This window comes from Mytilus trossulus, chromosome 7 (assembly GCF_036588685.1).
Source record: "Mytilus trossulus isolate FHL-02 chromosome 7, PNRI_Mtr1.1.1.hap1, whole genome shotgun sequence".
Classification (NCBI taxonomy): domain Eukaryota; kingdom Metazoa; phylum Mollusca; class Bivalvia; order Mytilida; family Mytilidae; genus Mytilus; species Mytilus trossulus.
In genome coordinates this window covers 34,322,480-34,466,658 of record NC_086379.1, presented here as the reverse complement: position 1 = coordinate 34,466,658, position 144,179 = coordinate 34,322,480, and the positions used below count along the sequence as shown (strand labels likewise).

At 31.1% G+C, this 144,179-nt stretch overlaps 2 protein-coding genes across 2 annotated transcripts; both read left to right on the top strand.

Annotated features, from left to right (window-relative positions):
- Positions 1 to 58,253: 58,253 nt before the first annotated feature.
- LOC134726362 (neuropeptide SIFamide receptor-like) lies at positions 58,254 to 98,469 on the top strand. Its single transcript, XM_063590762.1, has 3 exons — positions 58,254 to 58,536; positions 94,079 to 94,178; positions 97,481 to 98,469. Exons 1-3 carry the CDS (start codon positions 58,254 to 58,256, stop codon positions 98,283 to 98,285), a joined length of 1,188 nt encoding a protein of 395 aa, XP_063446832.1. The 3' UTR covers positions 98,286 to 98,469.
- Positions 98,470 to 99,172: 703 nt separating this feature from the next.
- On the top strand, positions 99,173 to 100,695 carry LOC134726361 (P2X purinoceptor 7-like). Its single transcript, XM_063590760.1, has 3 exons — positions 99,173 to 99,508; positions 99,807 to 99,850; positions 100,509 to 100,695. Exons 1-3 carry the CDS (start codon positions 99,173 to 99,175, stop codon positions 100,693 to 100,695), a joined length of 567 nt encoding a protein of 188 aa, XP_063446830.1.
- The last annotated feature ends 43,484 nt before the right edge of the window (positions 100,696 to 144,179 follow it).

The following is a 144,179-nucleotide window of genomic DNA, read 5'->3' as shown; positions in this document are numbered from 1 at the left end:
ATGTAACATAAATCGCCGACTTGGTTTACATTATTAAAGAGATACATATACGTCATTTGCCACAAACAGACCATACGCATATGTTTGTTTTAATAAGCAATGCGTATAAGTTTCTTGCCATTTTATTAATGCCTATACATTTATGTCTAACCAATAAATAAGTTCATGTAATATGTCATTATTTTCGTTCATGTCTTTTGCCAAAAAAATAGTTATTTTAATGTCTTAATGCGTCTTTGATTTCAGCTCTTATGGTTACCAACATTAATAAATTTATACTGCATTTTATTGATTAGGAGAAAAAGTCACTATATGAAGTACTTTCAACTTTGGTAGATTTTCCTGGTAATGTAATAGTGTGTAAAAACAATCAGCATTCTACATGTATGATTGTTTTCTATGGTGTATGATAAATTATCAAAGAGACAATAATCCGATTTAGGAAATACAAAACAGCCTGAGGCCACATATGGGTCTTCAACACAGCGAGATAATCCCGCTACCGAAGGCGGGCATAAGATTGGCTCCAAAAAATGTATATTGTTTATTGAACTAAAATTTAAGTCATACAAGACTAACAAAGGCCAGAGGCTTCTGATCAACTGGGACAGGTGCAAAAATGGAAAGGGATTGAACATATTTTGTGAGGTCTCAATACTCCACTATACCTCTAGCCAAAGTAGATTAAAAAAACACACAGCGATGATAGGCAACTTTTCGGACAACGATACAAACGAAAAAGATTTTAAACTAACACATACTTGCAAACAAGATTAATTTGTATCTTTTTGTATCAAATTCAACCACTTAAATAAACCAACAACTTCGTAGAATCAAAATTCACTTTTAAACGCTACAAAACGTATTAGTGCATTTAAAACCGTTGACTGTTATCTACAATCAATCGATCAAAATGTCGAAATTTATATCCCTACATACATGTACATCTTTTTTTTTTTTTATATAATTGATTAAAAAGGGGATTGAAGACATTTAATTGCAGGAAATACATACATACTTGATTTACATGAAAACAGAATGTCGCCACAATAAAGTAGAAACAGTTGTAAATATTTTGATGAATTAATTTTTACTGAAATTGATAAAAGTTAAGTATATGATGAAACTTAACCATTAACATGATTGACAATTTTTCAATATATCATCAAATCTAAATTCTGTAATTAATAATGACGGAAGGGAGAATTGAACTTCCAAACTAAAAAGATTTATAACAAACTATCTTAAATTGCTCGTTTATTAATTTTGCACTGATACAGAAATAAGGCTCCGATCTTCATCAGGAAAATTGGTCTCAGACAGATTTGGTATTTTAAGGTTATATTTTATTTATAGCTCGTAAAAATGTCCTGGGGCCGGTTTAACGAAGCTATCCTAAGACATGTCATAAGATATATCTTAGGACATGTCTTATGATCCTTTTATGACATATCTCAGAGCTCGTCTCGAAGCTGTCTTAAGATATCCTAAACCTGTCGCAAGTTCTTTAAATTTTCAAATATTAACATTGTTTCCTGGAAAAATCATGTAACTCTAGTATGTCTTTACCATTATTTATTATACGTATTGATTAATATAAAAAGCCGGAAAATTTGCAAAATAAATGTATAAAAATCAAATGTGATTTACATTAAGATTATCTTGAAATAATACAACAATATACTTTAATATGAAGTTTTTAATAAAATATTATTTGAGAAAAAAAAAAAAGATGTGATTTTCTTGAACAAGTGAGTTGAATTCAATTAGCCACTGTATCGGTTATAAGAGGTTAATTGAAGAATAAAATCGCGCATTCTTGATACGAATTTAAATCATTTTTTGTTGACAAATCATGATAATCCGTCGTTTTATGAAGATTTAAATTTTAAGCAGGAACAGTAGAATAGATACTTAGATAATAATATGATAAATTGAAAAATTAATATAAAAAATGAGTGTATTTTATATAGATAAATGTTTGACTATCCTAAGACCATCATAAGACACCTCTCGGGCGTTTCGATCAACGCTTTTAAAACCCAACATAGAACAATGGTTACGTTTATTGATTAAGTTGCAAAAGTTCAGAGTTAAAGTACTATGATAACCTCAATAAATCAAAAGAAATGATTTTTCCAAGGCAATACTTATTCGTAAAGAGTAATGTTGTCTTAAACAAACTGTATATTGTATTTATATATATAAATATTACTAGTAGATGTATCTTTTTTTATATGTCCGCTGAATTTATGGAACGTCATTCTCTCATTGAATATAAACCAATTGTTTCGTTAAATATTTTCTAAATAAGGAGAATTAAGTTTCTCCCATACAACTCTTCTACAATAACTGTGTAGTAATTTCAGTGTATTTCAACGAATAAGAAAATTAAAAAATATGAGCTTAACTTCAAAATTACATTGATTAAGACGTCTTGTACAGAAATTAAAGAACAATATGTACTGAAAATGAGGTACCAACATGCCAAGGTTTATCTCTTTTTATATCTCAACCAATTTCCAAACGATAGCTACAGATTTGAATCGGGTTTTGAGTTTTTCAGCGGAAGCAAATCCGATCAGTTATGACGTAGACAGTAAACAACGTTTTTATCTTAATCATGTTCATTGACCATAACGACGATGACGTCATGTTATGGAGTAAACCGAACATATGAGGTTACAAGCACACAATTCAATGACGCAACCGCAAAATATGAATATGTGTGCAAAAAATATAAATGAGAATGCACATCATATAAGGATTTTTTCACACCATATAAGGATATTTTCACTTCATATAAAAAATATTTACAAATCATATCAGTTTACTAGCGCATCATATAAGGATCTTTGCACATTATATAAATACTTTTGCACATCATATAGGTTTATTTTTTCATCATATAAGGATATTTACACATGATTGTTTTTGTTTTAATTTGCACTTCATTGTCTCTGTGTATAATAAAAATCATTTTATATACATTGTAACAGATACATACATATGCATCACTTACAATTAAAAACACAAACGATTGTTTTACGTTCCCTTTTAAGATCTGCATATTTTAACAGTCCGTAACACTTTTTTTGCACATAATTATATGTTCTATAAACTCCACCAGACCCTTGTATGTCCTTATGCGATAAGATATCCAGAAAATGTAGCATATTTATTACTGTCGCTGTACAATGCGTAACCACTAGCTGCTCCAACAGACACTGTGTCGCCTTTCTGAAGATTAAATACAACATCCATTGTACCGGTCTTATAGCCATCACCTGTTACCCAACTTGCCGATGTAGCGGTATTATTGTGTAAGAGTTTGAGATAGAGTGTTTTGCAATTTACAGACAGAGCAATAGCGGAAAAGTGATAGACGCCTGGATAAGGAGCAGTGAATACTCCAGTACTCGGATCATACCCGTTTCCAATATTCGTCCACGCATTGTCAAATTTGAAAGTTTTATCAGTGCTTGTTATATACTGTTGGCTAATTCTGTAAGCGGAGAATGCAACTACATGGCGTTTCGTTGTCAGTAATCCATCAAATTCTGTATAAAAATATATTACACATTATAAAATCAAGAGTTAAAGCTATATAGATATATCGTAATTTTATAATAGCTACATTTCACATTTTCTAAATTATGGACACTAATACTCAATTAAGTGAGGCATGTTCTAAAGAGAAAAACGAAATAAAATTACCTATCTTAGCTAAGTTCCAAATCTTAATCTGGTAAAAAAACATTTTTAACTTTGACGTTTGTTTGCGTCTGTCCCAAGTCAGTAGCCTCTGGCCTATGTAAGTTTTGTATTATTTTCAGTTTTCGTTCATTGATAAGTTAAGTATGCCGTCCCTTTTCACTGAACAAGTATACATTTCTGTTTAAGGACCAGCTGAAGCCTGCCTCCGGGTGAGGGATTTTCTCGGTGTGTTGAAAACCAATTGGTGGCCTTCGTCTGTTTTTTACTTTTTGACACATTCCCCCTTTTCCAATTTCAATTTTTGCAATTTCGATTATAACTATTCATTTTTTTCCATAATATTTTTATACAGACAGAGACTTTGAAAGATAAAATTCTAAAGAAAGATTCATCTTATAAATGTCCTAGTTTTGTTCTGATAGCTATACATATGTCTGTGAAGCTGATTTTCTCAGCGAAAAATGTAAAAATCTTAATCTGAACCTTTTCTATTAAGTTTTATCAATACACGAAATTAGATTTTTTCCGATCAGCTCTTATCTTAATTATTTTAGTTTTGTGTTGAATTTATAGAGGATATCTCCGATGCAAAGGTAAACACTAATTGAACTAATGTATCAACAAGATTCTTTAAAATTTCACAATGAATATACATCGGCTTCAACCGAAAACTTTACTTTTCACGCTCGTTTTTGTTAGGTCTTCTCAACTCGAAACAAGTTAACCATTGCTCTTTTTAGTCTTTAATATGACCTTTTATCCAGGAACAAATAAACATAATCAAAAATGTATTTGTGTACCTGATATTTAATTTGTAAAGTGTCTGGCTACTTTAAGGATTAAAGGGGAAATTGCTGGTTAATTAAATTTGCAGAACTAGCAATTATAGGGGTATTTCACACCGAACGGGTTAATTTCATACAAATTGAAAATGTATGATTGAATCAAAGTATGCGCATAATGCAGGCAACATCAGCATGTTTATAAATTAAATACATACTGTAAATATTGACAAATAATATTAATACTATCATGTTGAAGAAATGTTTGATACATTATTGCAAATTTTACTATTTTGTAAAAATTTTAGACACCATAAACAATTTCTGAAAGAAAAAAAAGAAATATAAAGAATACAAAACATTATGTCAAGGCTATTATTAGAATAACTCCGTTTACCTTAAAACATAACAGCTAATTTCCTTTAATCAGACTTTGAGTTGTATGATGATACGAAATATCCAAATTAAAAAAAAAAAAAAAAAAATACAAAACAAACAAAAACAGGAACAAAAACAAAAACAAAACTGCAACTTCAATTATTTAAGGTTTATTCTACCTTTCTGCTGCTTGACAATCAGTTTGCGAACTGTTTCATTAGAGGTTATACTGAAGTTTTCCAAGATAAGTTCAAATGAATCATTAAACCGTTTTTGATCTTTCTTATGAGTATTCTGCAATAACTTGACAGAAATCCCTCTTTCCTTTTCAGCCACATTTAATTCTTGTATTTTCGAAGACCGTGACCCTAGAATAACTTTCATCTGGTCTCCATACATTTCAATTTCAGATTTTGATTGGATCAAAAAGCTTTCGACAATTTCACGGTATGAATTATTAAGCCTTTCCTGAAGATTTGTAGATTGCATTGATTCAACAAAAATCATAGTCTGTTTTATAACCTCGTTCATTTTATGCAACTTAGAAGAAAAATGTATCTTCCCACTTTTTAATTTTTTCTTCATTTATCTCCATTTTATGTTCCAAGCGTACAAGTTTTTTTACACTTTTCTTCAAAATTAAATTTTGAACATGACAATAAAGATTCGGGATCGGTGCCAACTGATCGAGATACAGATACCACAATTGATTGGCTTATACAAAAGGTAAAGAAGACCAACATATTTGTAATTTTTTTCAAAAGCATAATATTCAAACAACCACAGAAATATATATCAGAAACAGCAATTCCTTTTCATTCCATCATTTACAGTGTGCTATAAAGCAATGTGTGTCTGATAACAGCTAGTTATGTCACAGGGGTGTTAACATATAAGTTATCTATTACTTATATCAGTTCCTTCGTGATCCACTTATGCATACAGTCAAGGTCCTGTAGAAAGTTACACAAACAAGCGATACATATGACACACTTGGCGGTCTATAAAACTGTGGTTATAGGAAGACAAAACCCTGTAATAATTCTCTTATGATACTTGGTCAAGTATCCTTAAGGTTCCACTAAAGTCAAAATATAGGACACTTCATAAACATCTAAACTTTGCCTGTATTTTTCAACCTATAATGAATAAAGTCATAATCTATGAGAACATATGTTTATTTAAACATACTTTATATATACACATTGTGTAAATTGTAAATAAACTTGAAATTGTTATGTTGTGGCCAAACGGTTCTTGGGGTGAACACTAAATTTTCAAAAAAATCTACAGGCCTGCAAGACGACTTAATTTGCTTAAAATTGGTATGGACGAATACTGTTACATGTAATGCAAGGCAAGCGGATGCTGATTTGTCACATACATATGTTTTAATGGCATATTTGTCCAATTTCTGTATTGTACCTTCGATATTCGTTCACTTAGATACATAAAATTAACTGAAACTCGAAAATCAATACATTTTATAAAAAATCAACATGCGCTTGCCCTGCATTCCATGTAATAGTATTCGTTCATACCAATTTTAAGCAAATTAAGTCGTCTTGCAGGCCTCCAGATTTTTTTGAAAATTTATTGTTTTCCCCAAGAACCGGTTTGGCCACAACATAACAATTTCAAGTTTATTTACAATTTATACAGTGTGTATATGAAAAGTATGTTTAAATGAACATATGTTCTCATAGTTTATGACTTTATTCCTTATAGGTGGAAAATACAGGCACAGTTTAGATGTTTATGAAGTGTCCTATATTTTGACTTTAGTGGAACCTTAAGTATTGCGGTTATTGAAACTGTTGTTTTTTTAATCACAAGTATGACAGAGCAATGCAATCCTATAACTCTTTTAATTTACTTAATCAAAAATGTGCAGAATTGTCGGTTTCCAGTAATTATTTTTTTTTAAATTCAGTATATAATAGGTAGGTTTTCATTTCTGTGTTTTTTATGCCATTTGTCTGTATTGATTAAAAAAAATGCTGATTTTGTACAACTCGTGTTCGGGCCTTTACATTTCCTGTAATACGTTAATTCAAGAAGATGATGCTTTTTCGGCCTTTAGTTTATTGTTATATTGATGACTGTAAGTTGCTTGTGTGTACCCCACTAGCCTTCATTAGAACTATCCTTCAACCCGACGTTATACTTAAAACGATATAAAGGAGGGACCTCTTCCCAAAAGTAAAGAAACCGGCGAGAAAATCGATGCAAACATTTTCCCATTAAAAAAGTGGTAAGGCGTATGTGTATGATGTTTGGGTATGGCGATTCTCCCCCAATTTCATATATCCGTCACTACACTAAGGTCACCATTCATCCATTAAGGACTGATTAAAGCCAAAACACGGTTTTTGTTTAAAATGATTTCAAGTTCTGTGTAATAATTAGTGTATCGGTTTTGTGAAGCTGAACATGGAAAACCACACAGACAAACATTTTGTGGCAATTTATATACTTATTCTAAAAATAAAAATTCCATCAACTGAGCGGGTTTTTATCCTCGATAGTCGAACTGAAAAAAATCTATCAATTAATTATGTGGGAGAAGATAATAATGTATTCGGTAGCGCGCATATACTAAGCACAATTATTTATGAGTCGTAGATTTGGTCTAAGTTATTGATTTATTTTAGGAGAATCTGAAATTTTTGAAGACCTCTATAACTAAAATTCCGGGCATTAATGAATCACCGAGGACCTACCAAAATATTTTTCATAATTCGATTTCAGAATATCCTGAAAGACTTCAGGACTTCGACAAATCGACTTCAGGAAGAAAGGAATACTGGAATTATTTTAGTACCTCAACCTTCGATGTTTTTTTGTTTCTTGTCCGCTGTGTTACAAATGGCCAACCAATTGTGTTTATTGGTATTTTCAATGTTAAATACCAATTGATAACTAGATAATAATTACTCGTATAAGTGGAAATTACACAGTTATGTCCAAAATATAATGAAAGCTACGGTTGTGATCTAGTTGATAAGCTGTTTGATGTTTGGAAGGTCATATTCATATGCATATTTTGTATTCATTTTTATTACTCACTGATAACGGACGAGAACGGTATTACCTAAAAGGTACACTGACAAATTGAACAACATACTCAAGTGATTGCAATTATTTTTCATTTTTCATTGAGAACCAACTATCAAAAAAGAATTATAGTATGCTGAATTTCGAACTAAACTGCATACGTTAGAACATAATAATGATATATTGCTAAAGAATGATTATATAATTCTTTTGATATGTACACCTCAAGAGTATGACAACTTTAAACATTGTATAATGAGTCGTGATATTTGTATTAATTTGCAATCAAAACAATGTTTAAAAGATAATTGATTGTCATGATAGTAGGTAACACAATGGCTATATATATTTATTGTCATATTAATCTTATACAACTGTTTTTAACGACATTAAATGTTAATGTCACATTTCCCTCAAATCTGCCCAAGAGAGGGTAGTTTTGTACAAGACTGCTAATCGCACATCAAGGGTAGTAAACAGTTCTAAAAGGTACCAGGATTATAATTTAGTCTAAACAAGACTCATCCGTGACGCGCACATCAAAATATTTATCTTGTAATTATTTGACGTTATATGTCATTTGAATTGGAACACTCGATAGAACAAATGGTTTGATATAGGATTAACATTCTATTGAAGCACCTGCAATGATATCCGGTTTTGGTGGATTTCATCAGTGGCTTTCTATGTTGTGGTTTATATTCAGTTGCTTTTTGGTCGTTTTTTTACCAATAGTTTGCATGTCCTTATGGAATTGTGCGCCTCTTGTTATTCTACTGAATTATAAAATTTAAGGAAACGGCTTCTGTCTAACGAGAGAACGTTGATGTAGATGATTAAATTTACTTGTATCGATGGTTAGTGCATGTGTCCTTAGTTAATGCTTGATATATTAATTGGGTTGTGTCTGGGGTTTTATTGTTTCTTAATCTTACGTTTTCAGAGAAGGGTAATGTTGACATTTTTTTTAGTTTTTAATTATGGCAATGTGTTTATTTTTGTTCAACTTATGGTTGTTCGATCGACATATATATATATACCTTTTCCCCTGTCTTATAAAATGTATCCGTTGAGGGGTACAATTTTACGGTATCCTACCTTCATTTATCATGCTCATATCGTGATTATCATATTAAAACATTACCTAGTTAAAATGCAAATTGCTATTGACCACATGCTCATTTGATAGATACGGCCGGAAATCCCACTCATTGAAAATTAACGCTTGAAATGCCTTATCATCGTATTTCGTCCAAGGGGAAGGATGAGCTGATGCATACACCTTGCACACGTAGGCCTATATTGGAGACACGCGAGACTATCATTTAAAGTACAAAGCAAGATCAAAATATGTTATTAGAACTTCAAGAAAACAGGAAATGACAACAACTGTAATTAAGAAATCCAACAGAGATGACGAATCTTGTTCTTCCCATTTTTTGTAATCACGTGGATGTAAATGGACATTTGTGCAAACTAATTAGATGTTAAGGTAGATACAAACGTTTGCAGGCGGTTAGTTCTTATCACGGATTTTCTTTAGGGTAATTAACTTTTTGTAATGCGACTTCATACAACACAAGCAGACATAAGCTGATTAACAAGAACACCTACAATTTTTGTCCTACTATCAGAACAACGTAATAAAGAGCTGACGGCATTTGAATACTCCGATGCAATACAATAAATAGAGACGTATTATATGAACAAGCATATCAATGAGTACTCTTATGATGTTTTATTTGCGATGAAGCACGAATTATATTAAGTGATACATGGTGCGTTTATACTGTTTCATTTATGATGAAATAATAATAATTACAATACTCACTGGCATTGCGTACATTATTACTGAGATGCATATATGTCTTTTCCTACAATTTAGTTCTTACTCAAATGTCTCATTTCGTATTGTAGACAATGCGTATATATATCTTTTGATGCGTTTCTGTCTCTTGGCAATAAGTTTGTTAATACAAATATCTGTATTGGCATTGTTTAATTGTTATGTCTTATTGCGTTTTTCTAAAGGCTACCAAAATATACAGATATATGAATTGCTTTTGTTTCGATATCGATTAGGAGAAAAAGTCACTATATAATTTGTATAATAAGTAGTTTAAATTTTGATAGATTGATATCGTGGTGTTATAGTGCCTACAAAAAACGCTATTCTATTTGCAAGATTGTTTAACATGGCTTTTAATTCGGTTGTTGCTTATTTTGTTGATAAGTTAAGTTTATGTCAATATACATAATAATAAGCCTCTTATTGTTAACACATTGCAATTGTACATCAGAACCAACAATAAAAAAAAATGAAGCGTCGAAACAATCCTGTCAAAACTTTCATCAATATTCAGTAATAGTTCTTTTTAAGAGAACGATATCAACTGACATATACCGAATAAAAAGATCATTTTGTATCACTTGGTACTGATTTCAGACACTTAAATTAACCAATAAGTATGTAAAATGAAAATTCACCGTTTAACGCTAGAAGTGCATTTATAACCTTTGACTGTAATTTACAGTCAATCCATCAAAATGATTTTTATATTTGCACATACATATTTTTCTTAAATAAATGATTGAAAAGTTGGAATGGAAACATTTTAACTTCATGGAAGACATATATACTTAATCTTATGAAATTCAGAATGTCGACACATTACAAGTAGAAACATTTTGAAAATATTTTGATGAATTACATTTAACTGACCTTCGGATGAAGTAAAGTATATGATAAAACAAATCCATTATCATGTTAGATATGTTTCAATATATTATCAAAATTAAACTCTTTTTATAATAATGCTTGAAGGGAGAATTGAACTCCGGTAATGAAATGATTAATAACAAACTATCTTAAATTGCCCGTTTATAAATTTTGAAATTATACAGAAATAAAACTTCGACTTCCAAAGTGAAAGTTGGCTTCAGATGGATTGATGATTTTGTTTGGCTATATTTATTGTTTTAGCTCTGCAAGTTTTTTTTTTATTAAAAAGCGAACGCATGAATTTTATAGTAACTGTTGCTAATTTCTGTGTCGTTGAATCTCTTATGGAGTTATCTCATAGGCAACCACACCACATCTGCTTATTTTTTATATAATTATATAACGTGCTATTATCATTTTTACCTATATAATTGTACATGTTTAAAATGAAATGGTGGTTGCATATCATTTAGATATTAAACCCACCAAACAAAAAACAAAACAAAACTAAAAGGTTAATATTATAATATTTAACAATATAATAGAATCTTGATTTATCTTGTGATTTCATGGTTAATCATTCAGATAAGAACATCTTAAAACAAATTTCTTCGCTCAACGCATTTATGCCCCAACAAAGAAAACTCGTTTCTTCAGTTGGTTAAATTACAAATAAAAATACTATGATTACAATACTTAATATTCAAGAGTAATGAAAATAGACTTATCAACTCTCAAAGTTTCATTTAAAAACAAATAGCACTTTTCCATTATGCTTATATTCTATGTCGGAAAAATCATTGGCTAATACAGTTGCTAAACAAACTACAAATGAATATAAACACTACATTAAGTACGTTTAAGTAATCATGTGAATCATGTTAATGTTTGACAACTTTTTTGAATTTTAGGTCCTCAATGCTCTTCAACTTTGTACTTGGTTGGCTTTGAAACTATTTTGATATGCTCGTCACTGATTAGTCTTATGTAGACGAAACGCGCGTCTGGCGTGTTAGAATAGGGTCTGTTGATAATTATTTGACTATTAGCAATATTATATATTAATTTTAACTTATTGTGTAAAACGTTAGAGTGCATTGTTAGATATACATTACACCTATTCATTTATATAAGGTTACAATAATCTTAAGGTTATCAACATGTTTAGTTTGATTTAATGTGCATGCAATTTTACAACGAAGGAATAAATAAATTAATGAAAGAGGAGAATTAAAAACATCACTTGATTAGTTTAAACATACTTTATTATCTAAGATAAATGCATTAAGAACAAATTAAAATTCCAAATTTATCCTTTACAAAATGGAAAATGTTCCTGACGTTTCAGGCGATCCCTTGGAATGGATTATTTTTGCCCTAATAGTAATTTTTTTTAACCGTGTTTTCCCGGTTTGCATGGAACAACTGTTACAAATTATAATTGGGTCACACATATCGATTGGATACACTAAACTCATACACCATTTGTGTTGCCATTTTCAGATTATAAGACAAATCCTTTTCGCATTGAACAGGTGATGTTTTACATGGTACATTTGTAATTAGAAATGACAAAATGCTTCTTTTTATAAGCTGAATATTATATAGCTGCAGAAAAATTAGTCATTACATCTTATCAAATTATTTACTTTCACAAGAGTTTCGTTGATAAAATATTTGGCCTAAGGTACAATGGATTAAATCTAATTAAATCTTTGTAAATTTTAATGGCTAACATAGACAATTTCAAATACATTATATATGTATAGTTAAAGTTAAACTGAATTGAAATGTTGGATATTTAATAACCTTCAACTGCAAAAAACATTTCCAGATTGTACCAATCAAGGAAAATCGTTTGACCGATTAACTGGTTAACCGGTAGTTTGAGTTGGTGCTTGCAAAGATATAAGATGTTGTATGAGTGTCAATTTGACAACCTTTCATCCAAGTCATAAATTTACGTTTTTAGAATGGAAGTTTGTCCTCTGGCATTATCAGGCTTGTCGGTGAGGATTCCTGGCAAAGTTTTTTTTTGTAATATATATTTTATTATTTTCATATCATTTTCAAATCTCATCTACAAATAAAGATGTACACACAAATTATTCTGCTATAAATCTTAAACATATGGTTAACCATACTTGTTATAAATTATAAAATACATTGTACAAAGTCAAATAACAGAATACAGAATACATCTGCATCGAGCTCTATTTCCTAATAATATTATTAATGTTTGACCATTTTTCTTTTATTCTTTTAGCTTTATTGGTAGAGTACAAAATCATAGAGACCATGTCAACCCTATAATAATAGTTAAGCCATTCAATTGCTTCAGCAACAGATGGGACTGTAAATCTAACTCTACATAAGTAGACATATCTCTTCAATATCAGAATACATGTATTTAGAATATCTTTAAATATGTGGTAATTAACACCCAAGATTATACTTGATAAGGTTGGGAGAAAGCTTACATTACATACATCTTCTAACTTTTGAAAAAAATTAAGCCAGAATGTTCGAACGTATCTACATTCAAAAAAGAGGTGTATGTATGTTTCTTTAGTTTCTGTACAAAAAGTGCACAGTTCTGTTTCACTATATTTACACTTCATAAGTAAAATATTTGTTCCTAGAATTCTATGGAGTAATCTGTATTGAAATGCCCTTAATGTGGGATCTTCAGTTATAAGTAAAGGAAGACTAAAAAAATAATTCCATTCTTCGGCCACAATATCTATTCCCAATTTTATTTTCCATTTCTCTTGTATGCGTGATGGGGTTTCCTTTATTTTCTCTAGAAAAAATTTATACGAATGTTTTGATACTTTATCAACTGTTTTTATGGCGGTAACAATTTTGTGACTGACAATATTTAGTTTGATAAATACTTGTGAATGAATTATATTCTTCCATTCCTTTGGAAGAGCCAAGATTAGTCCATAGAACTCTAAGAAAGTTGTTTTTATATTATAATTTCTAATAAATTCATCATAATTGTAAAATTCTCCATTTTCCTTAATGAGATCATTTATGAAAAATACATTATTCTGTATCCACCTTTTATAAAAAGCTGTTTTTCCATCAATCATAAAATTTTCATTTAAAAACAATGGTTGAGACAAGATATCACTTGGGGCTGTGGTCAGAGGTTCACACAGTGAGGCATATGATGAAATTACATTTTGCCAAAAAGGGTTAAATTCTTTTTTAATTTCATTGAGTGCTGATTTTGATAGATGCCACATATTTTCTCCACCATTCATTTCAAGGTGATCTGCCAATAGAACTTTCCATGAGGAATAATTTGTGGGGTCTAAAACTTTTTTAACCCAGGATAACTTGAGTGATTTTATAAATGATTCAATATGTGGCATTTTTACACCACCATCCTCGTAATTTGAGATAAGTATATTTCTTTTAATTTTGTCCCCTTTACCATCCCACACAAATCTGTATAGCATAGCTTGTAACTGCTTTAATATATCTGGGGATGGATCTGGTAAAACAGTAAAACATTGAATTAGAATTGGTAGGGCGAGAGTTTTCACAACTACAATTTTCCCATATATAGTAATATTTCTGAATGACCAATCACTTAAAAGATTTTTTACTTTTTGAATTTTTTCTAAATAATTATCAACACATATATCAACTTTTGACAAACAATATTGAATGCCTAGGAGTTTGAAATTTCCTGAATGGTTCCATATTATTGTTTTATTTGTGTTTAGCTCCTCACCACAGCCCCTTTTTGCCCCAATCCATATAACTTGGGTTTTTTTCAAAATTAGCCTTCAAACCAGAGCATGAGTAAAACAAGTCTATCTTATTTAGAGCACTGTTGAGAGATTCTTCACTATCATCCAGGATCATCAGCATACTGACTGAGTAAAAATTCAGAATTTTTAATCTTTATACCATTAATGTTGTTGTCATATTTTATAGATGCACTAAGCAGTTCCAAACATAAAATAAAAAGATAGGGAGACAGCGGATCCCCTTGTCGTACCCCCCTCTCTATTACAAAAAAATCAGATAGATAGCCATTATTTTGAATGCAACTTTTTGAATTGTAGTAAAGAGTTGTGAACCATTTCACTATTGTGTCACCAAAACCTAGAAATTTCAAGGTTTCGCATATAAAGTTCCACTCAAGAGATTCGAAAGCTTTTTCAAAGTCCAACAAAACAAGCAAGCCAGGAATATCTTCATCATCTACTTTTTTCAAGAGGTCATATATAAGTCTTGTACACTCACCAATATATCTGCCTTTCATAAAGCCAGTTTGAGTTTCACTAATCAGGTGATCTAGGACTTTTTTAATTCTATTTGCAATACATGTTGATACTATTTTATAGTCTACATTAAGTAGTGAAATAGGTCGCCAATTTTTTAGAAAATGTTTTGGTTTACCATCTTTGGGTAGACAGGTAATAACACCTTGTGTTTGTGAAATTGGTAATTTACCTCCTTGAAATGCTTCTTTGAAAGAACGCAGTAGGAAAGGATTAATGTCGTGCCAAATTTTTTTATAAAACTCAGTTGTAAAACCATCCAGACCGGGAGATTTTCCATTTATCATATTTTTTAATGCATTATGAATTTCTGAGCTTTTTAGTTCCCCCTCTAAATTAATATTTTGTTCATCAGAGAGAATTTTGATAAATGGGTTTTCCAGAGAAAAGAAATTAGCTCTGTGTGTATTATTTATAATTGTTTTCTTGGATGAATATAGATTTTCATAAGTTAACTTTTGTTCCGCACGAATTTTTGCTTGATCAGTGATAGTTTCACCATTATCTAGAGTTAATTTTTGAATTACTTTTTCAATATAATTTCTTTCCTCTAGATTACAGAAATATTTTGTACTTCTCTCTCCTTCAATTTGCCATTTTGCTTTTGCTCTCATTATTGCCCCTTTTATTCTAGATTCTCTTAAAGACCTTAACTGAAGTTCAATACGTGTAATTTCTTCCCTTTTATCATTGATATTTTCATTATTGTTCAAATTGTTCAATTGACTTTCTAGTTCTTCTTCTTCCCTACTGCGTTCTTTCTTTTTAAAAGATGAATAAGATATTGTTTTTCCTCGTATCATCAGTTTTAATGTTTCCCAAAACAGTTGGTCTGAAATGGAAAATTCTATTTCTTCCCTATTTTCAGAATCAACTATTTTATATTGATCAATACAATCAGCAATACAAGTTTTAGTATTAGCAATAAATTCTTTGTCGTATAATAAAGCATTGTTAAATTTCCACGTCCCTTTGCCTTTTTCATTTGTATTAAATTGAATGGACAGAGATACAGGTGAGTGATCAGACCTATATGCAACACCAATATCGCATGAGGTTATCAGTGGTTGAAAATCAGATGAGACAAGGAAGTAGTCCAGTCTTGCCTGCTTCTTGTTAGGTCCTCTCCAGGAAAACCTCTTTTTCTCTGGGTATAATTCCCTATAAACATCAACCAAATCTATTTCTGACATCATTTCATTAACCTTTTTTTGGGCTTTAGGATTATTTTTGTGCAAATAGTTTAAAGTATCCATATCATAATTTTGTGGTAAATTCCAATCACCCCCCACTATTACTGAAGTATTACCAAAATTTTCAATATCTCTTTGGAGTATTTCATAAAAAACTGGTTTGTCTTCGTTGGGTCCATATACTACTGCTATTGTCATTCTATGATTGAAAATTTTTATATCTAGAATTGCATAGTTCCCGTCTTGATCCACTTTCTGTCCAAAAATTTCAAAAGAAAAAGTGCTTCTAAATAAGATAGCCACGCCCCTACTGCTCGTGGTATGCGACCCAAATATTATTTTATACCCCCATTCTGCTTGCCAATACTTTTCAAGTTCTTTTTTACAGTGAGTATCTCCCAAGAAAACCATATCATAGTTTTCTCTACATTTACTAAATATATCTCTTCTTTTAATTTTATCAGAAGACAGGCCTCTACAATTTATGCAACCAATTTTCAAACTACCCATATTTTATATCACTTACAATTGTAACGGATGAATGATCTAAAATTATACAGTCAATAAACATATTCAGAGCAATACAAAAAAATGAAGTACAAATAAATAGAGAGAAATGAAAGTGACATAAACATGCTTTTTTCCAACCATTTAAACAATAACTACCAAAATGCTCCCGTTTCATGGTATTGCAGCAAATACAATTTAAATCAAATAAATTAAGTAACTAAGATACAGTGGGTTTCCTTCTTCCCCAGCCATTTATGTAAACAAAATATAGTGTTGTCTAAATCTTTTTTATTATTTTTTTTTTTTTTGGCTGTTTTCTTCATGCCTCTAAAAGAACAGTTTTTTAACCTTAAATATGGTGTAAAATCTATTTCCCAGTTAATTTTAATAGTGTTTGATTAAGGTTCGGAAGTTTGAATGAAGTATTTGTTATTTTTGACAGGGGTGCCCCCTTTTTTGGTGGAAAGCAGATAACTATTTGCTTGTAACTTGTCTCTCAGGTAGACATGTTTTTTTTAAAGATACTAGGGTTTTATAAATACTCTTTAGTGACATGTTACTTATATGTAGGGCTCTTTGAAATAGAGAAAAAGTGCAACATGTGGTGATATGTATCTTGACATGTGGATTTTATGATCTACCGCCGGTGACCACGCTTAAAACTTATAAAACTATTTTCACCAGTAGGACAAGTTCAAACATGTTACGTAACTGGATTACCTTTTGCCTAATTACTCTCAAAAGGCACATATTGTGTATTTATTTAGTTTAGAGTAGGCAATATTACTGTAATGAATCTATCAGTGTTTATATCTGATTAGCTTGCACGAGTCAAAACATCCGGTTTTGTTTGCGCATGTCTACCTGGGATACCTAATATGCAAATTAGCCATGTGCAGATTGACCGGGATAGAAAAAAAACCCGAATTTAGAGAGAGTTTCAAAATACACAATGGCAAAAAAAATTCCTGGCAAAGTTTGACTTTTAATAATCAACTACACCGTATCAACTATAGCGTTTGTACCAACTTCAGATTGAAAAATAAAAAAAAACCACTTATTGATCTCGTAGAATTGAATATGTCTGAAACTGATTATTCTTTCCTTTTCACTTTTTGTCTCCAATAATGATGTTGATAGTTTTATTTTGAGAGATTATTCATAAAAAAGGAGACGTGGTTTGATTGCCAATGAGACAATTTTCCACAAGAGATCAAAATGACACAGAAATTAACAACTATAGGTCACGTACGGCCTGTTCCTTTACTTTGTTTGCATGTTACTCGTACTATCACGTATACATTGAATACGTTCACACTGGTTTGCATTTTACAATTTTTGAGTTTGCATTTCGTTTAAAGTAAGACTAAGCCTTGTACGACGGAGGTTGCACATGAGGATGAAGGTTTACACACTATTAGATCAGAAACAAAATAATGAAGTAAAATTAAGTCGCATTACTGATTTAGAGTTACTGTAAAAACAAACATGTATACTAATTATGTTTCTTTAACATCCGGCCCGAGCTGATAGACAAGTTCTAATTAATTTTATGTTTAAAGGACTAACAATATAAATAAATTTACTGGACAACTGATCTGTCAAATAAATTACCTCGACGATATTTATTAAATAAAAACTTACTTTTTAATGATTTCAAAACAAATATATATAAAATCTATCAACATTGAAAAAAGTCCGGTTAACCGGTTAGCGTTTTTTGTATTAGGATGTTGATGGTTCGACCGGTTAATCGTTGACAACACTAATTTTTATCAATAACTTTGGTGACCTACGTCACATATCAAACAGCATGACACACCGTTTAATGTGGTAATTTTAATGATAAACGTTAATTATATTTGGATTTACAGCAAAAATGTTTCCTTAACTCAAAGGAACAATGAATTAACTTCTTATATGTTTGTCAATTACAAAATCTTTGACATTATCCTGATCAGTCAGGGGCGTTACTTAAACTAGTTATTTTTTTTAAGTTACTTACATAAGTAAGTTTTGTTTTTAAAAATAAGAAAATAACTTCATAGAGTAATTTTAAATTTCAATAGAAGCAGACTAAATGTAATTTTCATGAATTTTTACATCATTTTTTATCATAATATAAAGCATTTAATAGATTTTAGAGGAGTATTGAGACAAAGGGTTACTTTAAAATTATGGTAAACATATTACTTGAAGAAGTTATTTTTACATTTTTGAAAAAAATAGTAATAACCCTTATTTAAGGAACTAATGTTATTAATTTGGGTAACAAACTATAAATAACTTCAAGTCTTAAATATTTCACAAATATCTATCTATTTATATCAGTCTACCTTCAAGAATTTGGAGGAAAATGATAATTTAATTGTCCCAAGAGACCAATCTTTGACCTAGAAGCGTCGGTATTAAAGATAAGTGCGTCAGAAAGTTGATTAGTGTTTCTGAAGGATGAGTTCTTATATTTCATGGGGAAAATAACCAGATGACTGTGAAAATGTGATACAGATAGTATAATCTGTATTATTGAACACCTATAAAAGTAATATTCAGAAATGTTACTTATATAACTAATATTTAAAATAGCCTCTTTTTCAACATTACTTGTATAGGTAATTTTAATTGTTACTTGTTTAAGTAATGCCCCTGACTGATAATTCATGTCTTCTTTTCTACTATGCATTTGGTGTCTGGGTAGGATTTACAGAAAAAGAGAACAATTAACGAAAAAATACCGGAAAGAGAAATATAGAATAGAAAACAAAAGAACATGTTAGTTGAAGAATACAATGTTTAAGGATACGATCCACACTGTAATGTATGTGAGATCGTATAAGACAGCGTGTATGGTCCTCCTCGTTGACCTAAAGATATTATTTTACGGTTCTCCAGAAATCATTAACAAATGCGTTTTTTTAAGGAAAGGCAAGGATATCACTTTCAATCGGATATTGCAACGATAAAAAATACAAACTGACTTCATGTCACACGAGAACTATGACAGCTCTAATATTAAAAATCATATGAGTGTTATATCCTAAGTATAAAACCCTTTTCAGTATTTAGATATCATTTACAGGAACAGACTGTCAGACAATATCCTCTATGAAGGAATATTAATTATGATAAAGTTTTATGGAAATAATTAAAGTCAATTACTAGACGGGAAATAATCGTTTTATCGTATGAATGAGGTACAGCAGTGGATTAAATTTCATACTTTACGTTTTCTGGTGTACACTTTTGTCATTCAAAAGTGCTTACAGAGTACATAGGCACCTATGTCATACAGAAAACTCAAAACGTCAGAAAATAAGACGAAGCAAGGTCGAGACAATGCAATAAAAATCAATGTGTCTATACAGACTTCAAAACACTAATGTTAATACAATTAAAAGTATATGCTATTCATCGGACATTAAGGCATTTATAGTGGAAAGATTGTTAAATTTTCTTGGTTCATCATATGCTATCCATAAAATAAAAATTATATGCTATCCATTGAATGTTCATGTATTTATAGTGGAAAGATTGTGAAATTGTCCTTCTTCATTATATGATATCCATGATAGTTACCAAAGGTACCATGATTAAAAATCAAAATTATATACTACTAGTATACATTTATGCAACTTTACTAATATGTCCTTCCTGAAAAAAATACACACCGTATATCGGGTTGTCTTTGCGTCGCTTTTTGGCGATGTTAGAAAATAGTAACAGTTATAGTTTCATAGTGTTCTATATAAGAGTTAAACGATCTTCAATAATGCATCTATACAGCAAGGTCTAATTTGTAAACTGGAACGATGAAAACTCGACAATTCAAATAACTTTACATATAACTAATATAGGACAACGTTGTATGTATGTACTCGAGATTCCGCCAATTTAGACGCACCCCTTGATTGATTGCAAGGGTACAGCGGATCCATGTACACTCCCTAAGAATTAATGGAGATGTTCTTTACAATATTATCCCATCACCAGAACAATCCCCACCCAACATCCCAAGGGAGCGTGTAGGACACCGAGAAGTCTGTTATTATGGTGGAGGAAGCCGAAGTACTCGGAGAGAACCAGCGGGCCACTCGATGGAAACAGACAGACCAGAGAGATATCAGAAGATTGATCTCCACGTCAAAGTAGGGGACAACTTTAACCATCCGAGGCCCCCAAAGTACCCATTTTAGTTTAAACTCTGGTCTGGGTACTAGAGATGTGTGTGAGAGGGTGAAAATTACCCTTCTGATGTACTGATATTTTTAGCACCCCGGGTGAGAATCGAACTCGGGACATTCAGCACTGTAGCCATCGGTCTTAACCACTAGTGCACGAACTCACACGTTGTTGATTAAACATTATATCATTCCAAGTTTGTTTGGTTTCGATATAATTGATAAAACCAATATTTATCTAGTTCCGTGTAGAATCAAATACCAATACCTATAGTATTTTTCACATGACGTTTTCAGTAATAGTATGAAAAGTCGGACATGCTCAAACAGATCGATTTTTGAGAGCAGAGTAACCTGTGTTCCTTAAAATCAGCATGATCTTATCAGTTGAAAAATACGAATATTAAAAATCCAAGTAAGGTGCTTAAATACAGTTAATGATTCGCAATGTCATGTGCGTGTTTTAGGTTAAATGCATACATAAACCAACCAACCCTTTCTTAAAAGTGTATTCAACAATTTGACCTAAGTAGATTTGGCTCATTTAGTTATCGTTAAAATGTGACTTCATTATCTGCTTTTCAAAAATAATTGTAAAATTGCGAAGACTGTTTTTATATATTTCAAGTATTAAGAAAGGTATTTTTTTGCATGTTTCGTTGTAATACTAACTATAATTGCTAGATTTGAAAAGAGAAAATGTTGTTAGTTATTCGTGAGATATCGATATAATTTTAGTACTGTTAGTTTAGTACTGATACTGGTAGATAAGATTTACAGATAAGTAACTTCTGAACCATTGGCAATTCGGTTTATGGACAATTTGGAATTTTGTAGTCGTTTCGTTGATGGAATGGGGCTGTGTATTGTTCTGTAAGGTGGTACCCAAGACCTTCAACGTAATTAAAATGTTTAGCTGATTTTACAGAGTTATCTCCCTATAGTGTTAAGTACCACCTTAATTTGTTGTCCGAATGACAAAATATTTTAACATATAGTTCATGAATGTGTTTATATGATTTTGTACTATTGTGAGAGCGTTGTTTAGTTATCGATCTTGCAAAAGAACTTATAGGGTATTTTAAATCTTCCCTTTTATTTTTGATTTATAGCGTTCCTGATAAAAGTAAATCTAGAACAGTCCTTCCGACGCAACAAATTATTAAACGTGTTGTTTTTATTTTTTTACATCAAATTCACAACATGAGTTTTGAGAAATTGAAGATTTGAGAGCATAGCAAACTGATGTGGACATTTTGAGGGATAGATAGGTAGGTTCTTTATTCTCTGAAACCTTTTTGTTTTATAAACACCGAAAGGAACAGAACGAATCACAATAATTTAACATACAAAGCTTAATGTAATACATGAAGTCAATTCATACTTATACTACAGAAAAAATAAAAACATGAGTAATTTGTCTACGTGTCCTTTTATTCATATTTTGAAATGCCTAACTGGTGAAGAACAATTTGTATTATAAGAAAAACATTTTTAAAACGCCATATGTTTTGGTAATTGTAAGCAAACAGATGCACTCTCTGCTATAGCTGAACTCGTTTGAAATTTCTATTCAAATCTATTAGGCACTTTCCGTTTGAATGTTCCCTGGAATTTTCAAACGCCTTATTTTTTTTTCTTCGACACAGTTTATTCTACCACAAGCAGAAAATAATAATGACCAAAGGAGTAAGGGCATTAAGGCCTAGTTTTGGCCCAAGAAAATTAAGTGCTTAATAACCATTTTAAATTTGCGTAAATAAAGGCAACAGTAGTATACCGCTGTTCAAAACTCATAAATCCATGGACAAAAAACAAAATCGGGGTAACAAACCAAAACCGAGCGAAAAGCATTAAATATAAGAAGAGAACAACGACACAACACCGAAACGCAACACACACAGAAACAGACCAATCATCAGACAAAACACCACGAGAATAACAAATGTAACATGAAAACCAAATACATGAATTTGGGATAGACAAGTACCGTGCCACGTCTTATCTCAATATCTCAAAAATAAGAGAAAATACAAACGACTCAACGTTAAAACGCAACACAAAGAGAAACGAACAATATTATAACAATGACCATCTTCCTGACTTGGTACAGGCCACTTTTAAAGGGGAATAAAAGTGGTGGGTTGAACCTTGTTTTAAGGCATGCCAAACCTCGCACTTTAATGGCAAAGTTAAATATAACATTGAAATGACAACATAATATTACAGGAATACAATACAAATAAATAGGAGAACATATTAGACACAGAAAAACATGATTAATAGATAACAAAAAGCATCAGGTTTAAAATTCAATACGCCAAAAACGCGCCTTGTCCACACAAGACTCACCAGTGACGCCCAGATATAAAAGATCGAAAGTGAAAAAGTACAAAGTTGTACAGCACTGAAGATCAAAAGTTGAAAAGGTTTCGCAAAACATGGCATTGTTTTTATGCCCTGGATAAGAACATTCTTATTATATAGAACAATTCATGCTATTGCAAACAGTAAATTTTATCAAATGAATATGAAAGAGATATACACAAAGAAACTAAAGTATTAACTAATTACAGAAAACTAAACCTGAATACATAACGCCTAAATATAAAAGATCGAACGTGAAAAAGGTACAAAGTTGTACAACACTGAAGATCAAAAGTTGAAAAGGTTTTGACAAATACGGCATTGTTTTTATGCACGGGATAAGAACATCCTTATTATATAGAATACTTAATGCTATTGCAAACAGTAAATGTTAACAAATGAATATGAAAGAGATATACATAATGAAACTGAAATATTAACTAATTACAGAAAACTAAACCCAAGTTTATCACAAAAAGGCACACATCCGAATCAGTCCAGGCGTCAACGTAATTAAAAAAATTGTGACGTCACATACGATGGCGAAAAGGCAGAAACGTTATGCCACATTTGAATTTATGAAATTTAGAAACAGCATGACGTCACATATGAAAAACTATCATTCAAAAATAAGATAGAATTAGGATTGATTTAGAACTAAATACTGATAATTCATTTAAACAAAATGCATATTGCAATACTTATTAGTAGCAATTAACTGTAATATATATATATATGTCCAGTTTGTTATGAATCCAACTTCAAACGTAAATAATCGTACAAAATTTAATATAATTAATAAAGAGGAGGTGATTAATTTTTCTATACGTCATACCTAAATATATAATAAGAAGACGTCAACACATTTGACAAAATCTGATGAGAATTACAAATATAACATTAAACATGTAAACTAAATACATGAATTTGGGATAAACAAGTACAGAAACACGTCTTATAGTAATGCGAATTCACATTCAGCAAAACGGTCACAATCGGGAAAATGTTTAAAAATGCATCGGGGCATGAAATATAAATGAAAAACATAAAGATTTTTATCTGATGAACGATGAAAAAATACAGAATTTATGCCGTTTTCTATCTTTATTTCCGTTATGGAAACATCCTACGCAGCCATGAAACAACAAAATTATTTAACAGAAGCTTTATTATAACTTTTACCAAAACCTCACCAAATATAAAGTTCTTTCTTGAGTGCGCACATACTTTTTCAATCGAAATTCTACTTAAAATTTGATAAAAAAAAACAAGGAAAATCACGAAATTTAACTTTAGATGCAAACTAAGTCATCATTTGTTGCCATGCTTACTTGTTCGATATCTAGTTTGATTTGTTTTTCTTAGTACCGTATACCTTAGTGAAGTTTGCAGTTATTTAAGAATATGTATGATAACTTTTAAATTTGCAGTAATTTTTGGGCTTCGATTCATTGTTCGATAGATGATTATGCTCCTGTTTCTCCATAACACTATAAAAAAAAATCGTAGTGATCGATTTTGTAAAAATATTCTTTTCTATATGATATTACACATATCATAATAGAAAATAAATTCGAGTCATCTGATAATTATGCTAAACTTTAATAGTGTATTCAAGAGAAAAATTATATAATTGTAGTATCCGACGTTCTAGAATCCTTTCCCTTATTTATGTGTTGTTTATAGGAAAAGTTTGTCAGGCTATATACTCTATGTACCGTTTCATCGTTTAAGTTAAGTACTGCATTTGATTAGATTTGATACTTTAAGTTATCCGAGAATGACAATCGCAATTGGTAAATTGTGTAGTCTCTGTTCTACCTGAGTGCTAGGAGAGAACAGGATTGACTATGCCACAAAGAAAACTCAAAATGTCAGAAACACCAGACACTTCAAGGTCGAGACAAGTAAAATAAAATTGACATGTTTTTATATTTTACATAAATATCTTTTGCATCCGTTTCGGGCCATTTATCATTGGTGACATCTTGTTCAAAATGAAGTGTCTTGTTAGATGGATATATATACAGCCTTTGGATTGTGTTAAATGGTGTATTGCATATTGTGCAATGGTAGAAGGTGTATGGTGCTCTAGTACATGGTGTATAGTGTAAGGGGGAATGGTGGCATGGTGTATGAGGTACATTGATTGTTAAACGTGCGAATGGGAATGATTTGAACGAATGGTGTACGACATTTCAAAGTTTAAAACTTTGTATAACTGAAAAAAAGACAGTACAGATATTGCAAGAACTGATTTTTTTATTTTATACATTAATTTAGAATATTGTGATCAAAGTTCGTTTTTTGAAATAAATAAATAATTTGTTTAGTAGCACGCTTTCTTTCAAATTTAATTGCATTATGGGTAATTTCAGATGGTACAATGTGTAAGGTGTATGATGCAAAGTTGTAACGTGCACGTGTGTGAACTAATGGTCCAGGGTGTATGGTGTAGTGGTGAATGGTGAATGGTGAATGGTGATTTGTGTATTGGCGTATGGTGTTAGTGATAAAGTAACACCATTCAAGGACTGTAATTTAGAGATGTTTTGATGTTTTATCAGTTTTTCAATTATGCAAAGTCATTTTCAATAACCAAATTTCACGAAACTGTCATTGAAAGATCTTTTTATCAGTTCTGAAAGGTATAATGATTTTTATACAAATCCTTTACGAAGTTGAAATTAAAATGTAAGTATTTAATTAAGAACACGTGATCGCGACAGCTGTAGCAATTTAAGATGCTCTATTGATTTTATAGGACATTGCATGTACCTCTATTTAGCGTTTTTTTTTATCTTAAAATTATTAGTTGCAGAGGAATGACTGTTCACATGTATGCATGAATGTCACAGTCTTTTTGGTAAATAAACTCATCATAGATATCAGGACTAAATTTAGTATATACGCCAGACACGCGTCTCGTCTACAAAAGACTCATCAGTGACGCTCGAATTCAAAAGAGTTAAAACGGCAAAATAAAGTACGCAGTTGAGGAGCATTGAGAACCAAAATTCTAAAATAAACAATTGTCACGTCGATCATAAATAATAATTGTTTTCGTAATCTATGAAGCAAGTCTATAATTACCGTGTATTTTGTGATCATAAATTAAAACTATGCTATATGTTTATATTTATAAAAAGATGTCAAGTTGTATCATTTATTTATCAGCGAAATATTGTAAATTTATCGAGCAATTCAGGCCTGCAATTCAGTGGTTGTCGTTTGTTTATGTGTTACATATTTGTTTTTCGTTCATTTGTTTACATAAATAAGGCCGTAAGTTTTCTCGTTTGGATTGTTTTGAATAGTCTTATCGGGGCCTTTTATATCTGACTATCCGGTATTGGCTTCGCTCATTGTTGAAGGCCGTACGGTTACCTATAGTTGTTAATGTTTGTGTCATTTTGGTCTTTTGTGGATAGTTGTCTCATTGGCAATAATACAACATCTTCTTTTTTATAATTGATGTATCTAAACCTATGCTGTAATAAAAAAATTATGGCCGCTTTTTTTTCCATAACAGCGTCCTTGATAAACAATCTACATAGATATATAATATCATGCCGTTATGACATGCTTAGTGTGTGCTTATCTCATATTTACAGGAAAAGAAAGGTAGACATTTTCCTTTCTGCAGGATATATTACTTATCATAAAGTTTTATTTATATGATAAAAACCATTTATAAAATACGAAATTACATTTTCATCGTTGAAATGAAATAGGCACTTAATAAATTTTGAACAAAATTATGTAATGCGTAGAATAATAGAATATATGTTTTTATTCTCACAAACGGATTATTATACCTATTTTCTTGTTTATATATATAATTGTCAGGGGCGTGTCCAGGATAATTGAAAGGGGGAGCGTAGAATAAAATATTTCGCAGAGCGAAGCGAGGCGAAAAATTTTTTGGACCTTTTTTGGCTTAAAAGCATAAAATAATAGAGAATTGCACTAATGTAACGGTTCCTGACTTGGAGCATGTATATTTTATAGTTAAAGTGTCAGGGTGTGACATTTTTTATGCCGAGTTCTCTCCATTAATTGTCTATGGTATATTAAAATGATTGGATGGATCTTAACAGCAGTAGACCAATAACGAGAAATTCCAAACTCAAGGGTATAAGGAGTTTCTTAACATTTCAATTCCTAGGCAAGGATTTTATGAACGAGAGGCGTGATTACGGTTGAGGGTCCATGGGGGAAGCTCAGAAGCTCCTGAATTTCAACAATTTAGCATCAAATTATGAAGTAATCCCTGTATTTTTGATTAAGTTCGGGTTTCTTTGAACGACACACATGATACAAGACAAATAAACACTGAAGAATAAAGTTCTTTCGTTCTGAGTATTGCTTTAATGTGGAAATATACATATCTCTAGTATACATGTGCCTTGACGCACACCGTTAAATGAACACAGAAAATACTGACGGACTCTCATTTTCAATTACTAGAGTGGATTCATTACAACCATTTTACGTGGATTTCTCATGGCGTAATCGTCAATAATTTTATCAAAATCAAGTTTAATGTCTCTGTGAACATATAAAAGAAGCAGAGCATTTAGGCGATCATCCTTCATGGTGCTTCTCAAATCATTCTTGATCAACTTAAGGGATGAGTTAGATCTTTCGGTGGAGCTTGACGTGACGCTCGTCAAAGCAAGTAAGAAGAGAACTTTCATGATGTTTGGAAATAAAGTCGAGCATGCCCTTACATCAGTTAAGGTTGATGTTATTCAATACAATACTAGCAGATTATAACGATAGGTTTTTTTTTTTTTTTTTTTTTTAAAGGGGGGGCGTACGCCCATTACGCCCTTACCTGGACCCGCCCCTGATTGTACATAACGTTTGATAAACAAAAGGTAACAGTATAGTTTTAATATCATGTACCAGAGACTGAATAACAGTACACATCGAAACGTCATTTTTATTGAACATATCGAGGGCTATTTTTATGATTTAAAGCTTAATGTGAAATAGTTGCAGACAAACAATAATTTACACTTTCGATAAAGCTTTTCAGGTTAATTGATCGTACCTATAGTTTCAATGTATTAAGTTCCTTTAATAATGATGATTAAACATGTATAAGTTAATTTCAACTTACCTAAAACGTAATAAAATTATTGAGATATCCCCAGTAAAAAACCCCATGATATGTGTTATTGTTGCGAGAAGTTGTTGTAAACTTATAAAATGTATAACAATTTGTAAACTTTGGCAACAACAACGATGTCGTTTTCTCATTTAACCAATAAGTGAAGACAACAAATGTAATTGAGATCAATTTTTATATTTGGTGCAATCTATTGAACTATGCAATGATTCACCTACATCTATTTCAATTATTTTTAAATACTAAACGGATGAGGTGTATGCAGTACGTTTGGTACCGTTATTGTTTTAATTATACACTGAATTTGAAAATCATTAAGTTTATAATTTTAAAACGCCATATGCATGATATTTTTAAGTACAATTATTTAAAGCAGATGTTATCCTTGTTATTTCGTGACTTGAATGACATTTTCATTTAAACTTATTGATGCATTTCTAATTAAAAGATTAGTTTCGTGACATAAATGTTGTTTCAATTACAATATCAGACAACATGACATATTATATTACATAGCATTATTCGTTTTAAGCATTTACAGCCAGCATTGTTTGTTTTTACAGAAAAGAACAATGAATAAGTTTCGGAGACAGACTATTTTTATGACAATGTTTTCAAGAATCACATGTTTTTTATTCTTTCGTTTCTTTGCACGAAAATAGCTTAATAGTCTCTATCGTTGTCCTTCAGAATATATCTGACGATAAAACTGACTACGTGTCATCTAATAAAGATGACAGCTTTAAATTGGAGCATAATTTGTACAAATTCAATGGATATAATCTTCAGAGTTATATATTTGGATGGGAAAATATTGTGATCCAATATCCTATATGCAGTGATAATGGTTATGATTAAGATCTATTTAAATAATAAAAGCCAGCAAAAGACGAGACGTAAACGTTGTATCGGTTAAATTAAATGCTATAATTAAATACTTTTCATACTTGAAGTTCTCTTAAAATAACCATGACCATTGGTTAACCCGATGTTGTCTTTTGTAAGAATGTTCATCAGTTAAGCGACAATGACACAAAGGAAAACTCAAAAGATTAAAAAAAAAACCACCAAAAACACTACAAAAGTCGAGACAACTGAATTAATTTATGCTCAAATATTTGTTTAATCTTTGGTTGAACCAAATACAGTATCGAGACAAACATTAAGATAACACGATTATTTCATGATTTTTAAAAATATATCATATTCAGGAAGGGTCTACGTTTTTGAAAACAGACCAGTTGAGGAATGGTTAAATTTGTACAGTCGCTTCAATGTCGTCTCTTGTCATTTTGTAAAATGCACAATTATTCAACTGTATGTGTAAAGGATACGCAAAGATTTACACGTGTTTGCCAACTGCCCTCATTGGCCGTTTAAGACTACATCATTGTGTGTTCACCTGACGATAGATGAATATGACAAATTTCTCTCTATTAATACAAACTACATGAAAAGTATGTTAATATGCAACCATACAAAACAGATGATACTGCAAAAGGTTTTATTATACAAAAAAATGTTTACAGGCATAAACATTATTTAAATGTCTTATTATCAATAATTCCTTTAAAATGGTTTTTGTAAAACCTAGTTTGCACTATCCGTTTGTAAGGTACATTTCTAAGAATACAAAAGTACTGGCCTACTGACATTTTGACAAAGTCTACAAGAATAGACCTCAATTTGATCTGTTGTAAACTAACGAAAACTAATATAAATTATATATATTGAATTATTAAATACTTAGTAGTAAGTACAGATAACTTGTATGTGTAATGCAATCCATTGCAATCGTGCTGTATCAATCACCCGTGATTATATCGATATCAGCACGGTTGCAAAAACTTTATCACACCTTTAAATTGTATGACGTCACGTCATTGATTGCAGTCAGTGACACTGTTGCAAAGCTTTATCAAATCCCTAATCTGTATGACGTCATTTCAAATCCGTATCTGTATGACGTCATGTCACCCACAAACATCTACTTGAGGTATTATCCCCGAATATTATGTATATAATAACGTGTATATGATATGGCTTTTTTAATATCACACACCGTATCAACCCTCAACCAATATGATCCCTCGAGCAGAGCTCATGGGATTATATTGGTGTCTCGGTTGATACGGATGCGAAATTGAAAAAGCCATATGATATTTTCTATTTATTAACTAAATATTAATTTCCAAATATGAATATTTTATACATTAATATCTTGCCGTCATTGACGTCAGATGTATTGTTGATGGTTGGTAATATCAGATTATTACATGGCAATTTTTTTATATCGCATGTATTATCAGCCCTAGGTTCAATATCAGCCCAAGAGCCGCATGGCTCGAGGGCTGATATTGACCGAGGGCTGATAATACATGCGATATGAAAAATGACATGTTATGTTCTTTTTATCATATGCTTCAACAATTGAGAGAAGATTACAGATTCATATATTGATCCCTTTATGTGGTTCCCAAATAGAAGTTCAAAGAGTGAAAGGTTCACGGACGTGGGACCACAAATTAAGTACATTCGATATGAAATATTTCTATCATATGCCTCATCAGAGAAAAAAAATATTATATGGACAAATCGACAAAAAAAAAGGATATAAATTATGAAGACTGTTAGGAAAAGTCAACTTTTTCAAAGTAATTTTCTAAATTATGTTTGAAACTTATAAAAAAAAATCAATTATTTAATAATTTTTTTTTTTTTTTTTTTTATTTTTTTTTTGTTAATATTTTTCACAACATACTTTTCAGTATCTGAACAATTATTTTGATCACTATTCTGTAATGTAAAAACGTAGCATGGAGGTGTATTTTCCGGAATTATTTGTTATATGTTATTTTGTCTAAGTATATGATAAATAAGTATATTGTATTATAACATGACATATAAATGATATTTTATCACAAACAAAGACGATTAGGTTTCACAAGATGTAAGACTAAATATGTTCAACACTGTTTTCGTCTGGGAATTGAGATTGAAATACAATTTTATTTCAAATAGAATCTCAACCTTTTGAACTCATATTAAAACAAAAGCTAAACCAAATTCCTGAAATGAGACAATTTTTTACTAGCGTTCAAATATCATACAAGACATCAGGCATAAAGCATGTATGACTTTGTATGATACACACACGTTTGCGTTTGCAGCAACACTCGTAAAGCCGAAAACCCAAATTTAGTTCGAAGATGAAAGAACTTTTGACTTTTATTTGAAATGATTTTGAAATACACCTAATGTAAAGTATATATACATCAGAATATATTTGTTTGACCTTATTTATACCGAATACTTGCAGATATATTGTGGTAAAACATGTTAAATATTACTCCTTAGAATATTTTATTGAAACAGGGTGAAACACATCTAAACATTTGTTTAAAAAAAAAAACACAAGAAAGTTTCCACATATAAATACACAAACAAACGTCAAGGTCAGAATATTCCGACACATTGTTTGCAATTACATTTGATGGGGATTTAAGGAGAATGTTTTCTTTAAATTGACTTATAAAAGTGCTTTTGTTAGATTTAAGCTCGAGTTTAATGCTTAATGACAGGCTTGATTTTTTTCTCGATAACCAGATTGATTTTTCATTGTTTTCACCTCTAGTAATACGAATTAAGGCAGTGTATTATATATCATATATTTATCAATGACACAGGATATATCAAAACAAAACAAAAACAAGTGACCGATATTCTTACGTACATACATGTATGTAATTAAAATTGAAATTCTAATATGATGTCCTTATTACGCTTTGTAAACAAAAACGTGTTCTGATGAGCACACACTATGTTTGACACATGCTCACAAATTAAAGTTATTTTCAGCGTTATCCTATAAAATATACACATTCAAGTAGCTTACAATTTTTTTTTCATAATAATAGTTATATCAAACAACATATATTTAACCTGCACGTATTTTGTAAACTTATCAAATATGAAATGTAATGTGCAGATTCCTCGGGGAGGAAACGGGAGTAGCTAAACATTTTTACGGTATTTTCGTACGCTTCGACCTATACAAATACTGCATTTGTCCTATTAGAATTGGATTAGTGCTAGATAATTTTCCTGCATTATGATTCTTTGAATTATATATGTTTTATTTGGGTTTTGATGCGTTTTGTTACTTGATTTTGGATTGTGATTATGGACTTTCTGAATTGATTTCCTCTAAGTTCAGTATTTTTGTGATTTTACTGTTTAGATGTTCAGAGTGTTAGTCCCTTCTTGGACAGCGCATAACCATTCAACAAAAATGAAATTGAAAAAAACCCATTAGCCATTGAAAACAACATAGGCTTGCAGTCATCTATATAGCTAGTCAAAGAACCTGAACAATATTCACATACTCAACGTAAGATCTTGACCAACTGTCATAGTTTATAAATACTAATGGCTACTGTTTAACTATAAATTCATAACAACAATCATTATTTCGAAATGGTGTAAATAACTTTTAGATTATTGAAATATTTGTCAGTTCAACATGTCCAATTGGTTCTCCAAAAGACGATTGCCTACATATACATTGTAGATATAGGTGTGGGAAGTGTAGGTCTGCAACTATAAAATACATGAAATACAACCAAACAACACTTTGTAATTGTTGAGGATCATAAATGTTTAAAACAAAAATAATCGCAAGCATAAGGAAAGTGATCAAATTTCACTTTATATGCATCATCTTGTATCTAAACTCATACTCAGTCGTCATGTCACATTACATAACAGGACATACTCATGTTCACCTCAGAGCACTGGTTACTTAAATCATAGTCTGTCGTTCATCCTCATTATATTACAATTACAGCTTTTGAGCCCGTAGAACAGTGAATAAACTCCCTTATACGTACATTTCAATCTTGCTTTAAAGGAATTAAACATGGAAAAAAACCAAATAAGGAATACAGCAAAGATTTAATTGCACTGCCCCTATTTTAAGCCAAAGGCTACGACCGGAACGTCACACTAAAAGTACACGATATACGATATATTAAAGAATATCTAGTAATGAAATCAAATTATTATTGGGACATACTTCCGAAGGACATGATGTCACTTAAATGTCACGAACATGTATATGGCTAACGTCAATATTGATGTCTTTATGTACGCATATCGATATGGTTGAGTTTTATATCGGACGTTTTCTGACGTTATTAGTGTTTTTTGTAACATAGTCGCTATCGTACTCTTTAAGTACATTTTAATGACTTTTTTTTAACCAGAACAAATTATGATTGTGGTCATCTTCTGAGAACTCTAATATAATCAATATTTAATTAAAACGATTAACCGGTTTTTTTCCGCCTGTTTACTAACTTTAATTATTGATATATATATATATATATATATCCTAACTGATCTTCCTTCATAAAGGATGATGTCTGACTATTTCCTGTAAACAACACCGACATACTGACAACGGATTTAAAAGCTTCGGAGATTACATCCAAAGATTATTTTTTTCGAACTGAAGGCACAATTTAAAGACTTCATTATTCTTTGATGACACGCTGTCAGTTTATTTTTGTATCTTGTAATATCTGATTGAAAATAATATTGTTAAAACTGCTTTCACCAAGTAAAATTAATATTGTAAATATTTGAATTAACCGTAAGATGTAATATATACATGTTGTAGGACAGCAAGGTAGAAAATGACGGTTTTTTTTTACGATCTCTCATGCGTGAAAGTCAAGACAGGGCTAATCTTTTTTGATTGTGCAGGTTTTTTTTTTTATAGTTTTTTTGACATTTAAGGCCCAGTATTAATGTTATTCTCTTTATTTATTGTGCTGCCATTTAAAAAAAAAACCAACGTGAATTATTTAGTTATATATATAAAAAGTGATTTGTTAAACACTATTTTAATATAATCACATTTCGTTGTTATCATTTCGTGTGATGTTATTGAGCTTTTGATTTTGCCATTTGATTAGGGACTTTTTACTTTGAATGTTCCGCGGATTTCGTTTGTTTTGTTATTTAATTTTTGTCTGTGGTGTGGCCTGTTGTCCTTCTTTTCAATTTAAAACATGAAAAAAATCTTCGTTTAGGTGTAATACCACCATTGATTTTTCCCTATTAGTCTTTGTAAAATTGGTACTTTTAAAAAAATGTACAGTATTTACCTTTATTTCAACCAAAGAAATACTTTGCATGTGTAAAGTTTAATCCTTTCCAGTGATACAGTGAAAATTTCACACAACATTTCATTGTATATAAGAAAATAATAATCACCGGAAGTAAAAAACCCAATTTTTACACTATTATTTACTGGTTACCTGCTTTGGTAGCTATGTAACCTCAACGTTCCAAAATATTTTATAAGACCATCAAATAAAAAAAGAAGGATGCTGTCAGACATCCAACATACATATTTACGACTCAGAAAAGTTTTAGTGCATTGAAATGCAGGGTTAATTTTCTACAACTGTCAAGTCAAGGGAATATTTTTTAGGCCTACTTTTGTATGCAACCGGATGTGACGTACCATGATTTGGTGGTATTACACCTTTATGGGATGCGTCAATTTATTTATATAAAAAGGCCAGGAAGTCTAGCTATAAAAACTACCACATTTAGTACCAAATCACATATATGTTATTTGCATATTGTAAAGCAGATGAAAATAATCATGTATCGATTAAATCCTTAAAATTGTCAAAACGCTGGAGCTTTTGAAGGTACGGAAGGCTTTCTTATCCTCTTGACATTACCGGGAATTTAAATACTTTATTTCATTCAATGCATTCCTAAAGATCCTTATGCAAGGTCGTACTTTCTTAAAAAGTTATGTAACATTCAAATTGCTTAATAAACGCATTTCTTTGCGTCTTTAATTGCAATTGTATGATTGATGAAAGTAAGGAAATACTGGTATGTATATCGTGTTGCGTCACTCGCACAATGTGTAACTAATTAATTGACCAAGGTTTGAAAATCTTTAATATTCAAACGATGAAACGGCTATTCCCCTTCTTGCTAATAACTTTATCAACTCATATAAATTTAAAACAAAACATTGCATATAGATATCCTCTGCTGTTAAAATCACCGTCACAATTTTGTCAATGATTAAATCATATTTTGGTTATTAACCCTATAAAAAAACCCACCATAATTATGAATGAAGTGAAAAGTAAATAGTAGAATACTACAACTGGCATCGTTAATATTTTAATGAAACACTTATGTTTTAAAAATTATTTAGTATACAAAATAAAAACGCAATATGTTTAAGTACAATTATGCGTAGCAAATATTATCCTTGTTATATCGTGACTTAATTGACCTTTTCATTTAAACTTATTGATGCATTCTAAATAAAAGATTAGTTTCGTGACATACATGTTGTTTCAATATCAGACAACATGACACGTATTTTTTTTATATTTTTTTTTACATATAATCATTTTATTTATCATGAGTGGTAAGCATTTACAGCCATCATTGGTTTTCTTTTACAGAACAGAACAATGAATAAATTTCGAAAACAGACTATTTTTTATGAGAGTAAGCTTTAAAAGCACATGTTTCTGATACTTTCGGTTTCTTTGCATGACCATAGCTGATTATTCTTCGTCGTTGTTTTTCATATGATATCTTACCAGACACTGACTGCGTGATAAAGCTAACGGCTTTAAATTGGAGTGTCAATTTTACAAATTCAACGAACTTAATCTCCAAAGTTTAGAAATTCTCTCCGTGCTTATTTTTGTTATTTGATTGCGAAAACTTTGTGAGACAATATCCTTTATGCAGTGATAATAGTTATGATTGAGATTTATTTAAATAATAAAAGTCAGCAAAACGACGAGACTTAAACGTTTTTTCCGTTAAATTAAATGCTATAATTGATTAGTTTTCATACTTAAAGTTCTCTTTAAATGACCATGACCATTGGTTAACCCGATATTGTCTTTTGTAATTTTATCAGTAAAGCAAGGCTGACACAAATGAAAACTAGAAAGGTAAAAAAAAACCACTAGACATTGCAAAGTCGAGACAACTAAATTAGTGTATACTCATATATTTGTTAAATCCAGTTTGGTTGAACCAAATGCAGTATCGAGACAAATACATTAAGATAAAATGATTATATCATGATTTTCAAAGATAAATCATGTTCAGGAAGGGTCTACACACCAGTAACACTAGTTGAGGAATGGTTAGATTTGTACAGTGGCTTCAATACATTGGCAAGAAACTTGTCATTTTACAAAATGCACAATTGATCAAACGTTTTTGTGAATGATAAACAAAGACTTATACGCGTTTGCCAATTCCCCTCTTGACCGTTAAAAAGCATCATTGTGCGTTTACCTGACGATGGTTTATATGAACAATTTCTCTCTTACAATAGAAACTGCATGAAAAGTACATTGTGCGTAATCATACAAAACAAATGATACTGATATAAGGTTTTATTATACAAAAAGGTTCATAAACTTTAACATTATATTAATGTCTTATTATCAATGCTTCATTTGAAAATGATTTTTGAAATATGATTTTTGCACTAACCGTTTGTAAGGTACATTTCTAAAAATACAAAAGTACTGGCCTACTGGCATTTTAATTTTGTTGGAGATGATACAAATTTACAAGAATAAACCTCAATTTTATCTGTTGTAAACTAACGAAAACTAATATAAATTATATATATTGAATTATTAACTTATAATATTAATTTGCCAATATGAATCTTTATACATTAATATTTTGCCGTCATTGACGTAAAATGTATTTTTGATGGTCAGCAAATAAGAATATTGTATTATAACATGACATATAAATGATATTTTATTACAAAAAACAATTATTAGGGATCACAAGATGTAAGACTAAATGTCAACAACGGTGTTCTTTGTCTAGGACTTGAGATAGAGATACAATTTCAATTGAATAAGAATCTCAACCTTTTAAACTCAGATTATAACAAAATGTTAACCAAATTCCTGAAATCAGACAATTTTTAACTACCGCTGTACAAAACTAATACAAGAAACATAACATGTTTATAACATAACATATAAAACATGTATGACTATGCACACTACAAGCGTGTTTCGCTTGCAGTAAAAGTTGGGCGAAAGATGCCAGTGGGACAGTCAAACTCCTAAATCGGAGAAAACCCTGACAACACCATGGCTGAAAATGAAAGAGACAAACAGACAATTAAACGTACACATGACATAACATAGAAAAGAATAACAACACGAACCCCACCAAAAACTGGGGGTGATCCCAGGTGATCCGGAGGGTATTCAGATCCTTCTTTAAATGTGAAACCCTTCGTGTTGCTCATAATATATCAAATCCAGTAAATAGTATAATTCGGTAGGTCACGTTCATGAAAGGGAAGAGGCTTGTAGTTACGACGTAAGGAACATATCCGATATCATCTGTGAAACGGTTATTCCATAATGGTCAACCAACTCGTGATGGCTTCCGTAAAATTTACGAAGGGATGATTTCAACTTCCATTTGGTACCCTTGGTCTACTAGCTTTTTTGTGAGCAGCAACCCTCTATCAAGACAATATTTATAGGAAATACAACCAGGGGAATATCGTATCAATTGGGAGATATATACCCCGAATGCAGGTGCTGCTTGAATGCTGTTACTTTATAGAAATGGAAAGTTCACACTTGGAAAGCTGAAATCATCTCTTTTGTCGTGAAGTTTTGTTTTCAACCTACCCCCATTGTCCGTTTCTAAATTTAAGTCAATAAACGAGTCCGACTTAACTCTATCTGTTGTATCCTTTATCTGTTACAGTAGTTCAATGGGGGTAGAATCATTCAACAAAATCACCAATTTCTGAAATTATTTAGTTAGAAAACATCATATATTTAGCGGAAAACTAAGTTGAGGGATATTGCTAACTTTTTATCTTCTTCTTCAGAAGTTCCTGTATGAAGTCAGCCTCATAATAACAAAGAAATAACCCGGAAAGAAGAGGGGCACAATTGGTTCCAACTAGAATGCCGACAGTCTGATGAAAAATACGTCCTTAAAACGTAACAAATATGTTGTCAATCAAGAAATCAAGCATCTTGATAATGTCAGTTTCAGAGAATATTTTGTTTGAATCAGAGTGATCCTTTACAAAGTAGGATGTATCCCTCCTTAAAACAAGATACATGTATCTACGTTGTCAATTCTTTTTTATGAAACAAAGCAATACCAACTCGTTCACTTCGTACTTTGGTTTGGAATGTGGAATATGTGTGTAAAGTGTAGAAAAATCAAATGTTGTAATACTATTGAAAGATGAAATAGAGTTGGATTGAATGTACTCTAAAAGATCCTTGGAATGTTTTAGTATCCACATTTGATTCACGCTAACTGGCAGTTCACAATAACTTTAAAACTTGGCTTTAATTGTTAATAAGATAGATGTTTATATTTAAAAAAAAAGTTTCGTGGAGCACTTGGAAGACCCAGCATTAGACCGTTGTTTGTAAGGACACTAATGCAGTTTAGGTATCAAACAGAGTGATGGAAGATCCAGGTTTTTTTTTTTATCTTTGTTTGCAATTCAAAAGGAACATATAACAGACCTATGATTATCAAGGATTTCCACTTTGGTAAGTGTTGTAAGGGTATATGTTGAGTTTTCAAGTGAATTTTCAATAACTAATTCGATTCTCAAGCAGCTAATGTAATGAGTTTTACACACAAAAAACAAAGTTGTTTTGGGCTTTATCTACAGGGACAACAACATATTTGTAATTGAGGTAGGATAAGTATTTTGCAACATTAGGGTCTTTAAAGATTGACGTAGCGTAGACATTGATAGACCTATATAGTTTCTTAATTATGATTTGTATCAACGACCTCACAGCCTTAATCCATTCAGAAAGAGTGTCTTCCTTTTCGCGCTTAGCCAATTGTCTGGCAGTAACACTCAAATCACAAAAGTCGAAAGACCAAATATAGTTCGAAGATGAAAATAACATAGGATTTAAATTTTAATTGTTTTGAAAATATACCTATTTTTATGAATATATTTATCTTTAGTAAGATTACAATTGTTTTACTTCTTTAAGCAGAACATTTGCAGTTATATTTTCATAAAATATGTTAAACTTTTCTCCTTAGAATTTATTATTGCCACAGTATGAAACACATCGAAACATATTCTTGTTTTTAAAACAATTTCGTTTCGAAATATTTATACACAAACGCCAGGGTCAGGATATTTTCTGCAATTACTTTTTATGGCACTGGTTAAAGTTTAAACGATACAAGAGCTTTCTTGATAGTTATCCCATAAAATGTTCTTATTAGAGGTTATACTTGATTTTTAAGATTAAATGATACGAATTATTGAGAATGATATAACGTTTTTTTCTAGATAACAAGATTGATATTTCATTGTTTTCGCCTTCAGTTATAATAATTCAAGAGAGTGGATTATACATCAATGAAACAGAGTGACCAATATTCAGACGTACGCATGGAATTAAAATGGAATGGATAAACAGGATAACAATCCTAAGGACAAGGAATCATTGAATGGTCACCACTTTATCATTTAGTATTGTGCAAAATACATGAAATACATTACGATTCAAGCGAAGAAAGCCATGTTATAATTTAATTTGATATCACTTCAAAAAAACTGAAACAACTCACTTATACCACACCTACGAACGAAAACAAAATAAAACAGAAACTTAATTACTGCTTGACAACTATTTATTGGCTTAAATTCTTTGAATTGTACATGTTGTAGATATGTTAAACATGTCAAAAGCGCTCGCCCCTCATCTAACCTTGGACAGCACATAACCATCAAAATATCATTTTTTTTAAAAACGATTGAATACAACATAGGCTAGCCGTCATTTATATAGCTACCAAAAAAAAACCTGAAATATATTGACATATTTGTGTCTACTCAACGTAAGATAATAAATATTAATAGCTACTGTTCAACTATATATTCCTTACATGCATATTACGAAATGGTGTAAGTTACTATGTAGATAAACACAATACTTGTCAGTTCAACAATTCCTATTGGATATCCAAGATACTTTTGCCTATATATAAAGGTATAGGAACAGTAGGTCTGCAACTATAGAATATTTGAAATACAACAAAACAACATTTGATCATTGTTTAAGACCATACAATGTTCTTAAGAACATTAAGAGCAAGCACGAAGAGAGTAATCACCTTTCGCTATAAATGCATCATCTTTTATCTGAAATCATATTCAGTCATCATGTCACATTACAGAACAAGTCATACTCATGCTCACGTCCGAACTCTTTTCTGATAAGTAAATCCTAGTCTGTCGTTAATCTTCATTATATTACTACTGCAGTTTTTGAGTCTTCACAACAGTGAATAAAGTCCCTCGTATGTACATTTAACTCTTGATTTAAAGGAATTATACATCGAAAAACGAATAAGGAATACAGCAAAAATATAACTGCACTGCCCCTATATTAAGATAAAAGCAGCGATAAAAAGGACACGCGAAAAGGACTCGATATACGATATGTAAAAGAAAAATCTCATAATGACATACAACGATTTTCCTTTCGGACGACAGAATATAACTTAAATATTACGGACATATATATGACTAACGTCAACGTTGATTTCTTTATGTACGCATATCGATGAGGTAGAGTTTTATCGATCTTACAAGATCAAATGTTTTCTGACGTTTCCAGCCTTCCTCGTGACATAGTACCTTCCGTACTCTTTAAGTACATTTTAATGATAAAGTTTTTTACCAGAATAACTTATGATTGTGGTCATCTTCTGATAACTCTAATCAACAGTTTTTTTATCTGTTTTATTTAAACGATTAAATGGTTTTATTTCCGCCTGTTAACCAAATTTTATTATTGATATTTCTTTATCATAATTGATAATCCTTCATAAAGGATGATATCTGACTATTTCCTGTAAACAACACCGACATACTGACAACGGATTTAACAGCTTCGGAGATTACATCCAAAGATTATTTTTTTCAAACGAAAGGCACTATTTAAAGCCTTCATTATTCTTTGATGACACGCTGTCAGTTTATTTTTGTATCTTGTAATATCTGATTGAAAAGGATATTGCTGGAACTGCTTTCCCAAGTAAAAGTAAAATTGTTAATATTTGCATAAACCGTAAGATATAATATACACATGATATAGTACAGCAAGGTAGATATTGGAGTTTTTTTTTTATATAAGATTGGGCATGCGTGGAAGTCAAGACAGGGCTAATCTGTTGATTGTGCAGGTCTTTTTTTTATGTTTTATTCGTGTTATTATCTTTTCTTTATTGTTCTGATTTTTTTCAAAATTTTTGTTTACATTGTGACACATTATTTCTATTTGGTTAACCCATTCTTAACCTTCATGAATTGTAGAAATGACAGGATTTACGAGCAAATTGTCGAAACAGTATTGTATGTTGAGATATTTATTCATTATTTAGTTTGTCTAAGACCGAACTTTAACGTTTTGGCTATAAATACTAACAGTGATTTCACAAATATATTTTAAATTTAATCACATTTCGTTGTTATCTTTTCATTTGATGCGTTTAAGCTTTTGATTTTGCCATTTCATCATGGATTTTTCACTTTGAAATGTCCTTGGTAAATTTGTTGTATTCTTTTGTCCGTGGTGTGTCATGTTGTCTTATTTCTGAATTTTAAACATGAAAAACATCTTTATTGATGGAGTGTGTCTATAGATTTATATGAAAGGGCAGGCTAGTCCAGCTATAAAGACCAATGAGCAATTTGTGACTGAAAGCAAACGAAAATAAGCATGTATTGGTAAATTCTTTAAAATTGTCAAAACTCTTGTGTGTTGATGGTACGGATGTCTTTCTCATCCTTTTGAATCAACTAGCAATTCAAACACTCAAAAATTCTTTAAATACCTTCCTACATATGCCTTTGTTATGAAATATGAATAATTGTCTAGTTGTTTGATGAACACGTTGCTGTACCTCTTTGATTGCAATTGTATGATTTTCTTTTAAGTTAAGGAAATACAAGTATGTTACCGCAGTCAATATTCAAAAAACATTACGGACAGGGCAAAACTTGGAATTTTTATCTTGTTCCCAATCCATCATTTGTCTCTTGTACTTTAAAATATGTTTTAACTAATCAAGTACTGTTCATATTTTCAATACACATATATAGTATTGTGCAATAATATAAGAAGCAATATAATAAATTAAGAACTCAAATATCACTGCATATTCCTTATTTATTTCAAAATAAAACTACCTTGTGATGTACGCTATAAACAAGTACACATTGCGGTAGACTTAAGAAGGATTGTAATCTACTTTTATTTTAATTTCTTTTTTGTTTTATCATGTTTATGGTGCAAGATCCACCAATATTGTATAGCATGTCAATTTTTATTAAGTAAGATGTACTTTATACATCTATATAACATACAAATAAGAAAAAGATCATAACAGGAATATAAAAAATTTTATGAATGCATATCGGTTTTGTTTTTTTCCTTCGTATTGTCTTTAGACACTACCAAACCTTTTTATATTTCTAGTTTCATAGTTTTATAGTCTCATTAATAGTATCTTACATGAAACTATAGAGCAGATGTTATCAATTTTGAGGAAACTTATTGGTTCAGGTCAATCGCTTTTTATAAAAACAATATGACGATGAAAACAATTTGAACTTTTCACTCGGACAACATATGCAGAAATTGATGATGAACGATTCAAAGAAATGCAGAATACACCTTAAAAGCTTAAACATTGGTATTGTTCGTATCTGTTTTTGTAAAGGTCATTGCTAATCTTTTCTTTATTTTTAATGACGTGGACAATTTGATAAGCTGCTAGTCTGACTGTCAAATGTTAAGATAGTCAGAAAGATAAATTCTTTTTTCTCCGTATGCTAGTGACCTAATAGGATAATATATAAGGTCAGTAAATTCCATATATAATCTCTTTACTGTCACTCCATATTAAAATACACAGACCCATATATATCGTGTTTGGTCACTCTCACAATGTGTTACTATAGTGTATAGCAGGTTATTTTCGCAAGCTGTAAATTATTGCTTATTTTCGCTGATTACCAAAATCGCCAAAATATTTTCCGCCAATTTATAAATGTACATGCAAAGGTATTGATTAAAGTTTAGAATTTGCCAAAATAATAACCACCAAAATAACTTGTATACCTTTTTTCAGTGAAAATTTCCCGCTCGCGAATATACTCCGCTATATGGTATATTGACCAATATCTGAACATCTTAATATTCAAATAATGAAACGGTTATCAACAATCTTGCCCATGATTTATTATCTGATATACAACAAAACATTGCATAAAGGAAATGTCTAGATATCCTCTTCTATAAAAATCATCGTAACATTTTTTGTCTATGATAAAATTTATATTTTTTAAATTATGCTATAAAAAAACTAATTTATTGATAACAAGATATGCTTGCATACATGTTTATCCAGCCCAAACTACTTAATAAATTTTCAATATTCTTGTTGTCTTCCTTAAGTAAGATTTTCTGCATCTTATATGGATATTTAAACGATAGCTTCATCATATCCGCCGTAGATATAATATACGAAAAGGTGTAAATCATTCTGCAGATTAACAAAAAGTTGACTATTTTAATTGGTTACCAAACAAACTCTTGTTTACATGAATACAGTATTATAATAGTTGTTCTGTAACCACAACACATTTGAAATATAACAAGAAAGCACGGCCTTTTAATCGACAGCCAAACACTGTCCTAAAGAATACTATGTAAACAAACTTATTTTTGGGAGTGAATTTTTTCTCGACTTCATTTTTTTTTACATAAAAAAAGGCCGTTAGTGTTCTCGTATGAATTGTTTTACATTGTCTTATCAGGGCCTTTTATAGCTGACTATGCGGTATGGGCTTTGCTAATGGTTGAAGGCCGTACGGTTACCCTTAGTTGATAATGTTTGTGTCATGTTGGACTTTTGTGGATAGTTGTCTCATTGACAATAATACCACATCTTCTTTTTTATATTTAGTAAGTAGAAAATTAACGCAAATATTAACGTCGCGTATATGTAAAACTTAAATTTGTCCTTATTATCCTACATCAAGTAAATAAAATATCATCGACGTGACTAGGCAGGGTAAAAAGTGAAATAAAATATCCGCGAAAAAAAAATTTGTTTACATTATATGAATGTGTCTATACATCTAACAAATATAGAGTTAAGTTGTACCAGATTTTAGATTTCTTACATAACGTTTCAGTAGACTAAATTCTGTATGGATTTGCCTTGAAAGACAACAAGGAGGGTTGAAGTGTTATATTTCATTACAACAAATCCGTATCCGCCCTTACTACATTGTAAACACAAATGAAAAGGTTCCGATCCCTAATAGTTGCTGGCACTAATGGAATTTATGACTACAGTGTGATATATACAGATGAACTGATGATTCTCAATTCATAGCAGATAAGTGACAGTGTGCTTAGAGGACATTTAGACTTAAAAAGCAGATGAAGCTTTTTTTTTTGTGTGTGTAAATAAACTTTGACAATTTGTTTTATTGGTGGAGGATTGTGATATAATTGTAAATAATTCAATAGTGTGACCGGTTTTTTTTTATATACTGGTGGATAGTTTTCTTACTTCTTTTTTTGGAGGTGTGCCTAAATTGGCAGAAGATATAGAATACAGATACAGATGCATGTTTTACATTTATGTTTTTGAGATTAGCGTTAGTTTAAATTTCCTTGTCATTGGATGGGTTGATGCTTAAAGTCATATGAATGATAAATATAAAACAATGCTTATCAAATTCTTGAACCAATGCATGTATATATCATAAACTTAGTTCTCTGTGCACGATTTTATCATTTTTCACGCAAATATATCAAATTATCGTATTTTTTCTCTCTCTGTCTGTTATGATTTAACAATATGGCTGCTCATTAAATGCCATGTTTTGAAGCCGAAGTTTACCGATTGTCACCTTATAGTCAACAATCAATTAAAAGCCTGGGTATTGAGAACATGTTTAATTACACAATTGTTTATTACAATCACAGATTCCTGCGTATTGCAATCATCATTTTTTTACGAGGAGGGTCACGCTAAGGTCACTATGCATACAGAAAATATATCGGCGAATTGCTTCCTGGAAGCAAGCAATTAAAAAAAGTAAACCTCTTCTAAATATGGACTTATTGAAGAATGTTCCCGAGAAAAAAGTACATGTACATAAGTTGTATAATGAAAACTATCCATTAAGTCACTAAAAAACGTATGCATGATTCTTTTAATTTGAGGTTTCATATGACTTTTAACACCCCATGTCAAATATTATATAGTGACGAAACCATTTAAACAGATGACGCATAAGATGTTACCAATGAGTGTTAATCCTAGATGATGCCATAACTGAATCGTTAAAGCAGCAAGTATCATTTTTAAGGCAATGCATGAAAATAGCCAGTTATATTTGACAAATTGATAAACGTTTTGACCTTTAATAACTAGAAGAAAAAAAAACATATCAATGAAAGATTCGTGAGCTATAATTTGAGACATTTTCTTTGAAAAGTTCAAGGCCATTATTGATATTATTGACATTTCGTAACAGATGAAGCTGTTGAATGGAACGAACATTTTAGTATGCATTGATTACAGAAGAATAATCAGTAGAAACTGAAAACTAATTAGACAAATTTCAAAATGAAGTGAAAACCTTTGCACTTTATATATTGTTTATTGATTTTTGCAGACCATAACAATGAAACAATCAATGGTGTTTTTTAATTAAACGTTTGACAAGAAACTAAAATAATATGCTATTTTCAATTTCAGAAAACGCAAATAGAAAACCAATTAGTAATTTGGTAAGTGCAAAAACAATTAAAACATTCGATAATAACAGCTATTTGCCAACTATTGAAAATGTTGATATGTGTTAAATGTTAATGCATACACCAATTGGTTTGCTTTGAACACTAATCAACAATTGTAACTGCTCGAACTATTGCATTGACAAATTCAAATTGAAAATTTTGAATTGAATGCAAAAGATGCATATTGTACGGAGCAGATTCATTTTACATTTTACAAAGTGTGACTTCGATAGGGAGTGTCTCATTGATACTTATACCACATATTCTTATATCTTTGATTGCGTTTTGATATTGCATGCACTTTAAAAACTAAGTTTACATAAAGATTTGAGATAGATTGTAATTTAGTTCCATTTATAGACCATCAAAATGTGTAGAAATGTTTAATAGTGCAAATTTAATATACGAATGCTTTAGTTCTAAAATAAACTACCGGCAGATCCTACACAAAAGGTTGAAAAACAAATTATCAATCTAATAGTCTGTTAATTAGATGCCGACATTCGATTGTGTTAGGTTAAATCCATCAAAATAATGTTAAATAATGCATTGTAATAGAAAAATACAAGCACAATGATTTTTTTTAGCATACAGGATTTTTAAGTTTTTGTTAATAAAAGTGTAACAGTTATACCGCCATTTATGGAATGTGTCACACAAAATTCTGCTAAAGGAACTAATAAGCAACGAAAATCAAATATGGCTTAATATATATACAAGGAAATTATTTAAATAAATATATTTAGAAAAAAGCAAAAATAACATATTCTATATACTGACAGGGCATTTGTCTCTATGGATAAATGTGTGTATCTCTCCATTCGCAAACATGTTGAATATCATTAACGGTACCGATTGTATTACAGCAGATGCACATTTCGACAAATTATGTCTCTTTGGTGATATTCGAGGTCGAAATATTTGAACATCCATTATGTATTACAAACCATTAAGAGCTGATCAAATCAAACGAACCTCAAATATAACCCAATCCGGCTTTCCACGAGAGAGATAAATACCTTAATCTAAAACAATTTACAAAATTTTGAAACAGAAATTATTAATCAAGCAATATCCATTTTTTCATATCAGCGCCGATGTACTGGCTACTATGCTGGTGATACGATCCGTGACGTACACCAGCTGATGTATGTAAGACTTACAATCCCTTACTGATAAAACCACTTGTTTGATAACTTAGTTATTGGTAATCTGAATACTAGTAGCCTTGGGTGTCTACTCCTACTTCAGGAATATTGCACATGCAGATGGTATTGCTGCACAACTGTGAAATTAAATAATTATTTGGATGACAGGTTAAAAAATACACCTTGCACTGAATAAACAACCTTTCATGAAGGTTAACTTTTTTAAAACCAAGCAACTTGAAAAAAATACTTGACCTTATCATAATTAGTATTACTCTATTATACAATTTTGTTTTCATTGTTTTCGTTTTTCTTTCATTTATTCCTTCACCCCATCTTTAACTATATAATACACGATGATTTGAAATATTAGTTTATAGATCTTTTAAGTTGTTTTACCGGATTAACTTTCATCCGGAGCACAAATCTAAACATTTAAAAGTCTAGAATAAGAACAGTTATCAAAAGTACCAGGATTATAATTTTATACGCCAGACGCGCGTTTCGTCTACATAAGACTCATCAGTGACGCTCAGATCAAAATAGTTAAAAAGCCAAAACAAATACAAAGATGAGGAGCATTGAGGACCCAAAATTCCAAAAAGTTGTGCCAAATACGGATAAGGTAATCTACTCCTGGGGTAAGAAAATCCTTAGTTTTTCGAAAAATTAAAAGTTTTGTAAACAGAAAATTTATAAAAATGACCATATAATTGATATTCATGTCAACACCGAAGTGCTGACTACTGGGTTAGTGATTACCCTCGGGGACGAAACGTCCACCAGCAGTGGCATCGACCCAGTGGTGTAAATAGTTATCAAAAGTACCAGGATTATAATTTTATACGCCAGACGTATAAAAATTGGAGTCATAAGACTAAATAGTACCAACAATATTATAAAAGCGTAACCAATTACTAGTATAGGTTTTATTTACTTTCATCATGATTTCATACCTTATCAACAGGTAATTTAACGAAAGTATGTAAAAATTATATGGGTGCTTAATTTTGCATAGTGTAAGTGGAATGATTTTCTTCATCTAGATATAATGGCGATAATAGGAATAAAATATAAATAAAAGACGACTTCGAACTAATAATTAATTACAAAGCAAAGAAGATTATAATAATAACTTTTAACTTTAGGTCAATACTTAGATAGTGTAAGTAATCATTTGTTTTCAATTAGCGTCATACTTCTTTGAACAAACTTATGGAATCATTCTAATTACATGTTTTACCTGTAAAACAGAACTAGTTATATATTTTTTTTTACCTAAATGGGCGTTAACTTTGAAGAATGTTAGGTAAAATAGTGTACAAGAAACCTTTTAAAGCACAATGGTTTAATTATACATTAATTAACAACTTCGTTGGTCTTTTTCATTTTGAATGCTTGTTTGTATTTACAAAAGATTGAAACAGTTTACGTTTCCAAAAAATAATTAAGCTAATCAATGCTTACAGTGTAACTATTGACATATCATAGATATGTATCCATAATAGTATCCTAAATCTCAGTTGATATCGGAATCGACAGAATTGGTGTTGATCAATGTTAAGTGTTGTTCGGTTTTCTGTATTTTGTGAATGTCATTTCTCTTTTTCTTTCTTTCAAAACCATTCTATAAACTATAAAACAAATTACACTCACTGACGATCTTTCTCAATTTGTGACATTAACGTTTCATGTGGCAAATAAAAGTCATTTTGTTTTTATAAAAAAAATCCTCAATTTTTATTTCGATTATCAGAATATCAAGATTCATAAAATAAAGAATAGAAAACAAGTCCATAAAAAGCACTTAACTCATTTATACTTGTGGTAGACGACAGAAACATTGATATTAGTAAAATAATACTAAATGATACCATATCAGAACTCCTTGAAGTCATATTTGTACTTCATGTGCTAATAATTTGATGATATAAGAAGTCGTATCGACTTATGCAAACATCGATTTCCTCTTATATCAAATGTTATATATTGTGTAATATAAGAATGCATAGTTCCCAAAGAAAAGAAAGTCTGTATTGTAGACGTTAGTATTGAATTCAAACAACAAATGATACTTTGTTAACAATGACAATATCATTGAATAACATAAAATAAAAGTATATTGTCTGATAATATAATACTCGTTCCAGTTAGTTTTAGAAACATGAAGAGCATGAAAGATGACGAATTTTACTGATTTATTTCTATCTTACGACATTGCATAACGGTTTTGTTTTAATTTATGGACATTGAGATGAAAATAGTTTGGTTTAAATTTTGGACATGACACGTGAGCAATTGTCTTGAAGTGAGGACACAACGTGAAAGTGTTTTCCGTCATCTGATCTCAGAATTGAAGAACCTTTTGTTTCTGTAATTGTAATCTTGATTTTTTGCCCCTTTTACAGCAACTCTAACTCCGTTAAAATCGAAATATTGACCCGCATATTTTATGCCTTTACAAAGTCAGGAATATGACAGTTCTTTTCCATTCGTTTTTGGTGTGTTTTGTCATTTGATTTTGCCATTGTGATTATGGTCTTTCTGATTAGATTTTCCTCTAAGATCAGTATTTTTGTGATTTTACTTTATGCTATTATGTTGTTCTATATATTCTATGGTATGATACATGACCCCTGACGGTAGGGATTGTGTTTGGTAATCATATGATGGAAATATTATACATATGTATTTCAAATATTTTAATTGAGGTCTGGAGCTGGCATGTAAGTAACTACTAGAAGTCCTTTGTTAATTGCTAATGTATGTATCACTGGCATTTTGTTTAGTTTATTTTGTAACCTTTTATAACATCGGACTCGGGTTCCCTTTAAACTGAGTTTTACTATGCCTATTGCTGTGTGTTTGTTTTTTCTACATTGGCTAAAGGTATAGGAGAAGGTAAATATCTCAAATAAACATGTTTCAGGATGTTCGCTTGTCATGTCTTGGAATTTTTTGTCAGATTTTCGGAATCCTCTGGTTTTAAGTCATTTAGACTTAAACAAATTTGCCCACTAAACCCTAATTTTCTTTTAATAAATCTTTTACATGTATGATTATAAGCCGTCTGTCAAAGTCTTAAAAACTCGTTGTTATTTTTTTGATAGTTTTTGAGAACTCAAACTTGTCAATGATAAAGCTACGAAAAATCAAGAGAGAACATTTTCCCTCCAAACTTTTAATAACTAATATCTCAAAAACAAGCACACTGACCTATATATTTTTTTCGCTGTTTTTGTTCCTTTATTTACCCCCTAATAATACATACTAATGTTATGAAAATCTTGCTATTTTGAAAATGAGTAGCGAACTTCCTTAACCCCGCCGAAATTAGACACCTGTCCAAAACCAGGAGCCTCTGGCCTTTTTTTAGGCTTGTATGGTTTTTGATTTTTTGATTTTTTTTTTTTTATATTTTGGAGTTTAGTAAAAGTCCATTACCACTGAACGGGTACATATTATTGTTTAGGGATCAACTGAAGCCTGGTGCAAAATTTTTCTCGCTGTATTGAAGACCCATTGGTAGCCTTCGTCTACGTTATGATCTTTGATTTAGTTGTTGTCTCTTTGACAAATTTCACATTTCCATTCACACCTTTACGTTATGGTATTTTGCTTTATAGCAAGATCATTGTTTTCCATTCAGTGTTTTCTTTTACCTTTAAATCGAGGTCAAGTAAAGTTGATATTTCCGGATCTAATACAAAAATTGTTTTTGTCCTATACAGCTACAATTAACATTTCCAAGTGTTGAATTTGAAACAGTGTCGTTTTCCTCATTTTCTCACAACTGGATCGCACAACGAACATCAATATCAACTGTGACAGAAATAGGTGTTTTTTTTTATTATAACCAATGTCTTATATACATCTGCGTAAGTAAGATACGATATCCGAAAACAATATGAATGTCACAAATGTACACGTATGTAATATACTGATTAAAGACTGTGCCAATTGTAGAATGATAACAAACTTAATCAATAATTAGTTAACTATAATCAAAACATATCACTTGGGAATACGTTGAAAAATGTCTTGAGAACATCTTTAATTTCTATTTATCCTAATTCGGTCTCTGTTAAAAAGACAAAGTTAACAAGTTTAAACTCATTATTTGAATAAATTGATTGTATCAGTTGACAGTTGTCTACATAAAATAAGCTGTTGTTTGGAATCAGACACACTCATGGAGAATTAATCAAATAATTGGTGTCATACTGACATATCTTCATGAAAGCCAATGTTTATTTAGGTTACATATTTGTATATAAACATTTATTCAGATTTATTACTGAACTGATATAAATTGATAGAAAATAAAAAAAAAGAAAAGGAAAAATTTGTCATAAAAATTCAAAATCGGTAGTTATACTTCAGCAATGACAGAACAAAAATTGAGCAGAAAAGAACCTATGACACAACAGGAATTTTATCCAAATGTCATACACGTGAAAGATTTAGCTAGCTTTAAAACCATGTTTAACCATTATTTTTTTTACATAAGAAAATGCCAAAATTAAGTAAAACAAAATATGACAGTTGTTATAATTCGTTGATATGTTTGAGGTTTTTTATTTTTTCCATTTGAGAAGGGAGTTTCAATCATCAAATTTCCACTAAGTTCTGTGATGACATCAATTATCATTGATATGGTCATAATTATAAATTAACTGTTTACAAAACTTAAAAATTTTGAAATACCAAGGCTTTTCTACCTCTGCCAGTATAATATTACCTTAGCTGTATTTAGCAACACTTTTAAGAATTTTTATTCTGAATGCTCTTCAAATTCGTAATTTGTTTGATTTTAGCGTCACTGATGAGTCTTTTGTAAAACAAAAACCGTTCATCTGGCGCAAATACAAAAATCAAATCCTGGTACATGTTTCTATCATGAGTTTATTGTTATTTTACTTATTACAGGGTCCTGTCAAAAGAAAGACATGCACATATTGCAGGGTGTTCTACCCCTAAAAAAGAGAACATTAGCTGTATTGGGAATTTTGCGTTTTCAGTTGTCTTTAACTTTGAACTTAATTTGACCTGTTTAATGTTTTAATTCAAGCGTATCCATTTAGACGCATGTAAGCGGACAGGTTTTTGATTTCTTCAAAAATAATCTTTACAAAAAGATAATAAAAAAAACAGCACAGTGAGACACATACTTTTTATTATACATGTAGTTCTGAAAAAAGCGTTATAAAGTCTAGTGTTAAGTGTAAGTTTTTAATAAGAAGTATAAGGAAATCTATCTGATGAAATATCTAACGATGATCGACTGTAAGTAACTTGTACCCAATTCCATTGTTTATTTAGACAATAAAGAATGTTTAAACTAAGCTAATAACATAATATTCTTTTTTAAGGAAAACATCAAACATCCTCTTTTTATTTGTATGGAAAGTCGTGTTATACTCGCTTGTAAAGCATGTACAGTAAATGTAATGTTTTATTATAAATTATTGAAAGATGAGATTGGGTTAAGATACATGTGTTGACTTGAAATCAATAGTAACAACACAGAGTGCAACTTCATGTTATTTGGTTGCAGACTGTATACATAATTATATACCAGATATATGACCAAAACAGCAAACTGTTTTATCAACTCTGAAATGGTAGAAGTACGGGTATATTGCATCATACAGGGACCTGTTAACACATTCTGTTGATATTTATAAATTCCAATGAATGAGATCTGTTCGCACCATATACAGAAGTTGTAAAATCAAATATAAAAAATATAAAAAAAATCTATCATTCAAACAACTTTTTTAACATAACATTTGAAAAAAGGCATACTTCCTTATTTTTTTATTTAATAAAATTAAAACCTACACAATGAAGTGGAAAACAAATTATGAGTTCAAAGCGAGTAAAATTCAAAACAAAAGATATTTATCCAAGACATTTCTGATAAAGTTTTAATACCCTACTATAAATTTGTAACGAACGTATAAAATGAGAAAAAACTACATCTTTATAAATGTCAAGTATCCGAGCGCTTATAGTAAATAACTATCACAAGGAACGTTTAAAGTCAAACATTTAAAATTCAAGGACGAAAAAAAGATGAGAAACAATTAAATAGTTATACGATCAAAAAAGATGTAAAATACCAACCTAAGATAAATTTTTCTTGAAGATTACACATTTTTTAAACGGACAAATTGAAAAAGTTTGTTATTAACCCTGTCAGTAAAGTGACAAATAAACTCATCATAGATACCAGGACTCAATTTTGTATTTACGACCTCTAGCTAAAATTATCATTTGTAATACAAAAAAAAACCAAAAAAAAAAAACCATACATTTTACTATATTTTATGCTCACGCTGTATTTACCAAAACCCCCATAAAAAGTTTTTAGCTATGAATTTCAGCATTTAAAGGATGCTATCTTTATAATACAAAATTATAACAAACGACGAAAAACTCTAAACAAACGACAGTCCGTAAGGCACCATATTCGATAAGTAAAAAGAATTCCATCATAACCCAGGGTGAGTTTATTTCCCCCATGAGCTAGGGTAAGCAGTTTCTGATCCCTTTACGACATTTGTTAAACGTTTTGATTTGATTTGTGCATCAATTAACAAGAGTATGCACAGTTGTACTTTATCTTTCTTGAAACACTTATACCGAGGGGTTTTATTTTGTGCAAATAATTGTCCTTCCAACATGCCAGTAGATCCAAATTCAAATACATAAAAGAAAACAGACAGTTTTAAAACCATCGATCACTTAAATGCCAGGTTTAAATCAAATGCAAACTTAATTATACTGAAAACTTAACTTCTAAATCATAAACAGCACATTTAAGCTAATAGAGAAACTGATTATATATATTATATATCCCATTTCATCATGATACACGGGGCTTAACCTTATTTAGTTGATTAAATGTTTATCATTAAAGCGGTTTTGAATATCCCACAAGAGAATACAGTCTTTGTTTGTATTTCTAATTACTCGATTTCTGACAAAACTGGTTGAATTTGAGAGAAATGATGTTTTTATTCATTGAAATTATACGATAGTTGCTAGAAATAGTATACAATTAAGAGCTGCGATATTAATTGAGGAAGTGATAATATTATATATAATAATCGTGCAAAAAAAAGAGATAAATGCATTCTCACTGATATAAAGGCCATGCTTCGTTTACATGAGCATCACGACGGGTGCCACATGTGGTGCAGGATCTGCTTACCTTTATGGAACACCTGAGATCACCCCTAGTTTTTTGGTTTGGTTCGTGTCCCTCTTTTACAAGGATAATGCTACGTGTTCTTCGAAGCATACAATTTCAAACATTAAATTGTGTTGAAGATACGCTACATTACGGCAAATAACGAGATCCAGAAAAGATATCAAGAATATTTATAAAAGAGCATTGTTAGAAATATGAGACAGAAGTTTAGACATTTGATCGGCTTAATATATTGTTTTTAGATACACACACAGGGGCAAGTTTTATATCAATAAGCAGGATAAGAAATAAATACAAATACCGTTTATTCATAAAAGTTATTCTAATCTGTAAAAGATGGGCGATAGATACCTTAGGGACAGTCAAACTCATAGATCGAAAATAAACTGACAACGCCTTATCTAAAAATAAAAGACAAACAGACAAATAGTAATACACAAGACACAACATAGAAAACTATAGACTAAGCAAAAAGAATCATACCAAACACCGGGGTTGATCTCAGGTGCTCCGGAAGTGTAAGCAGATCATGATCCTCATGTAGCATTCGTCGTGTTACTTATGTTATTACAAATCAGGTAAATAGTCTAATTCGGTATGTCAAATTCGTGAAAGCGAAGGGTACGACATAAGGAACATATCCGATTTCATCGGCGAAACGGTTATTCCATAACAGTCAACTAACTCGTGATGGCGTCTGTACAATTTACGAAGTGGTGTTCTCAACTTCACCATTTGTAAAAAGCCCATGCTTCGTTTACAAGGACCTTGCAATGCTACATGCTATTCGAAGTATAAAATTTCAAACATCAAATTGTTTTGAAGATACGTATCTTTACAGCCAATAACACGGATACAAAAAAAAGATATCAAGAATAGTTATTAAAGAGCGTAGTCGGAAACACTAGACAATACCAGACAGAAGCCTAGACATTTGATCGGCTTAATGTACTGGGTTTAGATACACACCCAGTGGCAAGTATTATATCAATATGCAGAATAAGAAAAAAAGTACAAATATCGTTTATTCATAAAAGTTATTCTGATCTGTAAGCTGCACAGTTTGTTAATCAGAATCAATGGTTTGATATTTAAACTTACTGTGGAAATAAGGTTATTCACGGATGTACGTTCAGAAAGCTACTCCTATGGCACATGAAGGCAAAAGCATACGAGGGCTGTCCGTAAAGTTCGTGGACAAGCTACAGTCTGCTTAAAAATAGCATTTCAGGGAAATTCTCTTACATATTTGTGAATTTTAACCTGTACTATATCCTAGTTCGGTATATCAATATTTGTCCAATTTTAAATGCGAAATAATAACACTTACTTCATATAAATATTAGCAATAGGATCCGGAGCACGGCGAAAAAATCACATAACATGCAGACTGGTGTTTTCATATTTTTGTTATTTTTAGTTTCAAAATCCGCCAAAAATACATGACACTTGCATTGTGACGTCGGCAATAGTCTTGTCGTCAAACCTGATACATTTGAATGGTCACAATTTCGAAATGGTGGTGAAATCTTGATTTGAAGCATTGAATCCAAAATCGGCATCACTGAAAAATGACATTTACGAAAAATGTGGAGCAGTGGGCAGTTATCAAGTTTTGTGTAGACATCGGAAAAACGCCAACAGAAACACACAAGTTCTCAAAACAGTCTGAGAAACATAGCAAGACAATGCACCGGCCCACACATTTTTTAAAACTAGTCTAGAAATTGATTTACTTGGATTTGAATGTCTAAAACATCCTCCGTATATCCCTGACTTAGCGCCAATGGATTTTGCGGTATTCTCGCATAACAAATCTTTTCTCCGTGGACAAAGGTTTGACGATTTATCTGAGCTAAGACAGGAAGTAATGAACATAATCTTAAAAATGAAATAAAACAGTATGAGAAAATATTTGATGACTGGATAAAAAGATGTAAAAAATGAGTTGCTTTGAAAGGAGACTACGTTGAGAAAAGTTAAAATGTTTTCGTCGTCGATCGTCAGAACGTCGGATATATTTGTGTTGGTGCTCCGGGTTAGAGTTGCTTATGATTTTTGATTTGATGAAAATACGATTATTCTTGCAGGTACTGAAATAAAATTTTGTACACTGAATCAGTAAATCATGAAATTTGTTACATACTTGTTTTATTTATTTCGGACGGGTAAATAATATTTTATTTAGAGTGTCCTCAAACGTTACGGACAACCCTCGTATATATTGTTAAACAAAAAGGACACTACTCTTTACCTTGAATCATATTATAATAAAACAAATCGATGGAATAAGCCAAAACGACTATCCAACTTTGTATTAAAAGATAAAGTTGCATACTAAAACTTAAGTAGATATCCTTATTTCTAAATATGGAATGATACAAATATATTAAAAATCAGGTTTTTATTTAAAGCTAATTGTTACCATGATGAATGAGCAAAAATATTAAGGAGCGGAAGAATAACATATTGAAAACGACACATTCGACGATCATAGCCCCGTCTCATAAATGGCGGATCCAGGTTGGGACTTAGAGGGCAAACGCCCAAATTTATTATCCCAAAAATGTACAAATAAAGACAACAGTAGTGTACCACTGTTCAAGTCATAAATCGATTGAGAAAAAGTAAATGCGGGTTACAAACTAAAACCGAGGGAAACTCATCAACTACAATAGGAAAACAACGAAACAACAGAACACTAAAGTTCAACAAAAATTAAACGAAAATGCAACATACATAAAAACGAACTATTAGATAACAACTTTTTTCTGACTTGGTACAGGACATTTTAAGAAAACAAATGGTGAGTTAAACCTGGTTTTGTGGCAAGCCAAACCTCATGCTTTATCTAGAAAAACGCCAACCCTGCACCTATCCTTTAAATTATCATTATGATAATACAGAGCCAAAATAGAAATTAAATAAACAATCTTTTTTGATAATACGCAAAGAAATATATTACTCTGACAAAGGATACCTTGATTCTAAAGTGTCCTGCTTTCATGACTCTAAACGTCGTCAAAGTGATAATTGTTTTCCCATCATTAATACATGTTTAATAAGATATCTATTAAAACAGAAGACAACATCATGGCTAATAACTTCTTTGATGTGTTTGTAAGAAGATCGATTTTGAAATCACTTTGTTAGTTTATCTCAAATGAGCACTAAGATAATATTCATTTGATATCCTAATAATTTTACGTGAAATTGCATAAATCATCAAGACGTATAATGACACTATTAAATGAGGTTGTCTTTTTCTGTCAAGGCGTACAGAAGACGACCAAGATTACAGAGAATCACATTGATTGGTTGCTTTGAATAGAGTTCTAGGAGTGGGTTATAATATTACAGTTTTATTGATAAAGATGTGACATCGTCAAAGCTGTAGTTTAAATGATAAGAAATAAACATTACAATGTTGACAACTTTTATATACTTCAATTAACGAATGTTTATAACAATATTTCTAGTTTGGCAGGACATTGCCTTATATTGATTTGAATTTAGATTCGATAGAAATAACAATGCAAAATCATACAGAATTATTCTCAAACTTTGTTACCAACACAACTTCAAGGAATTTCATAATGGCTTTAAACGAGTCTAATTTTACATTTGGCAATGATTATTACGAACCTAAGGAATGGCCATTGATAAAACATGAAGAATTTACAATTGTATTGTTATGTTTTGTGTATGGATTAATATTTGTTACAGCCTTAATTGGTAATTGCTTAGTAATTTGTGTAGTATGTAAGAATCCCGGAATGAGGAACGTTACTAACGTCTTTATAGTGAACTTGGCTGTGGCTGATATACTGGTTACCTTATTCTGTACTCCGTTAACTCTGCTTGACAACATTTACACTGGTAAGTAATCATGTTGGTATCTGTAATCTACCACTCAATTTTGCAAATAAATGTTAGATGTATTAGAAAAATAAATAAGAAGAAAAGCAATTTGAAAAAAATTACTTAAAAAAAATCCCACAGCTGGCATCAACAGTGTACTACTTTTAGATTTACACATCGCTTAAACTAGGGGAGGGTTGCGACCTGACAAAACGTTTTTGCGCCTGTCCCAAGTTGGGAGCATCTGGTCTTTGTTAGTCTTGTATGTATTTTTCTTTTAAGTTCATTTATATGTTTTAGAGTTTTGTGTGACGTCCAATTTCACTGAACGAGTATCCCATTTTGTTTAGGGTCAGATGAGGTCCGTCTTCGGTAGCAGGATTTTCTCAATGCGTTGAATACCCATTGGTGGCCTTCGGCTGTTGTCTGCTGCTTGGTCGGATGGTTGTCTCATTGACATATTCCCCATTTCCATTCTCCATATTATTCATAAAAGTGAGAAGAACGTAATAGATCGATATTTTTAAGTAAAAGGATAACTAAAGCCGAAAACCACCTGTTAAAATGCTGTAAAATGAGATGAACCAAAAACAAGCCATTTAAGTATCTTAAAACAATGGAGTGGATGTTTAGCATGTGAATAACAACAATATGAGGTGCTAGCTCTTAAATAAGAAATGCATTTTGTTGTTACTACAAAATGTTTGTCTCGCAGTGCTTGCTCTAGCATATTGTTACACTGAGTCATTAGCGGATCTATCAAAGCCTGAGCTGGTATATGCATCAACTAAAATTAAGTTATGGTGATGTATATTGACATGCTAACCTATCACTACTATTTGTTGATTTCATCATTGTCAATTCAGAGACAACAAAGTCTCGAAAATTAAGATTTGTCAGGAATCCAGATGACAAGACCTTGACTTTCAGTCTTCAAACTTTACTCAGTACTCGGAGTATATAACTCTGCTCTAGGCACCGAATCGAGTTTTTGATAAGTGAATTTCTGAGTCTGAGTACGAAAAGGGTGCTCAAATTTTGTTGGACGGCACGGCCGCTATTTGGGTTCACATATATGATAAGTTGGTTTATAGAAAGCATAGTTTCTATTCGGTTGTATTGTAGTTCGCAAAAAGCAAATACTTTTTGTTTTCATCTTAAAAAAATCAAACCGACGAATGTTCCTTGGATGTTGACCGACTGATCTTCGATTTCTTAAGACATCTGGGTATTCGGAATATTTCATCAATTGTCAGAATTTTGATATTTAGATTTTAGTGTTGGCTATCTATTTTAGTGTTACCTATCATAAAAAGTAAAAACACAAAAATACCGAACTCCGAGGAAAATTCAAAAAGGAAAATCAAAAATCAAAAGGCAAAAATTTAGTGTTTATTATCATACTAGTATTGTAGTGTTTATTATCATACTAGTATTGTAGTATTTACTATCATATTTTAGTGTTTACTATTTTATTTTAGTGTTTACTATCATATCTAAGTGATAACTATCATATATGAGTGTTAACTATCTGATTTTAGTGTTTACTATCATATTCGAGTATTAGCTATCAAATCTTAGTGTTTACTTTATTATTTTAGTATTAACTGTCATAATTTAATGTTAGCCTTAATATTTTTAGCAAACAAAATGAATTTAACATACCTATACTAATTCAAGGTTATCAAAAAAGTAAAGCAGAACATGAATTTTCCTTTGAATTGTTCCAATGCGACCGCTTTAGGATGTTATAATATTTTTTTTAAAATTTTGTTTCTTATAGAACTAATTGCAATTTTAAAATTCAAAAAGTCGATATAAAACTTAAATGTTAAATAGTAACAAGTCGTTTACTTTGTTATAATTTAAATAAAAAGGAGTAAATAAGGAGCTTAATATATGATGTGCTGCGTTTATGTTAGCAATTTCTGTATATATTCCTGACTGTAATTGATAGAAAAGAAGTCTTATAATCAAAATCACCGGAATAGGATAGTTAATGTCTGTGGGAAAAATAATGTCTTTTTAGAACTAGTTGATGAGTGATGGTATATATAGACTTTGTTTCAATGCTAAGTACAATAATGTTAACATCCATCTATTCAAACTTCCGAAGTAGATGGAAAAAACCCTAACCTCCAGATTTGAATATTACTTATTTGCTATAATGACATATTGACCTGCAGCCATTTTCAATCTTTTTTGTTGGTATCCAAACTTAACAGATTACAAATGTATATATTCCCAAGTCAGGAGACTCTGGCCTTTGTTTGTCTTGTATTATTTTTAATTTTAGTTTCTTGTGTATAATTTGGAGTTCAGTATGGCGTTCATTATCACTAAACTAGTATATATATTTGTGAAGGGGCCAGCTGAAGGACGCCTCCGGGTGCGGGAATTTCTCGCTGCATTGAAGACCTATTGGTAACCTTCTGCTGTTGTCTGTTATATGGTCAGATTGTTGTCTTTTTGACACATTCCCTATTTCCATTCTCAATTTTATTTATGTTACATATAGGTTTTGACTCAAAGAACGAGTTGATGTCTTCATTTATATACTTTTAAATGTATTGTTATTGCTACGATCATGTTGATCGTATAAAGAGTCAACAAAAAAGGTTCAGGTCATGTCCAAACTGTTCAGCAGTTATCAACCTGTTGTATACATCCACATATTATAAACTGACAGCGGGCGAATAATCTGAACAGTACTGAATATACCACAGTGGAACAGACCAACATACTTATTTAGCATTACTCGATTTATTTCACTTGACTGGGTGGGGTTTAAGAAGTTCGCTTATTTAAGACCAGTCCCTCTATAGACAGGAGTTTTGGGATAAACTCATCAAATTAAAGAAGTGTCCATTTATTCGTCCCATATCATACACTCAGTTTTTTTGTATATGTGTTTTGTGACAGTGATAGGTGAATTAGAATTCAATAACATTTAAAACGGCAATCATCCTTATCACACACATCTTCAAATAGACTGCCCTTATTCAAATTAAAACATAAACTCCGCCCGATCAGTTGAAATGACATTGGTAGTACTTATATATAGTTTTCATATTTTTCAGACAATGTGAAATTGTTACGGTCAATAGACCGTTCCAACTAAAATTCTAATACTCTAACTGGTGCTTGATATGTTTGATATAGTTTACCCGTAAGGACTTGTTTATTTCCCATAGTACTAAAGACGGAAGTAACATGAAGCTGAAGAAAATGCCCTTTCCTTCTTTGATTGGTCTGATCACATCAAAACATTTCTATCTTCCTATCACTATAGAGTTATATCATATAAGTTTGATTATCTCACGTCCCTTTTGCATATTTAAGCAAATGAAATGTATTTAAATTAAGTCAAAATATAACTTACATATTACTTAAATGCACAATTTCAATTACGCATGTTGATTCTCTTTCTTGTGAAGTGCATATCTAATTCAAAAAGAATAGAAATAAAACATTTCGAACAAAAAATAAACAGCGGGAGAAGCCAGAAAATCAATCCTTGTTTGTATCTATTTCGTTTGAACGTACTGATTAACACAATTGCACAGATGAACACGTGAACACTTACTAGCCAATTTCCTTATATTGAAGCTATACTCGCGTACGGTTACCTAAGTTCTATATACGAAACAAGTACAAACCGTTAAAATAGATCAATTATAAACGAATAAACATCAATAAATAGAAAACAATGACCGACAAGAACAAAATATTAGAACCAACTATGGTAATCATCAATTGATTTAATTCGTGCATGACAGTGTACTTTTTAATAGAAAGAATAATTATGTCTATCAAATACTATACAGAACACCATTGCAATTTTATTACCAGCATTTAAAAAAAAATTTAAAATACATCTTTGCAATATAATTTGTCACTGTGTTGCTTATTTTATCTTATCGTCTCGGGTAATACTTACAAGAGAGATACATGTATATTGGACCGTTTATTACCATTATAACCCTCAGCATCAACTATACCTTCTAGTACTTATTATTTATTATTGACCAACAACAATCTACTTACAAATGTGTTTATATTACGAAAGAAATGTATACATATTTATGTACAACAAACCTTTCATTGTAACGAAATTAAGAAACTAAAACGACATCGTCAGGCGACACATGTTATCTAAAGAACGGAAAATTAAATTATGATAAGCGATCAATGGAAATAGACAAAACTGGAATTTAAAATTTAAAATCATAATCATCGATATAATAGTTCTATTATGTTATTTGTTCAAAATGTACATTTGATAGTTGTTTTCAAGACTTTTAGGTTTTATATTGACAAAACGTTTTGTTCTGGGTTTTTTCCGTAATCTGTCATAGTGGTGTCGATAACCAGGACGACCGGTGACAAATGCTCTATGTTTTAACATTTTGCCCGGGGCCCTGAAAGGGAATATACTATAAAGAAATATATAAAATATATTATCTTGATTTTATAGTGTTCTAAACCAGATTTTAAGAAGCGTTAATGATTTTTTTATCTTATCTAGAACAGCTGGAATGTTAAATAGTTTCCAGCCATCGAGGTGATCTTACACTGACACACCGTGATAATTTGTTACGGCTTCTTGTTCGACGTCACGTCCGTTTCTAATTGGTAATGTAATAAAATTTAACTTTCCATTGTGTTTATTCGAGCATCTCTAATGAGTCTTTAATAGACTAAATGCATGTCCGGCGTACACAAATATAAGACTAGAATTTTTGATGAGTTTATCTAGTATTATAATTGGACGTTCAGATCGTGTTTTATATGGAAGGCAAAACAATAATTTTCCATCTAAATAAACTTAATGCAGATAATAGCATTGGAAAAGAATCACGATTGAATCTGATGATTTCTTTCCATTACGATATAATTTATAACTTATGATTTAAAAACATATGTTATGTTGCATAGTTCATTTTGATATGATGTGATGGGTGCCTAGTGGTTACAATCATATATATATATAGATATATATTCAGGTTTATAGCATATTGATATAAAGTAATATGTGTTTTTAAAGTATCAATTTGACCCGGTATCTTTTAAAAGTAAGCAGTCTTCACGACATTCCATCTCAGTATGCATACCAAGTAGACCATTCTCTTTCTGGTTAATTTTGCAAAGTCGAATAAAACTGTTTGAATGCTTTTGTTTTATTCGTCTATGATGATATGTCTAACTTTAGTTATGAAGCAGTGTTCATATCAATGTGATTAAATGACTGCTTAGCGATTAGAAATATTCATTTTTGCTGGTTTATATATATATAGTATGTTGATATAATGTCAAAATATTTTGCTGAATTATAAAATGAAACGGTTTAAAAATAGTTAAGCAGTTTACAAGACATTCCTTCATAGCATGCAGACAAAGTAGACACGTCTCACCCTTTTTAACATCGGGGAGATGAATAAATACAAGAAGTTTAAAAGTTGTGTTTCGGGTCGAAGTGGATAGAACGCACCACCTACATGATGTGCGTGTAATATCACGATACTGCTTAATTTTCTTAAGTTTTATTTGTTTTCTTGAACAATTACTTATACTCCTTTTAAAATAAAAAAGGAAACAAAAACGCGTCGTACGGTTATTATCATTAAAGTAGTACCATTACAACAAACGTTTACAAAAAAAGACATTACTTGTAAAGACATGTGTGTTTTACATATTTTTGCGTATCGATTAACACAATTACTTATCTTATCTGCGCTACTGCTCTTTTCTATTTCTATTTCTATTTTTTATAAAAACGGTTATGCACTGTCCTTCTGAGTTATTTGTCTTATTACAAAAAACATGCATGTATTGCTTTAAAAAGTTTCAATCACTCTTGATAAGCTTAATATAGACGAACCGTTGAAGTAATGTGTATACGCCAACGAGTCAGCAACCAAAGATCACACCAACAAACGAAGTTAAGTCAGAAGTCAGCACTTCGTATTAATTAATAGTACGGTAACATAACAATATTGCAAGCTCTGCAGTGCCCACAAGTTATGAATGAATTAACAGACACTATTAAAGCTGAAATGGTCCTGTATACTTTGTAATATATGGTGGTATTGTGATAATTCTGCAGAAGTCTGGTAAGGTTGAAATTCTTTGCCCGTTATTGTCTATAAAACATATTGACAGTGTCTCGTCTGAGTGGGTTTCAATGCTGTGTTATCGAGACCAAGTAATTATCCGTAAAAGATTCTGCTTGCGGCCGTCTTGAAATTGCAGTGCGTTGAACGTTATGTCTTCACGCTGAAGGTCATACTGTGAATAGTAGATAAAGAACAGAAATAAGAATAAGAATAAGAAGATTTGATTATGATTGCAAATGAGACATCTATCGACCAACGTTTACAGGAAATGGATCTGACCACTGAAATACAGACTCCTGACTTGAGACAAGCACAATACAATTACAGTGGATGAACACAACAGAAACCTCATGGCATTCTTTATTCCCGATATTATTAAAAGTATATTTTAGTCTTATCAACTATTTTTGGTCTATTCATTTATTATTTTATGTTCCGTGTTGAATATCGTACCTTGACCTATAATAGTTAACTTTTATAAGTTGTCATTTGGATGGAGTGTTGTCTCATTGGCACTCATACCACATCTGTATATATCTATTTGTTTTGCTTCTGATTGTTTTTTTCATTTTTTATGCTATTGATATTTTAAATTTCTTTTCCATATTAAGAACAGATTCCTTAAAAAAAAATATGTATGAATATCATATGACACCAATATTCCATTTCAAGCACAAATAAATGCTTAATAGTTTGAATATGGTTTATAACTTTACGCAACATAATAACGAACAGTTTGCTCATCGAACTGGAATTGGAAAGTAAAATTGTCGGTTATTACTGCATATAATATTTGTTTTTCGTTTATTGTATTGTATATAAATAAGGTCGTTATTTACTTGGTTGAATTATTTCAATTGGTTTTTTTTTCATTTCGGAATACCCTAAAAGTAACCTGAAGTTATTAAATTCTATATCATTTCCTTTCGTGTGGAGAATTGTCTAACTGGCAATCATACAACATCTTTTTATTTGTATATTTTCTATTAACGAAATAATGTTTCAATATCACTCTATTTCCGAAAAGGATAATAGAACAAATGCAATTCCAAAGAAAAGAGTCTTGATGCTTAGTTGAAGTAGATATATTGGAAGTAGGCTGACTTCTATCATTACTGATAATACCATCAATACCATCTACTTGACCGATATACATTGCGTGTCCCCATTTTATTGAAAACATATTTTGTTTCTATATAATAATTTTAATCTGTAATTCATGCATTACTGACACAAACAATTTCCCGCCTTCTCTCTACGCAGGTTTAAAGGGCTGTTTTCTTTCACAAAACTAATGAAACAGATCTACAAACTATATTTTTCAAATATCCTAGCCCCGATACAAATAAGAATTTAACATTTTGAATTTGCTGAATTTTTATTGAAGACCGTTATCTCGAATCTTTATATATTATCTTTGTTATGTTGTGTTCGCATACAATGAACATTAAGACAATTCCCAAAAAAATTAAAACAAATAAAACTAAAACTTAAGTCGTTTGTGCACATACTGTGTTCGTGTGTATATATATATGTGTGTGTTTGTGTGGGGGTATTTATGAGCACATTAAAAACAGTAAGATATCTACATGTGGGAACAATTGTTCCAGTAAATGATCAATTTCTTCGAAGGCAAAACATTATTTATAGCATTTGAAGTGATATAATATTCAATAAATACAACAACATTGCCAATGGGATATTTTAAGATATGTACATCATCTTTAAAAACAATCTTTACAACATTTAGTAATTAAAAATTAGGAAAGTCGAGTGTTATGCCTTTATTTCCATTTCATATAAAATAGAAGCTTCATTAGTCAATCTTCAAAAGCTTATATTAGAATTTTTTCCTTATCTGCAGTAATGGTTAGATAATTTCCAAACTAATTTTTATACATCTGTAAAAGATCAATGAAAGGCAAAATCTGTAATATGCATATATTATCAAAAGCAAAAGTAGCCCTGCGTAAACAAAAATCGAACTTTTATAGATCATATATTAAAGAACAAAATGTATTGTCCTGTATAAAACGTCACTGATAGTTGTTCTTTGCACTAGAGAACAAATTTAAATCATTGAACTAACAAATGCACTAATTTTACAAAAATACTGAAAAACAGATCGTTAAAAAGACTTTAAAAAGCATTTCGTTACGCTCTAGGATTGTAACTCTTGGTTTAGAATTATTCGTGTTCATAAACAAATACAAAAAGTGAAATGTGTTGACGTTAGGCTATTTAAAACATATAATCAGCATATACATTCCTTCGACGTAATAAATTTGAGTGTTTCCTTGTTAAAGATTGAGATCAATTGAAACCACTCGGTCATTCGTGCTAAGCCCAAAATGTTTAGTTATTGTAGGCATAATGTGGATGACCGAGTAGTTACGATTGGTGTAATAAATGCTTTTATTGATTCTTATACGTTGGACACCAGACCCTTTTGTTTTCGTTGCTTCGTCCTGTTTTTGTTAGTAGTAACACATTACTGGAAAGATATCATTTTATGAATATACTCCAAAAAAATCATAACATCACAATAAAACATTAGCCTCTGGAACGGCATCCATTTTAAACTTTTCCCTTATAGATAGGTACGCACTATAGCAGCGCAGAGTAAAATAATATCTGCATCAAGCAAATGAGCGATATAAGAAAGATAGCAGAGATGGTCATTGTGTTTTACTGAAGACTTCTGAGAACAAACGGAACTTGAGAAATGATTATCAATTATCTCAAATATTTTGACTATATCATACAAGCTTTGTTATTGCATGGACAAATATTGAGGAGTATTGTTCCTCGCAAATTATTGCAAAACGATGTACTAATTGCAAAATTATGGCTTTATCTCTATTTAAAAAAGAGAAGCGAACGATACAAGAGGTACTTTCATACCAATAATTCGACAAGAAAGTGACAACGATATCTAAGTAAAGTTAAAAGTTATTTCATACAAAACAAAATCCATATGGAGAAAATCAACAAAAACCAGATTTTAAGAAGCGTTAATGATTTTTTTATCTTATCTAGAACAGCTGGAATGTTAAATAGTTTCCAGCCATCGAGGTGATCTTACACTGACACACCGTGATAATTTGTTACGGCTTCTTGTTCGACGTCACGTCCGTTTCTAATTGGTAATGTAATAAAATTTAACTTTCCATTGTGTTTATTCGAGCATCTCTAATGAGTCTTTAATAGACTAAATGCATGTCCGGCGTACACAAATATAAGACTAGAATTTTTGATGAGTTTATCTAGTATTATAATTGGACGTTCAGATCGTGTTTTATATGGAAGGCAAAACAATAATTTTCCATCTAAATAAACTTAATGCAGATAATAGCATTGGAAAAGAATCACGATTGAATCTGATGATTTCTTTCCATTACGATATAATTTATAACTTATGATTTAAAAACATATGTTATGTTGCATAGTTCATTTTGATATGATGTGATGGGTGCCTAGTGGTTACAATCATATATATATAGATATATATTCAGGTTTATAGCATATTGATATAAAGTAATATGTGTTTTTAAAGTATCAATTTGACCCGGTATTTTTTAAAAGTAAGCAGTCTTCACGACATTCCATCCCAGTATGCATACCAAGTAGACCATTCTCTTTCTGGTTAATTTTGCAAAGTCGAATAAAACTGTTTGAATGCTTTTGTTTTATTCGTCTATGATGATATATCTAACTTTAGTTATGAAGCAGTGTTCATATCAATGTGATTAAATGACTGCTTAGCGATTAGAAATATTCATTTTTGCTGGTTTATATATATATAGTATGTTGATATAATGTCAAAATATTTTGCTGAATTATAAAATGAAACGGTTTAAAAATAGTTAAGCAGTTTACAAGACATTCCTTCATAGCATGCAGACAAAGTAGACACGTCTCACCCTTTTTAACATCGGGGAGATGAATAAATACAAGAAGTTTAAAAGTTGTGTTTCGGGTCGAAGTGGATAGAACGCACCACCTACATGATGTGCGTGTAATATCACGATACTGCTTAATTTTCTTAGGTTTTATTTGTTTTCTTGAACAATTACTTATACTCCTTTTAAAATAAAAAAGGAAACAAAAACGCGTCGTACGGTTATTATCATTAAAGTAGTACCATTACAACAAACGTTTACAAAAAAAGACATTACTTGTAAAGACATGTGTGTTTTACATATTTTTGCGTATCGATTAACACAATTACTTATCTTATCTGCGCTACTGCTCTTTTCTATTTCTATTTCTATTTTTTATAAAAACGGTTATGCACTGTCCTTCTGAGTTATTTGTCTTATTACAAAAAACATGCATGTATTGCTTTAAAAAGTTTCAATCACTCTTGATAAGCTTAATATAGACGAACCGTTGAAGTAATGTGTATACGCCAACGAGTCAGCAACCAAAGATCACACCAACAAACGAAGTTAAGTCAGAAGTCAGCACTTCGTATTAATTAATAGTACGGTAACATAACAATATTGCAAGCTCTGCAGTGCCCACAAGTTATGAATGAATTAACAGACACTATTAAAGCTGAAATGGTCCTGTATACTTTGTAATATATGGTGGTATTGTGATAATTCTGCAGAAGTCTGGTAAGGTTGAAATTCTTTGCCCGTTATTGTCTATAAAACATATTGACAGTGTCTCGTCTGAGTGGGTTTCAATGCTGTGTTATCGAGACCAAGTAATTATCCGTAAAAGATTCTGCTTGCGGCCGTCTTGAAATTGCAGTGCGTTGAACGTTATGTCTTCACGCTGAAGGTCATACTGTGAATAGTAGATAAAGAACAGAAATAAGAATAAGAATAAGAAGATTTGATTATGATTGCAAATGAGACATCTATCGACCAACGTTTACAGGAAATGGATCTGACCACTGAAATACAGACTCCTGACTTGAGACAAGCACAATACAATTACAGTGGATGAACACAACAGAAACCTCATGGCATTCTTTATTCCCGATATTATTAAAAGTATATTTTAGTCTTATCAACTATTTTTGGTCTATTCATTTATTATTTTATGTTCCGTGTTGAATATCGTACCTTGACCTATAATAGTTAACTTTTATAAGTTGTCATTTGGATGGAGTGTTGTCTCATTGGCACTCATACCACATCTGTATATATCTATTTGTTTTGCTTCTGATTGTTTTTTTCATTTTTTATGCTATTGATATTTTAAATTTCTTTTCCATATTAAGAACAGATTCCTTAAAAAAAATTTGTATGAATATCATATGACACCAATATTCCATTTCAAGCACAAATAAATGCTTAATAGTATGAATATGGTTTATAACTTTACGCTACATAATAACGAACAGTTTGCTCATCGAACTGGAATTGGAAAGTAAAATTGTCGGTTATTACTGCATATAATATTTGTTTTTCGTTTATTGTATTGTATATAAATAAGGTCGTTATTTACTTGGTTGAATTATTTCAATTGTTTTTTTTTTCATTTCGGAATACCCTAAAAGTAACCTGAAGTTATTAAATTCTATATCATTTCCTTTCGTGTGGAGAATTGTCTAACTGGCAATCATACAACATCTTTTTATTTGTATATTTTCTATTAACGAAATAATGTTTCAATATCACTCTATTTCCGAAAAGGATAATAGAACAAATGCAATTCCAAAGAAAAGAGTCTTGATGCTTAGTTGAAGTAGATATATTGGAAGTAGGCTGACTTCTATCATTACTGATAATACCATCAATACCATCTACTTGACCGATATACATTGCGTGTCCCCATTTTATTGAAAACATATTTTGTTTCTATATAATAATTTTAATCTGTAATTCATGCATTACTGACACAAACAATTTCCCGCCTTCTCTCTACGCAGGTTTAAAGGGCTGTTTTCTTTCACAAAACTAATGAAACAGATCTACAAACTATATTTTTCAAATATCCTAGCCCCGATACAAATAAGAATTTAACATTTTGAATTTGCTGAATTTTTATTGAAGACCGTTATCTCGAATCTTTATATATTATCTTTGTTATGTTGTGTTCGCATACAATGAACATTAAGACAATTCCCAAAAAAATTAAAACAAATAAAACTAAAACTTAAGTCGTTTGTGCACATACTGTGTTCGTGTGTATATATATATGTGTGTGTTTGTGTGGGGGTATTTATGAGCACATTAAAAACAGTAAGATATCTACATGTGGGAACAATTGTTCCAGTAAATGATCAATTTCTTCGAAGGCAAAACATTATTTATAGCATTTGAAGTGATATAATATTCAATAAATACAACAACATTGCCAATGGGATATTTTAAGATATGTACATCATCTTTAAAAACAATCTTTACAACATTTAGTAATTAAAAATTAGGAAAGTCGAGTGTTATGCCTTTATTTCCATTTCATATAAAATAGAAGCTTCATTAGTCAATCTTCAAAAGCTTATATTAGAATTTTTTCCTTATCTGCAGTAATGGTTAGATAATTTCCAAACTAATTTTTATACATCTGTAAAAGATCAATGAAAGGCAAAATCTGTAATATGCATATATTATCAAAAGCAAAAGTAGCCCTGCGTAAACAAAAATCGAACTTTTATAGATCATATATTAAAGAACAAAATGTATTGTCCTGTATAAAACGTCACTGATAGTTGTTCTTTGCACTAGAGAACAAATTTAAATCATTGAACTAACAAATGCACTAATTTTACAAAAATACTGAAAAACAGATCGTTAAAAAGACTTTAAAAAGCATTTCGTTACGCTCTAGGATTGCAACTCTTGGTTTAGAATTATTCGTGTTCATAAACAAATACAAAAAGTGAAATGTGTTGACGTTAGGCTATTTAAAACATATAATCAGCATATACATTCCTTCGACGTAATAAATTTGAGTGTTTCCTTGTTAAAGATTGAGATCAATTGAAACCACTCGGTCATTCGTGCTAAGCCCAAAATGTTTAGTTATTGTAGGCATAATGTGGATGACCGAGTAGTTACGATTGGTGTAATAAATGCTTTTATTGATTCTTATACGTTGGACACCAGACCCTTTTGTTTTCGTTGCTTCGTCCTGTTTTTGTTAGTAGTAACACATTACTGGAAAGATATCATTTTATGAATATACTCCAAAAAAATCATAACATCACAATAAAACATTAGCCTCTGGAACGGCATCCATTTTAAACTTTTCCCTTATAGATAGGTACGCACTATAGCAGCGCAGAGTAAAATAATATCTGCATCAAGCAAATGAGCGATATAAGAAAGATAGCAGAGATGGTCATTGTGTTTTACTGAAGACTTCTGAGAACAAACGGAACTTGAGAAATGATTATCAATTATCTCAAATATTTTGACTATATCATACAAGCTTTGTTATTGCATGGACAAATATTGAGGAGTATTGTTCCTCGCAAATTATTGCAATACGATGTACTAATTGCAAAATTATGGCTTTATCTCTATTTAAAAAAGAGAAGCGAACGATACAAGAGGTACTTTCATACCAATAATTCGACAAGAAAGTGACAACGATATCTAAGTAAAGTTAAAAGTTATTTCATACAAAACAAAATCCATATGGAGAAAATCAACAAAATTTATAAAAAAACTGTGTGCATTTATACAAATATATTTTATCATTTTCACAGTCGATATTTTTATCCTCATATCTTGCTAAATAAGTCAATTTGCTTCGGAAATGAGTGAATCTTCTGAGCTTTGTTCCATAGACAAAATAAATTCCCAATTGACGGTTTTATTTGGTTTTGGGAAATGCTTAATCTTAATATGGAAATCGACTTAGTGGTTGTTTCCTGTTGAATTGTACTTTGTGAAGCAGAAAAAAAATTCCGAAAGATAAATTTAAATCGAACAGAAATGAATATACTGTGCAATAAATTTCTACTACATTTAACAGTGCTGGGTAATATTTTAACACAAAACCCTAGTCAATTATCTTGTAAACGCCTTGGGTATTTGTCGGGGCAAATGAAAAGTTGAATGTGAAATTGGCATACATTGTATTGGAAAACTGTGTAATGAATTTACATTCTTTTAATTCAAGCGTGCTTCTGACATTTAAAAAGACAACATCATGCATTGCAAGTCACTTAACTATTTTTTGTTTTAAAATGCAGAATGTATTTCTATATAAGCGAGTAAATATCAATAATTACAACACCTCTTCTCCCTAACTCCTCATACCTGGCTCTGTGTAATGTTGTCAGAAAAATGAGCTTTAGGATACAATTCCCACGAGATTCCCCTTAATTTGGCAAATCATTATGGTCAAATTATACTTTAGAGACAGGAGATTACTTAGGAATGTATGCCATTTATAATTAAATGGCATTCCATCATTCTTCAAGCAAATTGCAATCGAAATTGTAATACTTACTGTCGCGTATTCTTTAATTGGACTTAAAAAAAGTCTTCAACAGAATGACTGTTCAAAATGCTCATTAATGTAGTAAATTGTCATACTGGTCACAGAAACATAAACGATCAATTAAGATGCTATAACAGAAATCAAAATGTAGCCCTTTAGTCGGATAATTATGGTTGAACTTAAATTTGCTAAATAAGACGTCAATAATACAAGCGGATATTGTTGTACGGAGGAGTATTCGATAATATCCGCCACTCGGTAGCTGAGAGGTCTGACTAGTGCATTTGAATTAACCTGCCAACACCGAGGTTGTAAGTACGAATTCCGCTTATGGCATGATGCGTACGACTCTAGTCGTAATTGATTAGAATTGCTTGGTTTTTCTTCCGACATTCAGGGGTTCTTTCCTGGCACGCCATCTTCATTAGCCAATAAATATTGGCCGCATGCATAGATTCATTCATGCTTCAAGTGGCTTATACAACAACGATGAATAAAAAGATAGTTTTTATCCACACCAATATGTATAAAATGCTCATTGTGTGGACCTACAGTTATAATTGGATATTTGTTGCACTGACACTGATTGAAACATGTATAAGTAACATTATTACATTAGTGTAAAAGAGGGGCGAAAGATACCAGAGGGACAATCACACTCATATTTCGAAAAATAAAATAACAAAGCTTAAAAAGGACAAAGACAAACAGACAAATAGTAGTGCACAGGAAAAAACATAGAAAACTTAAGACTAAGCAACACGAACCCTACCAAAAAAACGGGGCTGATCACAGGTGCTTTGAAAGGGTAAGCAGATCCTGCCCCACATGTCGCACCATTCGTGTTGCTCATTTTATTACACATCCGGTAACTAGTATATTTCGGTTAGTCATATTCGTTTAAAGGGAAGAGGATTGTAGTTAAGACATAAAAACATATCCGATATCATAATTATGTGAAACGATTATTCCATAAAGGTCAACCAAACTGTTATGACATCCGTAAAATATAAGAAGGGATAATTTCATCTTCACCATTTGGTACTCTTGGTTTTAATGGCTTTCTTGTTATTAGCAACCCTCTATCAAGGAAACCATGATAGGAAATACTAGCCCGGGAATATCGTATCAATTGGGTGATATATAGTCCGTATGCAGGCGCTGCTGGAATTTTGCTACATAGAACTGACTGTAACAGATTGAACATAATAAACTCTTTAAGAAGTGATAAACGCCGAATACTCTTCTTTAATGAAATACATCGGTTTTTCCATCAAGGAAGTAGAAAATCTATTTATGTAAAATTGGACTATTTCCTGTAAATGTCGTGTAAAATCGAAAAACATTGTGTACTTAATTATTTTCAACTGTATTTGTTAACATACTATAGAGTTTTCTATTAACCTACATCTGATGGACACAGATAATGGACATGGTCTTGACAAAATGTGACATACATGACAGATGCTAAACTAGTTTCTTCATTACATCGTCATCCAATTAATAGTTGTCCATTGATCTATAGACATTAAACATAACTGATACGTCAATTATCATTTAGCAATAATCTTTCCGCTAACTTCTGCTCTTGTCTAATTTATAACTCTTTATCAAATACTTAATTTTTATTCAAAGTAGCAACGTGTTCCGTTAGCGAAGCAAGAACTTTTTACGCTTCGGTAGCTGATTAGTTCATAAAATTTCATGAGTAATATCTTGAATTATTCTACTGTGTATTGATCTGTGATCATATGTCTGTCGTTTCCCTTTTCACTTCCCGTGTATTTACTTACTATAAAAAATCAAAAATCACTTAAGGTAATTTCATACTTCAGAAGCGCTTTTCTGGATTTATCTTTATGAGGAACGCTGCAAGCTGAATTTTTGAATGCCGAAAATGTCCAAGAACATTTGGCGAGCTAAATAAAAGAAAATACCTAACAAATAGCAAAATACATTTAAGGTACAATTTGCTGATGGTATTGAATAAATACAGGTAACAGTAGTATACCGCTGTTCAAACGTATTAATATAAAAAAAAAGAAGATGTGGTATGATTGCCAATGAGACAACTATCCACAAAAGACCAAAATGACACAGACATTTACAACTATAATTGATTAATAGAAAACGAATCCAGGTTATTAATTAAAACCGAGGGAAACTTATCAACTATAAGAGGAAAATAAATGAACAACAGAAACACTCAACTGCAACAAAAACAAACACACACATACATACATAGAATCTCACGTTTTGATAACACCCGCCTCATTCCTGATTTTGTGTAGGACATTTTAAGAAAAAAATAAGGTGTTTGAACCTTATTTCTTTATTATTTTAAATTTTATAAACAGACAACCCTAGAACGATCATGGAAGTCCGAGTACTCAGCTGATAATACATGTACCTATGATGACTGATAGTCCATCAGCATAGATATCGACCCAATACAGTGTAATAGAAAAACAACATGTAAAGTATTTTTATGTTCGCGCTTTTCTTGATTAAAGGATTGACCACGAAATCCGCATTGTAGGCTGTAGATTTGAATAAATTTCCCACTAACTGTTTCTAGCTGCAATATTAATAATTTGGATCTATCTCATTTGTCTCATTGTAATCATACGACTATATAATAATGCATGAATGTACATTTTTAGTTTCCTCTTGTTTCTTAACTGGGTTATCTAATTCGCAATATAATAAATTCCATGTTATTATATAACATGTTCCTTTGTAATTAATTTGTAAAAAGGAATGCTAATTAAGTGACAATTAGAATTCTTATTATTTAATATCTGAGAATTGACTCGTAGGTAATAAACATAGCTCATATGTTTAAGGTAAGGTAAAAGGGCACACCTATGCGTCACAAAGTTTACAGACAGAACGTTTAGACTAACATACGCGTCGACTTCTGTCCATTCGTTTTTGAATAATAGGCGTTTAACATTACTGTTTTTTTTTATGCCAATCAATAATATTATATATTCAATTTTAGCTATAGTTGTATCACGACGGTGAACAATATGTTTACATTTAATTTGAATTAACCTAGTTTTGTATTAACATAAGTTACGTCGACCCTTTATGAATGATCGTATTGCACTGTTGATCTTTCTCAATTACATGACTATACATTTATAGCCTCTCTGATGGAAATTGTTTTTGGCTTCTCTACTAATTTTACATTTATTTACTTTTTTTCGCATCAATATATCGGATGTTATGTTTATGTCTAACATAAAAACAAATCAAGATCCAAATTAGTTGCGTCTATACGCTAGGGTTACAAAATGCAAATATTATACATTTATCAGTTTACATTTCCGGTTTACCCTATACTATCTACATCAGTTCATCATCATGTAGTTGGATATCAAAATATAGAAAACTAAGGAGGTCGAGTAGTTTCATTTGGTTTAATATTCCACCTAGATAAGTTGTCTTGGCTTATGACGCGAAAAAATAGTCCATACAAAGAAATTTTTCAAATAGCAGAATAAAACTGAACATTGTTTTAAGAATTAGAATATGCTTGATATCAAGTCGTACATGTACAACATCCATTTAATATTTTTCAAAATGATGCTTAGCGGGTTAATTTGGAAACTGTATAATTTGTTCTTCTGTTGCATGCCTGTTTATGACATTATAAAATGACAGTTCGTTGTTACTCAGAAAATTGCGCAAAACAATACTTCTACGTTGTTAAATATGAAAAACTAAATAAAACATTATACATTCTGATTTTAATACCTGTATTTGCATTGTGAAAGTGCTATAAAGTTTCGGATAAATTTACTCGTTAGGCTCAGTTTTAAATGTTAAAATACGTTTCAGTCGTACAAAAATATAAGATGTATCATGAACCTTCGAATTTCAGTGTTTCATCACTTAAACTAATACACACAATGTATGAAAAAAGATTACTATCATACTACATATGCTTTAAAAACTATCCGTTTATTTAGTTTTAAGCTTCTTTTTTTTTTTTATAGTTATTGCAACTTATATTAATTCCTTTCCATTTTACGGGTGCGAGTGCTGCCTTTTGGTGGCATTATCCTGCTCTTTTTCGAAATCTACAAGGGTGTCTTTTATGGGAAAAAGATATGGATCTCTCTTAACACGGGTCAGCTATTTATCGACCCTTCCGACGGACTATCATCGTTTCCTCAAGGCCATATTCGCAAATGGTGTCAAGGGAGAACCGTAAATTCAGGTCCCTGAAATGTTCTCCTCGTAGTGGTGATCGAATCAGGAACCTTAAAGTTTGTGTTAGTAGTCCGATGCACTAAACACTACACCACGACTATCCCCTTAACACTCACCTATCATTTCTCTGAACTGACAGTGAGAAAAATTTGAACATTTATAAGTGGTTTTTTTTATATATAGGTTCAAGGTATATACATTTAGTATTATACAATGTACCTGAGAGCACTTGTACATAAAAGGGAATACAAACATAACATTAAAAGAAATAATCATAATATCAATATATCAAAAATTATCTATTAAACGTAGGTAATATTACGTTTATACCACATTCTGTGATTTTTTTTAGTACAAATGAGACTTTTATAGTTGTTACAGGTATTTTTTGTCTCATCAATATATAATAACAGTGCTATACATTGGTTCAAAAACGACATTGTATTTGTAGATCTTATTCCTTTTGGATGTATATGATGTTTTGATTATTTACCATATCAATTATGACAAAATGTCCTCATTAGTAATTCATACGTATATAATTTTAGTCTTGAAATCAGGAAACATGTTCAGCATATCTAAACCAAAGATTATTATTGCTGAAAATGTTTTGTTTATATATATATATTTCACACAATATTCAATTTAAACCGTACTTATACATTTTTCTTACAATCTTCATTAAAAATCTGTCGCCAAAACAAAAGGCCAGACCAATTGATCAAAACAATGAATAAAAACAAATGGAATCGGATGTGATTACGTAAAACTATTGGATGTTGTCCATCAAAAACTTCACTTGTTTACTGTGCATTAACTAAGATTGATAGTTATGACTTTCGTTTGTCATAAAGTTATCCTACAAATTAATGTAACTGCATTTTTAGACTGCGTTCAATTCTAATTAAAATGAAATATAATCACAAATTAGAAAAACTAACTACGATTAATAACAGCGTGCGTATTTCATAAACAGTAATTAAAGAGCAAAGAAAGTTTATTTGATGCACAGCAGCAGATTTTCACCTCAAATAATGATTACATAATATGGTCTTCAATATTATTTAACGAATGATTGATTCCGTTTTAAATAAAAGCATTTAAAAAGTAAAATAATAAAAATCGAAATTTGATTTTTAAATTTTGGTGATATAATCATGCTAAATACTACCTGTTTTCTTCAATAACATCTTTGTTTTTATTCATTACAAAAATGCAATTGGAGATGTTAAGTCAATGATACTCCAAACTGTCTTTATGGTTTCCCTGTTTTCATTTCCCAAATGAATTCCACCTAGCCCTTATATCATTCCTATATAACAGGCCTAGGTAAACGGTTTCAACTGTACATTTACATTTAAGTGTACTTGTTTTAACGTTATTAGTGTTACAGACAAGTACACTTAATATTTAGGATGCAAAAAACGGAGAAATCAAAACCCTCGAGACGAAAATTTACAGACCAAACAAAAACATCACACGTTCATTTCCAATTAAACAATGATTAACACGTTGGTGCATGTATATACTTAAAACATTGCGGTTGGAACTACGCTGTATATATTACTTTAATACATCTGCAACATTTGAGTTATTGGCAGTTTGAGACAAAATAGATATGAGTTTAACCCGCTTGTCATCATATATCACGTCAAATATTTTTGAAATTTCAGGATAAGAAATGTCAAAACTGTTATGTACTCAGGAAAATATACAATACGATTTGATTGAATGTTCGTATCTATTAATCTGAACCTTAGTATATTAGATTTAAATTTATACATAAAATAAAATCAAAGATATCAGGGTTTTGCTTTTGTACTCAAAACGCGCATGTCGTCTAATAACACTCATTAGTGATCTTCGAATAAAACATTGAAATGCTAAATAAAGTTTAAAGCAGCTGGAGAACATTTCCAAATCAAAATTGCGAAAGGTTTTGCCAAAAGCATCTTACATGAGTTATATACGTTGTAAGATGATGGCATACTTTCTACAACCTATTGAACGTATTTGTTAAACATTCTGTGTAAAACTAATTTTGATTTAGATAATACTAGTTCTTTTAATTAAAAAGTTGTATGCTGTGTCGTTTATATTCTACTGTTTCGTGCAGAGCATAACTTTCAGCATCACAATTAAATTGGTTTAATTAAAACATGTAAAACGACATAGGAGAACTTCGAATTTCAAATAGTAAAATTGAAATTGTACATGGGGAATGTCTCTGTTGATGATGTTCTCAGTCATCTTTTTGGTTTATGCTAGTTAGTTATAAGTTTTGACATTTATAGTTTTATTGTTGCTTCTGGTCATATGGGTTATAGTTGTGTCCATTATTTCAGTCTTGATAGCATATGGGTCTTGATAATAAGGTATGTATTTGTAATAAAGTATGCTCCTTTCTGGTCAATATAACTTAACCAAAAATATTCTTGTGTTCATGATTGATAATATAGTTTAATATTTTCCAATTTTGTCAGCTTTTTGGTATTTAAATACAGGTTATTCGAACGGTTTTGGAGATTCAAAGGATTAAATCAAAGAAATAAAAAAATGAACATTCCTTATATAGATTTTCATTTGCTTCTATAAAAAAAAAAATATGCAGCATCTACGCATACGACTTATAAAGAATAAGAGGCCATAATGAAAAACCAGACGCAAAATGATACATATAATTGATATTGATTTTGATGCTTAATTATTTCTTTGATTAAAACAACCGTCTAAAGATACGTTTATGTCAATATTTGGTTTCCATATAAAGTTTTAAAGACGAAATATTTCCAGATTATCCTGACCTACTCACCAGAAATGACGAAATTTGTGTTTGTTTAATCAATCAAGCCTTACATGTTGGATTCAAACTAAGAAAATCGGAATAATTTAGACGTCATTTGAAATAAAACTGATTGATTTTTAACAGAGCACAAATTTCAAAGAATGTTGGGGCGTTATTTTGGAACAGAAACTGGCTATTATTTACAGATGTCTTAAGATGTAGCCATTCAACAGCGGTCAAAAAAAAAAAAAAGGATCAATGACAATACATACAGATTAATCAAATGCAACGAAACTGTATGGCATACTTTCTACAGCCCATTTAACGTATTTATTTTTTTAAATCTGTGTAATAATATTTGTAATTTAGATACTACTACTTCTTCCAATTCAAACGTTTAATGCTGCTGTGCCATTTATATTCCATTGCTACGTGCATAGCATAACTTTCAGTATCAAAATTAAATGGTTTAAAACTAAAGCCGCATAAGCAAACTGCGGATTTCAAGTAGGTATGTTGATATTTAATTTTTGAAGACATCTCTTTTATCTGTTGTATTTCTTTTGATTGTGTTCTCCTTTGTCTCTTTGGTTTATGATAGTTAGTTGTAAGTTTTGATATCTATAGATCTCTACTTCTGGTCATATGGTTTGCAGTTGTGTCCATTATTTAAGTCTTAATAGCATATGAGTCTTGATAGTAAGGTATTTATTTGTATTAAATAATGCTTTTTTCTGGCCGATAAAACTTCACAAAAATTATTCTTGTTCTGATGATTGAGTTTGATAATTAAATATTGCCTAATCTTGTCAGCGTTTTGTTATTTGATTAAATGTTATTCTAACGGTTTTGGAGATTCAAAGCGTGAAATGGAAGAGATAAAAATTAACATTTCTAGAAAAGATTTTCATTCTATTTTATAAAAAAAAATCAATTTATGCAGCACCTACGCATACGACTTATAAATAATAAGAGGCCATAGTAAAAGAACAGAACGCAAAATTTTAGTTTAAAAGATACTTTCCCTTTTCTCGAACAGAACGCAAAATGTTAGTTTAAAGGATACATTTTTGCGCCTGTCATGTGCATCTGGTCTTTGTTAGTCTTGTATTATTTTAATTTTAGTTTCTTGTGTACAATTTGGAAATTAGTATGGCGTTCATAATCACTGAACTAGTATATATTTGTTAAGGAGCCAGCTGAAGGACTCCTCCGGGTGCAGGAATTTCTCGTTACATTGAAGACCTGATGGTGACCTTCTGCTGTTGTTTTTTCTATGTTCGGGTTGTTGTCTCTTTGATACATTCCCCATTTCCATTCTCAATTTTATTGTATTGAATTTTGTATTTCTTTCTGTTTTTGATTAAAACAACCGCTTAAAGATACGACCATGTCAATAATTGGGTTTCATTAAAAGTTTTAAAGACGAAATATTTCCTGACTACCCTGACCTACCCACTATAAATTATGTTGGTATAATCATTCAAGCCTTACATCTAGATTACAAAAAGCGGAATAATTCTGACGTCCTTTATATATAAAACTGATTGATTTCGAACAGAGAACAAATTTTATAGAACGTTTGGGTCTGATTTTGAGACAAAAACCGGCAATCATATAATAGATGTCTTAACATTTGAATAGTATAGCAATAGGACTGCGCTCGAGAAAAGGGAAAGTAAATAATATTTTTAAATATCTTTAACTTTTCAATCAGCGACAATACATACAGAATCAGTCAATGCAATGAAACTGTACGGAACTCAGGTCTTGACATAACTGTTGTTTTCAACAACGCAAAATCCGGAAACAATATTGCGCGTAAATGCAATTTGTTCAAATTTCAATTGCAGTTGAAATGGCGATTAAAATGACGATGAGGTTCTATGTATCTTCCATGATCACGATAGATAAACTGTGTTGCAATAATACGACATATAAAAAGTTGAACATATTGAAAGGTCAAACACATTTGTATTGTAATATTCCTTAGATATTTTAAAGTGACATATTATAAAATCTATATGTTATATTTGAAGTTTCATAACAACTTTGATTTGTTTTACCGACTTTAACATTTGTTTGAATTCTCATATCCGCATTACTTATTTCTTTTTTATGATTGTAGTCGTCTTCATCATTGGTCTCATCTTCTTTTTCTCCCATTTATGTTGGTTTTGATTGGTTTTAAAAAGCTAGCAGTCTTGAGATTATGAAAAATGACCCTTTAGTATTCCTTTGTATTGATCTCGAAATTATTGTTGAATGGAATATGGAAAAAAAATCGTGTTTTTAGTTTTAATTCCAGTGTTAACCACGTCTAATATTAGATGTTTGTGCTCTCTTAAATGATGCAACTGCATCAGATTGCACAAATTTAAATTATCAAATGGTATACTGCTGAACAGAATCGGGTAGTATGAAAATTTAATCGAAATCATTACGACACACAATTAACTTAATTACCCATTGGATGCAGAAGGTGTGTCACCTGATGTTAATTGAACAACAAGTAATGCATCATTGATGTTCATTATTTCGCGGGAATTTTTACAGTAGCTTTATAAAAGTAAGATTGGTAGAAAACACATGAAAAAAAAAGAAACTTTATTCCTTTTGTGGTCTGACATTTGTTTCGTGCAGATGTCACACTGGATTCTAACTTTTTAAAGGGAATCAAATGGTGAGTTATATCAATGTATTTGAGATTTTATAATCCAGTTACACCTCTTTTTTTTTTTACAAAATCACTCTACTTATTGCTGACAAAATACACACTCTTCATGTGGGGTAATTATGTATTGATTTAGGACATTGCGGTTCAGTTAAAAGTCTGTGATTTAGAACCATTAGTGCAACTTGTTAAAATCAATATTAAATCACGAACTACAAAGAGTGACAATGAATATCTCATTTCGGCTTTGTATTGTTTTAACTGTAATGAAGTTTTTTTCTAAAGCGCTCCTTTCTAACAATATCGCGTGGAAATGTTCACAATTAAGGATAAACGAGATTGCTACGAAGTCGCAAAACGACACACGCCGCATTTGATACATTCTCGTATTTCAAAAGTAGACATCGGAGAAATACTTTGGCATTAACAATTTATTATCATCCAAATTTTAATTAACTTTCATAGATATCCTTATCATTCCTATAGCACCTTCAATGCAAATGTAGTTATTTTTTTAATTTGAAGTTTTACTGAGGGAAGATCAGGATTTAAAGAGAAAAACAAAAACAGGCCTCAGAGCGTTTATATGTCAAAGATGAAAAATAAATTGCACATTTTTCTTGAAATTAAGGTGGTACCCAACACTTTCACTAAAATTAATTTGGCTCGTTTAATTTACTTTGACCCTTTAACAAAAATATAAAAATTTCAAAAAATTTTAACCAACCATTTTATCAGAAAAAATACACTGGTTATATAGCAGTTTTGACAAACACCAGTTTTGATCACTGGGAAGCTTAATATTCCCTATACAACACAACGTAATTAAAACGTTTAGCTGACATTACAGAGTTATCTCCCTGTAGTGTTAGGTACCACCTTAATCGCGTTCAATTACAATACACTTATGTGCAATATGTGTAAGATTGTCTATAACTTACCGATTTTGTATTTGATGATTAATAAAGGTTTTGTCATGGGCAATACAGATATGAAGAAAAGAAAAGTATATAAAGATACAACTAATCTGAAAACACATTCAAAAAGTTTTGAATCAAATGTAAAGAAAGTATCTGGATTTGAATGTTGAAATTTGTTTAAACAAAAAGGCAACACAAAATTCAAAAAGACTTACAGTTTTTTGTTTTTATTTTATTTTATTTTCATTATTTCGCATTTTTTTCAATTTGGATTCAGGACTAGACATTTCAAGTGATATTGGTGAAACAGGAAATTATTAAAAGAACAGAAATGGGGCTTACCAATAGACAGATTACAAATCTTGAAAAGTAAGATCTATAATGTAACGTGTTGTGTCTCTACACATACATGTAAGATACTTGAATACGTTTTTTATTCTCGTTTGAACCGTACATGGCGCGTGTTTAGCCACACATACAACATTGCATGAATGATTCTTACTGGTTGACCGGTTCAGTCAGGTGGATTATAATTCTTGATGCTGAAAATTGAAATTCGGATAACGATTGGTTCTCTTTCGACATTTCTTGTTCGGCAATAAATAACAATGTTCAAAAACAGCTGTCTTTCTTAGAATTGTTAATCTCGATTATAATGTAAAATTGGACAAGACAGTTGATAAAACTTTGTTTTATTACTATCTTGTGACATCCTTCATGACATTTATAATTTTCTTGTTGTACATTAGTTGTCACGACATTTTTAACAGTAACTGTATATTCTTAATAGTTTTATGTCTGATAGCACTATTATTCAAATTCCGGTAAAATGATGATAGTTTGTCACCGAACAGTTGTAAAAAAAAAAAATTAAATGGTGGATGTGGTAATAAATAAAAAGTCATAATCTTGTAGGTGCCCTTCAAAGTTTTATTTCGTGATAAATGAACACCGGCATAAACAAAAAAAAATATCAAATAGTTATGCTTTTAAACTAATGAAATAAGATGAATCAGGACATTGCTATCAGTTATATGCTCTTCAGTTTTTTACTTGTGTGGATTTCTAACTATTTTGATCTGAGCATCACTGATGAGTGTTTTGTAGACGTAACGCGCGTCTGGTGTATCAAATTATAAGCCTGGTACCTTTAATAACTACTTATATTGATGCTTTGTTACAACAAGAGAACTTTGTGGCTGAGGCGGTCAGTAAATTACATTTTGGAATTCAAGCGGTCAAGGGGAGAGGGGGTAGCTGAGTTTACTGACCACATATATACCAGGATAGTAACTGACGACCGGATTACTTATCATATCATACCAACTATCAGTTATGTCAAGGACGATAACTCATGTAAGCGCCGTGTGTTAAATACAGTTGGTCAGAACGCGATCGTGGAGATATCAAAGAACCAATTGAATTCACTGAATTTTATAGATAGTATAATATAATTTTATTTGAATGATAGACAATACAGACGGCAACAGTATTCAATGTTATTGGAAAATTCTTACTGCTAAGATTGTTTTCTTCTGGTCAGTGATTTTTATCACGTAGGGTTATACAAATGAAAACAATAAACCTCTTTCTTACTTTATATTCATTGTCTCTATACATAAATCTAGGTAATAAGTTGATTTTCCTAACAGATATATTTACAATTTAGTCAAGATGACTTTTCTTTATGACAATTCTATTCAAAACGCAAATATCGATGGTTTAAATGTCTGCAATGTTACTCTAATGTTTAAGACTACCAGACTACTGTTAATTTAAAGAAATAGAAGACGTTACTGATAAAACTGCTGGGAAAATGCGAAAAAAGGGAAACGTGCGAGAATATCTGTATAAAACAGCATGACATTATTTCAATATTACGTGATATCAAAAAATCTAGAAGTCCAATTTATATATAAGCTTTAGGATATTGTTTATTTCATTTTCAATTTATCATGACAAACATATAATTCATTTTTACTTGTAGTGGCATTAAACCGTTTATATAATTTCTCAAATTACTTCATTCTGTAGGACATCTCTGCATGCAGTTTTAATAGCTAAGGAATTCTTAAAAAAACACACCATCTGATTGCCCCATTGTCTGATAAAGGTTAATTAGCTCATCAGTTTTTGTCTCTGCCACAGCCCTAAGGAATTGACACCATCTCTCTGAGAAATTAGCTTTCTCGTATAGCGTTGAAATTAAGCAGCTTCCGGAAAACAAAGAGATACAATGATGTTCTTTAGTAATTATTCGTGATCATGTCATTGTTAAACAATCTTATTTCATTTATATGAATAAAAGGAGAAGTTGGTTAGACAGCTGCTATTTTTTATTATTTTTGCCTTATTTTCATTTAAAATCCGGTAAATGTTATTTAAACTAGAGTGTTACACAGATAAGAACATATTTGATATAGAAAGATCAGAGGCATTTTGACAAAGAATGCAGTTGTTATCAAAGTTTTAACCTCGATGTTGAGAAAAAAAGTTGCATGACAATCTATCTCATATGAATATATTCACAAGTAGGTAAGAGAAGGAGCACAGTTAGGTTCCATGAAAATATCAATTGTTAATTGATAGGCACGCGTTTCAAATCACGAGAATCTCTACACTTTGGAAAATTATGAAATGCATAAAGACATAAACTAAGGTCTACATTTTCACAAGTGCATGTGTACCGACATAATACCAGTTCCATCATATGTTATCGTAAAGGATGTTCGCTTTTCTGTTACAAAAAAAAACATGTGAAAAGACTCTTTTTTGTCTCCTTAACACATTCAGCCTTTCAGTTCTAAAGTTTATGTTAACAAGTAATATGTTCATATATAAAGGAACAAAGAACAACATCTAGGATCCGTCTGTTTGTTTTCGAGAAAAATGCACATGTAATTTGTAGGGAAAGGATCATCTCTTGAAATTCCATACATTTAACATTGGATTCGTTTTTCCTTTAAAAGCTATGATAAAATAATAGGTTATGTGATTGTATAAGATTTGCAATGATAGCATTCTAAATAAAGGCAACAGTTATATATCGATGTTCAATAGTTTTAATTTTATTCAGCGAAAAACAAATCCGAGCCACCAACCATAACTAACGAACACCTATCATGAGAAAAACAACAGAATAACAGAAACACCGAACTGCTACAAAACAAACGGCAATAAAATAAAAAAACAGACTATTTGATAACTACTGGTATAATTCTGACTTAAAACAGCACATTTTAAGAAAAAAATGCGGGCTGATCCTGGTTTCGCGGCAAGCAAAACCTCCATTTTATATTGCCATGGTAAAAATACCGCTAAAATGACAACATTACGTGACAGGAATACAGAACAAATAAACGTAAGAACATCCAGACAGAGAAATATATAAATAAATGATATAATAAAACATTACAACATGTAAACCACAGAATAACAAAGGGAACCTTCAATGAATCTACGACTGTACACCCTTAGCCCACAATAGAATTGTGAACTATGCGTCACACGAATGTATAAACGCCATTCCTGTATTTTATTTTGTGTGAACAGACATGCACATTGCGTATCAACTGAGATTTGTAAAAACTATACGATGGAGCAGGGGGTATATTACTGCTGGGAAGTGGAAAATAAATAATTCAAAAGTTGAAAACGTCCTGTTTATAATAGATTTAAGTGTAAAACCGTCCATCTGTATCAATTTTTTGGGAAAAGATCAAGGTATGAAGCAGTCCTTCTAGAATTAGATTGGATGGGCTTTGATATGCACAATCTTATTTTTTCTGTGTTGTATTTTGATACATTATTGCAATAGTAATGCGTTTTCGAATAATCACGTTGAACATGTTGAAAGCAAGGATGGCAACGTGTTTCCGAATACTCTCGCACAACAAATCGAGTAGTAGACAGGCAAGTGATACACTTAGTCGACTACTAAGAACCACTCGACAAACGAAACCTCTGATTTACGTTAATTTGAATTTTAACATAGAACATATCAACAGGGTTGTACATTTTTTTCTTTTCCTTTTGACTTTTAAAGCCGATTGATATATGATCTATGTAATTCATGCCATTTCTGGATTATTGCCTCGTGGTTTGTGTATTCACGAGTGTAAACATCGTAAATAACTGTTGATTTTTGTTATTATTTGGACAATTGAACGAAACATGTAATTCAATATCTTCTGCTGACTTTATCAGAATATATCTCCAGCGAAGGTCGTATGATCATAAATAAAAACTTAAATTATAATTTTGGGTACGCTATGGTGACACGTATGTGTCGTGTAGTAAAAGTAAATAATTGAACATTTTGCCTCGCACAGTTTATAAATTTGCATTCGATAGAAAGGTTTCTAAACAACAATATGTTATAAACTGACATACAAAACTGAGTGAATAGTTTATTGACAATAAAGCGTCTCTATCGGAAACACTTTATTACACTTGAGTTTTCTGCCAATAACGGAAGATGATAATTTTAACCATTTAAAAAATCATTAATAAAATCATGGTTGTTATAACATTTTCACATTTCCCTTTCATTTAGAAGTCCATTAATCTTCAAAAGACAGAAAACAAATTGACATGCGTATGATGAAGTATATAGCTCAAATGCTTTTCAACCCGTCAAGTATGTTGAGTGTGTTGGGTAATCCATGAACATAACTAATATTCATCTCAACGAAAAGGATATTTATTATATAAAATATATATTTAGTTATTGATGAACGTCTCCATGGATAAGGAATTGCTTTCTTATCCTTCTGCTGCACACTTTTTTACTTCCGATTATCTTAAGTTTTTGTATAATTTTAATGTGTTTGTGTTTTTGTCGTTTTTCAATTTTGGATATGTTATAGATTGTTATTTTCTTTCAATATTTTTTTATTGCTTCTTGTTAATTTCTCTTCATCTTGCTCAGTATTATTTCACATATTTTCATTTTTTATAATAAGTACCAGAATGGACATTTGTAATGTCGCTGAATATCAGGATATTCTACTGTTTATTGGTAGCGTGTCGTAATCAGAGGTGCATATATAAGCATTCACAAATACACACTTTGAGAGTTATGCCTTTAAGAAGATTGCTTGAAGTACGAGAACGCCCAGTAACAATTATAATCACTTGCATTTAACTCTAAATAAATTAAGGATTGAGAACAATACATTAAATAACCGTCGATTAGAATATGCAAAAGAATAACAGTATTTTTATCAAATGATTTATTCCTTATCAATTCAAAGACGATTCATAGTGCATGTTTGTAACTCAAATGATAGGTATTTGTATTTAAACGACTAAACAAAACAAGACATTGAAACCTTCAGCTGACTCTATCGGATAACAGCTTTAAAATACACAGATACTCGTGCTATTATGCATGCTGTACATGTATATTTAAAGTAATACGGTTACTTTTCTTCAACGTTAACGTTTATCATGACTTTAAAGCAGACAATCGATCTATTGTTCTTGTAAATTTATTGACTTTGAAAGTTGATATGATTAATTAACGACAATTGACAATGCAGTTGCACAAAATATGTTATGAACCGACTTATTCAAACGAATGGAATAGTTGAGGAAAATTAAAGTATTTGAAAAACATCAATAAATATAAAAATGAAGATGTGGTATGATTGTCAATGAGACAACTATCCACAAAAGACCAATATGACACAAACATTAACAACTATAGGTCACCGTACGGCCTTCAACAATGAGCAAAGCCCATACCGCACAGTCAAAGAATGAAGGTAAACACAAACAACTTCACAGAAAAGGTGGTATTAATTAATATTGTTATGAAATTTAGAAATTTCTTTTCATTTGAAAATCAATTTACCTCACGAAAATAGGTACAAATTTACAGTTTTAATCATAAATGAATGGCTTAAATGAATTTCAATCCATCAAATAATTGTCAGTATTTGAAAGATAATTGGCATGTGTTCTTTATTCATGAAAAAATCATTGTACCTTCTTTTCATAACAATTTTATTAAATTAAAATGTTTATTTACTTATTGACGGGTTCGAGAATTTTAACTAGAACTGCATTACCACCTAGAGACTTGAGTACCCAAATTTACGTCAGGATTGTTGACTATGTTGTGTTTCTCTATCTTCACTTTTTTGTGAAGTTGTTTGTAATTTCGTTGTTTTTCTATTTTTTCCTCATTCGTATTAAATATTGACCTTTTTAAACATCTTTTCAATCAATACAACTTTTGTATAGAATTAGGTAAGACTTTTCAACATAGCCAAAGTTGAGGATAGTGTTTAGATGAATTCTTCAATTTGCCATGTCTTTTTTTCTGCGTTTCAGAATAACAAGCAGCAAGCAAATGTCTAAATGTGCCAATTTCAACGTATTTTTTATTTATATACATGTACATGTCTTTTTTTCTAAATGACGATTGCTCAAAGGTTTAAAAATACTTCTATTACTATAATTGATACTCATTGCCTTCAAGAAAAAAAAATCGGTTACCAAAAATTGATAGCATTGATATTTTCTTTGTTGATAATCTAAAAGGATCAGAGTCGTGTTCTAAAAGATAAAACTATTTATTTGTTTGTGAAGATAAGTTGATGCATTACCTAATAATTGACAGTGTTCCATTATCAAACTGGTCGACTATTAATCGGTTAACATATAATCATTGCCATTTCCAGATCTATTTATTTTTCAATCACATCAAATAAACTACGTTTAACACGTAATGGGTTTCCTGTAAAAGAGATATGGAATTTGATCACTCGGAGCTATCAAAGAGAAACTTCATATAGACAAAATATATTTGGATTGTCAATTATTTTGTATTCATTATATGTAATTTGGTCTATCTAAAAATTCAGGTGTGTCTTCAGTATAAAATATCTCATTTTCTTAGACATAACAGTATCAAATTATTAATGTTTTACGGCTATGCTCAACCTTTTCCGATCATCTTTCTGAACTAATAGTCGATGTTTACCATATAAAAGGGATTTGAATCTAAGAGAAATGTTACAAACCTACATGTAGGTTTAAAATTGACTTATTGGGCATCGACTATACACTCTTCTTCGTTTAGTCTCGTGTTGAGAGATGCAGATAATAAAAACATTATCTTAAGGGGGCTCGAGGGTATAAATCCATGTTTTTTAATATAGGATTTTGCTACATTTTTCTATAAATTACCTTTATCATATACTTAATAGAAAAATAAAATAAAACAATTGGGTCACCATTCATTTGAGCTCACAATCTGCGTTCGTAAGAAGCATGCATTTTTGTTAAGGTACTTTTTTCTGTTGAAGTAATCGGAGAAAAAGCGGTAATATCGAAATAAAAAAAAAGAACTAAAATAATGATATCGCTTAGATTTTACAAGTGCTTAGTCTAAGTACAGCTTTAAAAAAAAAAGAAATAGGTCAACGATGAGTTATAAAAGATATTTCAATTTGAATGCCAAAAAAAGGCTTGTTTCACCAAGGGAGATAATTTGAAGCTTTTTCAATGATCATGATGATATAAACATTCGTAAAGTCATCTGAGTTCAAGACGAACTGATTTGTTTGGTTGATTTTTGTACCATATCATAAAGTAACAACTAAAAGTGAATAAAATGTGTAATGAAAAAAAGTTTTGCAGAAATTTTTGTACCCTCGAGCTTCCTTATTAAATTCTTCATTTTTTTATTTGAAAAACATTATTTGTGTTTCGATCAATGTTTTTTTTAACATAAATCAAGCCGTTTGAACTGATTCACATTTGTTACTTCGTGGCCTTTTATAATTGACAAATCGGTAGGAGTTTTACTCAATGCAATGTTGAAAGTCGTACGATGAACTATAGTTTTTAACGTCTATGTTATTACCTCCATGGTGGAGAGTTGTGTCATTGGCAATAATATCACACCTTTTCATTTTCTTTTAATTTGATATACAAAACCAATCCAAGAAGACATATAAATTAAAAACAATCCGTGACATGTTTAGACAAACAGCATTGAAAGGTTTAAAATCCTACCAATATTTTGTAATATAACATCTTTCAGATAAGTCAAGTACATCAAATATCGTTGTGATGGTATGATGATATAATGGATAATTTACCTTGATATGCAAATGGCAATAATATTCTTAGTGGGTATTTTTGAACAAATAAAGAATTATGGAAATGCGGTTTTTTTAAGGATAAATCAACACTGACAGTAAAATGTACTAGCCATTTTAGAAAAAAAGTATAATTTTGACATCATATCATATCCTTGTCATAGTCTTTATAGCAGAAAGCAATTCATGATCATGTGGTCACGATATTGAAATTCCTTTACATCAATATCTTGAGGAAATAGAACTTAATGAAAAATAGATTTTTATAAATACTTGATCAGTCAATCCGGGGCGAGTTTTTCTACGCATTTATTCCATCTAGAAATAAATAATGCATATGGAACAACTATATAGGAAGCATAACTAAACGGTATATTTATCGCAAGCAATTGGTTTCGAAACATCATTACTGATAAATTTAAAACATATCATGGTTGTCGTAATACATTTACGTATATTGCAGGACAAAAGCACGCTTCATCATGAATGAATTATTTATTTCCCTATGTTTAATCACGATTCTTTTGTGATATTTTTCAAACATTTTGCTTTCAGCCTTATAAGATCTGTTCTGGCTATCTTCAAACATTTCAGGAATTGTTATTTACCTGCATGAAAAAACAGCATTGTCTGAAAACTAATGAAAGTACTATATTGACAGCAAACCAAATGTTTGAACAGAACCGAAGTAACCAATATACTTATTTGTTTTGAAACTAAAAAGAAAAAAAATGATTATAAACTTATTAAATCAACTTTGAATAAATACATTGATTGCTTCAAATTTATTAACAAGCACGGACGTAACTGTTGGATTCATGAATTTCAAACAGCGGGATACTACTGTTGACTTTATTTATTTACTATAAGGATACGTAATACACAAATTAAGAAAATGTGAATTGTATTGTTCAGGACCGTTTGCGACATTTGTACCTTCCTTTGTAGCTAACTTATTACTAATCATGCGTTGATATTCTCTCAATGACTGATCGATGAGCACAATAAAATATACACATGGCCATCTTGTTTTATAATTATCGAACATTTGAGAAATAATCATTTAAATTAATGATAGATTATTGAACGAATTTGTAATAAAAAAGTGAAAGATCGAATTTTGTACTTAATTTTCATTATTTCAATTCTCAATTTTATAGTATTTTTTTTTTTAAATTTGGTCGATCAGTCCAGCTGTGTTCAAAACATTACCCCACTTGTAAAACTTGTAATCAAACATGTTCATTGAATAAACAAACGCTTCAAGACTTTGATTAAATAACACATTTACAACCCCCTAAAGATTGTATTTCACTCAAGTTGGCTAAACAAACCTAGCATCCCAACCATAGCTGTTGGTGAGTCTGAAATTCTGATCAATTTTCAAAATGAATAAAAAAAAAATACAAAATCCAGTAAACGTTGATAACATTGCTCATACTGTTTGAGCCATTTCATAATGAAAATATATAGTATAGATATCAAGTAATATATTCAAATGTCATACGATGCTTTCCATTTTCGGAAACAAAGTTAATGGAATGATTTAATTTTACGCTGTATATAGCAAACGCTGTCAGATAGAATTAGGCATGGAATGATATTGCATTCTTTCCGTAAATGTGAACAGGGAAATATTATTTAAATGTGCCAGCAATTGTCGAAATTGGTTTATTTCCTTCAAACTAATTTTGCAAGAAGTTTTTCATCTATTTTTAGATATCCATAAAAATCTTGTTATGTTCCCCTTCATGATTCAAACTACGGGGTCTTTAGTCGTTATTACAATGAATAAACAAGCTTGCTTTTATCTTTTTCAACTTTATCAACTAAAACGTTTCCCTTGAATGGTTTTTACTTTAATGTTCTTTTTGATAACATGTACATAAATTAGGCCGTTAGTTTTCTCGTTTGAATTGTTTAGCATTGTCATTTCGGGGCCTTTTATAGCTATGCGGTATGGGCTTTGCTCATTGTTGAAGGCCGTACGGTGACCTATAGTTGTTAATTTATGTGTCATTTTGGTCTCTTGTGGAGAGTTGTCTCATTGACAATCATTACACATTTTTTTTTATATGTTTACAGCTTTTCAAGTATTTATATTCAAACATCCCTAGCTTGTTATTAAACGTGATAGATCGATGACAACCTAACGAATAAAAACCAAAAGAAAGGCTTATTAAAAAAAGGTGTTATTGTCTTTGCGGTCTTGATATATTAATTAAGATTGGTTTGGTTTACATTTTTTATTTTTATTAGTTTAAAGTATGTTTGGATGCAACATGTACAATAACTTTTTACTCATTGTTATATTTTAGGTTGGAGATTTGGAGCTTTTACCTGTAAAACGACGCCATATATTCATCATGTTTCTGTGTGTGCTTCGGTCAACACTCTAGCAGCGATTGCAATTGACAGGTTAGTTGTTAATTGGTTAAAATATTGTTCTATGATTCAATGAAAATAGACTGCAGTATAATTATCTTGACTTTTCGCAATTTGATTATAAATGCATTGGATATCGAAAGAAAACTGTTCTGAAGTTTACTTCCAAAATTGCTTGTGATGTAAATTTGAAAGTAGCTTTCATTAAAAGTTAAACATGTTTAGTCATTGAAAGTTGTATTACAAAAAAATAGTGAAATAAAATGAAAACAAATTGAAAAAGACAAGGTAAATTTTGCATGAAAAAGTTGCAACCGTAGTAGTTGTACTGCACCAACAATGGGATTAGACCATGTAGTGCATTCATCCTGTCCGTTCATTCGTCCAATACATAATTTCATCAAACTTTTCTTAGGAGTTAATGAGGTACATGTAAACTTAATCGGCATATTTACAGTAATAATAATAAGCGTATGGTAACTTTTAGGCTCAGCAAGTCACTACACCCTGTTTTTCTTTGCTTTGATGTTTGAAGAATAGGACAGTAGTTATCCATTCGTTTAATGTGTTTTAGCTTTTGATTTTACTATTTGAAAACGGACTTTCCGTTTTGAATTTTCTTCGTAGTTCGTATGTTTGTTATTTTACTTTTTTCGTAAATACACTTTTCGACCAACATTTTTCATGTCCGATAGAACAGAGTCAGTCGTACACATACATTTTGTTTTCTGATACTTTGCACCGTGTGCTTTACACAAAAAGTTATTCTTGTAATGATTGGTGGTTGTAACTGTAAGAAATTTTCCAACATCAATAAATATCGTTTGTTTGCATAAGTAAATTCGAGTGACAAATCAAGATTAATAGAAAATACTTCGGAAATCACTTGAACTCCAAAACTAGCAAAACCTGGTGCCTTAACTGAGTTAGTGTCTTTTACTTTCATGCCTCCTGCGCAAATAAGATCGTGCGGAATATTAAGTTCATTTTTCGGAACTTAACAAAACACCTAATGTCTGAAAAGCTACTGAAAATGTTACTGAATTCATACAAGCCAAAACTCTGAACAATACTACGTTTTGTATGTATTTATTCAACTACGGCTAGTTTATAATTTTCTATCAAGTCATTTTTTAGTCTTTTAATCAGTTGTCCGACTAATAAACAAAGGCAACAGTATAAAAGTAATAAATCGATATAGGAAAAAAAAATATCCTTGTTACAAACTAAAACCGAGGGAAGCACAATAACTACAAGAGGAAAACAACGAAACAACAGATACACACACAATAACAAAATCAAACGCCAGCGTACATATAGAAACGAGCTATGTATTGTTCTGATGAAAAAATGGTGGGTTGACCCTGGTTTGACTTACACAACGATAAGTTCAATACTGTTCGGTCAATTTACTTGCAGTCATTTCAGTACAGATCAGTTACTTTTCAGACTACTTTGTAGGTTTTGAATGTGTAGGGGATCAACAAAACTACTGTTCAATCTGAATATAGACTGAACAGATAGAAGTGTGTGAACAGTACTGCGTTAAATCCAGTAATGGGACAGAAAACATATTATATATATATTATAGTTATTATTCAGTCTTTTAAAAAAAATATGTAGATCAAACCAATTGTATAAGATCAAAACTAGTTTACACGACGATTGTCAAATGTGAAGCAGAATCCACTTTCCCTTCCAAAACCTAAGATCACCTCGAGTTTTAGTGGGGTTCGTGTTGCTCAGTCTTTAGTTTTCTATGTTGTTTCTTGAGTACATTTGTCTATTTGTCTTTTTCATTTTTAGCCATGGCGTTGTCAGTTTAATGAGTGTGATTGTTCCTCTGGTATCTTTCGTCCCTCTTTTACAACTGGCCGCTACATATACGCGCTACATATTCAAGTATATGCACATTATCAAAGCCACAAATAATTCTAAGGTTGTTGTTCTCAGATTATGTTCTATTTCCTATTGAGTGGTTTGTTAATTAGTATTTGCATCGTCGTCATTCATTGGGGTGTTTCATATTTTTAATCATTAAAACCTTGAAAATCCATTCAGAATCTTAACGTTATAGATTGGTCTAGATTTTTAACTTTTGTCCTTTGCCTTTGGTCCTATACTTCCAAGAATTTACCCACGCTTTTTTATCCCCGTATTTATTAACAACCACAGTACATCAATTATCTTAGGATATGATTCTCTGACAACTGAAATAAAATAATGATAAAAGTCGTATGAAAATAAATCATCTTAATAAAAAAATGCAATATCTTGGGAATATTGTTTTATGTTTAATGAAAACTGAATTTGTCTGAATATAATTAAATCTGTTTTATTGCAATAAAAAAAACTGAATAAAATATTTCTTGCAATAAAACTAATATCTTCATTTGTACAAGGGAACATAAAAGTATCCTAAATACTTGCAATGCATATGTTTATTTTAATAAATATATCACATATATCACCACTGTCATCAAGTGAAGAAAATCAACTTGTCAATAAAACTTATTAAAAGCTTATAAGCGGTCAAATAATTTTGTTGTACAAGTCAGCATAAGGTATCAACATGATGTATGTAGTTTTATGTTTTTAACTGTAAAGGAAAACTTAAGTATTTTCCGTTTTAAAATTAGCAAAGATCACTGTCATGTTATAGTAATTTTGTTTGACATAGACAACAATAACCAATAATGAAATTTGGCTGACTTTTTTTAAGAACAAGGTGAAATGTACTCAAGGAACATTGAAACACTGAGACAAAAAAAAAATGGCGAAGCCATGTCATAAAAGGGAAATACGACACCATTAATAAAAATGATATATAGAGAGAATAAAAAGATTAAACCGCAGAACTCAACCAAACCGTGGTTTTGATTCACCGGTGCCTCTTCTTTAAACGGGATTTTAGATTTTTCAAACCGTGAATAAATGATCTTTGTTTAAGAATTGAATGCTTCTTTTTGTAAATTCATTGTTGTGTAAAAGCTTTGACCGAGGTACATTTTGTATGAAGCGCGCTTCATTCTTAAAATGTGCGCACGGTCAAAGCTTTTTAAACCCTATGAAATTACAAAAAGAAGCATTCAATGCCTATAATTACATTTTTTTGGCTATGATCATCAAAACACGATTTCTATCAAGTTTTTATCTAATTTACCTGTGCACTTTATTGTGGGACCTCGTGTCATGATGAATGATAAATGTCAGTGTGTAATGAATGTCAATTTCAGAAGGAGATTGTTCTTAGCCAATAAAAACGATGTAATATAATGAAACGTACATGCAATGTAATCATATGGAAAAATCTAGTTTTAAATTATGTATTTCAGGTACTCTGCAATTTGCAATACATGGAGATCTAAAATCAACACTTGTACTTCACGTGCCATGATTTCGTTTATATGGTTGATGGCAGTTGTACTCGCATTACCTATTGTTTTCTTCTATGAGAAGTTTGACGAAGAATTTGATCAACAAACAATACCAATGTGTCATCAGATTTGGCCAGATTATGACCTCCAGCGAAGTTATTACGTTATCGGACTTTTTATTATGTGTTATGCTCTTCCGCTCTCGTTTATTATAGTATGCTATTTTTCAATTGTATATAAAGTGTGGACACGACGTGCTCCTGGAATAGCAAGCAATTTTGCGACTATCAATAAGTCGAAAGTGAAAGTTATCAAAATGTTTTCGATCATTGTTAGTCTGTTTGCATTTTCACGTCTTCCATTGTATGCAGTATATTTTCAGCTGTACTTCCATCCTCCTACTGACGTGGAATATATCAACTTTATTTCTTTATACATCATTCCTGTTTGTCAGTGGTTGGGTTTGTCAAACTGTTGTGTCAATCCAATCATATACTGCTTCTTCAGTAGAAAGTACAGACACGGTTTTAAAACATTGGTACAATGCCGGAATTGTCGTGATAACAACTCTTTCCGTAGTATAAAACACCATACTGTAACCTCACGATGTTTGACGAATATGTCAACAACCTCACATGGGGATTCAAAACGGCCAAGGAGACAGTATAATCCTGCAAGATTTATGTCTGTGCAGTTTGAAAATGGACAAATGACACTTACATTTAGGAAAGATGAAAGAGAAGATACATTTTCATCTTTCTAGACGGAAGATTATCTGCTATTTTACTGTCATATCGATGTAATTATCGGGACATATATCATTTCAGAAATGATAAATGTAATAACACCTTCACTTCTATTAAGACTGATTAATGTGTTTAATGTTAACATTAATGCCATATGTATATATTGTTTAGTTGATATAATGTGTATATGAATATATTTTCTGTTTGTAATGCCTTATGGATTTTTTTATTGTTTCGTAATTAATTAGATTATATTCTCAAACATGTGTGTTGTGAATTTTTTGTATATTACAAAGGAAAACAGTTGCGATAGTTCTTTTCAGTAATGGTACACTTGAGGTCTACGAATAAAGTGTCTTATTTTTGCAAGTTGTCTAGTTGTTCTGTAATTGGCACAGTTATTTATTTTAAAGGAAATCTAAATATTCACTATCTTACAACTAGCCCCTCTTAATCGAAATCGAATAATGAATGGGAAAAAAACCAGACAAAAAATAGAATGGAAATAATAAAATATGCATGTGCAGTAGTTGCAACAACAATAAAGAAAAAGGAACACACACTCAATATCAGGCTTAAGGACGATGTATCGCTCACCTTGGAATTTTTTAGTTTATGTTATTTAAAGGAGAAGGGAAAATTTTTTTGGCATAAATTAATAGAAAATTTTTATATAAATATATGTTTAACAACGTTTGTGTTTAAAAAGTGTACCGTTATGAAATAAATCAATATTTTACAATTATCAATTTTGAAATTCCCGCCTCCATGTAGGCAGCCATTATTGTTTTAGCCCTGACGTCACTCCTACGGTTCCGGTTTACCTGTTCCAGCATCTGAAACTTTGCAAAACTAATTCTATGTACACACGTACCGCGATGGAAAACGGAAGTATCCAAATCAGATGGGTCTGGTTGCTTACAACTTCGAACCTGAGCTCACTGTTCAAGAACTTGAGGATCGAAATAGAGCTGCATTAGCATCTTCTGTAGCTGTAGTTCAGACATTGGATGAATGGTGCGAGTGTGGGAACTGTCAGGAAATGCCGTCCCTTGAAGAAAATGTTTGTTGTAGGGTATCAGATTTGGTGCTACCGAACTTGGAAGACCACAACTGCATTACCATGCACCATATTTATGACACCTTAATTTTAAAATCCCGATGTATTAGAACTGGCTTACATTCAGATGATGATGTACAAGGGACAGCAAGGCCGAGCGCCGGAAGAATTGAGCAACAGGTGAATTTTTGGACATTTTAAAAGTTTTATTAACCAGAACTAAATAAAAAGGTTTCCTTTCAAACTAACTTATATCTGGTCGTCTGCACAAATAATAGACACAGAGACAATTTATTTTAAAAATATTGGGGGGTGGGGGGAGGGGGTCCTTCAAAAATTTTAATATTGTCATTTCCCATTAAGTACACGTAAATTAATAATGAGTTTGAACACTGCCTACTATAAATTGATATTGTTCTCTCACTATGAGACAAAAAAAAGTGAATTACAAAAAAATCTAGTTTTTTTTTTTTCAAAGTTTTCACCAACAAATGCAAACTTTAACGGTAACCATGAGTCAGAGTGGGTCAACTGTACTTGGAACTGTATACACCGAATGTGACTATGATTAATGTCAGCATAACTTTCATTCTATTGAAAAGAAAATATAATATTTGCTCCGATTTTTCGAGTGTCTTTAAGTGGAATGATACAATATAAAAAAAGATGCTGTATGATTGCCATGAGACAACTCTCCACAAGAGACCAAAATGACACAGAAAATAATAAAATGTATTTTTGAATGTCGTAACCACAATCCCTTTCTATTTTTCTTTGAATATGATTTCCTGAAATCAACAAATTTGTACTTATATATAAGACATATATCAAGCATCACCTCTTGAGCAGAATCAGCCTGCCTTTCCCGAATTAAGTGGTTTCTGGTCGCAGTCTTTTGTTTTCAATGTTTTATTTTAAGGACTGCTGTTTGCCTAGTTGTCAAATGCTCAATGTTTGGAGACTTTTTCATAATTAATGCCCAATGTCTTTTGGACAGATAGAATGACAGATGGAGTAAAGTGGTTACTATATATACCTTTTCTCATCTTTGGTAACCATGTAAAAATAAATTAAACTTCATGCATTATTGTCAGTTCTGTTGAAATTTGGATAAATCCCTTTTTTCCAAAATCTATCATATATTTGATGCTTTCATTTTTATTTGTATATTTTATTACAGACAATCCCGTCTTGTTGCTTACAGACAATCCATTTGTTGGATGCTCAAAGGAGAAAAACTTGGAAATGGAAGAAGGGTGGTAATTCCTTCTTGTGTTGTCAAAGACATTAGAGATTCCTTCCCAGAGAACAACAATGATTATACAGGATTCCAAGCTGCTTTAGATGTGAGAGAACTGTTTTGTTGAAATGTTTTAAAATCATAATGACAAAGGATTTGCAAAGAAACACAAAAATTATACACGAATGTGATAGTTTTGTATGAAGCTAATAATATATTGTTAATTATATAAAGTTGTATAAACTGTTGCCTTTGAATAATTATTAAAAACTACTGCATTTTATATGCACCTGTCCGGAGCCTGGAGCCGGTTGTTTAGTGGTAGTCTTTTGTTGGTGTAGTTCATAGGTGTTTTTTTACTTTTAGTGGTCTAAAACCAATGTCTCTAGTCATAAAACCAAGTTAAAAGACTGTATTTCACACGAAAAGTTAAATGTCTAGGTCATAGGTCATCTTTCAGTACATTGTCCGGTGTTGTTCATAGGTGTTTTTTTTGTTAGTTTATCATTAAGAGGTCTAAAACCAATGTCTCCATTCATGAAAACAAGTTCAGACTGTGTTTCACATGAAAGGTTAAATGTCTAGGTCATAGGTCATCTTTCGGTACGACACATCGTCTTGAGGTACTGATCTCAAACCAAAAATCTAAAATCAATGCCGTCAGGAAAAAAAATCATGTTCCAGACACAGGAATGTAAAACATGAGTGCACACACTGAAATAAATATCTTGCCTGTTATCAAAATAATGTTTGAATTATTTTAAAGTTTTTAAGATGAAAGTTTTACTACAAATATCTCATAAAATATTCATTATCAATGATCCAATTACGGGTTTTGCTCATTGTTGAAAGACTGTATGGTGACCTACAGTTAACTTCTATGTCAATAGTCTCTGGTTGAGAGTTGTCTCATTGGCAATCACAAATCTTATTTTTACATGTACACCAAACAATCATCATAATCATTACATAAACAAAATGTAGCATGTGTAGTTATCCTTTAAACTGTGTTTGTTTGAAGAGTAGAGATTGAAGAAAACAACTGAATATACTAATGATATAATTCACCAAAAAACATACATACAATCAAACCTTTACTTCTCCCCCCCCCCCCCTCACCTAACAACCAAACTATATGCAAGATATGATTTGCAGCAGACCAAGTTTACGAGCATATTCCATCCACGACAGGGACTTACAACCTTACGACTTTTCAAGGTGCGCCAGAGGGTTGCATCATGTACTGCAAATCATGTTCTGCCTAAATTATATGCAAGTATTTGATAAAGCCAAAATTAATGAAATAGAAAATATGGAAATTCGTAAGTACAAAATGTACAAAATGTATGTATGTCATTTGGGAAGGCATAAATTTATTTTTTTAAAGAAAAACATGTATATAATGATCATTATAATCACATTAACATACATCATGTACATGAACAGTATATATCTATTATCAAATTACTTTAACCAAACCCTCTGGTATGAAACTCGAGGTCAAGTTAATCCTCATATTCATAATAAAACTGAAATATTCATTATTCATTGTTGAAAGTGACATTAAACACCAAAAATTAAATCAATCATTCCAAAAAAAAAAACTCACCAGAACATTATTATGAATACCATGCTTCATGTATGAACTGAATTACAAATTTATCATGTTTGTACAAATGTACAGTGCTGGGAAAAAAGATGCTTGCATGATACAAAAAAGAACCTAGTAAAATGGTTGTTTCATATTTATATCAAGAAAAATATTCAACTGGATTTTTCAAATCGAGAAAAATATTTCTGAATCAATGCAGATTTTGAGGGAACAGGCAAGGAGCAATATTTCCTTCCTGTGCCCTTTCCTTTACTGACAGTGTCATTGTTTCTTTTTGAACCAACACGTTTTCGATCATAGCAAATACCCACTGATAATTTTTATTATTAAACACTGGCTTTGCCACCCATTGCCCAGTTGCCTTTGGACAAACCAATTTGTATGCTTTTTTACCATCTTTGTTGACCTTTTGACCACGATTTTGGTTAAGATTATGATCAATTACCGCCAAAGCAGTACGTGTCCACATTTGATCATTATCGAATTCCTGGCGTTTTGGTGTATATTTCAGCAACAGACTGTGAAAAACAACTAAATTTCCTGTATGACAAAATTCATTTAACTGACGAATGTCCTTTCTCAAACGCTTGTCCAACACTACTTCCTTTAATGCCTTATGGGCTTTTGAACCTTTTACAAGCCATTGTTTTAGTGTCAGACACTTCAGGTTCAATTGGTGTGTGAGCACATTGCTTGAAGAAATTACCCTCAAAAGAATGTATATTAACAGTATGATTTACAATGGAAATCCAGCTTTCTTCCAAAATGTCCTTATCTCCACCACAATTACTGGCACACCTGCACAAATGATTACAAATAGATTTCATTCAATGGTTTAAATCTTCGCAACCTTTCCCTTCAGACTTCAATGTTAGCTTTTTTTAATAGATTTGCACAAGTGCCAAACATCAAACTGATGTTGCACTTCCGGAAATTCCTTCTTCATGATGCTTCTTATCTGAACATGCCGATCCGTAGCTAACACCTCAATCCTGAACCCCATGTCAAGCAGAAGAGTCATGCATCTTCGAAAACCTTCAACTTCCATTTTTGAAGATGACCCAGTTTCAGTAACCTTGACAGCAACAAATGTGATAATGTGTTGGGTTTCAATATCAAGTAGAGAATAAGTGCAATACTTTGGACTAAAACCTGGTGAATCACACCTTCCATCACCTGCTAGCCGTATCTGGCGATTTTGTTCTTTGATTTTCTTTAACTCTACTTCTTGCAGTAATGACCACGTGTGTTGAACAACAGGCATTACATATTGTCTTTGAATTTTGTTGTAGGTGGTGTGTGAAATATATTGTAAGTTACATGTACAAAATTCTGCAAACTGTGATATGTGGCTGTATGTTTGACCACAGAATAATGTTGCAGCACTAACTAATAAATTTCCAACTGGCATCTTGCCAACGAATGGTTGTGAACTCCATTTTACAACTATGTGTCCACTTGTACAATTGGCAGTGATGGTTATTACGGTTCCATTGGACAAGTCTTTAACAATGTCATCTTGATCAACCGGACATTCACAAATGTTGCATTTTAATTTGCACTTTCAAATACAATAAATTTGTTTTCTTTGATTAACTTCTGCTCTTCGGTGTAGCATGTTGAAATGTCATTTTCAAAATTGTCTGAATCGGACTCTACCTGGTCAACAATTAGACTGTAATCAACATCTTCTGGATCATCCTCTTGTGTCAAACTTACAAATGACTCATCCAAAATATTTACAGGAGTGAAAATTGGTTCTACTGCACATTTTTGAAAATCAGTTTTTAAAGGAGTAGAAGAAATGAAGATTGATTTGTCTTTTTTAGCAGTTGTTTCACTAGAACTGGCATGTTGAATTTCTGAAGAAGTATCTACCTCTGCTTTAGATTTTGAGTAGCTATGATCAAAAACCAATACATTTTCATCTCCTTTGCTTTTTCTGCATACATCACATGGATGCCCACAAGGAAGAATTTCTGGTATGGTCAATAAAGGTAATTTGTCATGTTGTTCAGCATGAACAGGAACATTCTACAATAAATAAAATAAAATCATGTTATTTACATATAATGCCCCCTACAGAAAAACTAGAGTTGACACACTTTTTACACGAGTTCAATGTGAGATAAACTCTTTCAGACAGACATGTACGTGGTTGTCGTTTGTTTATGTGTTACATATTTGTTTTTCTTTCCTTTTTTATATAAATGAGGCCGTTAGTTTTCTTGTTTGAATTGTTTTACATTGTCATTTCAGGGCCTTTTATAGCTGACTATGCGGTATGAGCTGTGCTCATTGTTGTAGGCTTTACGGTGACCTATAGTTGTTAATTTCTGTGTCATTTTGGTCTCTTGTGGAGAGTTGTCTCATTGGCAATCATACCATATCTTCTTTTTTATATGTAGGCCATACAATCATTCCATACACCAAATTTAGTTAACCTATTGCTAAAAGTATCTCAGAAACAGACCTCATAAAGAAATTGAAATTTGACCAATGAACCATGAAAGTTCAACTGACACCTACCAGACAGACATACACACCATACAATATTCCATACACCACAAATAGTACAAATCAGAGAAATTAAGCATTGACCAATTTCAATGAACCATGACAATAAGTTCAAGGCCAGATGACACATGTCAGTTGGACATATACACCTTACAATCATTCCATACACCAAGCATGCCAAATATAAAAAACCTATTGCTTATAGTATCTGAGATACAGACTTGACCTAGAAACTTCACCTTGTTCACTGACCCATGAAGTGAGTTCGATGTCAATATGAAAACTGACAGAAATGAGAACCTTGCAAGGATTCAGATATAGAAAAATATGCAATGGGGACCAAACAACACATGAATTCACTAATGTGTATAGTGCATGAGTAAATTATCAGTGTTTTTGAGTTATGTATTGAATATTTTATCATATTTTTATTCTTGGATTTTATGGAATCTGAACTATAATGATTAAATTACAGGTTTTTTATGGCAAAATTCTTGTAGGAATCTTGATAATAATGGAAATGGGATTTTCCCAGATTATGACGATGTAAAAAAGTTTTTTAAAATAAAATTTGATTTCAGCATGTAATAGGAAACATACATATTATATTAATATTTGGCCAAACTGCAATATTGACATACATAGATTAAAGGATGGAAACAGAGAATGTGTCAAAGAGACAACAACCCGACCAAAATGTACATAACAACTCAAGGCCACCAATGGGTCTTCAACAACGTGAGAAATCCAGCATCCAGAGGCAGGCTTCAGCAGACCACGAAATATTAATTTATATTATGCACTGATTAAAATGTTCTTAGCCATGATTACCTGAAGAAGACTTTTAACTGTTTAAACATACATGTATATGTCATATATTATCTTCATTGTAAGAAGTTACCGTAGATACATTTAATCACTAAAGCTACCTTACCCTTAAATTTGATATATATTATAAACCTATATTACCCTACAATCTTAGGCTATTTGAATATTCTTGTGGTTTGAATTAATTGCTGTTTGTGATTTGTTGTATCAAAGGCATAATTCACATAAGTTACAGAGTTACACATAATGCAATGTTACTCATATAAATGTAGCAAATATTTTATTGTCTTTTTTTATTTATCAGTACTTATAGCAATTATAGGCCCAAATCATAATCATTGTGAAACAAGACAGAATACAATTGCTGTTACAGGTATACTGTCGTATATGATTAAATATATGCCATATAACATGATTAAAAGAAATGATATTTGACCCAGAAAATATATACAAGTACAAATGTATATGACTACGTGTTCATGTTACCACAAGAAGTTATGATAATTCATTAACCTCCTCTTACAAAAAATACTGTTGTTTTTGAGTCGATATTACATTTTAATTATTTAGTCATCATGGTCATATAGGTGACTCTATAATTATTGAAATCAGTTTGTGAACATAAATCTCCTTTATCATGTAGGGAGACAGGAGCTCTTGGTTGATATATTTAGATGTCCAGGGCCTACTTTGATTCGCCCAACGGTAGCAAAGTGTTAATGCGCATGTGCGTACCTCTACCGAATCAAAGTGAAAACTCTCATTGAGTTAACTCTAAAAATGGACGCTAAATAATAAGTTTCGTTGTATTAACGACTATGTACATATATAATTATAACATATCTCAGGAACTAATTAAAATTTACCCTTTTTAAATTGTTCCTGAATTAAATATCACAGAAACTCAGTGAACCGGTCCGTAGATTTTCGATTTTTATCAAGCTTTTAATTTAAATTAGCAACATGTTTCATGTACGATAGTAATAAATTCACGAAAAGCCTATCCATTAGTTTTCGCATATATGACATTTCGTAATAAATTTTCATTTCATTCTTAGAAAACTAAACGAAGTAACGAAATTTAGTTTGTTGGTGTTATATTATTAAACAAAGTCATTACTGACAGTCTTTACACATAACAAATGTTTATAAATGACAAAATACAGTTGAAAAATAAATTTCTTTTACTAACCGGTTTTTATGCTGCATTTAAAAACAAAATATGTCATTGTAGCATAATCTTCTTTGTTTTTATTTTTTACAGCCTTTTGAAACTCTACTAAACCTACCACAACCAAGGGATGATGTCGAATTAACTCGGGTAGGTTCAAAAGGTAAAACTCGAGGGGTGCGATTGTCAGTCGAGTAAACTCAACAGACTCTACTAACCCCAGTTGGACGATAAGTAGGCCGCAATGAAAATATTAATAAAATATACACAAATTACCTCAAATGAAATATCATCTGACTGTTGAGGATGAACTGCAGTTAACTTTTGAACTTCTTTGGTTTTGTTGCTTTACTGTCTGTACTTTCTGACAATGTCCTTTTATTGGAACTTTTTTCCTTGGTGTTTACAAAGGCAGTTACACTACTTCTGATCTGAAATAATCAAAAAGCTTTTTTTTTACAAAAATAAAGAAAAAGTTTTCCTGTACTTAACACTTCATGCAGTGTACACTTTATGTACAGTACATGAAACAACTTTTTTTAACATACAAAACATGATAAAAATCAATAAAAGCTAATTAGATGCATCACATGTATTTTACAAATTATTTTTTTTCACCAAGATACATTGTACCTGATTTACAATGTGTTTCAATGCTTCACATAGCATTGAGTAGATATTGTGAGCCCCAAAACATGTTGTGTTTACTGCACTTTACAGTGAAACCTGTCTTAACTACAAAATGTAGCTAGTTTTAACCGAATCATAAATAAACAAAGAATGTAAACATATACTAGTCAGCATCACATTTTTCTGTATTTAACCCCCTTTTTGCCAGATTCAAATTTCAAACAACGTTACGTACGCCACAATACATGTAGTTTATGACGTTCACAGTATTTTGTTTCATTTTCAAAATTCAAAATGCACAATGTGACGTCTTTAAAATTAATTCAGACATTTTGACTTGTTTTAAAAGTACACAAATTAAGAAATTGCTACATTTCATATTCAAATTTTACTTTATATCATTTATGAGGAGTTTATTTCAGAAACAGCTTTGTAATCATAAAAATTAAAACCAGTGATTTTGCCATTGAAAAGGACATATGTGTTCGTGTGGCAAGCTATCGGTGATGGACACATATGTCCGTGTGGCAGCAAGAGGGTTAAGAAATCTTTGTAACTGTGTCACCAACGGGGAAAGCAGGTCTATAACCGCTCCGCTCTGTCCGTCAAAGAGACGCAAAATAATGTGTTATGTGTGACACAGGATTTTATGAAAATTTTAAGTGTGAACTTCGATTGAGACTCCACTCCCTTCAGTGGCGGATCCAGGGGGGAACGGGGGTTGGACCCCCCTTTTTTTAGGACGATCAATGCATTTGAATAGGGACATGTAGTTGGAACCGCCCCTTTGTCCTGGGTTAGGAACCCGCTTTTTAAAATGGCTGGATCCGCCCCTGCCCTTTCACGAGATCACCCCCACTTTTTGGTGGGATTCGTTTAGTTTTCTATGTTGTGTTAAGTGTACTCTTTGTCTGTTTCCTTTTTAGGCATGGCTTTGTCAGTTTATTTTTACTTAAGAGTTGTAATGTCCCTTTGGTAACTTTCGCCCCTCTTTCACTTTCAGGTGACATCATTGTGTCATAAGAAATAATTCATAATTGGTGTATATATATATGTACAGTTACAAAGTTATGTGATATGCTTACAAATATCCCCTAAGGTACAACATCCCGAGTGAAGCAATCCAGTACTCAGCCTCCCCCTTTTTTGTATCCTCCACATATGTGTTCATGTGTCCTGTGTGCACTATAGTCCTTCCACTATAGTGCTATATTTTATCTATAGGACCATAAGCATGTGAAGAAACAATACTGACAGAAAAACAAGTAAATTCTCATAATTACCTGTGCCTTCCGTCTCTTCTCTTGAAATATTTTGGTAGAAATCCTTTCCTTTTGACGATCAGCTACATGTACACCAGGGCCAGGTTTTACTAAGGTTGTAACTGCTCCAGGCTTCAGTGTGAGTCTTCCAGATTTAAACCCCAGGGATTCAGCCATCAGATTCCTTTCAAAACAATCTTGTTCAAAATGTTCCTCACAAACAACTCTGCCTTTACTCCACACAAAAGTTTCGATTTTCAGTTTATCATTGCGCAAATGATCTATCCAAAGTTTGCAGAGTTTACGTTTCTCGCTTGATTTTAACGGATCTGGTATTTCAAAAAAGCTCTTCCCACACTTTCCTCTTTCATTTACACAATTGATAGCTTGACAAGACGGCATAATATCGTATTGTTGAAAGAAAAATTAAAAGAATCTGGTTGCTTCTGGTTAGACCGGAACAGTAGGGATGACGTGGCAAATTACAACTTCTGTACTCTCCAATACAGAAGAGCTCCTCAAAATGTCGATATCCAGTAATTGGCGGGAAGTTTAAAATTTTTATATTTAAACTCACGGGTTTGACATTTCTGAGCATAATTTTGAATAACTTTAAACAGTAAACCTTATTATTAACAATAATTCTTTCAACTGAGCTAAAAAAAAAAATTGAGTTTCCTTCTCCTTTAATATTAATAACCTGCTAAAAAGAATATTACAGTGAGTTTTTTCTCTTTTAGATTAAAATCAAATATGGTTTCGATTTCAAAAGATTAGCGTATTAATTACTTTGAAGCAACTAAGCAAATGGTATACACTTAGAAAAAATACTGTCGTGGAATAAACGGAATATCAACAAGATGAAAATTATTATCACCAACTTTCTTTGCTTATTTGTCTAATATGTTTTCTTAAGATTTCAATGCAATAAACATCAAAATTAGATTATTCCTGGTAATCAGGAATTTTCTTTTCAACGAATTTTCTTTATCTGATAAATTAAACAAATAGCATAGATGAACATCCAGTGATGGGAATTTAATGAAGCGTACATTGTATGAATTTATCAATAAAAAATTGATAATTTTATTTGGAAACTCAAATTAACTCTAATCGATCTTAATGTTCTCTCTAAAAGTTATAATATACATGTTGGTTATAGTAACTTGTTTATAGTAAAGGGAAAAAAATGAATAGTGTCGACGTTTTATAGAAAAATTAAAATCAAATTATTTCTTTTCTTTTTTTTTCATTCTAAAAATATCGAACTACTCCATAATTAAAGACATACTAAAACAGTAAATTGTTTTCTGTTGTTTGGACTTTGAAGGTTACGTTGTCTGTATTTCGTAGGTTTTCCTTTTGCTATGGTTTTCTTTGTTTCTTCAACTAATGAGATTTCATTGACCCGTTGGTCACTCGTTTAAAAAAAAAAACAGCATTCAAATTATGTTTAAATATAATCTGATACATAAATAACTTGTTTAAATGTATGTAGAATTTACTTCAATACCTAAGTGATTTAAATACGTACAATAATATGCTTTTTTTTTTTTTTTTAAAGGAATAGATTTGACATAGACAGACAACACCAAGACATAAACAAAACCGAGAAAACGATCCTCAAAATGATCTTTCAAATCAATGTTAAATCCAAAAATTAACCTCATTAAAACTACCGATTAAAGCTTACGTTGATATCAAATATTTGTAGAAACCTTTTGCATTGTATGTACAACTTTTGTTATCAGTTTTCTCTGTAGATTTCGGACTCTTATCTTGGTTTGATGGATTACAATAAACCAAACAAAAAAATCAATTATCAACAAATTCATTCATAACGAGGAATTCGTATATCCAGGCTGCTTTCTTACAAAAGATAAATGATAAGTCTACGCAAAGACCAACTGCATGAAAACAACATATCAATTAAGCAGTTAATGGCGTATTAATTTTTAAACCTGGTGCCTTTTGTTAGCTATTTTTCGTATGTTTCTTTGTCTAATATGTTCTCCTATTTATTTGTATTGTAGTCCTGTCATGTTGTGTTGTCATTTTAATGTTATATTTAAGATGGCCATTAAAGAGGGAGGTCTGGCATGCCACAAAACTACCATTCTTTTTCTTTAAAAAATGTTCTGTACCAAGTCAGGAATATGGTCATTGTTATATTATAGTTCGTTTCTGTGTGTGTTACATTTAAACGTTGTGTTTCTTTTGTGTCGTTTGTTTCCTCTTATATTTGAGTGTGAATTCACATGACTATAAGACGTATCACGGTACTTTTCTATCCCAAATTCATGTATTTAGTTTTGATGTCATATTTGTTATTCTCATCCGATATTGTCTAATGCTTAGTTCGTTTCTGCGTATGTTACATTTTAATGTTGTGTCGTCATTCCCATTTTATATTTAATGCGTTTCCCTCGGTTTTTGGTTTGTGACCCGGATTTGTTTCTTTATATCGATTTATGAGTTTTGAACATCGGTATACTACTATTGCCTTTATTAATTATAATCGAGAGAGCAAAATATAACAAACCAGCTGTGACTTATCTTTTCTTGGTTGTTTTTCAGATTTTACCACCCTTGATCCTTTTGATACCAAAATAATCATTAGGTATATTTTACAAATGACTGTCAACCCTCTGAATATTTTCTTATATTTAAACTAGTTTTATACCTACTATTCCATACATTTACAGGACTTCAAGATGCACATATACCTTCTGTAGACTAAGAGATGCTTGATTGACGTGATATAGATGCCAATCTCATAACACTCAAATGGAACCAGTTTCACCGATGTGGTGTGGAAAACATAAGTAAAATCACAAAAATACTGAACTCCGAGGAAAATTCGAAAACGAAAATCCCTAGTAAATGGCAAAATAAAAAGCTCAAACACACCAAACGAATAGATCACAACTGTTATATTCCTGACTTGGTACAGTCATCTCCTTGTGAATAAAATTGTGGATTAAACTTGGTTTTATAGTTAGTGTACATTTGTAGTTTAAAACCTTCTTTCTTTTAGAAAAAAACAAAAATTGTGTTTGTGCACTTGAAAAATAAACCTCTGGAATTCCTTAAAAGGCTGTTGAGTGTACATGTAAATTATCCGAACATTTTATCATCCCAAATTTAGAAAGAAGGTAAATAAATTAAATAACTGCCACCAACACTAAATTCCCAAAATGAGAAAACAAAACTCAATGAAAAAATAACATAATATGGCCCCTGCCGGGGCTTCTTGGAGGTTACTTGAAAATGGCTCCGTGGTTGAGTAACATTAATATTTTGTTCATTGCGATCTTTATTTACTCATGTTTTTCAAAGTCCCATTCATGGTCATTAAGTCTCTGCGTCTATCCGTATGTCTTCTCGTCTGTGTGTCTCCTTTGTGTTAATGTGATAGGTCAAGGTAGTTTACGATGTAGTTGAAGTCCAGTCAACTTAACCCTTGGTACACATGTTACCTATGATATGTGCTTTCTAATTTGAATGCCAAAGTAGAGTTTTCACCCCTATTTCATGGTCCATTGAACAAAGAAAATTATCATGGGAGTGGGGCATTCGTGTTCTATGGACACATTCTTGCTATCATCGATTAATGAACAAACACATAACGGCATAATTACTGTTTAATACAATTACAAGTTAAGAAGAAAATCACGACCAATATTATACAGCATAAAACAAATTCACAGTAAGTGAAGAAGCAAGCTCAACATAGCCTGGTAATAGTAAGGTTAGATCGTACACAGATTTGTGATCATAGATATAAAAAGTATTGTATTCTATGAATGAATAAACGGTTAATTATGTTGTATTAAACACGTATATACACAAGAAATACATATTATTACGATATATATGATATGTTTGTAGGGCGACTTTTTTTTAGAGTCAGTTATATGAGACCGATCGAATGTCATTGAGTTTCTAGCCAGCATATAAAAGAAATGTATTTGATTCGGTTTTTAAGGTTATAAATTGGTTCAAAGAAATCATTAATTCATTTCATAAACAGATTCACATTCCATAGTAAATGTCGGGCACACTGATTGTTTCGTTCATCTCTGAGCATCGTAGTGCATAAATCTAAAGAGTAAGTCTACCCTGATTACAAATCTCATTTATTTATCTGTTTATATTTGATTATGTAACAGACAACGATTTTCTTTGATTCTTATTTGTCTATCAGACATTCAGTAGAATAATTTACCACAATAATTGTTATGTAAGAGGAAATAAAAGTACACCTACATGGCACAAAATGCATTAGTTCAAATAATAAATCATTGAACAATATTGATATGAATCATTAAGATGGCATTTGTGTACAACAACATCATTTTCTCTGCCTTTGCTAAATGTTTAATGCAAAACAATTGATAACAGTCATAATCAACTATGACTTGTTCCGGTCATATTCTACACTCTTATATTAAACTTATATTTATAACCGTGTATACGTCATGTTTTGTAATAACTCACTGTATGGTGTATGATATAGTGCATTTCTTATTATTAACAATAGTAATGCAACTAGATAGTGTTGCATCCGATGTAAATATATGCCAAATAGTATTCCAAGGAATCTGGAATTTCATTTTTTTTTAAATTATGCTCGTTTAAGTACACCCATTGATCATAAGGTTGTTCTTTTGTAGAGGAGACAAGCGTTTGATGTACACAATGTAAAGCCTGGTATAAAGGCAAATCATTCACATGCATTATTATTTATGTAAATATATGACCTTAAACAACAAAAACAAGTGGTTTTAGTGCACTCAAGTCAACGAACTAGTTGAAACAATTCATACAAGGGACCGTATAGCATGGGTAATGTATATTTCAGTCCTTACTTACAATTATTCTTCAGTAATGAGTGACGCATGTGCACAAAAAAAGCGCATAACGATTCAATTGAGATAGTTAACATATAATCTTTGGTAGAGTATAAAATATGTAACTGCTGGTAATGGAAAATGGGAATCCAAACCTCAACATTTGTAATTGATTCGGTGTCTAGATCGAAGTCTCCCATCTAGTGGTGTGTACACTTTATGAAAAATTTAATGATGTGACACATACCTTCTTGTCCCATAATGTCAATATTTTATTGGAAGTGAAAATACTTTTAATTTTAAACCGAAACACAAAGATGTAAATGAAGTCATCAAAGATTACCAGGTTTAAAATTATGTTTAGTTAAAGTCTCATCAGTTTAAATGGTAATAAGACAATGCATTGATGAAATTAACAGTTGTACTTTTGATGTGTATCCTACAGTTAACAGGAATAATGTTTGATTAAGCAAAAATAGACACATCTCGCTCACTTTTGAGTTCATGCGCCTCCATCCGTTTTTTTTTTTATCCTTGAGCCTATATTCTCAACTGATTTATGGGAATTGAACATCTTTAATCTTCTATTTTTTCCATCCAAAGAAGGAAATACTAAACATTGTTTTACTTGTCAATTGCTCCTATGGATGTCGATATAAGAAGTCCAAATAACAATTTGTAAAAGTAAACGATTAAAGGCCTACCACACGGAGCGTCGTATCACACGGAACAACAAGCTATGAAGGGCTCCGAATATGACTAGTGTTAAACCATCCAAACAGGAAAAGCAACGGTCTTATCTATATAAAAACGAGAAACAAGAAACACTTATAAACCACATCAACAACTGAACATCATATCCCTGACTTAAAACAGGTATTATTTATGTGAATAATTAAGTTATTATGTCGACCAGATGTACAGAAGTTAAATGATTGTTTGCAGATAGTCTCTTTTCTTTAACCGCCCATCTGAACAAAATATACCATATTCTTCACAATTCAATAACTTCTCATTAGTTTTTAAATTGAACAATCGAATATCTGCCATAAACACTGAATTTCAAAAACTTTAATGGTTTTGTTGATACAGATTGTTTACAACATTCAAATGTATAACATCTACGCATGCGTCAATATTTAAGAAAAGTTAAGCCCTGTAAAGGAAATCAACTTTGGATTATTCAGTTTCACGATAAAGGTGATTGTTTAATTTGGCGCAACAAAGACTATAGTTCATATCAAAAGACCTTGCAGCATAAGAATATTAACATTATTTGTTAACATCTAACTGTTTTCTATTCATTAAATGATTGATTACGGTAAGATCTGGCCATCATATAACATTAAAACGTTGTTTCAAAGCGAGAAAAGCTGTTTACTTAGTGTACTATTTAATGTTACTATCATCTTGGCTATACCATGGTGGGCAGTTTGTTTTGGTAGTGGAAGCCGAAATAAACACGGAGTAAAATGTTTTTACTTGTTTACTTGTTTATGCATGTGTGAACCATTCTCCTGTATGCCAGAATTTTCAATGACATTACTGTAATGGACAACACGTCCGAAGCTTTTTTCTTATTTATCTTCAACAGGAACGCTCGGAGCCGTATATTTGAAAGCCAAGGATGTATAAGAACATTAACTGTTGAGGAATTACATAAGGGGGACAAGACCTTTTACTGGACGTCGGGATCGGGTGTTTTTTAAGCTCGGGATTTCGAAATTGATCCATTCGGGATTCGGGATTTCTTTTTACGAATTTCTGGATGACGAGATTTAATTTTTTTTAAATTAGGGACATAGAGATTTCATGTATGTAAGCCCGGGATTTTGGGATCAGGACCCCTGCGATCCCCGATATATAACCAAAATGGACTTAAACAAATAGCCAAATCGTCTACTGTAACATATGTATGGTGCTTTGCGAAAGCGTTCAGTTTTACTATTAGAAAAAAAATTTAACTGCCCAAGTCAGAAATATTACAGTTGTTGTCCATTCGTTTGATGTGTTTTATCATTTGATTTTGCCATTTTATTAGGGACTTTCCGTTTTGAATTTTTCTTGGAGTTCACTATTTTTTTCATTTTACTTTTTCCGGAAAACCAACTCGTTATGGCTTCTGTAATTTTTTAATGACTTTTAATTCACGACGGGGAGCACCTGGTTTACTAGTTTCGTTGTACACTTCAACTCTTAATGGCGAGAATCATGATAGGATAATCCTCTGCAATATCTATGGTGTTTTAAATACGAAATTTATACTTTTTATTGAGGCGCTGTTGGAATGTTGCTTTAAAGAAATTGATTGTTCACAATCAGCGCTTTTGTTGTAATGATTTGTTATAATTTGAGAACAGGAAGTGAAAGAGATACTTTTGTCAGTAATTAACATTGGTTTAATCTAAATGAGGGATAAAGGTTCAATTGATACATATAGCCTAAAATTATAATCTTAAAACTTGTTTTCATAAAAACTACACAAACCACGTGTCAGATATGGAACATAGAAAATGATCCAGACGACAACACAAATAAAACAAATTGTAAGTTGAGTCCCGATCGTTTGAGAATATCATAAAATTTGTAAAGAATCTTCACAAAATATAATTAAACAAATGAGTAATTGAAGAATTCAAGCTGTATGATAAATCTATATAAAGGTATACTGACTCCAAGGAGGTTTCAATAAGTCCTTACGAATAAATTTACGCCGCGTTCAAGAAACAGATATAAAAAAAACTTCCCATTTAGTGAATAATTTGTTGTTACATGCATTTAAATATGTTTTATCTATAATTTATAATTATGCATTTAAAGATGTTTTATCTATAATTTATAATTATGCATTTAAGTATTACTCAGGCAAAAGTTTTCTAATTTATGCAATAAGGAGAAAAATTCAGAACACTCAATATGACTACGTCTGTCTATTTATATTCATGGTAGAGTCTTATTACAAGGAAAACTTGTTTATGAGACTTATTCCACTCAATACAATTTACTTAATATGCAATATTTCACTTAATCAGCATGAACTTTATTATGAGAGTAATTATGAGAGCACCGACAAGGTTAAAGATGCATGTGTAGCTACTAATATTTGGTGTAATACCAAAATTGATTTCCCCCTAATAGTCTTTGTTTAATTTGTACTTTTCAAACAGTTATTTTAGAAAAAAAACATCAATAAAGGCAAGAGTAGTATACCGCTGTTCTAAATTCATAAATCTATTGAGAAAATACAAATCCGGGTTACAAACTAAAACTGAGGGAAACACATCAAATATAAGAGGAGAAATACGACACAACAGAAACACAACATTAAAATGTAACACACTCAGAAACGAACTAATACATTTGTAATAGTATAATATAACAATCGCCATTTTCTCTGACTTGGAACAGGCCATTTAAAGAAAAAATGGTGGGTTGAACCTGGTTTTGTGGCATGCCAAACCTCCTGCTTTTATGGAATGCAAGTTAACCAATCACCACTTGTCCTATCTGTGAACTATAGCTTTTGTAACCATGTAACTTCAAGTTTCCAAAATATTCTATAAAAGCAAGACGTATATTTATGACCCGCATTTTCTTTTTACTGCAATGAAACATAGGATTGATTTTATACAACCGTCAAATTCAAGGGATTATTTTTTTCGATCTTTTTTCGTTTGCAACCTTGTGTGTTGAACTATGATTAGGCGTTATTAAACATGTTGAACTATAGCAAGTGCAGAAGTTAAATATGTGTGAATTATTTCCTATGAAAGAGGGATGAAAATTACCAGAGGGACAGTCAAACTCATAGATCGAACACAAACTGACAACGCCATGATGTATGAAGTATGACGGATATTGGATTAAAAGTGAATCAGTTGATTTCACAAAAACGGTACGGGCTTTCCACATCCAGCTTCATCGATAGTCCGACATAATTTTGGGGCCGTTTCATACTGTATAAAACTCGACCAAAAACTGCGTAAACTTGCATTACATAGAATGAATGAATAAAGAGTGATTGATTAATACACTCGAGCTCCCTATTAATAGTAACCGCACTCTTGTATATTTTATAAAATCTGAGCAGCACCCTTTAACCTAATGTCCAAACCTAGAATTACAGTAAACATGGTGTGACTGTGACCAAAAACGCGATTAATCTCTTTTTGAAAACATCTTAAAGTCTTTAAAATAGCTACTATACAGAACTAAGACCTGGTTCATTTTGAGCATTATTAGCTCCGTAGTCGCCTTATTTGCTTTGTTTCGGAGTGTTGACAATATTTAGATTATAATCATATCTTGTTTTGGTTGAGATTCTACATTTCCTTAGATTCATGCACTTTTAAATCTAATTATGCTAGATGAAGATGTACAATTGCATAAATTTAAGTCAAGGATTACGATGACAAGTTTATGTTTAAGATTGAATATTGATTTGCCAATGTTTAATAACATCTAATCTTGACATTCATCTAAATGCAATTTCATTATTGTTAAAATTGTAAATTAAGAGATAAATTCGAACTGATTCCTTTGAACGACAAATTAAACTTTTATGAATATTTAATAAAATCCTTGTAAGTACATCTGTCGTTTCTAAAATCGACATGTCCTTATTATAATGCTTTTTGGATAATTTCGTTCAAATTAATTCATAGGATTGAAATTATGAGGCTTTGTTAATGTTTGCTTTGATAGCATAACTTATGTATCACGTAATTTAATGACGTAGACCTCTTCCTATATTGTGACCTACTTTCAAGTTAGGTAAAGCGTCTTATCGCAAGATGTGTTTATAGTTTAACATATATCGGTGATTAGAACAAAAATGATAATGAAATAGTAAATATCAAATGAACAAATCACTGCAAATTATACTTGACGACGATGACTATATTACCTCAAATACGCAAACAAAATCAAATGCGATTTTTTCTCTTTACATTCCAAATAATCAATAAACACAATATAACATCTTTTTTCCTTGCAAAAGTTTAAAACAAATCTGATTCGTCAAAATTCAAACTAGTGGTCAACCTTCTGATATTTATTTTTCGTTTGAAAAGCAATTCCAAATTTAGTCTCAAATGAATGGAAATTTTATGATGGGGCAAAATCATGCTGTGTTTAATGAAATCTCAAAGGTTTCTGAACAGGCTTCAACAATATTTTTATTTTCATTGATAACATATGTGATACCTTAGATGACTAACACCTGGACAAAGACATTGATGTTTGGTTGATAATTAAACTTTGCGACACAAATGATGAATTCAATTTTGTTTCCTTTGATTTTGATTTTTGATCCGTACTTGTTTCAATAAATTGATTGATGATTATAAATCAGTGGCATACTACTGTTGCATTTATTGTGCAATAGTGAATGTTTTAGTAAATATGATACTGAAAGACTTGGATTTCCTATTCTGATTTCTTTGATATAGGGTTGCTCTCCAGTAAATTGTACTGATGCATTTATTCCAGTAACCAGTGTTTGAATATATTTGCAGCAGATAACAATAAGCTGTGGTTAAGAGCAATATAATCAATCGCCTACGATCGTCTATATATTCATGGATCACAATATCTTTTAGATCAAGCGTTAAATAGCGTTTCTAGTCATTGATAAAAAGAAGTAGCTGATCAAGCTCCCAAAAGAGTCATATCAGATCGGTTAAAGATGCAACCCACTTTTTCTTTGATCAAAACATATTTGATGTGATGTTTTGGTCACAACACATTTAATGATTTGTTGATACATATAGAAGTCGTGAAGAAGGTAGTATCCAATTGTTTTCTTTCACAAAATATCTGCTACATGTTCTAGTGGCCCATGTTATGCTGCGCTTACCATGAGCTTGTGTGAATGATTCATGGACTTCTGTCACGTGTAATGAATATTGATGAGCTGCCTTTATAAAACAAATTTACTAGTGTCTTGCGGTAATATTTTTCCTTAATGATATTCAATTTGTAAATGGCTTTTGAAATTACATATTTCAACAAGAGTATTTCTTTTGTCTTTGAAATGTAATGTCTACTTCATAATGTTTTCTTCAATAGCAGTTATATAAAATTTCCTTCAATCCACGTTTTACCATTTTAACATTGATTAAAATTATTGTTTGCAAGGATTTCCAACGTCCAGATAAATTAGAGTTATTGATATTCTTCCGATCTTTAATATGATATGTTAAAGTAAAGATTAATTTATAATCATATATTCCACTTTGAAAAACTCAGAAAAAATAACTTGTGCGGTCATTTATTTAAACCAAAGCGTTTACAAACTGAAGGATAGGAACATATTTTAGATGAAAAAAAAAAGCCAACTCACCAAAGACATATACAGGGTTAAAATTGTGTACGCCAGATTCGCACGTCGTCTTCTTAAGACTCGCTAGTGAAGCTCAAATCAAATAACCGAAGCGTAAAACATTGAAGAGTTTATGTGAAACTAAATTCTGAAAAGTTTTTTTGAAATTCAGCTCACAAAGCAAATTGACTAGAATACATGTACCTTAAAAGTAGAAAACAGAGTATTGTATATGCTTCGAAATACCATAGTGCATAAACACTAATTAACCAAATGAATGAATATAAATTTGATTCTAAATTTGTTTTAAAAAAACCGAAAATTCTCCCTTCTGACGCTACAAGTACTACATGTAATCAAGGCTTGGCAATGTTTCTTTTTTGATGTAAGCCTTTAATTCGAAGCGTAAAGTTTTTGATAGTTAACACTATTTCACATTGTTCTCTGCTTGGTTTATTAAAGGCGAATTAAGCCATAAAGGTTTTCTAATTGCATCAACAACATTAAATGTAAATAGACCTGTATGTACGAATTATGTATTGAGTTCTCATTTAACTAATTTCACATTTGAATTTGGATTCGCATCATGGGTGAGAAATGTTTATAGTACTAGTGTATAGTCTTTCGACGCAATAGTACTCGCTACGTTTGTAGTTCATTCGAATCCATTTGAGGTTTTTTCTACGAGCCTGTAATATTTGTCACATAAGGAAAGCAAAATAATCATAAGTATGTCGTCCTTGTCAAAAATATGAATGTTTAATTTGTTTCTAAATTTTTTTCGGACATCAATAACTGTGCCAAACCTTCATGAAATTTTACGAATTAGGGAAGAAGCTTGACATCGATCAACTGTACAGAAAGTATCCACCGAAAAAGTTTGAAATACTTTGTTCTCCTTATTTTTATGGGTAAAAGTATTATCTTGCAGCTCTGAACTTAATATACATTTTGTGGTAAAAGTTTTAAACACATTTATTACTTTGCTAAACATTCATAGAACATAAGATATCTTAAGCAGAAGTATTCTCATAATTAAGATATAATGTCACAATCCAAATTATGAAAACACAATTTTCATTTTACCATATCTAACTGATAAGTGGATATTTGCATATATACATCATGCTTCATCAGGATCCACAAATAGCGTCCGAAAAATGTGGAAATGTTTTATTTTAGAATAGTGATAAATGGAGTTATAAGAAATCAATTTGTGACTTCTACAAAGATTACATCAATAGCTTACGAGATACTGGGTTCCGCGCAGTTGCTTTTGAATAACACCAGAATGATTATAACGCAGTTATTTGCATTCAAAATGCTAATGAAATAAAATTTAAAATATTGTTTAGTAGAAATGACCGAGACAATCTTTTCCAGTAAAATGAAACAAAGTGTAGTTATAAGATGAACTTTTGACTGTCTCGATGAATATGAAAGACCTTGAAATACAAAACAAGTGATAAAAGAATAGTGAAGTTGATATTTAATTTGTAATGACTGGTCAAGACTGTTGATAAATTCTATCAACGGCGTAATTGTGATTTGAAAGGATTCTTTAAGCCATTACACTTAACATCTTTAACACTCTAATTATTTTACGGAGTGGAAAAAAAATACTTCCAAAATTGACTATAGTATAATGTTTAAGTGTTATAAACTGAATTAAATAAGCGTCTGAACTCAAATTGTTTTTTCTCACATAAATATAATCGTTCGAACTGAAATGGACCTATTTGAATTCATATCAATCTCTAACTTGTTTTAATGTTGTCATACGAGGTGTCATGGATTAAAACAAAAACCAACGAGAAGTAAAATAGCATCCAAAAAACAAAAAAATGAAATTTTTACACAAATAAAATTAAAGTTGTATGCAAAAGGAATCAATTATTACTTGATTTTGTACATAGTGGGGATTGACAGTGATAACTGAGAGTTGTTCTTATTATTTACAATTCTTAATCCGTTGTATTTTATTCAACCATTAAATGAACGCTGTCTTCATTAAAAGTATCCATAACGGGAATACCATGACGCAAGACTTCATTTTTGAGATATGGTTATTACACAGATCAGGTTACAGGAAGCTCATTGTATTCAATTTTCGCTTTTTAGACAAAAAGTGAGCATCTTAATTTCCTAAGATGACTGTGTTTTTCTTTTTTTGCAGTCTAAAATAGATGTTGATTGTTATATCTTATGTGTAAAATCTACTTCAAATAGTTATATCTACAACAAAGAATAAGATAAATATACAATTAATTTCTATATTTAAATATAAGCTGTTATTAAAAAAACTCTGATATATTTGGACGGTTTTTATTTCTTTGAAAAAGAAATCAAAAAAATATGGCGTTACCCTTTGAAAATTATTAATACATTTCATTGTGACAGCAATCAAACAACACGACACACAAATAAAATAAAGTAAAACACCCAAAACATAAACATAAATAAAAACAAACAAAATAATTCGCTAATTAGTCTCTCATTGAAATCAATAATTCCCAATCAATTCAGGAGTTAAAAACAATATTATGCACTTTCCATTTCTTTTTTTTTTATAAGTCGTTCTTTATATTTTTTGCTGTTACACCACTGTCGAAGGTTAGGGGGTCAGGTACCGGCACACATGACAAGCACACCACATTCTGAATGTGTATGTGCCTGTTCCAAATGAGGAACCTGTAATTCAATACTTGTCGTTTGATGCTGATATCATATTTGTTATCTATAATTTATTGTTCTATACATAAATTGGCCATATTTATTTGAAAAAAGAAGTTAAGCGTATCCCGTATGATAATATTGATAATGTAGCAACTCTCTGTTGATGAAAATTTGTTTTCTTTTTCCCTCAGAAATTAGTTTCCATTTATAGTTGTACATGTTGTGTTTATCTTAATTTAATATACATTACGATTTATTCATCAACATTGCTGCTTTCGTAGAACTAATTTTGAGAAATACGATTATATACAATGTATTCACATTGAGTTATTCAAATAAACCATGGATTAATTTAATGCGTTAATCTATAAAACCTTGTCTACTTATATAAATTACAATAAACCTTAGTTCAAAACAACTCTTAGCGTCAACAGTTATATTGACACCACAATGAACAACACGTCATTTCATTTTTATTTTTAGGCCAGATTCCGACAGTTGGAAAAGGTTTTATAATTCATTCTTTATTTAGATATTATTTCATTCAGAAATGCTCAATCGAAGCGACAAAGACGAAATTTAAATAAACGGAAAATCAAATTAAAATCACAATAGACTAATCTCCAAATACATTTTCGCCTATTTCATATGGAAAGCAATAAGAGAATTCATTTGATTAAAATAATACTTTCACTGAAATTGAATTCAGAAACCCATAAAAACAACAATGAGAATTTCTCTAAAATATAGGTTGCGACGGAAATCTAATAAGTAAAGGCCAAGTTATCCACTAGATTTGCTACGCTTTCATGCTACATTAGAAGGTAAACAAATTGACCCTGATGATGACATTATTTTCGTCTATAAAAGACTTTCAAATTATTCATTTGTCAAATATAAGTCAGACAGTTGTTTGCATAATACATTTTCCTAGTGAAACACAGTTTGCTAACATACACGGATGTGGAAAGCTTTGGTTCTATAGAAATATATCTTCGTGCAATTAGTCTAAACAATGATTTAAATGGTATCAAGTTTCAACTAAAGAAATAAAGTACAGTTGTCGTTCTGCTGATTTAGATAAGAGTGTTTAGTTTGTTTTATTTCCGTTTTTCAAGTGAATTTGTAGATTGTAGATTCTATATTCATTATCATCTTTTTAACATAACAACCAAAATATTGTTTCACTTGCTGTCTTCTGTTTTAAATGTCGTGAAATACTCACATGTTCATGTTTAATATGGAAGAATATTCCCAAATTGGCATCCTAAAGAATGTATTATATACAATTGTAAAGTATTTTTATTAAATCGATTTCAGCGCTCAGTGGCATGTATTTTCAGAACAGGCAACATGGGTTACGCCCTCAAGGGTTGATAGATAAGTTACTGAATTCAATACAAGTTTTGAATGTATACCAGAAAAGTGCCCAAACAGAACAGTCATACAGCTTAAGGTCAACTATGATTTATGGAGTTGTAGTTTTGATTTAGATTCTTAAACACTTTTCAAATTTGCAATAAATCATAATGTTTGATCCGAAAATATCTATTTACATGTATATATAATAAATGCTAGAAATGCCACCGGAGCAGGATAGTTAGCAGCGGCCCGACCTACTTTCGTAAAATGCTAGTAACCATATGATAATTACTATAGTTCTATGAACACAAGTGTATGAATATTGTCCACCAGGTAATCAAAATATAGCTCATCACATAATGGCAAACACTTTAAGTGAACTATGCGTTGTTATTGGAGGATTGTCGACCATTAAAAGTATTAGTCAACTGCAAACAAATTAATAATGTCCTGCATATGCATGACATAATTATAAAAGGATGTTAAACTAGCAAAAACCGATCACTCTTTAGTCAACATGCTGAAAATATGCGATCACAATTGATAAAGTGTTGTTGAAGACAAAATAGTAAGGATGGTACCTGCTAAGGTTAACTATATTGAATAATGTAGATGGTATGCGGAATCGGTTAGTCCACCAGCAACGCCTCTGATCCATTTAATTAATATATTTTTATTTTAATATATTCATGTGTACTACGCAAGTCCAATAAAAAAGCAAAACGACACTTTTTAATCGTTTTCCATCAAGTATCATTGATCCACGAGGATTACAATATGATATGAAACAAATAACACCATCAAGAACAATTAAACTCAAAACAGTTAAGTTTTGCTCAACAAAAATATGTGCGGAAATTGATTTTCAAAATAAACAAAAGAAACAGAATACACGCGTCGCATACTTGACAAAAACTATGTATATTCCATAGTACATCAATACTAATCTGTGTTGTCACGATGTGAAGTATGTTATTGCAAATAACCATTACATGGACTGAAATAAACCCACATCAGAAGACATTTCATTTGTCATATCTAGGTTTTAAATGAGATTACAGAAATCGGTTACATTTTAAAAAGAGATTAGGTTGATATTAGTCTATAATAGAATTATGTAAAATTTCAATGAATTTAAAATGATTGATCTATGTAAAGATAATAAATCATGCGCGCCTTGAAAGGAATACATAAATTATTCAGTCATATTTAAAAAAATTTCCATAAGAAAAAAACATACAAATTATATGTAACGTTATAAATCAAATCTTAAATTTTTACATATAAAAAGAATTCTGACGTCAATCTTTGCGTACTGACTCAGAGATTGAATCTGCTTACATTACGTTTTACGAAGTTTTAAATATACAAAACTAAGAAGACGTGGTATGATTCTCAGTGAGACAAGATGATCACACCAACGACACTGTCGTTTAATTTAGATAATCGTTTGAGACCTAAAGTAGGAAAAGCAAAACTAACAAAATGTTTGCAATAGGGACCAAAACCATTTAAATTAAATAATAAAAAATACGGAACTTCGTAGAACTTTCAAAACGGATTGTTCATAATAAATGGAAAACTTAAAAGCTCAAACACATCAATTGAATGGATAACAACTCACATTCCTGACATGGTACAGTTAAAACACAGCAGTTGCAGTTATTACTTGTAGTTCAAGTAAATACATTAGAAAAAAAGCAAAAAGATTCTAGTACATAAACTGTTGCATCTTTTGCAGTCGTCCGATTAAATTAAGATACCTACATTGTTCGAAAAGCTTGGTGATTTTATGAAATGTTAACTATCTCGATACATTATAAATACAATTTAACTGTCTTCAGTTGAGAAGTATTGTATTACATTCAGTGCATTGCGTTAAGTCAACTTGCAGATGATTAAGTCAATTTAAATGCATGAAATTTGTTGATTAATTTCATTAAGCTCTACAATGTCGATTCCAGAATTAAAATCAGATTACATAATACATTGTGTAATATAGCATTGAATTTTTGACTGCCGTCAAAGTCATGCACTGACAGCAAATATGATACCATATCCCCTGTGACTCAGGAATACCAGTCATATTATACTGTAGTGTCCTAGTTTCTACATCAATTACAATTCTGAGTGTATTTTTTTTTCACAGGGTACATATTATCATAAAAAAAATAAAAGGGCAAAATAAAGTACAATGTTGCAGAGTGTATGTCCTTACGGTTTTGACAAATACAGCTTAAAGTAGACAAAGTAAGGTAACAATTCGGGAATTGAACGCGGAAGGTTAATCGTGCTAATACATTTAAAGATGTTTACTAGAGTTTACTGATACATGTTTTGAAACAACCTAATCGAAACGGAAGTATATGTTTCAATTATGTCGCTCATGATGTATAACCTCTTCGTACCATGGAGAAGAGCAATTCATCGTAGATATAAATGATTTTTCGAACAAAATACAAAACTATAGTCTATACAACACTGTACTGACTTGAAATTAAATTGGCAGAATTTATTGTAAACTTAAAATATGTGAATTAGGAATAGTTACCTTTCCATGTACAAAAACTTTATTAGTAAGTCTTGCTAAATTCACCATTAATCATGCCATGACATTTGAACTACTACTTTACGATGGTTGATGCCAATGGAGCAGTATGATAACATTGGTGGTACCAATTCTACTGCACACTATGAAAAAAGTCTCTTCAGTGATCATAATGCTCTAGTCCATATAAAGGCACCAGTAGTATACCGCTGTTAGAAATTTATAAATCGAATAAGGAAAAAAACAAATCCGTGTTACAAACTAAAACTGTGGGAAACACATCAAATATAAGAGGAGAACAACGACACAACAGAAACACAACACTAAAATGCAACACACACAGAAACGAACTATAATATAACAATGGCCATTTTCCTGACTTGGTACAGGACATTTTAAGAAAAAAATGGTGGATTGAACCTGGTTTTATGGCTAGCCAAACCTTGCGCGTGTATGGCAATGTTAAATATAACATAAACAGGACAACACTACATGACAGGACTAGAAACATTTTAAAAACCAAAACTTATGCAACGTTGAAGAGTTGATAAAATCAAATTCGATCTAGAGTAAAACTATATCTGGAAAAAAAAACTTTGCTAGAGGTGAAGTATTCCTTAATTTCAAACGGTTTTCAAAATTTGACAACAAAAAATTCAATAAAAAAATCACCTTATATTCGTACCGATACCAACGTGTTATACATTTATTTTGTGATATGAGGAAGAAGTCCAAAAACATTTGGTACATAGCTAATGCTGAAGGGTTACAATTTAAGTTTTAATCGAAAAATTGTGATTGCTTATTTCTATAATAAACGTTATCATATATTTACTTGAACCGTTAGTTAGGAGCCAGGAGCCAAATATTTCAGACAGTACGGAAAATTATAAACGACATGTACTTTACGTTAATTCTAGTTAAAAGATGTTGTTAGGGTCATGCTAGGCAATATCTGTTCGTGGAACACGACAATAACTTATTAGTTTGCTGCTTCATATATTCTATTAAAGTGTAGGACGTCTTGTTTATTTGAATGAAGAATTGACTAAATAGGCAAACAATTAATCGACTTCAATTTATTGTCTAAAAAGAACAATATGTTTGATGGTTAAAACAAATAGCAATATTAGTTGGAACATCGGTAAGATTACTTTTATCTCCGTGTTTAATATATTTATATTAATTGGTCTTTCATTACGTTCTGGTAAACCCATTGTACTTTTATTTTGTTATTTTGTCAAACTGACTTATATTAAATCTATTTTGATAAAATCTAGAGAAAATAACCATAAGGGCTTTTACTTAAACTGAAAAGAGGTTTAACAGTCGTATATTATCTTCATTCTAATCTTTCTTTAATTATAACAAAACTTTTTCAAAACTAAAAAAAAAACTCAATTAAAATATAATGATCAGACAGTGTTTGATCAATATTGTATTTGTAGAACATTATATTCAATAATCAGAAAAGTGACAATGTCACAATTTGTTGTAAGATCTTATATACAAACTTTAATCACAAATTGAAACTTGAATGCACTGATGTCTGTTATTCTCATATATATTATGAAACGGCTTTTCTAAAAATATATTCATATTACTTTTGTATATAATTCACGTATAATCACTGATTATTTTTGCTTTTTCAAAGTTCGTATAAAATCTTAATTTACACGGAACTTATTAAAAGATGTTTTCGTAAAAATGTTTTGCGTTGAAATGTTTGTTAAGGAATAAGCCTTCTTATTAGACCATTGACTTTGTTCAACAACAACCGGATCAACCACTCCTACCAAGGATACTATCTTTGTTTCGGATCCAATCTATTACGCCACCACATACATACTCAAATAGGGTATCAGTCTTAGGTCAAGTATTCATTCACGAAAATTTGCATAATTTAATTATTCTTAGACTAGAATATTTTTGTTAAGTACTGTGTGTAACGTAACACTCCATTTAACTGTATGTTCTGATAATATAACATCATCCTAAGAATTTCAACCTTCAAATTTGAAAGGTGTGTATCAATCCGACAAAACAAAAGATCCCGAAAAGTCTTAGACAGGAATAAGAACGGGTCGTTTTCAAATCCTTGTAATCAAAGCTTTGACACATTATTGGTATTATGTTCAGATTGAGAAAACTGTTGATATTTTTTCCAGAATCGTCTCTGTTTGGTAGTCAAGTCGATAAACATCTGAAATTCATTTAAGCTACGATGATTCAGATTCATTTGTTGATCTTTCTTTTTATGATTGTATATTTCGCCGCTGCATAAAACTAAAAGCACTCTCCGTATTTCGTTTGGACAGATATATCACCAATATTGTAGTTTGTCTCATACCCGGAGTATATACCATTTTTCCTTCACGTCTGATTACAAATAGGTACAATTTTTTTCCAGTCTATATCATTAGGACTTTGTTTAAATTCCGAAAGTCTTCGTTAATATGAAATCGTGTTTTTAAAACAATTTCGTTGTTTTTAAATGATAAAAGTGTTGCTCAAACGATAACCACTGCGATCTCTTTTCGAGTCGGTGTGGTTTTCTTTGTAAATATTTTGATTTCTTTTCAATAAAAAGAATAAAATGTATCTGATGTGTTTATTTTGGTTAAAATTGAATGCCGGAGATAAGGTTTGTTATATTAATATAATGGTAAAAAAACAAATCTATACGCGTTCATATTTCTAGCTTGGATGCTGCTTGTAACCTTAAAACCATATTGACCTGTAACACGAAATTGAATGGGGTCTTTTTAAGTGATATCTCCCACGCTTCGCCTAAGCATAACAGAAATGCACGAGAACAGTAATTAACACATATTTATAAAAGGCTAAAAAATTGCCGAAGCCTGATGATAAAACGATCTTAATATTGCAATACTAGTTAATAAACTTGCAAAGTTTGAAATGTGTTCTTAACATCAACCTACCAGTTTGTTAATAACATGCCCACGTTTTTCAACGATCCCCTAAATTATAGTGCACTGGTTCATCTCAAACCAGAGATTGTACATCATTTCCTGTAATCAGTGGATTTTTAAACAGCTATATCTTCAGTTTGCACACCTTTTCAATATACAGATTATCACGGACACTAATAAACTATTCAAAACTACACTAGTTTGGGTGGCAAAATAATATTGGGATATTATTACTTCAAAAAATTCTTTCACATTTAATCAGACAGTCAATAAGTATATCGGAAGTATTGAAAAACGGGCCACGTTTATGTCGTGAAATTGAATTTCTATTTAGCATTTCAACTAAGTATTCTTTTTTAAAATACTTTACCCCTTAACCTTTTGGAAACAAGCAGTTTAGTGTTGGTAATCAAGAACAGCCAGGTAAAAGTAAACACACTCTGTCTATTTTTGTAAAAACATATCTCCACCAGACCCACCCTATCAACTGCTTTTAAGTTTACGGAAACGAATATACATGTTTTGCAGGAATGTAATTAACCTCTTTTTGTCGTAAGAAAGACAACTCTAAATTCAAATAGGAATCAAAAGAATGCTCAAGCATCCGGACCATATGTATTTACTCGTTTATTTATTTACTGAGCGAATCATATGAGTTTTTATACCATATAGAATTTCCGCATAATAATTTAATTTAAATGTGCTTCAAAATCTGCTGAATTAGCTAAAATGTGCTGTAAATATATAGTTACTATTAACATGATTAAGCGTATTAGCATTTGGAAAGCTTTCAGAAATTAATGAATATTGACATTTTTTTTTTTCTAATTTCAAAGCAATCTCGGGTACATATTTCGTATCCGTCCGTACCTCGAGAAAATATAGAACTTCACTATGCTGGTATAAGGTTACCCATTTTGTACCCGAGGCAGATGCATGAAGTCAATTTCAGAGCGTTGTGATTTGATGTAAGGATATCATTATGTGGTCATTTTAATAAATTTCCTGTTACAAAACCTTAAATTTTTCGGAAAACTAAGGATTTTCTCATCCCAATAATATATATTCTTAGCCGTATTTCGCACATCTTTTTAGAAATTTGGGTCCTAAATACTCTTCAATTTTGTACCTGTTTGGCTGTTTCGTGTTTAGACCATATAGGATTTCCGCATCATAATTTGATTTAAATGTTCCTTATCAAAATACGAAAATCAAACACAAACCTATATTAATTGTCAAACAGACGATGATTACTAATATCAATGATATGTACTCGTAGGAGGATATTTCCTTCCGAAAGGATATCGTTTCTTTTCTGCATTTATACGATTTGGTTGTGAAAAGTTTTTTACAGTTAAACAAATGTAAGAGAGAGAAAAGCGAAAATAAATATTCAAATGTGGCTTGCGTATTTTTCTTTATGAAAAAAATGAAGAAAAAAAAATGTGAAAAAATATTATTCAGATTTTTACACAATAGTTTTTGAATTACTGAAGATTTAAATATAAAATGATGTATCAGTTATTGTACATTATAATTTAACTATTTAAATTTAGTAGGAGAATTAAAAAAAAAATACTGATTCTTCTTTCGAATGTCAGACCATCCGATCTTTATCACCGAAGTACTCTCAATGTAAGAAAACAAGATTCTTGAATAATTTGTCAACAAATTGAACTGAAATATATTTTCTAAAATGACAATGTATTTTTTCTGCACCAACGATCCACATGAACTGTTGGTGGCGTCTTGTCTTCTTAATATCGAACCCTTTACTAGAGTATGTTCTTTGGCAAACACTTACATGAATAAGGCCTTATCATACGCTTATCTAAAGCAAAAGCTTACACAAAATTGATTCCACATTTTAGACATTAAAATATTGTTCATCAGCTCATAAATAAATAGCAATCGTTATAATGAAAACATTTATGTATTGTATATTTTACCTTTCACATGATTGATTATTAGTTGCTTAACGATTATGAGTAAAGCATGTACTATACTATTACACTGTATAAGCCTATTGTTATTCTTGAATATCGTATACAATATTGCATTGAATATATAATCCAACAACAAATCTAAAAGATGAACGGAAGAAAATGTTGGGCAAACCTCAAACAGACCAACACCAATTGCTATAGACATTTGCCGAAATGATATCTAGAATAATCTTAAGTAAAGATAGCCAATAAACAGCATCTCAAATTTATTTCTCGTGTACTCTGATAACAAAGCTATTTGGACTTTGAAAGTACAATTAAAACAAAAGCTACATCCTTTGCCTTGACAACTGTCTACTGATATATAATGTATTACTTAACTTTTCTTTAATTGATGGCTTCAGTATGTAATAAGACGCTTACACCGGTTATAACTTTGACTAGAATACATATTAGATTATTCGGACCTAAATTTAAAATGATTTTTATCAAGGTTAAGATTAGCCTTGTCTGCATTCAAGTACTTTTAATCATTTGGATCTCATACCAATATCATATCTTCAATTGGGACAAAATCTGCTGAAGGTAGCTAAAATGTGCTGTTAATATATAGTTACTATTTAACATATAAGTATTTGGAAAGCTTACAGAAATTAATGAATATTAAAATTAATTTCTTTTTCTAATTTCAAAGCAATCTCGGGTACAGATTTCTTATCCGTACATATACTACCTCGAGAAAATATAGAACTTCACTCTCATGGTATAATTTATCCATTTTGCATCCGATGCAGATGCATGAAGTCAATTTCAGAGCGTTGTGATTTGATGTAAGGATATTATTATGAGATCATTTTAATAAATTTTCTGTTACAAAACCTTAATTTTTTCGGAAAACTAAGGATTTTCCTATCCCAATAATAGATATTCTTAACCGTATTTGGCACAATTTTTGAAAATTTTGGGTTCTTTAGTCTTTTCAATTTTGTACCTGTTTGGCTGTTTTGTGCTGGATGTAGTTATGAAATAAGTCACAGTGAGAAAACACAATCATGTTCCGCACCTAACGGTCTACTCCAAATAATAAGTGGATTTTTTGCCAAACATGCATGGAACGAAAACGAACGTGAACGGTGCGCTATAGATTGATAAAACGTACGATGAAGCATATCGGTAGTTTACCTAGATTCAACTGGTTGCCCATGTTTATTTTCAAACATAGAGAAAAGTAAAATCACAAAAATACTGAACTCCGAGGAAAATTCAAATCGAAAAGTCCCTAATCAAATGGCAAAATCAAATAATAAATATAAAAAATAACATATGGTATGATTGCCAATGAGACAACTATCCACAAAAAAAAACAAAATGACACAAACATTAACAACTGTAGGTTATCGTACGGCCTTCAATAATGAGCAAAGCCCATACCGCATAGTCAGCTATAAAAAGCCCCGATAAGACAATGTAAAACATTTCAAACGAGAAAACTAACGGCCTTATTATGTAAAAAAAAATGACCGAAAAACAAATATGTAACACATAAACAAACGACAACCACTGAATTACAGGCTCCTGACTTGGGACAGGCACATACATAAATAATGTGGCGGGGTTAAACACATCAAACTAATGAACAACATCTTTCATATTCCTGACTTGATACAGGCATACAATACAATTGAGAATGAAAATGGGGAATGTGTCAACGAGACAACAACCCGACCATAGCACAGACAACAGCAGGTCTTCAGCTGGCCCCTCAACAAATATATAAACTAGTTCAGTGATAATGAATGCCATACTTAACTCCAAATTGTAAACCTTGTTTTATAGTGCTAAACTTCTCACTTGTACGACAATCGCATCAATTTTCATTATATTGACAATGATGCGTGAACAAAATGTCACAAATGTGGGTACAACAATTACACGACACGTAACTTCCATTTAGTTTTATATGGAAGTGGTTTACATGTATATGTTTCCTTAGGTCACAGTTTCAGTAAAGAAAAACGTAAAAAAGACAACCGTTTTTGAGACGTTTTGTTTATATCTGTTTATAAAAATTCTTTGATATAAACAATGAAGACAACAATACCCCAATTGAGTCCAAATGACGTGGACTTAGGCAAGTATTACTCACTATAGGACATTCAGAAAAAAGCAAATATAACACCAGATAGTAATCTATAAACAACCTACAAACGGCAACTATTAATTTACAGGCACTGATTGTATGTTGTGACGATAAACCAATTTGTGTTAGCTAAAACCTCTCGTGTAACCCAGGCGAATTGGTATTTAGATAAAGTAAGCCAAACACAACACTTTATTAATATAAACTTCGTATTATTTGTTTGTTAACACAATAATAAATGTTAACCAGTTCTCTCAAATGGCAACTCAGTTGGATGTATGAATTATTTCCTTGCAAACGAACCAGACATCAGATGTTTGATGAATTGTATTGAGTCGTGTTCTTCAAAATAGATTTAATTAAGTCTGAAATTGCATTACTTGTTGAACTCTTGCAGTCTTAAGATTTTTTACAAATAATATTTTCAAAAACATCACAACAGAAACCTGCTAGTGTTAACTTACTCACGCACAGTAGTCAGCACTTTGATGTTGACATGAACTATCGTATTTTCAAATTGCATATGCTTTGAATTTTTCGAAAAACTGTATATTCGCGCAGTAGATAACCTTAGCTAAATTTGGCAAAACATCTGGAGGTATTGAGTCTACAACTTGATACACATGTGTGTATTTACATGAATTATTATTAATATGACTATATGATTAGAAATAAACTATATACACAAATTTACTTTTTTCGAATTACTGATGATTATCTACTCAAGAAAAGACAACTCTAACTGTAGTTGGTAGTTACTTTCGACATTTTGGGCGTTCACTGCCCTTCAACTTTTTTTTATTAAAATTGAGAAAATTGGAAATGGGGAATGGCTCAAAGAGACAACAACCCGACCGAGAAAAAAAACAACAGCAGAAGGTCACCAACAGGTCTTCTATGTAGCGAGAAATTCCCGCACCCGGAGGCGTCTTTCAGCTGGCCTGGCCCTTAAACAAATATATACTAGTTCAGTGATAATGAATTGTACCTTTCTAACTTTTTTATTTGAGCGAAACTGTTGAGTCTGTTGTAGAAAACAAAACTGTGTCATGTCGTACATGATTTTTATCTTAGTATAAATGTTCAGTTTATTTATAACCACTCAGTAGATACCATAATCAAGTTTATCACCAGCCAAAGAGTCAACATTTATATTTTGATATAAATTACCTTTGATATACATTACGTAGTCATATACTTATTAGTGTTTGATACATTGTTTACAAACTTATTTAAAAAACAATTAGAATTTCCCTTAATGTTATGCTCTACAATTCTATTTTATTCTTTTTAACATTTCACATTCGAGCATCAGTGATGAGTCCGTCGTTGATGAAACGCGCAATTTAAGTCAAGGTTTCAATGATGAGTTTTCGTACAGGTTGATAGTAAAATACGATGACTTTAAAACACTTGAAACATTGAAACATTGTTCCAACAAAATGTATTGTACATTTCCCGAAGCAGTATAAAGATAGCTCATTATATAGAAATAGGAAAGAGATATCATATAACTACAAAACCACAAGTCATGGTATCTAAAAGTTTGTAATAAAAATGTTAGGATTGGTTTGTTTTCACATTTTTGGTGCAACAGAGAACATGCAAGACAATCTTGTCCGATTCCGTAAGAAAAAAAAGTCCGCATCTGCAGTGATCTATATATATGTTGATGTCTGTGCTTTGGTATTAATTAGTAAAACTAAATTGATCACAAGGAAGTAAGCACGATTAAATACAATTATGATTTCAAGATTTCTTGTCAACCGATTTATTTATATGATATGTACTTAAACGAGTGTACGAGATCGTTGAAATAATTTCCTCACAGTAGCCATGTTTTATATGTATACTAAAATAAACTTGAATGACATACAGTATGTGAAGTCTTTATACTAAATTCATTAAATATGTACTGATTTGTTTATTTTAATTGGCTTCTAACTACATATCAATATCTAAGAGTGTCCTCATATCGTTACATTGTGTCTTTTGTTATTATGACACCCTCAACAGAGTTGGGGTGACATATTGTTATTGTACGTTTCTTTTTTTCTTCTTATTAGGTCTTTCCACTTTTCTGTGGAAAGACCTATTGTTTTTCTTCTGATTATTTTTTTTTTTTCTTCCGCCTAATTTTGTTGTTTCGCAATATGTCGCTTAGATATTTGGTATATGATATCGAACAGTTTATGCGCTTTTGAAATTTACCCTGCGTAAACGAATACTTTTCTTTGTAGGAGTTATCTCCCCAAACACTGTTTTCCTTGTGAGCGAAACTCCTTCGCAACCGTAAAATATTATGACAAATTTATTTTACAAAATTGCTCGTTATATCCTTCGCATGATTTGTCCTATTTTGACCGAAGTGATATGAACGCTCCATATGAGATTTATTTCCCCTTATGCATTTGGTATAAGTGATATGCATTTCTATCTTGTAAACCATAAGTGCTAGAGACCAAGGATCTGTTGATTTGAGGTCCTTGGTCCAAAAAAACTAAAATTAGGTCAAGGTCAAAGGTCAAGGTCATATTCTAATTTTTGAATTTGGTTTATTTCCACTAATTTCCAGAAACCGTATAAGATATCGACAAATTATTTTTTTCTAAATTGTTAGTTGCGACATGTCTGAACACGTAAATTTTGATTGCAAGGGTATGTTGAACATAAAAGTGAGTTTTCTCCCCTCTTGTATTTAAAAATACGCGTATGGTGATATAACTGATTAACGAAATATAATTAAGACCTATGGTCTTTTGATCTGAGGTCCTTGGTTTATGACCTTGAAATTGATCTCAAGGTCATAGATTAATTTGACGCTCTAGTTTTTGACCTTTGCTTTCAGCTCATATGTATACATGATATAGCCATGAGACTTTTGGCGAAAGGTATCAAACCATTTAACCTTGAAAAAAAACAACCGGAAGTGACCTTGTGTAAACCAGAAGTAGCTATTTTTTGTACTTTATTAATAAAAAAGTATATAGAACCAGATATTTTTGGAATCAGTGTCAATTAAATATTCAAATATTATCGGAAGTAACATTTTTCAAACCGGAAGTAACAAATTATCTCCCTTATTTAAAAGATATTATATAGAAACCATATATTTCTAGAATCAGCGTACAATAACCTATCAGTTGACGATTGAAATGACATTTTAAACTTAATTTTACAACTTCCATATTAAAATACATTGTTTTCAGTGGAAAGACCTTCAATTGTTCTCTGAACAATTGGTTTTTAATTATTTTATTTATTCTTCCACAAATTTTGACATCATATCTTGACTTACATCTAGAAATTGACAATGAGGGTCGATTGAAAACAAAACTTTACGACAAAAGAGATGATTTCAGCTTTCCAATTGTGAACTTTCCATTTCTAAGTAGCAACATTCCAGCAGCACCTGCATACGGTGTATATATCTCCCAATTGATACGATATTCCCGTGCTTGCATTTCCTATCATGATTTTCTTGATAGAAGGTTGTTGCTCACAAGTAAGCTATTAAATCAAGAGTTCCAAATGATGAAGTTGAAATCATCTGTGGGTAAATTTTACGGACGCCATCACGAGTTGGTTAAACGTTATGGAATAACCGTTTTACAAATGATATCGGATATGTTCCTTACGTCGTAACTACAATCCCCTTCCCTTTCATAAATGTGACCTACCGAATTAGACTACTTACCGGATTTGTTATCTCATAAGCAACACCACGGGTGCCACATGTGGAGAAGGATCTGCTAACCCTTCCGGAGCACCTGAGATCACCCCTAGTTTTTGGTTCGTGTTGTTTATTCTTTAGTTTTCAATGTTGTGCCATGTGCACTATTGCTTGTCTGTTTGTCCTTTTCAGTTTTAGCCATGGCGTTGTCAGTTTTTTTTTCGATTTATGAGTTTGACTGTCCCTCTGGTGTCTTTCGTCCCTCTTTTGTCCATGCTATTTCTTGGAATTAAACGAACCAAAGTTGACGCAATTATATCATAATGTGGACCCTATATGAAATTGTGCAATCGTGGTATGGCATATTCAAGATGCATGCCGTTGCCATGGAAATTCTTATATGCGAAAAAAAAATAAAAATTCTAAAACTATCATTACAAGACCAAAACGGATGAAACGTTATGGTAATGTAACATGATATGCCTAGATGAGCAGACAGTATTTAGAAATTCCAAAATGGCTACCATTGTCATGGAAACTGGGCAAGAGTTAAAATTGACCCTATGGGAAAGTACATTAGAGCAGCATTTTCTTAAAGAATATTAGTTCAAACTTTATGACAATACATGGATATGTAACAAGGCATTTTCCAAAGTGGCACCTGTCTTTTGAATTTCGGAAATGATAACCGTTATCCTGGAAACAGCAAAAATTAAAAAAAAAATCAAAATGCTTCAAACTAAATGAAACTTTGCAACAATATTAAAAGGCATGTGTGGATACGCTCTTTGACTTTGGAATTTTCAAAATGGCTGCTGTTCGCCTGGCAATGTGTAAAGGGTGCCATCCGTTATTGCTAGCAATTACAAATCTAGTTATGACTGTTGTTGTTCTTGTTGCTTTGTTTGAATATGACGAGTCAAACGTTGTCAGCTAGTTTTACAGTTTAGCATGTAGGTTATTACATGTAGGTGCGATTGTATACAATCTTCCCAGTTACACATGTGTCTGTTGACATGAATTATTATTATTATGACTTTATTATTAGAAAATACTATTTACCAAACTTTACTTGTTTTCCAATTACTGATGATTTTCCACTCAAGGATCTGACTACCCAAACTGTAATGGGTAAATTTCTTTGAATATGGAGCGCTCAATGCCCTTCAATTTTGTTTGTTTTACCTTTATTTCTCTATTGATTCGAACGTAACTGTTGAGTCTGTTGTAGACAACAAAATTCCATCTTGCGAACAGGATTTTTATCCTGGTATCTATGTTGAGTTTATCTATGACCGTTCAGTAAATACCACTGCTGTCCCGAATTTTTGTTATCAAGTTATATTACCAGGCCAAGAATCAACACGTATATGCTCGCATAAATTATCTTTGAGATAGTTATATACTTATAAATGATTGATACACTGTTAACAATTAAACTTAATTAAAAACAAACCTTAGGATTACCCTAACTGTCTTTAACAAAATCTTTCGGAAGTTTTCGTCACCAATGCTCTTCAAAACCATTTTGATCTTTTTAACTTTTCACATTTGAACGTCAGTGATGAGTTTGCCGTTGATGAAACGCGCAATTTTAGTCAAAGTATCTATGATGAGTTTTTGTGCAGGTTGATAGTTATATACGATGACTTTAACACACTTTAAACATTGTTTCAATAAAATATTTTATACATTTCTCGAATCCGTGTAAAGATATTTCATCATTAAGAAGTTTTTTTTAGAAAAAAGAAGTCCTATAACTGCAAAACAACAAGGAATTGTATAAGTAAGTTTGTAATATAAATGTTTGGATTGGGGTTGGTTTCGCATTTTTGGTGCAACAAAGTACCGGCAAAACAATCTTATCCGACTTTGTAAAAAAAAATCGCGCCTGCAGTGATCTTGATAATTGTGTTGATGTTTCTTCTGTGGTATTATTTAGTAAAACTACATTCTGCTTAAGGAAGTAAGCACGTTTAAATGCAATTATGATTTCAAGATTCTTTTTCAACCAATTTATATAAATCATATATACCGAAACGTTTGTACAAGTCCTTGGGAATAGTTTCTTCACAGTAGCCAATTTTAAGATATGTATACTAACATAAACTTGTATGACATACAGTATGTGAAGTCTTTATTTTTTAATTCATTAAATGTGCACTGATTGGTTTTTTTTAGAACTGTTCTAAGTAGAACTGTCAGAATCAGTTCTCGGTAGAACTGACTAAATCAGTTCTAGGTAGAACTGTCAGGATCAGTTCTAGGGTAGAACTGTCTAAAACTGTTCTAGGTAGAACTGTTCAAATCAGTTCTAACCGTAGAACTGTCAGCAGAACTGACTAAATCAGTCAGGACTGTAGAACAGTTCTAAATGACGTCATTGGTGTGAATAACCTAGTAAGGGCACTTTAGAATTTATAAGAAAAAAATCAGTTCCAATTACTTTACTATATACATGTATTAGCAGGTTTTCTATATTTTACTGATCAAACGTTACAAATATCGAAGTGGATAGAGAGGTTATCAAACTCATCGGCGAAATATTTTTATAAGATTATTTGCATGATAAACATCATTGTTTACGTTTCTTCGTTCCCCGTAATTAACAGTTTCTTCCTAAATTTAACTCTGCATTTACCTCATGGAATTTCAATCGTAATTTACCTTGTTTGCCTAGGATTTACATTCATGATTTAACAGTTTGAGATTCTGTTTTGACAAATGTTCAAACGAAAATTGTACAGTGGATGAATTATGGGATATTAATGAAAAAAGTGTTGTTAAACGTAAAAAACTATGTACATTTGCACCATCCCGTCAATTTAGCCAGACTTATCCATAACGATTAAAAATGATATCTGGTAGTCTGGAACGTCAGAAAAATATACTCGATCTGAACATGATTGAAACATTTGCCCCGGCTACAAACAAAATCAATCATTTTTCTTTGCCTTCTTCAAATTATATTAACAGTATACTATTCAAGAAGAGAACTTCTCATACAGTCATGTACTTTTCATTTTAAAATAAAGTATATGAATCAGTCATGTGAGTGTTGGATGATGCCGTTAAAAAGTTTTATAGTGACGGTTCATTATTATTGATACAGAGAGGAAATTATGGCACGCTAAATTGATGTGGACAAATTTTTTAGATATGGTGTCATCTTTATCATACGATCCGTCCTGACATAGAAATATTATTGGTTTACAATGAGGCTATATATATTTATTTGATAAAGTGTAAATATGTTCAGTTTTAGTTGATGCGGTCAAATAATTTTGTTAAAACGAATCAGTGGTTGTGGTTTGTTTACGGTCCAACGATTTACAGAAAAGAGCGACGATTTACAAAAAAAGAAAAGAATCGAAAAGAGCATACATATAATTATTATTTAAAGTTAAAACAATGTATATACACCATTTTTCCCCCTCGAAATAAAGGAATATATAATTTAAAGTTAATATTTAAACAAAAAAAAATCAAAATTTCATTTCCGTTGTATTCGAAAATAGAATTGTAAAAAACATTTGAAGAAAATTTCAATTCCTGCTACATGTAAACCTTGGCAAAATTTACGATGTTCTTGATTGGTTTCAATTTCTTAATTCAATGTACGGTATAAAACGATGGGCTACATGGGAATAAAAGGAGATTAATCAATAAAAAAAATACATCATTATCTATATATTATAAATTTTGTGCAAAACACAGTCATTTCATTTCGTCTTTCAACAAATATAAATAAATGAAAAGCGCACCCGCTTTCGGTATAATTGATAATTGTTTACTCTTTATATAGCCACCATAATAGCGTATAGATTAAGGGTGTGAAAAAGATAATGGCCTGTTGGTTTCTATTACTTTTATCTAATAAACCACTTGAAACAGATATGTAGATTAGTGAAATGATGTCAGATGGTGATAAATGTTGGCCTGTGGCGCTACATGTATCTATAGAGAAACTTGTGCATGGAGATAACGGGACTTTTCCTTGACGAATTCAAATCCTTGACAGGTTTAACGTGTCAAAAAAACAATTAATGTGTTTTCATTTAATATGTACCACACATACACACACACACACACACAAAGAGAGCGAAATATTCGTATTTATTCAATAACTCCTGTAAAGTTTTCCGTCATGTTTTAAACGATATTTTGTTTTATTTTGATTTTGTCCTATTGTCCGAATGTCCGTGTTATATATATATTCCCTGATGAAAGGAAACACATTCCAGAAAATTTATAAGGAATTGTTGTTATGTTTGAAATGAATTGACCAAGATTTTAGTTTTTCGTTCATTTTTTTATTTAAAAAGGCTGTTAGTTTTCTTGTTTGAATTGTTTTACATTGTCATATCGGGCCTTTTATAGCTGACTCTAATTGTTGAAGGCCGTACGGTGACCTATAGTTCTTAATGTCTGTGTCATTTTGGTCACTTGTGGACAGTTGTCTCATTGGCAATCATGCTACATCTTCTTTGTTATACAGTCTGATATATCGAAACTACTGAAATTTGTTTTTGATTCAATATCTTGATAGAAAGATGACATGCTGGTACTCTAATTAATGTGGAAATTTTTCCAATATTGTTGTCATTTGAATTATACATTCCATCGTGATTAGAACTATATATATAAGTTATTTACTATGAGGCTATATATATATATTAAGATTTACATTATAAAGTGTATATATGGTCAGTTTTGGTTGATGCGGACAAATAATTTTGTTATATGAGTGAAGTCTGAGATATCAAAACTACTGAAATTAGTTTACGAATAAACATTTTGAATTAAAAGACAACATGAATGACATGCTGACACTATAAACTGATGTGAGCATAATTTTGTAGTCACCGTAGTCATTGTTTTCCAATATTGCTTTCATTTATATTAAACAATCCATCCTGATATAAAAATATAAGTGCAAATATGGTCAGTTTTGGTTGATGCGGACAAATAATGTTGTTATACCAGTCAGTCTGAGGTATGAAAACTACTGATATTTGTTTATGATACAATATTTTGGAATAAAAAGAGGACATGCTCAAAGGCACTCTAAATTGAAGCAAACGAAATTAGGTAGCATTGTGTTCCAATATTTCTATTATTTGTATTATACAATCCATCCTTACATAAAAATATTACAGATTTACTATGCGACTATAAGAGTTACATAAAAAAGAGCAAATATGGTCAGTTGTGGTTGATGCGGTCAAATATGATCAGTTTTGGTTGATGCTGTCAAGTATGGTCAGTTTTGATTGATTTAATGAGAGGTTAGAAGTGATCTCCACTGTATGTTTAGAACGCATAAAAAACAAAAGCTCATTGCCATGATAGTTTATTCTGATATTTTAACTTTAATGATGACAAATAAAAATACTTTAAACATTGACATTGACATTGCCTTTATCTTTGTATTTCAACATGTTTAAGGATTCAATCCCTATTATTCAGTCCGGATCTCCTTTAATATATGGAGATTATTAAAATAACATGATTTTATTTTATAAAATGAATGATAGGTTAAGTGGATAAAAATCTTGGTATTAGTGTCTGTAAAAGAAGACACATATTCAATATTTTACACTCGCCATTAAGAAAGCTCCTGCTCTGTTGTTATTAGTACATGTTATATCTGAATGAAATATTCTTTTACAAATGTTTTAGTATGGTATTGATGGTAGATATTAAGCAGTGTGTGTCAATCGAATGCATTACATTTAAAGACTCGTGAGTTTTACAGCCTGATATATTGTACTGACAATTTTTATTGTTAAAGATAGTATCTTGACCTGTAATTGTCATTTTTTTTTCTTCTGAATTTGTTGTTTGGTTGCTGTTTTATTGACACACAGGCAATATTATACAATTTCTGTCTTTTGATGAGGTAAATGTGTGGTTTTTATTGCCTTTGAAAAAAACTTATATTCACTGAGGACAACGGCCAAAGTGAATGTCACCAGGTTTTTCAAAAGTCAAGTAAACCACATATTTACCGAAACAAAAGACATTTATGGTTTTATCCTATGTATGTTCCGGTAGAGAGAGAGAAAAATAAATTAACAGTTTTTACCAAAACCAACTAAACGTCAAACAGTGTATCGTTATTATACCGGCTAAAACCTCGCGACGTTTTGCGCGGTGAATAGACTTTTCCGCAGGTGAATATGCTTATTTATTCAAATCCCATTCATATAGAAAACCCTACTAAAGTTTTAGCAATATGGAATAATTTCATTTGTTTTTTTAACAAACAAACCACAGCTTCCTGTATTCATAGAATTTCTTTTACATGACAGCGTTTGATTTAAAGAATAACATGTTCATATAATATTTACCATGAATACTTGGGTTGTAAAATTCTTTGAAGATGAATAATTTTGTGTTTACTCATTAACTCATCTATCGATCAATTGTTATTGCTTTACCATACAGGGGGAAATGTGTTATGCATATCCAGAAAAACTAGAATGTAACAATATATTGAAGGTTGGAGTTGGGCGTCCAGGCGGTGGTGTGGTGGGCTCATATTTTGCTTTGAATAGTGCTACTGGAAAGTTTAACATCTTGGTAAGGGAACACCTTGTTGTTATATTATATATTTAATTGACTAAACCGATATTGGCTCATTTGATATATTTGTAAAATCGTGTTTCCCTATTAGACACTATAATACTGTGTCACGTCTATAGCATTAAAAAAACTGTCAAATTTATTACATATACATGTACATAATGATAACTCGGGTATTCACTGGTTTACTTAACAAATTCAGCAAAACATTTTAACATTTCTAGAAAATCTATAAAATGCAGTCCGATTATAAGACAAAAGTATAAGAACTGTTAAAAATGTAATGAATTAATTATACATCACACGTTTCAAATTCAAATAGATATTTTTTTTTGTATCGACATACAATATCAATATATATTTTTTTTTAATGTTAGAAAACACAATCGTTTTTCAACGATTTTCGTTTCGGGTATAAATTTCACGGATATCTTGCAGTCTTTTAGGAGCAGTTCAATTATCGGATATCACGAATACCAGCAAATAAGATAACAAATAATTTCAGAAAAAACGAAATTTAAAATTTATATTTTATACTTTAAAGCAGAAA

Coding starts and splice junctions, on each gene's coding strand:
- LOC134726362 (XM_063590762.1), top strand. CDS start 58,254: ATGGCTTTAAACGAGTCTAATTTTACATTTGGCAATGATTATTACGAA. Junction 58,537..94,078: donor GCTTGACAACATTTACACTG/GTAAGTAATCAT, acceptor GTTATATTTTAG/GTTGGAGATTTGGAGCTTTT. Junction 94,179..97,480: donor GCAGCGATTGCAATTGACAG/GTTAGTTGTTAA, acceptor TATGTATTTCAG/GTACTCTGCAATTTGCAATA.
- LOC134726361 (XM_063590760.1), top strand. CDS start 99,173: ATGGGTCTGGTTGCTTACAACTTCGAACCTGAGCTCACTGTTCAAGAA. Junction 99,509..99,806: donor CCGGAAGAATTGAGCAACAG/GTGAATTTTTGG, acceptor TTTTTTTCAAAG/TTTTCACCAACAAATGCAAA. Junction 99,851..100,508: donor AACGGTAACCATGAGTCAGA/GTGGGTCAACTG, acceptor ATTTTATTACAG/ACAATCCCGTCTTGTTGCTT.